This window comes from Scyliorhinus canicula, unplaced genomic scaffold (assembly GCF_902713615.1).
Source record: "Scyliorhinus canicula unplaced genomic scaffold, sScyCan1.1, whole genome shotgun sequence".
Taxonomy (NCBI): domain Eukaryota; kingdom Metazoa; phylum Chordata; class Chondrichthyes; order Carcharhiniformes; family Scyliorhinidae; genus Scyliorhinus; species Scyliorhinus canicula.
Genome location: NW_024055728.1, coordinates 453,395 through 597,573, shown reverse-complemented (window position 1 = coordinate 597,573; position 144,179 = coordinate 453,395). Strand labels below are relative to the sequence as shown.

General features: G+C 44.6%; 1 protein-coding gene and 1 long non-coding RNA gene across 2 annotated transcripts; both read left to right on the top strand.

The window, feature by feature from the left end:
* The first annotated feature begins 80,595 nt into the window (after positions 1-80,595).
* On the top strand, positions 80,596-130,861 carry LOC119960725 (deleted in malignant brain tumors 1 protein-like). The gene is made up of 7 exons (XM_038788342.1): positions 80,596-80,764; positions 112,679-112,771; positions 114,423-114,734; positions 126,839-127,153; positions 128,174-128,491; positions 128,944-129,261; positions 130,794-130,861. The coding sequence occupies exons 1-7, from the start codon at positions 80,596-80,598 to the stop codon at positions 130,859-130,861; spliced, it is 1,593 nt and encodes a 530-aa protein (XP_038644270.1).
* A 3,328-nt stretch (positions 130,862-134,189) lies between these two features.
* On the top strand, positions 134,190-136,593 carry LOC119960742. The gene is made up of 3 exons (XR_005459509.1): positions 134,190-134,269; positions 135,440-135,559; positions 136,452-136,593. It is a non-coding gene; the product is annotated as an uncharacterized LOC119960742 (long non-coding RNA).
* The last annotated feature ends 7,586 nt before the right edge of the window (positions 136,594-144,179 follow it).

Here is a 144,179-nt window from a genome sequence, read left to right as displayed (position 1 = left end):
TAATTCGACATCCGGGCCCACTATCGTCAGCAAACGTTTAGATGGAGTTGGACCAAGTTTTGCCACACGGTCGTGTGTGGCACAGGGAGTAGAGTAGGGGGCTTAGTACGCAACCTTGCGGGGCACCGATGTTCAGGAGAATTCTGGAGGAGGTGTTGGTGTTCATTCTGAGGTCTTTTGGTTTATAAAACCGAGGATCCAGTTGCAGAGTGGAGAGCCATGTCCAAGGTTTGGAGCTTTGGATATGAGCTTGGTTGGGATTATGGTGTTGAAGGCGGAGCTGTAGTCAATAAATACGAGCATGATGTAGGAGTCCTTGTTTTCACGATGCTCCCGGGATGAGTGTATGACCAGGAAAATGGCGTCTGATGTGGACCGGTTGCGACGGTATGCGAATTGCAGTGGATCAACGTTTTCTGGGATTATGGATGTTAGGTGCTTCATGCTCAACCTCTGGAAGCACTTCATTACGAATGAAGTCAATGCCTAACGGATTTTGTCGAGGTGATGTGGATGATTTTGGAGGTTGTTTTATTGGGAAGTTAGTGGAGGTGATGTGGATGGGTTTCTGGAGGTTGTGTTTTTCGAAGTTAGTGGAAGTGATGAAGGTGGGTTTCTGGAGGGTGTCTTATTGCGGATTTAAGGGAGGTGAAAGAAACGTGCTTCTGGAGTTTGTTTTGTTGATATTTTCATGGAGGTGATGTAGCTTTGTTTCTGGAGGTTGTGTTATTGGGGAGTTAGTGGAGGTGCTGTGGATGTGTGCCTAGAGGTTGTGTTATTGGGAAGTTAGTGGAGGTGATGTGGTTGGATTTCTGGAGGTTGTGTTATTATGATATTAGTGGAGGTGATGAGGATGTGTTTCTGGATGTTGTGTTATTGATGAGTTAGTGGACATGCTGTGAATGTGTTTCTGAATGTTGTGTTATTAGGAAGTTAGTGGAGGTGATGTGGATAGTTTTATGGGGGTTGTAGTTTTGGGAAGTTAGTGGAAGTTATGAAGGTGGGCTTCTGGAGGGTGTGTTATTGCGGATTTAAGGGAGGTGATAAAAACGTGCTTCTTGAGTTTGTTTTGTTGGAATATTCATGGAGGTGATGTAGATGTGTTTCTGGAGGGTGTGTCATTGGGAAGTTAGTGGAGGTGATGTGGATGGATTTCTGGAGGTTCTGTTATTATGATGTTAGTGGTGTTGATGAGGATGGGTTTCTGGAGGTTGTGTTATTCGGAGGTTAGTGGAGGTGATGAGGAGGTGTGCATGGAGGTTGTGTTATTGGGAAGTTCATGGATGTGATGAGGATGGGCTTCTGGAGGTTGCGTTATTGTGAAGTTAGTGGAGGTGATGATGATGGATTTCTGGTGATTGTGTTATTGTGACGATAGTGGATGAGCTGTGGAAGTTTTTCTAGACATGTCTTTTTGGACGTTAGTGGAGGTGATGAGGATGTTTCTCTGGAAGTTGTATTATTGGGAAATTATTGGAGGTAATATGGATGTGTTTCCGGAGGTTATGTTATTGGGAAATAAGTGGTGGGGATGAGAATGTGTTTCTGGAGGTTGTGTTATTGGAAAGTAAGTGGGGGTGATGAGGATGTGTTTCTGGAGGTTGTGTTATTGTGAATATAGTGGATGTGCTGTGGACGTGTTACTAGACATTGTGTTATTGGGAAGTTAGTGTAGGTGATGAGGATAAGAATCTAGAGGTTGTGTATTTGGGATGTTAGTGGAGGTGATGTGGATGGGTTTCAGGAGATTGTGCTCTACGGAATTTAGTGGAGTTTATGTGGATATGTTTCTGGATGTCGTGTTACAGGGAATATTGTGGAGCTGATGAGAATTTTTTTCTGGAGGTTGAGTTATTGTGAAGATAGTGGAGGTGATGTGGATACTTTTATGGAGATTGTGTTATTGGGAAGATGGTGGAGGTGCTGTGGATGCGTTACGAGAAGTTGGGTTATTGGGAGGTTAGAGGGGGTGATGAGGATGAGATCCTCGAGTTTGTTTCATGGGAAGTTGGCGGAGGTGATTGGGTTGGGTTTCTGGAGTTTGTGTTATTGGGATGTTAGTGGAGATGTAGTGGCTGTGTTTCTGGATGATGTGTTAGTTGGAAGTTAGTGGAGGTGATGTGTATAGGTTTCTAGAAGTTGTGTTATTGGAAAGTTAGTGGAGATGCTGCGGATGTGTTTCTGGAGGTTCTGTTATTGCGGGGTTAGTGGAGGTGATGTGGATGGATTTTTGGAGGTTGTCTTATTGGGAAGTTAGTGGAGGTGAAGAGGAATTGTTTCTGGAGGTTGTGTTATTGAGAAGTTATTGGAGGTGATGAGGATGCGAATCTAGAGGTTGTGTATCTGTGGGGTCAGTGGAGGTGATGTGGATGTGTTTCTGGAGTTCTGTTATTGGGCAGTAAGTGGGGGATGTGGATGTGTTTCTGGAGGTTGTGTTATTGGGAAGTAAGTGGGGGGGGGGGTTGTGGATGAGTTTCTGGAGGTATTGTTATTGGGAAGTTAGTGGAGTGGAAGAGGATGGATGCCTGGAGGTTGTGTTACTGGGGAGTTAGTAGGGGGATGTGGATGGGTTTCTGGAGGTTGTATGATTGGGGTGTTCGTGGAGTTGCTGTGGATGGGTTTCTGGAGGTTGTATGATTGGGGTGTTCGTGGAGTTGCTGTGGATGGGTTTCTGGAGGTTGTGTTATCGGGAAGTTAGTGGAGATGATGAGTATGGGCTTCTGGATGTTGTGTTACTTGGAAGGTAGTGGAGGTGATGTGGATGTGTTTCTGGAGGTTGTGTTATTGGGGAGTTAGTGGGGGTGATAATAATGGGATTCTGGAAGTTGTGTTATTGGGATGTTAGTGGAGGTACTGTGAATGTTGTTCTGGAGGTTGTCCTATTGGGAGGTTAGTGGATGTGCTGTCAATGTCTTTATGGGGGTTGTGTTATTGGGAAGTTAATGGAGGTGCCGTGGTTATGTTTCTGGAGGTTTTGCTATTGGGAAGATATTGGAGATATGTGGATATATTTCTTGAGGCTGTGTTATTGGGAAGTTAGTGGACATGATGAGGATGGGTTTCTGTAGGTTGTCTTATTGGGGAGTTAGAGGAGGTGTTAAGGATGTTTTCTGGATCTCGTGCCATTTGGGAGTCAGTGGGGGTGATAATGATGTTTTTCTGGATGGTTTCTTATTTGGAAGTTAGAGGAGGTGATTGGATGCGTTTCCGAAGGTTGTGTTATTGGGAAGATGGTGGAGGTGATGTGGATGGGTTTCTGGAGGTTGTGTTTTGGGAAGTTAGTGGAGGTAACGAGGTCATGTGTCTGGTGATTTTGGAATTGGGATGTTTGTGGAGGTGATATAGATATGTTGCTGAAGGTTGTATTATTGGAAAGTTAGTGGAGGTGCTGCGGATGCGTTGCTAGATGTTGCGTTATTGCGATTTCAGTAAATGTGATAAGGTTGTTTTTCAGGAGGTTTTTTGATTGGATAGTTAGTGGAGGTGCTCTGGATGGGTTACTGGGGTTTGTGCTATTGGAATATTAGTGGCGGTGATGTGGATGAGTTTCCGAAGGTTGTGTTATTGGGAAGTTAGTGGAGGTGATGAGGATGTGTTTCTGGAGGTTCTGTTTTTCGGAAGTTAGTGAGGTGACGAGGATGGGTTTCTTGAAGTTCTGTTATTGGAAAATTAGTGGTGGTGATGAGAGTGGGTTTCTGGAGGTTTTTTTATTGGGAAGTTAGTGATGGTGATGAGAATGGGTTTCTGGAGGTTATGTTATTGGGAGGTTCGTGAGGGGATGAGGATGTGTTTCTGGAGGTTGTGTATTGGAATGTTAGTGGGGTTTATATGGATGTGTTTCTGGCGGTTCTGTTAGCGTTCTGTGGGCGTGAATCTGCACTGGCAGTGAGTGATGGGAGGGTGTAAATCTGCACAGGGCAGTGAGTGATGGGTGGGCGTGAATCTGCACATGGCAGTGAGTGATGGGAGGGAGTGAATCTGCACAGAGCGGTGAGTGATGAGAGGGAGCGAATCTGCACAAGGCAGTGAGTGATGCGAGGGCGTTAATCTGCAGAGGGCAGTGAGTAATGGGAGGAATGGAATCTGCACAGGGCAGTGAGTGATGGAAGGGGGTGAATCTGCACAGGGCAGTGAGTGATCGGCGGGAGTGAATATGCACAGAGCAGTGAGTGATGGGAGTGAATCTGCAGAGAGCAGTGAGTGATGGGAGTGAATCTGCAGAGAGCACTGTGATGGAAGGTAGTAAATCTGCACAGTGCAGTGAGTGTTGGGAGGCAGTGAATCTGAACAGGGAAGTGTTGTCAAAAATCGGAAGAATATGACATTTGAAACATGAAAGAAACAATAAGAGTTCCTGAGGCCATATGAATCAAAGAGAGAAGACCCACAAGGGGTTAACAGCAGCAGCCTGTTTTTTAAAGCAGTGAACTTCATACAGCAGCCTGTTTTGAAAGCAGACAACGTCATAAACAGGGAAGAGAACAGATAGGAGCTTCATTATAAATCTACAAATTAGAAAAGTCCTTGGATTGACTTTTACTCTTAAAAGTTATATGAAAGGAAACGGTATTTCACAAATTTTGAATCAATGGATGTTGTTGAACAATTAAGAAAGACAGACAGAATGTAAAGTGTAAAGATAAGGAAGAACCTCCAATTATGAAAAGTTACTGATCCAGGTAATAAAGTGAAACAACTGAGTTACAAATTAAGAAAACTAAAACATGACAAGGCCACGCTATAGCTTATATCATTTTGAAGTTAAAACCTTCTAGAAGATGAACAAGACAGATAAAGTTAGAGTCGGAAGGAATATCCCTAAAATGACATTAGCTTAACCCAAAAATGACCCGAGTCGAATCTAAGAAAACCCATTAAGAGACACATCAATGCAAAAGAAATGCTAACTAAGACACAAACTGACTAATTACGTCAAGAAAAGCGAGAAACGTTACAGTCAGGAATGGCGAGCTGGTGAGGAGGTAACTGCACGGTTGCTTCTAAATCGATAGAATTTAACTTTCAAACTGTCAAGCAGACAGGCCGCAGGATGCCAGGTGCAGAGATTCTCCTTGGAGACAGGCAGATTGTGAAGATAGAACCCGGAGCAATAGGGACGCCTAGAAACCTTTGGGGACCGATTAATCGTCCCTTAACGAACACAGGAGGATAGTGCCTTAGGTACCTTTGCGGATAGCTGCCCACGGGTACAGTTATCCTTTAATTTCGGAGTCTAGGCTGAAAGGTAAGAAGTCTTACAACACTAGGCAGCACGTTGTGGGCAGCACGGTAGCATGGTGGTTAGCATAAATGCTTCACAGCTCCAGGGCCCCAGGTTCGATTCCCGGCTGGGTCACTGTCTGTGCGGAGTCTGCACGTCCTCCCCGTGTGTGCGTGGGTTTCCTCCGGGTGCTCCGGTTTCCTCCCACAGTCCAAAGATGTGCGGGTTAGGTGGATTGGCCATGCTAAATTACCCGTAGTGTCCTAATAAAGTAAGGTTAGGGGGGGGGGGTTATTGGGTTACGGGTATAGGGTGGTTACGTGAGTTTGAGTAGGGTGATCATTGATCGGCACAACATCGAGGGCCGACGGGCCTGTTCTGTGCTGTACTGTTCTATGTCCTGTTCTATCTATGTACAGGTTTGTTTCAAACACCAGCTTTCGGAGCGCAGCTCTTTCTTCAGGTGACTCACCTTGGAGAAGAGGCTGCGCTCCGAAAGCTCGTGTTTGAAACAAACCTGTTGGACTTTAACCTGGTGTTGCAAGACTTCTTACTGTGCTCACCCAAGTACAACGCCGGCATCTCCACATCATAGTCTGAAAGGGACCGCCAGTCACAGTTGTAACTACATATAGTTAAAAAATCCGAAAATAGCAATTAGAGTAATCCTCTTGCCCTGAAATACGGGTGAGAGAGGTGGTAGAATGAACCGACAGTGGAGAGAATTAAAGGAGCAGAGGAAATCTTGGGAGAATGTGATTACTCAGGAGACTGAGATGTCATTCTTCGTTCGGGTGCCGAGAGCCCTGCAGTATCGGGATCCGATCGGCATCCTTAAAGTATTAAGTCAATTTGTATCTGGAAGAAGAGCGGAATCACTGATTCTGTTCCGACCCAAGCAGGAGTCAGTGTTAGAGTCAGATAGCACTGAAAAGCCAGTAGTGCGGCAAACGAGTGCGCTACGTGAAAGCAGAAGTGAAAAGGAACAAGAATGGGAGATTAAAAGAGGAAACAAAAACTCCTGGATAAGAGAACCTTATCAGAACGGAGGGGTCTAAATTTTTGTACAGTACGTAAAAGTCTACAGGGTAGAGACCCAAGATCTGAATGGTTAAATTAGTGTGTGTGGTTCATAAGGATTTGTGAATTGTCCGTTTCTGTTTCTAGTTTTTAAAGTGTTGTATTTTTAAAAAAGTTTCACATCAATTAGAAGTTATGAGTGGCAGGCAGAAATGTGATCAATATTATGAGGTAGCATAGTAGTGTGTTCAAAACTAAATTGGTCTAAGCATCAACACAAAAAAGAAGTTTTACTCACAAGCAGTCATAGCTCTCTTGCAGGAAATTAATTTAAAACTAACGGCTTGAAATTGACACGGCACGGCTCCACCAGGGTCCTCGTGCCCGATTGGCAGAACAAAAGTTACAAGAAGAAGAAATGAAGTTTAACATGTTAAATACATTGTAGAAGGAGCTTTAAGGAATAAAGATATTAGGCCAGAAGTTAGGGATTACATTATAGAGGGGATATTAGGCAATATAAACGTTAGACCCGAAGTTAGATTAGGAGAATTACTTGCAGTATCAGGAAATAAGAATCTGATGACAGAGAAAGATTTAATAAAATTAAGATGATTCAGAAAAAATTAGGATATTAAAACCAATAGATAACAGAGAGGAAGTGTGGGTGAAACTGCCGAATAAATCCACAGGAAAAGTATTCAGTGACGCCGTGACAGGTAAAGACAAAATCGTAAAAGATTTGGGTGAACATACAATTGTGTTAGAGAACCATGGCGTCTGGAGTAAAATAAATTGTGTCAGAATTAAGAAATGTGTGCAAATTAAACAATAACAGAAGAATTATGATACTCCATAGGCAGCCTATGGACAGTGAGCGTTGGAACGTAATCAGTAAATAATTAAATGTATGGAATAATAGATCAAAGGCGGTGATGAATGGCCCTCAGTTTAAAATGGTTCACAGTGAGCATCAGGCAACAACATGTTAGGGCTGTGGGGCGTTCTGTAGCCCGATTGTTTGGACAGGTAGTACTCATATGAAACCCAGGAGACTGTCAGATACTGGGTATTCACGAGAATTGGTAATGCATTTGCAAAGACAGCGATGGGGCGATACTGCAGCCCCCAGGGAGATTTGGGACATTCAGTTTTGCATGATTGTTTTGTGAAATATCAGGCAACTTTAATGATTGAGATCTGTGACCTCAGGGTGGATTTTGACTCCAAGAGGTGTCAGTGTAAGTGGGATGGTAGATTAATGACAACGTGCAATTACTGCAAGGATAATTTGTCCGACAACAACGTGACTCTAAAAGGCTGTGCAGGATTGTGGAGAAGTGATACACTTGTTGTACCGGATAGTGAGGGAGTGTACGTTATGCGTGATGTTTGTATGAAACAGGGATACAAGGTCTGCATTACGGTATTTAGGGTGTGCATCACTGCAATGATACCATGCCATGTGATAGATCATGTCCCCAAAACAATTGCAAAAGGGAAAAAGGAGTGTTGCACGAAGTTACTGATTGACCCGAGTTATGGCTTTAGGATATATATACACCAGAACAGACCCATTGATGTGACAAAAGGTCAGGAGGCGGGGTCACAGACTCCTGATGGTAAACAGGCTGTAGAAGGGAAGGAATGTTACATTATGAGTGTCAGGGGATTACTACATTTGTTAGTCTTGTGTGATGAAGCAGAGTGGAACATCGCGGAGTTAAGACCTGTTAGCAGCATTGATAGGACACGTGATAGAGTTCAAATGTTATGTTCCGAACTAACCTTTCATAAAAGTTCTGTCGTGATCAGAATTAAAGAAATTGAGATAAAAGCAGTAGCAATTCCCGAGATGTATCAGGGAAAGTTCAGACCAGATTGGACCACTATGCGAGCAAATTATGAAGTGTTTGAGATTCTTCGAATCTCACTCGGGGTGCAATGATAGAAGGAGGAGGCTTACCCGGCCTTAATTGTATGATGTATGTGCATGAAAAAAACCTCAAACCAGAAAAGAAAGAAAAAAAGAAGAGGTGGTGGCAAAGGAAATCCGGATGTCCTGGAGAGGGCACTTCTGGCATATTCCGACAAGAATAGAAAACACAAATTTTAAACTAGGGCCCTATCCAACTTTAACCTGTTCATTTGATTTTTCAGATGGAGAAAATTATACAGCCCCATTTGTTTGGAAGGAGAAAAAGAACTACTATCAAGAGGGAAATAAAGATCAGGGTCGAAGAAGAAATGGAAGTAATTACGACAAAGAGTAAAATAGATAAGCTAAAATGGGAGACAACGATATTAATGGGAGTTACAGTGATTAGTTGGGGAGTTTTAGTATGGCTAATTGCATTGGAAAAGTCAGGCGGGATAATGGGAAATGGAAAAATAGATATATGATTGAATCACAGAGAATACATAATAAAAATAAGAATAAACAAATGTCTTAATATATCGGAGGAAATCATTAATTTTCAGGTCATTCAGGAGATAGGACTGAACAACAATATGTTGTTATCAAGAGAAAGCGCCAGTAACATATTCAGTGAAATGTGGGGAACACTTGCAAACAGCTTCGAATACATATTGAACCTATCAAACAGATTAGAAAGTCGTTATAAAATCACTATAATCTGAAATGTAACGTTAATAGATAGAGTAGCATGTTATGAAGTAATAAGCGAAGAAGACGTAACAACACAATTAGTTTAGAAGATCAAAATTCAAATGATATCATTAATAAAGGATCAGACAGTTCAATGAAGGATTGGTGGACCGTATTAAAGAAAAGAGGGAGGAACTTGGACAATGACAAGCCGTAATAAAACAATTAACACTTGTGTGTCAAGAATAGAACACCTCCCATATTATCCCAGCTGGATTAATTTTGGACGCAATTTGGTAAACATGGATTCATAGAATTTACAGTGCAGAAGGAGGCCTTTCGGCCTGCACAGGCTCTTGGAATGAGCACCCTACCCAAGATCAACACCCTATCCCCATAACTCTGTAACCCCACCCAACACTAAGGGCAATTTTGGACACTACGGTCAATTTATCATGGCCAATCCACCTAACCCGCACATCTTTGGAATGTGGGAGGAAAAAGGAGCACCCGGAGGAAACCCACGCACACACGGGGAGGATGTGCAGACTCCGCACAGACAGTAACCCAAGCCGGAATTGAACCTGGGACCCTGGAGCTGTGAAGTGATTGTGCTATCCACAATGCTACCGTGCTGCATTAAAAGAAAAAAAAATAAAGACACAGTTAAAGCAGCAATTAAAATTGTAGCAAGTCCATTTAAATGATTCTAGACAATGTTAACCAGGACTCTAAAATAATTCGTACTTGTTTGTATCAGTTGCAGGAGTAGTAATCATCGCTGCATTAGGATGGAAATTGGGAATTTTAAAATTATGTAAGATTTTATGCTGCAAATGTTGCAATAGAATTGCTGAAAGAAAAGAGAGAAAAATAATACAATTGGCCACATATTTGAGGAAAGTAAATGATAAAGCCACGAAACAAAAATCCCGGTTTAGAAATAATCCAAAATATCAAATGATTGCTGGAGTGAAATCTCAGCTCACCAGCCCTGGCTGGACATGTGTCCTGAGATCCAGTTGATGGATGATCTAAGGTTTCCACGGGATGTGCATTACATGATGGATTTATTGAAGGTCTCGACAGGTAGCATGTCAATGACGAGGAACCGTACAGTTTAAAAATAAACAATGGCATGGCGGACAAATTTATTTTATTACTCCATAAGGCGGCTACATTACGCTTGATGTTGCGACGGAAGATATATGACAAATGTATTAAACGTAGTGGCCTTAAGGCATTCTGATAGCTTTTTTAAAAAGCAAAAATGTGATGTATCTTATACAATTCTGTTATGTATGTGTGTATGCAAGAAGAGAAAACAAAGGATGGCTGTAACAAGGCCTGACAGGGCTTGATGTATTAATGTCTGCAGATAACAGGGAAAACTGAGAACTGATGGTTAGTTGGTAAAGCAAGAATTAGTACTGTAAAGATAACGACAAACTGCATCAGGTCGGCGAACGGATGTCTAACACCAAGCAGGCAGTGGGGGCTGTCAAAATCATACATTATTATGGGACATCATTATGAAGGGGGCATGCGATAAATAGGTATACAAGGATGAGAATTAATTGAAAAAGATTTCAGACGTGATTTGGGACAGTAGTGAGACATCCATTTAATATTCAGGACTGACAAAAGAACATAAGAGAATCCAGCATGCTTTTTGTGGGAGGCGTACAAGACATGCAGCCGTTTGAACAGATATTGATGGATGAGCCACTGCAGGGGTGAGAGTTGATTTATCTGTAGTACGGGGCAAGGTAACAGAAGGATCTAAAAAGTTTTAACTCAAGTTGATAATAGAAGTTGTTAATGGGTAAATTCTAATACGTGTGATTTAGATATTGAAGTTGAAATGTATTACAAATAGGTATAAATGTTAACATAAAGAGCAACCTGGACGGACCGGGTTTTGAATTATCGATGTTATATTTTATCTTTATTAAGATAAGTGTAATAGTAGTTGAAACAATCATGTAACACAGGAACGAACAATTATGTCCCTAGTTGCTTGATAACATGTTGCGACAGGGCTTATTATTTTCTTAATTTTCCATTTTAAATAGGGAGGATTTCATATTTATTTGGAAAAGGATAAAATCATTGTTCGACATGAAGCCAATGGTTTCGATTGGATTACACCGCAACCTGCTGGATGCATTAAATGTTTCAGAATTATTAATAGAAACGGTTTTTTTTTTACCACTTTAGGGTGACAGTGTGGTAACTGTTATGAAGGCGGGTATACACGTCATGCCATTCAGGATATGATAACAGTGGACAGGAATCTTAGTGAGACATGAGAGTCGCTGACTGTGGTCGCTAATGGCCACGGCCGTAGTTGGTTTAGAGACATATTGCAAACACATCAGAGATATCCGGGGATAGAGGCAGGTACAAAGACCCCTTTTAAGTTGGTCAAGACTGGGTGGAACTGGTTGATACAAGATATCGTCATTTATGCGACTTGTGAGGAAGGCAAGGCGATTTGGATGCCAAGGGAGAGGGATTCTCGCTTACCAGCAGTGAATAGACGATCTTTTTGTTTGCTGTTGGATTAAGGGGCCTACTGATCCTAAGGGACACGAGGAGGCTTAACCGGTGCTGCTATCCCATGGAGGTAAAATACTTTAGTAATGGTGGGACATGCGGCAAATAGCTATTGTGTTACCTTAAAGGATAGTGGCCACTATCATTCAAAGTAATTACAATTAGGGTATCACCGGTCTAACAACACTGGTGCGAGAAATTAATATATAGAAAAGAGAAAGCAGAATTAAAATATGACAATTGGATATTGGCAAAATAATTAAGAGGGATGAAGTATTGGATGGAATATATCATGTTTCAAATATCAAGAGGGGGTGTTTGAAAAATCGGAAGAATATGACATTTGAAACATGAAAGTAACAAAAAGAATGTCTGAGACTATATGAATCAAAGGGAGCAGTCCCACAAGGGGTTAACAGCAGCAGCCTGTTTTGAAAGCAGACAAGTTCACAGCAGCATTTTTTTTTAGAAAGCATACAACTTCACATGCAGGGAAGAGAAAAGATAGGAGCTTCATTATAATCTACAAATTAGAAAAGTCCTTGGACTGACTTAAACTCTTAAACGTTATATTAAAGGAAACTGTATTTCACAAATCTTGAAGCAATGGAATTTATTAAACAAATAAGAAAGACAGCCGAAATCTAAATGGTGTAAAGATAAGGAACAACTGCGAAGTATGAATAGTTGCTGATACCGGTAATAAAATGAAATAAATGATTTACAAATTAAGAAAAACTAAAAGGTGATAAGGTCACACTATAGCTTATATCATTTTGAAGTTGAAACCTTGCAGAAGATGAACAAGGCGGATAAAGTTGGAGTCGGAAGGAATAACACTAAAATGACATTAGCTTAACCCAAGAAAGACCCGAGTCAAATCTAAGAAAACCCATTAAGAGACACATAAATCCAAAAGAAATGCTAACTAAGACACAGGCAGATTAATTGCATGTCAAGAAAAGCGAGAAAGTTCCAATCAGGAATGGCGAGCTGGTGAGGAGGTAACTGCACAGTTGCGTTTAGGGCAGCGCCACGCTTCAAAATCGCTTAACTTTAATGTTCAAACTGTCAGCAGAAAGGCTACAGGACGACAGGAGCAGAGATTAAGTGACCCCAAATTGCTATAAAAACTGGGGGAGATGAGCAGAGAATTCAGACTATCTTTCTCTGTGATGGGACGAGTAACATCGACAGACCGAGCAGCCCAGAGAATCGAACAGAAGACCAAAAGTTAAAGAACATTGATGTCAAGATAGACTTGAAAGTCTGCAACTGGTCCGAACAGGAAAATACATTCTTTACCTTTCTGTAAAAGTAGTTATTCTCTTTTAATTTCAAAATAAAGTTACGTTCAAATTAATAACCTTAAAAAGAGGTCATTAGTATTTTCTTTAAAGTTTACTTTACTTCTCTTACCAAACTGGAACAGTGTATAAGTTACTGAGTGGTAAGTAAATAAAAGTCTTCTGCGAAGATAGGGGTTATACCGGGGATAACTTGAAATATTAGTTTAACCTGAATAGCATCCGCCTAAGTCTGCGTAGGAGTCGGGGAGTGAGAATCCCTGCTCACCATTTAGAATAAATGGGCCCTTTTTGGTACAGGGGGGATTCTAAGAATAGTGGTGAGGCAAAAACTACACACCCAACAACTTAAAAGTGCGTGAAGTAGCGAAGGAGGACATTGATTCCCTTTGACCTCAGCGGCAATATGGATTCGCAGATCATTCAATCGCACTCGACCGCCCATTCTCCAGAGGGATGCATTTCATTCCTATCACTCCTACCATTCCCTTTTGAAACCACACTTGCATCTGCCTGCACCGAACTCCCAGGTCGCGCAGACCAGATCAGAACGACTCGCTGTGGGAATCGGTTAGCAATTTATGATGCGATACGTTGGGGCTGGCTTAATGGAAATAAAAGATGACGATGTGAGATCCGTTCAACACGTGTAAAATTATGTTATGTCTGGATAATGTGGCTATAAATGAACTGTGTCTATGAATATAGAAATAACTCTTGGATGTAACTTAGAAATCTTATGTTGCAGCCATATCGATCAGCAAGCAATGTGATAACTGGAACTGATAACAAAAAACAACATGGAGAGACTGCACAGCCACTGACTCCTCCTCCACCATTCAATTTGATCATATCTGAGCTTCTGCCTGAATGTAATTTGTTGCCTGTTCCTCAGATCCTTTCATTCCCTTAAAGATCTTTGTCCATAAAAATAATGGATGGAGACACCCACAGCAACATTTCAAACCGATTTCGCCAAACAGAGGGTGTGATCGAATCTGCTGCATTCCAGAGATGGAAGATGGGATAGAGTCAAACAGGTTTGCAGTATGGAGATAGGCCCGTCGGCTCAACTTGCAAATGTCGCCCAGTTATTACCACTGAGCTTGTACCAATTTCCCTATTTTGGGCCATATCCCTTTCTACTCCTCTTACCCATATAACCATCAAAACGCTTTTTAAAAGCAAAATTGTAACCACAAATTACAGATCGTTCCAGACACTCACCTCCTTCAGTGTGAAAACATTGTCCATCTGGTCACTTTTCTATCTCTCCCGTCTCACCTTAAACCTATACCGTCTGATTGTCGACCCTACTTTTTGGAATAAAAGTGTTGTCTACGTACCTTAACCATGCCCTTCATTATTTTATAGTCCTCTAAGATCACCAGAAAACCTCCAAAGATCCTCCGGGGAAAAGTCCCATTCTGTCCAGTCTTTCCTGACAACTCAAACCATGAAGTACCGACAGCACCCGTGTGAATCTTTGCTGCACTTTTTCTGGTTTAATAATGACGTTTTGATCACAGGATGACCAGAACGGTACACCGTACTCGAAGTGTGACCTTACGAATGCCGTTCAAAATTTCAACAAGCCGCCCCGAGTCCTGTCTTCAATGTCCTGACCATGTGTCTGTATCAGAGTCATGATGGACCGATTTGGACAGACAGAGGGAGTGCTCTAATCTGCCTCATTCCAGAGATTGGAAAGTGGGATAGAGTCATACATGTTTGCAGCATGGGAACAGGTTCGGCGGCTCGGCGGCGGCGCCCAGTTGTTACCACTAAGACTGTCCCAGTTGCCCTCATTTGACCCATACGCTCTGTACTCATTTTACCCATATAACCGTCAAAACGCTTATTAAAAAGCAAAATTGTAACCACCAGTTACAGATCGTTCCAGACATTTACCGCCTTCGGTGAGAAAATATTGCCTCTGGACACTTTTGGATCTCTCCCGTCTCACATTAAACCTATACTCTCTAGTTCCCGATCCCCCACCTTTCGACCTATCAACCTAATCAATGACCTTCATTATTGTATAGACCTCTATTAGATCACCCCTAAACCTCCAAAGAGCCTCGGGGGGAAAGTCCCATTCTATCCAGATTTCCCTTACACCTCAAGCCACTAAGCACCAATAACAACCTTGTAAACCTTATCTGCCCTTTTTCTGGTTTGATAAAGTCGTTTCTATAAAAGGGTAGCCAGGATTGTACATCGTATTCCACGTGCGACCTTTCTAATATCGTTTAAAACTTCAACAAGACGTCCTGTATTCAATGTCCTGACCATTTGTCTGTATCACAGTAATGATGGGCACAGATACAATAATGATGGAGCAAATATCCTCCTTCATTGTTGTGAAATTCCAATTATACTTCATGTTTGCAGTGGTTCCACAAAGAAATAAAGTCGCAGAATGTGTTTGACTGGAAAATGATGGAGAAGATTATTCTGCTAAGGAGAACTGCAGCAAATCAAATCTTAACCCGATACCAAGAGAAAGAAAAGAGAAACAGAACGAAGGAGAGAAAGGGGGAGAGAGCGTTTGAAGCCAGGTTAGATTGCATACGACTCCCTTCCACTTTACTGCACCAAGCATATTGTTTTTGTGTTCCACGAGTCCTGTTGTCAGAAAAACCTTAGATACAGATGATGCACTCCACCGGAAGAATTGAGAACAGTTCATAATAATAATAGCAATTGCTTATTGTCACAAGTAGGCTTCAATGAAGTAACTGGATAAAAAACCCTAGCTGTCACATTCCGGCGCCTGTTTGAGGAGGCCGGTACGGGAATTGAATGCACGCTGTTGATATAGTTCAGCATTCGATGCCAGCTGTTTAGCCCACTGTGCTAAACCAGGTCCCAGCAATTGAAAGCAACAAAGCATTAAATAGATCACTTATGTGGTTTTCGAGTTGCTGGTTCGGGCAGTATTTAATTTCCATCTCTAGTTCTACTTACGAAGGTGGAGGTGAGCTGCCTTCTTGAACCGCTGCAATCCATGAGGTGCAGTTGCACCCACCATTCTTTTAGCGAGGGGTTTTCAGGATTTTTTCCTGTACCGTGAAGGAACGATTATATGATTCCAAATGGGAGTTGTGAGTAAAACATCCACTGACTTGAGGGAAAACATCCACTGACAGCCTTTTCGTTGTCCTTCCAGAGGATAGTGGTTGTAGGTTTGGAATGTGCTGTCTCAGTAACCTTGATGAGTTACCGCAGTGCATTTTGGGATAGTTCACAGGGCTGCAACAGTGCGTTTGCGGTGGAGAGGGATTCAATGTTTCTGGAAGGGGAGCAATCAGGCGGGATGCTTGGTCTTGGATAGTTTAGAACGTCTTGAGTGTTCTTGGAGATATGGATAAGATGTGCCACGTGAAAAACACAAAAATGATTGATTAATTTGCTTGAGTAAACATCCTCTTCTTGAATTCAAAAATGAGATAATCCATCAAGAAAGTGTTCTTAATGCACATTTCCTCCATTTAAGTGGTGAACAATTGACAATATGTGATAAGTATCTCCTCAGGTAATCTCCTTAATCCAAACAAAATTGCATTCGCCCAAACTTTTACGATGCCTACTTGCATCTCTGGTCCTAAAACGTTTGTTGTCTTACAACCTAAGATTTTTCTTTTTCCATGACTGCAGCAGCCGCGCGCATCCTGGGACTCAGGATTTTGGTTATTGGGCGGAGCTGGATTTGATTGTAATGGTGCATTGTCACCCTGTACCGGGGTACAGTGGCAATCACTTTTCTACGTACAGTTCAGGCAGATTATTCCGTAAATGAAAAGACAATACATAGGGTAAACGTAAAATACACCATGTAAATACATAGACACAGGCATTGAGTGAAGCACACAGGTGGAATACTACGCAGTGGAGAAGCAAGCGTGACTAGATCAGACCAGTCCACAAGAGGTTAGTTGAGGAGTCTGCTAACAGCGGGGAGCAAGCTCTGTTTGAGTCTGTTCGTACGTGTTCTCAGAATTTTCTATCTCCTGCCCGTTGGAAGAGGTTGCGAGATTGAGTAAATCGGGTGGGAGTGGTCTTGGATTATGCTGCCCGTTTTCCAAGGCAGCGATAGGTGTAGACAGAGTCTATGGGAGGGAGGTGGGTCCGTGTGATGGACTGGATTTGTTCACGACTCGCTAAAGTTTTTTATGGTCTTTGGCCGATTAGTTGATGCAGCAGATGGGATGCTTTTTATGTTACATTCATTAACATCGGTAAGAGTCAGTGTGGACATGCCGAATTGTCTTAGTTTCCTGAGGAAGTAAAGGCTCTGTAGTGCTTTGTTGTTCGTAGCGTCAACCAATGGTGTAACAAGACATATGCTTTGCATGTGCACACCAAAGAATTTGAAGCCGTCAATCATCTCCACCACGGCCCCGTTGATGTAGAGAAGGGTGTATAAAATAGTTTGCTTCCTGAAGTCAATGACCAGCTCTTCAGTTTTGCGCCATTGAGGGACAGTTGATTGTCGTTAAACCATACCACGAGGTTCTCTATCTCCCTCCAGTATTCTGACTCGTCGCTGTTCGAGATCCTACACTACGGTCAGCAATCTTGTCGGGCACTGTTTACACAGACTCATTTTAGAGCAAGGTACGATTCACATAGACATTGTTTACCGTACGCACAGTTTTCATAGACTGTTTACGGCAGTGTATGGTTTACATAAACACTGTTCACTGTATTACACGTGATTCTACACTTTATATAGAATCTGTTTACAACAGTGCTCGGTTTAGATAAACACTGTTTACTATCGAGCGCTGTTTACATAGACAGTGTTTACAACATGGTACGGTTCACAGAAACACTGTTTATTATCGGCCCAGTTCATATAGACTCTGTCTACAGCAATGTCCGGTTTAAATATTAATTACTGTGGGGCACTGTTTAAATAGACTGTTTACTGTAGTCACTGTTTACATAGACGTTTCACAACAGTGTACGGTTTACATCAACACTGTTTACCGTACGGCATTGTTTACTGTATGGCACTGTTTACACAGACTGCTTACAGCAGTTCACGGTTTAAATAGACTGTTTACTGTAGGGTACTATTTACAAAGACTATTTCTAGCATTATACTGTTTTCATGAACACTGTTTACTGTTTACATAGACTCTGTGTAAAGTAGTGTATGATTTACATTAACACTGTTTACTGCAGAGCACTGTTTACATATACTCTGCTTACAGTCGTGTACGGTTTACATAAACACCATTTATTGTAGGGCACGGTTTACATATACTATTTGCAGCAGTGCACTGTTCACATAAGGACCATTTACTCTCCGGCACTGTTTGCATATCCTATTTACAGCAGTGCACGGTTTGCATTAAGACTCTTTACTGCACGGGACTGTTTACATAGACTCCGTTTACAACAAAGTCCGGTCCAAATATACTGTTTACTGCAGGGCACCTTTTAAATAGACTATGTTTACTACAGGGCACATGTACATAGACTGTTTACAAGAGTATACGGTTTACATAAACATTGTTTAGAGTCGCGCACTGATTACATAGATTGTTTAGTGCAGGGTACTGTATATATAGTTACTGTTTATAGCAGTGTAAGATTTACAGCAACACTGTTTATTGTGGAGAACTGCTTACATATACACTGTTTACAGTGGAGTGCGGTTTACTTCCACTGTGTTTACTGTAAGGCACTGTTTATCAAGACTTTGTTTACTGTGGGGCACAGTTGAAATACTGTATAAGTAGTCCTTGTTTAGAGCAGTGGACATTTTACAGAAGCACTGTTTACTTTGCAGCACTGTGTACTCTTTACAGTAGTGTGATTTACTTCCACAATGTTCACTGTAGGACCCTGTTTACATAGACTGTTTACAGCAGTGTAGGGTATACATAAACACTATTTACTGTACAGTACTGTTTAAGTACATTATGTTTACGGTAGCGCATTGTTTGCATTGACTTTACAGTAGTACACAGTTTGCAATAAAACGTTATTGTAGGGCGCAATTTACGTAGTTTCTGATTACTGTAGGACACTGTTTACATAGACTGATTACTGTATGGCACAGTTTACACAGACTCTGTTTACAGTAGTGTACAGGCTACATTAACTCTGTTTAATGGAGGGCAATGTCTCAATCGACTTTGTTTACTGCGGGGTACTTTTTAAGTAAGCATGGTTTACTGTCGGGCGCTATTTACAGAGAGTATGTTTAGAGCAGTGCACTGTTTACATAAACACTGTTTACTGTAGGGCACTCTTTACATAGATACTGTACAGAGCAGTGTGCATTTTACATAAACACTGTTTACAGTATGGCACTGTGTACATCGACTCTATTTGCAGTAGCGTACGGTTTACGTAAACACTGCTTACTGTAGCACACTTTTTACATAGTGTATGTTTACAGCAGTGCATGGCTAACCTAAATACTGTTTTCTCTCAGGCACTGTTTATATTGTCAATGCTTACTGCTGTACACGGATTACATAAAAACTGATGATTATCATAGAATTTACAGTGCAGAATGAGGCCATTCGGCCCATCGAGTCTGCACCGGCTGCTGGAAAGAGTACCCTACGCAAGGTTAACACCTCCACCCTATCCCCATAACCCAGTAACCCCACCCAACACTAAGGACAATTTTGGACACTAAGGGCAATTTATCATGGCCAATCCACCTAACCTGCACATCTTTGGACTGTGGGAGGAACCCGGAACACCCAGAAGAAACCCACACACACACGGGAAGGATGTGCAGACTCCGCACAGACAGTGACCCAAGCCGGAATCGAACCTGGGACCCTGGAGCTGTGAAGCGAATGTGCTATCCACAATGCTACCGTGCTGCCCTTTGTCGCTGTTTGCCAAGACTCGGTTTACAGACGTGTACGGTTCACATAACAATTGTTTACTGTAGGCACTGGTGCATTGACTTAGTTTACAGTGCTGAACGTTTTACATTAACACTTCCTACTGTTGGAAACTATTTATATGGACTCTGTTTACTGTGCGGCACAGTTGAAATACTGTTTACAGTCGTGCATGGTTTACTTTCACTCTGCTTACTGTGGGGCACGATTTATATCATATATGTTTAATGCAGTGCATTGTATAAATATTGTTGACTACAAGGCACTGTTTACATAGACTCCATCTACAGTATTGTCCGCTTTCAATTCAGTCTGTTTACTGTAGGGCACTGTTTACATTGATCTTGTTTACAGCAATATACATTTTAAATAAATACTGGTTACAGTAGGACACTCCTTACTGTACTCCTCTGGTCACAGTAATGTACAGTTTATGTAAACACTTTTTACTGTAGATCTCTGTGTACATAGACTTTACAGCACTGTACGATGTACATACATGCTGATTACTGTAGTGCGCTGTTTACATAGACTCTGTTTACCACTGAATGATTCACAGAAGCACTGTTTCCAGTAGGCCCAGTTCACATCAACTTTGTTTTAATAATGTCCAGTTTAGATATGAATTACTGTAGGGCACTGCCTAAATAGACTGTTTACTGTAGACAGTTTACAAAGACGGTTCACAACAGTGTATGGTTTACATTAACACTGTTTACCGTACGGCATTATTTACTGCAGGGCGCTATTGATCTAGACTCTGCTGACAGCAGTGCACAATTTACACAGGCTGTTTAATGTGGGGCACTATTTACAATGGCTGTTTCCAGCATTATACTGTTGACATGAACACTTTTTCCTGCTTACATAGACTCTGTTTAAAGTAGTCTATGATTTACCTTAACACTGTTTACTGCAGAGCACTGTTTACATAAGCTCTGTTTGCGGTAGTGCAGTGTTTAAATTGACACTGTTTACTGTTGTGCAATGCTTACTTCTACTACTTTCTGTAGGGCACAGTTAAAGTACTGATAACTGTAGGGGACTTTTAAATCGACTCGGTTGACAGTAGCGTATGATTTACATTCAGTGCGTATACTGTAGGGCACTGTTTAAATCGACTATTTACATCACGTTACGGTTTACATCAACACTGTTCACTGTAGGGCACTGTTTTCATCGACTCCGTTTACTGCAAGGCAATGTTTAAATACTGTTTTGTATGGGGAACTGTTTACATAGACTCTGCTAACAGCAGTGTACGGTTTCCATATCACTGTTTACTGCAGGGTACTGTTTACACAAACATTGTTTACTGTAAGGCACTGTTTACATAGACTATTTGCTGCACTGGACTGTTGACAAAAAGACCGTTTGCTCTCCGGCATTGTTTACGTAGCCTGTTTACAACAGCGCATGGTTTGCATTAAGAATATTTACTGCACGGCAATGTTTACATTGACTCCGGTTCCAGCAATGCCCTGTTTACATAAAGTGGTTACTGCAGGGCACTGTTTAAATAGAGTGTGTTTACTGCAGGGCACATGAACATAGACTCTTTGCAGTCGAATACGGTTTATATAAACATTGTTTAATTTAGCGCACGATTTACATAGACTGTTTAGTGCCGGGCACTCTTTACATAGTCAATTTTTACAGCAGTGTACGATATACAGAAACACTGTTTGCTGTAGGGCACTGGAACATAGACTCTGTTTACAGTGGTGTCCGGTGTACTTTCACTCTGTTTAATGTAGGGCATTGTTTACATTGACGCTGTTCAGAGCAGTGTACATTTTACATAAACTGTTTGCAGTAGGGGACTGCTTAATAGACTGTTCACAGTAATGTATACATTACGTAAACACTGTTTCCTGTCGGACTCTGTTTCCCTAGAGTCTTTTTACAGCAGTGTCCGTTTTAAATTAACACTGTTTACTGTAGTGCACTGTTTACTTAGACTGTTACTGTAGCGCACAGTTAAAATACTAATCACTGTACGGCACTTTTAACATCAAATCGGATTCCAGTAGTGGACGGTTTACATTAACTTTGTTTACTGTTGGGTACTTTACATCGACTGTGTACAGCACAGTACGGTTTACATAAATACTGTTTACTGTAGGGCACTGTTTACACACTGTTTACTCTAGGGCATTGCTTACATAGACACTGTTTACTGCAGGGCAATGTTTAAATACTGTTTTGTATGGGAAACTGTTTACATAGACTCTCTTTACAGCAACGTCCGATTTAAATATTGTTAACTGCAGGGCACTGTTTAAATAGACTATTCTTCCAATAGACACTGCTTACATAGACTGTTTACACATTGTACGGTTTACATTAACTCTATTTACAGCGGGACACTGTTTTCATAGGCTGTTTTCCATAGGGCACTGTTTACATAGACTGTTTCCATCAGTGTACCGTTTAAAAAATCACTGTTAGCTGTCGTGATATATTTACCTAGGCTCTATTTACAGTGGTGTATGATTTACATTTACTCGGTTTACTGTAGAGCACTGTTTACATCAACTCTGTGTACAGTATTCTACGGTTTTCTTAACACTGTTTACGGTAGGGAACTATTTACATAGCCTATTTAAAGCAGAATACGGTTTACATAAAGACTGTTTAATCGCCGGCACTGCTTACAGAGACTCTGTTTACAGCGATATCCGGTTTAAATATACAGTTTATTGTAGGGCACTGTTTAAATAGACAATTGTTAATGTAAGGCACTGTTTTCATCAGCTACGTACAACAGTGTACGGTTACCATTAACACTGTTTACGGCCGGGCACCGTTTACATAGACCGTGTTTGCAGCAGTGTACCGTTTACAAAAAGGTTGTTTACTGTAGGCCACTGTTTACATTGACTCTGTCTATAGCAGTGTAACGATTATAAAAAGACTGATTTCTGTGGGTCACTGTTTACATTAACGTTGTTTACAGCAGTGTATCGTTTAGACAAATACTGTTTACTTCAAAACTACCACTAAACCGCTTATTGTCACAAATAGGCTTCAAATGAAGTTACTGTGAAAAACCCGTACTATATACATAGACTCTGTTTACAGTAGGGTACGATTTTCTTTAACACTGTTTACTGTAGGGCACTGTTTCCATAGACAGTGTTTTCAGGAGAGTACGCTCACTTTCACTCAATTTACTGTCGGGCACTGCTGACATCAACTCTGTTTCCAGCAGGGTGCGTTTTAAATAAACATTGTTTACTGCAGGGCGTTGTTTACATAGATTCTGTTTACTATAGGGCACTGTGTAAATACTGTTTGCTGTAGGGCATTTTTTACATATACTCTGTTTACTATAGTGTACGTTTTAGTTTGAGTCTGTTTACTGAGGGGCACTGTTTCCATAGACTGGTTACAGCAAGTATGGTTTACATAAACACTGTTTACCGAAGGGCACAGTTTACATATACTCTGTTTACAGCAGTGTGCAATTTATATAAGTACAGTTTACTATAGTGCTACATATATACAGACTCCGTTTACAGTAGTGTAGGATTTACATAACACAGTTTACTGTAGGACGCGATTTACATATACGGTTTACAAAGTGTATGGTTTGCATAAACACTGTTTGCAATAGGGCACTGTTTACAGCAGCAGACCCTTTACATAAAGCCTGTTTTATTTCGTGCTATCTGTACATCGACTCTGTTTACAGCAGTGTACGGTTTTCATTAGCACCATTTACTGTAGGGCACAGTTTACGTAGACTGCATACCACGGTGTACTGTTTACAGAAACACTGTTTACTGTCGGGAACTGTTTACATACACGATGTACAGCGTTTACGGTTTGCAATCACACTGATTACTGTCGGACACTATTTACATGGACTATTTACAGCAGTATACTGATGAAATTAACACTATTTACTGTCGGGTACTGTTTGAACAAACTCTGTTGACAGTAGCATACAGTTTATATGAGTATTGTTTCCTGTACGGCACTGTTTACATCGACTGTTTACAGCAATTTCCGGTTTAACTATACTGTTTAATTTCGGGCACCGATTTAATAAACTATGTTTACTGTAGAGCACCTTTACAGAGATGATTTACAGTAGTGTACGGTTTACATAATCATTATTTACAGTGGCGCACTTTTTACAATGCCTCTGTTTGTAGCAATGTACGGTTTACATAATAACTGTTTACTGTGAGGCGCTTTTTTAAATAGATTATGTTTACGGTAGTGTACACATTCACTCTGCTTACTGTCGGGCACGGTTTACATAGTATCTGTTCACTATTGGGCACAGATAAAATTATATTTACTGTAGGACACTTACATAGACTGTTTACTTTGTATGTGGTTTACTTTCATTACATTTACTGTAAAGAACTGTGTACATAGAGTATTTACAGCCGTGTACATATTACATATACACTGTTTACAGTAGGGCACCGTTGACATAGACTTTATTTACAGTCGTGTACAGTTGACATACTGTTGACATACTTGCTGTTTACTGTAGGGCTCTATTTACCTATACTCTGTTTGCAGTAGTGCACGGTTTTTAGTAGCATTGTTTTCTGTAGTGCCGTGTTTACAATAACTGTTTACTACAGTGCACTGTTTAAATAGTGTTTACTGTGGGAAACTTTTATATAGACTCTATTTAAAGTCGATAACGGTTGATGTAAAACTGTTTAATGAAGGTCGCTGTTTACGTAGTCTCTGTTTACAGCAGTGTTCGGTTTACATAAACATTCTTTACTCTCGGGCACTGTTCACAGTTTGCAGCAGAGTACGGTTTACGTTGACACTGTTTACTGCAGGGTCCTGTTTACATAGACTCGTTTACAGTTGTGGGACGTTTCATTGACACTGTTTACTGCAGGGCACTGTTCTGATAAACTTTGTTTGCAGCAGTGTACGGATTACATAAACAATGTTAATTGCAGGGCACTGTTTACATTGACTCTGTTTACAGTGATGGTTTACTTTCACTCTGTTTACATAAGTGCAATGTTTAAATACTGTTTACCGTAGGGCACTGTTTACATAGACACTGTTTGCAGTAGTGAACGACCTACATTAATAATGTTCACTGTAGTGCACTGTCTACACAGACTGTTTACTGAAGAGGCACTATTTTATTACTTTAGACTGCAGGGTACATATACACAGAACCTGTTTACTGCAGGACATTGTTTAAATACTGTTTAATGTCGACTACTGTTTATATAGACTCCGCTTACTGTAGTACACGGTTTACTTTCACTGTTTACTGTTGGGCACTGTTGACACATACAGTGTTCACAGTAGTGTACGGTTGACATAAACACTGTTTACGGTATGACACTGTTTACATAGACTCTTTTCACAGCAGTGCTCTGTTTACATTAACACTGTTTACTGTAGGAAACTGTTTCAGTGGACTCTGTTTGCAGTAGTCTACTGTTTACACGAGTAATGTTCACTGTAGTGCACTGTTTACATACACTGTTTACTGTTGGGCACTGGTCAAGTATTGATTACTGTAGGGAACATTTTACATAAACTCAGTTTACAGTCGTGTACGGTTTACTGCAGCCTGTTTGCTGTGGAGTACTGTTTACATAGACTGTTTACAGCACGGTACGGTTTACATAAACACTGTTTACAATACTGAACTGTTTTCCTAGACTTTGTTTAAAAAAAAACCAACATAAGTGTACTTTACCTGAATGTTCGTAGTATTCGGAATAAAGTAAATGAGTTGATGGCACAAATCATCGTAAATGACTATGATTTAGTGGCCATTACTGAAACATGGTTAAAGGATGGTCACGACTGGGAGTTAAATATCCGAGGGTATCAAACTATTCGAAGGACAGAGTGGATGGTAAGGGAGGTGGTGTTGCTCTGTTATCTAAGGATGACATCCGGGCAATAGTAAGTGATGACATCGGTGCTATGGAGGATAAGGTTGAATCCATTTGGGTGGAAATCAGGAATAGTAAGGCGAAAAAGTCACTGATAGGAGTAGTCTATCGGCCACCAAATAGTAACGATATGGTGGGGCAGGCAAAAAACAGAGAAATAACTGATGCATGTAGAAATGGTACAGCAGTTATCATGGGGGATTTTAATCTACATGTCGATTGGTTTAACGAGGTCGGTCAAGGCAACCTTGAGGAGGAGTTTATAGAATGTATCCGCGATAGTTTCCTAGAACAGTATGTATTGGAACCTACGAGGGAACACGCGGTCCTAGATCTTGTCCTGTGTAATGAGACAGGATTGATTCATGATCTCATTGTTAGGGATCCTCTCGGAAGGAGCGATCACAATATGGTGGAATTTAAAATACAGATGGAGGGTGAGAAAATAAATTCAAATACTAGGGTTTTGTGTTTAAACAAAGGAGATTACAAGGGGATGAGAGATGAACTAGCTAAGGTAGACTGGGAGCTACGACTTTATGGTGGAACAGTTGAGGAACAGTGGAGAACCTTCCAACGATTTTTCACAGTGCTCAGCAAAGTTTTATACCAACAAAAAGGAAAGACGGAAGAAAGAGGGAAAATCGACCGTGGATATCTAAGGAAATAAGGGAGAGTATCAAATTGAAGGAAAAAGCATATAAAGTGGCAAAGATTGCTGGGAGATTAGAGGACTGGGAAATATTTAGGGGGCAACAGAAAGCTACTAAAAAGCTATAAAGAAGAGTAAGAGAGAGTATGAGAGTAAACTTGCTCAGAATATAAAAACAGACAGTAAAAGTTTTTACAAATATATAAGACAAAAAAGAGTGACTAAGGTAAATATTGGTCCTTTAGAGGATGAGAAGGGAGTTTTAATAATGGGAAATGAGGAAATGGCTGAGGAACTGAACAGGTTTTTTGGGTCGGTCTTCACAGTGGAATACACAAATAACATGCCAGCGACTGATAGAAATGAGGCTATGACAGGTGAGGTCCTTGAGTGGATTGTTATCACTAAGGAGGGAGTGATGGGCAAGCTAATGGGGCTGAAGGTAGACAAGGATCCTGGCCCTGATGGAATGCATCCCAGAGTGCTAAAAGAGATGGCTAGGGAAATTGCAGATGCACTAGTGATAATTTACCGAAATTCACTAGACTCTGGGGTGGTCCCGGTGGATTGGAAATTAGCAAACGTGACGCCACTGTTTAAAAAAGGAGGTAGGCAGAAAGCAGGAAATTATAGGCCAGTGAGCTTAACTTCGGTAGTGGTGAAGATGCTGGAATCTATCATCAAGGAAGAAATTGCGAGGCATCTGGATAGAAATTGTCCCATTGGGCAGACGCAGCATGGGTTCGTAAAAGGCAGGTCATGCCTAACTAATTTAGTGGAATTTTTTGAGGACATTACCAGTGCAGTAGATAACGGGGAGCCAGTGGATGTGGTATATCTGGATTTCCAGAAAGCCTTTGACAAGGTGCCACACAAAAGGTTGCTGCATAAGATAAAGATGCATGGCATTAAGTGTAAAGTAGTAGCATGGATAGAGGATTGGTTAATTAATAGAAAGCAAAGAATTGGGATAAATGGGTGTTTCTCTGGTTGGCAATCAGTAGCTAGTGGTGTCCCTCAGGGATCCGTGTTGGGCCCACAATTGTTCACAATTTACAGAGATGATTTGGAGTTGGGGACCAAGGGCAATGTGTCCAAGTTTGCAGATGACACTAAGATTAGTGGTAAAGCGAAAAGTGGAGAGGATACTGGAAGTCTGCAGTGGGATTTGGATATGTTAAGTGAATGGGCTCGGGTATGGCAGATGGAATACAATGCTGACAAATGTGAGGTTATCCATTTTGGTAGGAATAACAGCAAACGGGAGTATTATTTAGACCATAAAATATTAAAGCATGCCGCTGTTCAAAGAGACTTGGGTGTGCTAGTGCATGAGTCACAGAAGGTTGGTTTAAAAGTGCAACAGGTGATTAAGAAGGGAAATGGAATTTTGTCCTTCATTGCTAGAGGGATGGAGTTTAAGACTAGGGAGGTTATGTTACAAATGTATCAGGTGTTAGTGCGGCCACACCTGGAGTATTGTGCTCAGTTTTGGTCTCCTTACTTGAGAAAGGACGTACTGGCGCTGTAGGGTGTGCAGAGGAGATTCACTAGGTTAATCCCAGAGCTGAAGGGGTTGGATTATGAGGAGAGGTTGAGTAGACTGGGACTGTACTCGTTGGAATTTAGAAGGATGAGGGGGGATCTCATAGAAACATTTAAAATTATGAAGGGAATAGTTAGGATAGATGTGGGCAAGTTGTTTGCACTGGCGGGTGACAGCAGAACTAGGGGGCATAGCCTCAAAAAAAGGGGAAGTAGATTTAGGACTGAGTTTAGGAGGAACCTCTTCACCCAAAGGGTTGTGAATCTATGGAATTCCTTGCCCAGTGAAGCAGTTGAGGCTCCTTCATTACATGTTTTTAAGGTAAAGATAGATAGTTTTTTGAAGAATAAAGGGATCAAGGGTTATGGTGTTCGGGCCGGAAAGTGGAGCTGAGTCCACAAAAGATCGGGCCTCTTTTACATAGAATCTGTTTACAACATGATACGTTTCACATGAGCACTGCTCACTGTAGTGCACTGTTTAGACAGACTCATTTTACAGCAGGTTACGGTTTACAAGAACTGTTTACTGCAGGGCACTGTTTACATAAAGTCTGTTTACAGCAGTCATTTTACGAAAACACTGTTTGTAGTAAGACGCTGTTTACATAAATTGTTTTTCAGCAGTGTTCGGTATACATGAACAATATTTACTGTCAGCACTGTTTACATAAACTCTGTTTACAGTAGTGTACGTAGGTTAATCCCAGAGCTGAAGGGGTTGGATTGTGAGGAGAGGTTGAGTAGACTGGGACTGTACTCGTTGGAATTTAGAATGATGAGGGGGGATCTTATAGAAACATTTAAAATTATGAAGGGAATAGATAGGATAGATGTGGGCAAATTGTTTGCACTGGCGGGTGACAGCAGAACTAGGGGGCATAGCCTCAAAATAAGGGTAAGTAGATTTATGACTGAGTTTAGGAGGAACTTCTTCACCCAAAGGGTTGTGAATCTATGGAATTACTTGCCCAGTGAAGCAGTTGAGGCTCCTTCATTACATGTTTTTAAGGTAAAGATAGTTTTTTGAAGAATAAAGGGATTAAGGGTTATGGTGATCGGGCCGGAAAGTGGAGCTGAGTCACTCCTTGTTAATCTGTCCAATAAAAGGAGGCCCGTTATCTGAACTTAACTGGGCTGGTATGCCATATCGGGGAATGACTTCCCGCATCAGAACTTTAACCACAGTAGCAGCCTTATTATCGGTATTCGGATACGCCTCAACCCATCTCCTGAACACATCCACAATGACCAAAACATATTTATAACATTGACACCTTTCTAAATCAATGTAATCCATCTGTAGCGTCTCAAAGGGGCCACTGGGCAGCGGTGTTTGCCCCACTCCACAAGGGATACCTTTGCCGGTGTTATATTGCTGACAAATCAAACACCGATTACTGATACTCTGGGCCAGCCCCTGCATCTTCGGGTGTCCCGAGCCCCACAATGAGTTGCAAACTGTACACATTGAATGGCCCATAAAGCTAGCACATCAGACATACAAGTCTGATGTAATGGCGTGGTCCATAAAGAAGAAACAGAATCATATGTACAACGTAACCGTTTTCACAATTGTTTGTCACTCTCAGGATAGTCGTAAGACCATAAGACCAAAAGACATAGGAGTGGAACTAAGGCCATTCGGCCCATCGAGTCCACTCCACCATTCAATCATGGTTGATTTCAACTCCATTTACCCGCTCTCTCCCCATAGCCCTTAATTCCTCGAGAAATCAAGAATTTATCAATTTCTGTCTTAAAGACACTCAATGTCCCGGCCTCCACCGCCCTCTGTGGCAATGAATTCCACAGACCTACCACTCTCTGGCTGAAGAAATTTCTCCTCATCTCAGTTCTAAAGTGACTCCCTTTTATTCTAAGGCTGTGCCCCCGCGTCCTACTCTCCCCTGCTAATGGAAACAACTTCCCTACGTCCATCCTATCCAAGCCATTCATTATCTTGTACGTTTCTATTAGATCTCCCCTCAACCTCCTAAACTCCAATGAATATAATCCCACGATCCTCAGACGTTCATCGTATGTTAGGCCTACCATTCCTGGGATCATCCGTGTGAATCTCCGCTGGACCCGCTCCAGTGCCAGTATGTCCTTCCTGAGGTATGGGGCCCAAAATTGCTCACAGTATTCTAAATGGGGCCTAACTAGTGCTTTATAAAGCCTCAGAAGTACATCCCTGCTTTTATATTCCAAGCCTCTTGAGATAAATGACAACATTACATTTGCTTTCTTAATTACGGACTCAACCTGCAAGTTTACCTTTAGAGAATCCTGGACTAGGACTTCCAAGTCCCTTTGCGCTTTAGCATTATGAATTTTGTCACCGTTTAGAAAATAGTCCATGCCTCTATTCTTTTTTCCAAAGTGCAAGACCTCGCACTTGCCCACGTTGAATTTCATCAGCCACTTCTTGGACCATTCTCCTAAACTGTCTAAATCTTTCTGCAGCCTCTCTACCTCCTCAATACTACCTGCCCCTCCACCTATCTTTGTATCATCGGCAAACTTGGCCAGAATGCCCCCAGTCCCGTCATCTAGATCGTTAATATATAAAGAGAACAGCTGTGGCCCCAACACTGAACCCTGCGGGACACCACTTGTCACCGGTTGCCATTCCGAAAAAGAACCTTTTATCCCAACTCTCTGCCTTCTGTCTGACAGCCAATCGTCAATCCATGTTAGCACCTTGCCTCGAATACCATGGGCCCTTAATTTACTCAGCAGTCTCCCGTGAGGCACCTTGTCAAAGGCCTTTTGGAAGTCAAGATAGATAACATCCATTGGCTCTCCTTGGTCTAACCTATTTGTTATCTCTTCAAAGAACTCTAACAGGTTTGTCAGGCACGACCTCCCCTTACTAAATCCATGCTGACTTGTCCTAATCCGACCCTGCACTTCCAAGAATTTAGAAATCTCATCCTTAACGATTGATTCTAGAATTTTGCCAACAACCGAGGTTAGGCTAATTGGCCTATACTTTTCCATCTTTTTTCTTGTTCCCTTCTTGAACAGGGGGGTTACAACAGCGATTTTGCAATCCTCTGGGACTTTCCCTGATTCCAGTGACTTTTGAAAGATCATAACTAACGCCTCCACTATTTCTTCAGCTATCTCCTTTAGAAATCTAGGATGTCGCCCATCTGGGCCCGGAGATTTATCAATTTTCAGACCTTTTAGTTTATCTAGCACCTTCTCCTTTGTGATGGCCTCCTGTAACCTTATGACGTCTTGGATGGTTCGCATTGGCTTGTCACAAGCAGACCTATTTACTGAAGAACGTTTAGTCGGACTCAACATTGTAGGCATCATCACATGCTGAGTTTGCGCGGCTGTCCGCGCTGCACTATCTGCTCGTTCATTACCAACGTCAACTTGGGTCTTATCGTTTGTATGGGCCGCGCATTTAATGATGGAAATCTGCGCGGGCATAAGGAGGGCCTGCAGTAGGTCATTAAGTAAACCCGGGTGGGATATCTCCGTGCCTGCCGAGGTAAGGAATCCCCTCTGCTTCCAGAGTTGTCCAAAGTCATGAACCACCCGAAGGCGTATCGTGAGTCAGTGTAAATATTTACCCGGCGATCTGCTCCAAGTATACATGCACGGGTAATGGCAAAAAGATCGGCTTGTTCGGCTGAATAAGGGGTCTGAAAAGCGGCCGCTTATAGGGTCAGGCAATCCTGATCCACGATTGCGTAACCGGACAGTCTCCGGCCAGTGGGGTTTATTAATGCATTGCCATCAACATACATAATCATGTCAGGTTGATATAACGGAATATCGCTCAGATCTTCCATTATTGTGGTAGCTCCCTGAATCAAGGATAAACAGTCGTGGCCAGGCGCCTATTCATGGTTGGGGGGGGGGGGGGGCGCTAAGAAAAGAGGCTGGATTCATAGTTGTACAATGTTTAAATGCCAGACGTGGATTGTTTAAAAGGTATATTTCATACCTATTTTGACGAGCTGCGGTGAGATGCTGTCTGTAGTTGCCCCAGTAGTGCGATGACCGATTGGGAGCTATACACCGTAATGTCCTGTGTTAGAGTTATATTGGCAGCAGCCTGCAGACTATTGTATATCGCTGCCAGGATCTGGGTGCAAACAGGGTGGCCCAACGCCACTGGATCAAGTTTGGAAGAGTAATATGCGAGGGGCCGGTGCTTATCCCCAAGTTGCTGGGTGAATACCGCTGTTGAACACCCTTCCAGAACAGTACAGTATATCTGGAATGGTCGGTCGTACAGGGGCCTACCAAGGGCCGGGGCTTGTAACAAGGCCTGTTTCAGGCAACGGCAGTCTTCGAGTGCCTCGGTGGTGAGAGTAAAATTCCCCCCTTCGCTAGTGTAAGGCGTCAGCAGCTTTTTATAGACAGCGATGTTTGGTGTCCACTGCCAACACCATACCCAGCCAATGACGGGCCTCCTTGGCTGTGTTAGGGGCAGCGAACTGGCATATGGGCTCAATCCTACTAGGTTCGAGACTTGTCTGTGGCTGTAAGTAAAACCCCTCAGAACTCTTGAGAAAAAAAAACTTGACTTTTGTCTGAGCCACCAGGACATTTGATTGTGAAACTACATAACCCAACGAGGATAAGTGGTTGAATAACTGGATCACACCATCCCTGTTACTGTGCTCGTCGGGACTCGCTACCAATAGGGCATCTGCATACTGCACGAAAGTGGAACCATGCTCCAACATGAAGGCCTGGGGTTGGCTCTGCAGGCATCTGGAGAAGAGAGTAGGTGAGTTGAAGAACCCCTGAGGCAGTCGGGTCCAGCATACTGCTGTCCATTGAAAGTGAAGGCGAAAAAGTAGGGACCAGAACATGTAACGGCTGTGCGATGGCATTGATCGAACGTTAATCCTGTACTAACCGGTACTGGTCTAGTTCGCCTGGTTTGGGCACCACAAGTATGGGGGTGTTACATTCTGATTGGCAAGGGACCAGAATACCCTGTTGCAACAGCTCTCGGATTAATTTTTCTATAGACGGGGCAGCTTGGCGTTCCAGGGGTAATGCCGAATGGAAGGCAGTGTTACATTGTCCTTAATCGTTACCTTAATGGGTGTAACATTTCTCTCTCCCACTTGTGATGGGTATTCAGCCCACACGTGTGGGTTGACATATTGCAAAACGTCACGTTCTACGTGATGCTGAAGTCGAGTGTTAATCGTTTCAGGGACATCAAAATATTTTATAGAAGTGCCATCTGGCATGACTTGAAGTGCATGCTCTGTTGGATCTGAATGGTCCACTGCCCTCCTTACCATAGGCCCCAGATCCTTGGCATGGTACTGGTCTTGGACTTGACGTGTAATATGAGGGCCTACAGAAGCTGACTGTGGCCATAAATGTGGTGGTATTGTAACAAAATCGGCTGTACATTATTTTCCCGGAACTGTGGCTGTAATCTTGACTGGCCATTCGGCCCCAATTAACGGCCGGTATTTGTCCTCCAACTCCCTATTCTGTCCGGTTCTGTCATAGGCTAGGGTAACGTGGTGCAGTGAATGTTCAATGTCTAACGTCCACCATTGGAGTGTGATAGAAATATAGCACTGTTGACTCATCCTCTATGATTGAACGGTCACCGCTTCGTCTCCGCACTCTAGATCTTGGTGGAAGATACACAGTAACGGTAGCATGGTGGTCAGCATAAATGCTTCACAGCTCCAGGGTCCCAGGTTCGATTCCCGGCTGGGTCACTGTCTGTTCGGAGTCTGCACATCCTCCCCGTGTGTGCGTGGGTTTCCTCCGGGCGCTCCAGTTTCTTCCCACAGTCTAAAGATGTGCGGGTTAGGTTGATTGGCCAGGCTAAATTGCCCTTGGTGTCCTAAGAAATAAGGTTAATGGGGGCTGTTGGGTTACTGGTATAGGTACATGTCGGCTTGAGTAGGGTGATCATTGCTCGGCACAACATCGAGGGCCGAAGGGCCTGTTCTGTGCTGCACTGTTCTAATTCTAATTCTAAATCTCTGGCCAACAAGTTACAGTCCAATCCAGTCGTCACCACAAACTGATGATCTGTAGACTTATTCTCATCAGTGACTGTCACAGGTTAAAGAAATAGGATATTCATACACCTGGCCTTGGAACCCCGACAAATGTTGGGTGTGGTCGGTTAGTGGTAATTGAAGTTCTGATTGCACCGAAGACATGGCTGCTCCAGTGTCGATTGCAAATGGGTAATGTTGATCTCCTATCTGCAGAGATCTAAAAGGTTCCCTGTCCGATTGGAGAGTCCTTATGACTAAATTAGCGAGTCACTCTTGTGTTGGGAAAGGGGTTGCCTGGAAAAAGTCGCTGTACTTCCTCTGTGCTCCTCTTGGTGGGTACCCCCTCCTTTGGCTCGGGTAGTCTCCTCCTGCTGCTTGTCTTTTAAAGGGGCATTCCTGATGCCAGTGTTCAGTACGGCCACAGTTAAAACATGCATTGTTCCCTCTATATCTGCCCCGTCCTCTTTCCCCAGTAGATCAATAGCCCCTCAGAGGGGGCGGCAGTCGTAAAGCTGCTGGTGCATACGGTGGGCCATAAAAAGAGGCTGAGGGTCCATTTGGGTGGGTTTGATATCCTCCCCCTTGTTGATCCACCCAACCAAGTTCACAATATTGGGGTTTCAGCTGGTAAGCCGCTGTGTCTGCCGCTGGTTGGGGTCTCAGATCATCCTTTTTCATTACATACTCATCTTAATCTTTGTAACTGAGCTTCCTTCAAGGTCTACACCCTCCTTCCAATAAAATCTGACTGCCCCGGCCATCTGGGAAGGGTTATTCTTTGTCCAATTCATGTTATCACATTTCACGGCAGTAGCCACGGAAGGTGCTAGGCAATGCATTAACATAGCACAATATTGAGGGGAATTCTGACCATTTTGGGACAGCAAGTCGCCTGACTGCCCACGGTAGATTTATTTAAAGCGTTCCAGAAATTCCTCTGGCTCCTCTGTCTTTTTTAGGTTTGAGGTCGAAGATAGCAGAGATGTTTATGGGCTTTTGAAACGTGGCATTCAACGCATTCAGGATCTGTGTCTGTCTATCATCGTCAAAGGCATGGGCTTGCTGCAGTGCGGCGTGGCTAGCATAATTTAAATGGTTAAGGTGACTGCGGAATTCTGCTGGGGTTAAAACCTGGTGGACTGGGGCCCAGAGGTCCCGTGAATCAGCGTGATTGACTGAAATGGTGGTTCTCAGATAGTCCACGAAAGCAGCAGAAGATTTCTTCCTGTCTGGGATTTCAGCCAGAAGAGTCATCATCTCACTGGGTCTCCATGGAAAATAAATATCTATAGTGGGTTGGGCGGCGGCTGTCGCAGCGTCAGGATTCGGTATCTTCCTAACCGGCAACTGTCTCAGAGTCTCACTAGGGGGCGCTTTAGCGGATTCCTCTGGCTCTTCAAAGACTTCGACGTCTTTCCCTTCAACGAGGGGGAGCTCCGGCCCCTCAGAACCTCCCCCCCCCCCCCCGCTTTTCTTTGTTCCTACATTTGTCTGTCTCGAGAATTCGGCCTTAAGGGATCCCTGTGGTATGGGTAATTGTTGCCGTATAGGATCAGACCCCTCTCTTATTTTCCGGGATCTGGTCCTCGAACTAACGGGGCTTGTGGAACCGAGCTGCTCTTCTCTAGCCGCAACCGAAGGGACTGCAGAGGCTGGTATGATGTGAATCTGGGAAGGAGCAACTGGATATAAATTATGATATCCTGGGGACTCTGGAATTATTGCAGGCAATGCTACTGGTGCAGTGGGGACTCTTCCCGACATGGTCCAATTATCTAAGTCATCGTCTACCTTTGTCAGTGCAAGGCCAGCCATTGAACTACGTAGCCCATTTTTCTTACTCGAGTCTGCCCCAGTAGGTGATATTGGGGTGGGGGTGATATCGGGGATGAGTGATATCGGTGTAGCAGTAATATCGGGGAGGGGGTGACATTTGGGTGGGGGTGTTATCCAGCAGAGGGCAGCAGATCAAAGTTACTGATTGGCTGTTCCGGGGAGATTTGCATATGTGCTGTGCGGTCAGCCTAATTTGAACGTGTACCTCCGAAAGAGACAAGAGAAGTTTGAGTGAAGGCAAGCATCCAGCAGAGGGCAGCAGAGCAGAGCTACTGATTGGCTGTTCCGGGGAGATTTCCATACGTTCAGTGCGGTCAGCCTAATTTGAAGGTGGTTTGTGGAGGGGCTGTTGTCAAGTGACAACAGGTGAGAGCAGGGGACTGTCGGGGAGGTGACTGCATGCAACAAGTCGGGCGGTTGCTAAACCCGAGATACTGCACTTGCATTGTCCCCCACCCTTCCACCTCCTCTAGGGAATATCAGGTAAGAGGCTTGCGCAGGTCAAAGAGACACAGCCGGATGAGGTACATCCAGAGTGGGAATTGCAACTTGGTAATTTGGTGCAGTGAGCGAAGGTGCTTTTTCGGAGATGCTTTTTAACCCTGGCAAGTGACTGGTTAGTAGTTTTTCTTTCATTGTCTAACTTATTTATTTTTATTTTGAAATCGTAGTTTTATAAGTTTACCTAAGGTTTAAAACATGGCAGGAGATCACAGACCCGTGTCATGCTCCTCGTTTGCGATGTGGGAGCTCAGGGACACGTCCACTGTCCCTCGCTCTTTCACGTGCAGGAAGTGTGTTCAGTTTCTGTTAGACCGCTTGACGGCTCTGGAGCTGCGGTTGGACTCACTTTGGAGCGTCCGCGATGCTGAGGAGGTCGTGGACAGCACGTTTAGCGAGTTGGTCACACCGCAGGTGAAAGTTAATGAGGGAGATAGAAAATGGGTGACCAAAAGAAACAGCAAGAGTAGGAAGGCAGTACAGGTTTCCCCTGCGGTCAACTCCCTGCAAAACAGATATACCGCTTTGGATACTGTTGAGGAAGATGGCTCACCAGGGGAACGCAGCAGCAGCCAGGTTCATGGCACAGTGGCTGGCTCTGCTGCGCAGCAGGGCAGGAAGAAAAATGGCAGGGCTATAGTGAAAGGGGACTCGATCGTAAGGGGAATAGACAGGCGGTTCTGTGGACGCAATCGAGACTCCAGGATGGTATGTTGCCTCCCTGGTGCAAGGGTCAAGGATGCCTGGGAGCGGCTGCAGGAAATTCTGGTGGGGGGGGGGGAGGGAGGGTGAACAGCCAGCTGTCGTGGTGCACAAAGACACCAACGATATAGGTAAAAAACGGGATGAGTTCCGACAAGCTGAATTCAGGGAGTGAGGAGTTAAATTAAAAAGTAGGATCTCAAAGGCAGTAATCTCAGGATTGCTACCAGTGCCACGTGATAGTCAGAGTAGGAATGTCAGGATAGATAGGATGAATGCGTGGCTCGAGAGATGGTGCAAGAGGGAGGGATTCAAATTCCTGGGGCATTGGGACCGGTTCTGGGGGAGGTGGGACCAGTACAAACCGGCGGTCTGCACCTGGGCATGACTGGAACCGATGTCCTGGGGTGGGGTGAGAGGGTGTTTGCTAGTGCTGTTGGGGAGGGTTTAAACTAATGTGGCAGGGGGATGGGAACCGATGCAGGAAGTTGGAAGGTAGTAAAACAGGGACAGAAGCAAAAGGAAGTAAGGAGGAAAGTGCAAGACAGAGGAGATATAGTCAAAAATCAAAAAGGGCGACAGTACAAGGTGCAGTGACTGAGTTAAGCTCAGTAAATAGGCCCAGTAACACTAAATGGAGTAAAACTGGAGACGTTAAGATTCAAAACAGAGGTAAAAAAAAACCAACATAAGTGTACTTGACCTGAATGCTCGTCGTATTCGGAATAAAGTAAATGAGTTGATGGCGCAAATCATCGTGAATGAATATGATTTAGTGGCCATTACTTAAATATAGTTAAAGGATGGTCACGACTGGGAGTTAAATATCCGAGGGTATCAAACTATTCGGAAGGACAGGGTGGATGGTAAGGGAGGTGGTGTAGCTCTGTTATTTAAGGATCACATCCGGGCAATAGTTAGGGATGATATCGGTGCTATGGAGGATAAGGTTGAATCCATTTGGGTGGAAATCAGGAATAGTAAGGCGAAAAAGTCACTGATAGGAGTAGTCTATCGGCCACCAAATAGTAACTTTATAGTGGGGCAGGCAATAACCAAAGAGTTAACTGATGCATGTAGAAATGGTACAGCAGTTATCATGGGGGATTTTAATCTACATGTCGATTGGTTTAACCAGGCTGGTCAAGGCAACCTTGAGGAGTAGTTTATAGAATGTAACCGCGATAGTTTCCTAGAATAGTATGTAATGGAACCTACGAGGGAACAAGCGGTCCTATATCTTGTCCTGTGTAATGAAACTGGATTGATTCATGAGCTCATAGTTAGGGATCCTCTCGGAAGGAGCGATCACAATATGGTGGAATTTAAAATACAGGAGGAGGGTGAGAAGGTAAAATCAAATACTAGTCTTTTTTGTTTAAACAAAGGACATTACAATGGGATGAGAGATGAACTAGCTAAGGTGGACTGGGAGCAAAGACTTTATGGTGGAACAGTTGAGGAACAGTGTAGAACCTTCCAAGGGATTTTTCACAGTGCTCAGCAAAGGTTTGTTCCCACAAAAAGGAAGGATGGTAGAAAGAGGGATAATCGACCGTGGATATCTTAGGAAATAAAGGAGAGTATCAAATTACAGGAAAGAGCATACAAAGTGGCAAAGATTGGTGGGTGTCTAGAGGACTGGGAAATATTTAAGGGGCAACAGAAAGCTACTAAAAAGCTATAAAGAAGAGTAAGATAGAGTATGAGAGTAAACTTGCTCAGAATATAAAAACAGACAGCAAAAGTTTTTACAAATATAAAAAGCAAAAAAGAGTGGCTAAGGTAAATATTAGTCCTTTAGAGGATGAGAAGGGAGTTTTAATAATGGGAGATGAGGAAATTGCTGAGGCACTGAATAGGTTTTTTGGGTCGGTCTTCACAGTGGAAGACAAAAATAACATTCCAGCGACTGATAGAAATGAGGCTATGACAGGTGAGGACCTTGAGAGGAGGTAGTGATGGGAAAGCTAACTGGGCTAAAGGTACACAAGTCTCCTGGCTCTGGTGGAATGCATCCCAGAATGCTAAAAGAGATGGCTAGAGAAATTACAGATGCACTAGTGATGATTTACCAAAATTGTCTAGTCTCTGGGGTGCTCCCGGTGGATTGGAAATTAGCAAACGTGACACCACTGTTTGGAGGTAGGCAGAGAGCAGGAAATTATAGGCCAGTGAGCTTAACGTCCGTAGTAGCGAAGATGCTGGAATCTATCATCAAGGAAGAAATTGCGAGGCATCTGGATAGAAATTGTCCCATTGGGCAGAAGCAGCATGGGTTCATAAAGGGCTGGTCGTGCCTAACTAATTTAGTGGAATTTTGTGAGGACATTACCAGTGTAGTAGATAACGGGGAGCCAATGGATGTGGTATATCTGGATTTCCAGAAAGCCTTTGACAATGTGCCACACAAAAGGTTGCTGCATGAGATAAAGATGCATGGCATTTCGGGTAAAGTAGTAGCATGGATAGAGGATTGGTTAATTAATAGAAAGCAAAGAGTGGGGATTAATGGGTGCTTCTCTGGTTGGCGATCAGTAGGTAGTGGTGTCCCTCAGGGATCCGTGTTGGGCCCACAATTGTTCACAATTTACATAGATGATTTGGAGTTGGGGACCAAGGGCAATGTGTCCAAGTTTGCAGATGACACTAAGATTAGTGGTAAAGCGAAAAGTGCAGAGGATACTGGAAGTCAGCAGAGGGATTTGGATAGGTTAAGTGAATGGGCTCGGGTCTGGCAGATGGAATACAATGTTGACAAATGTGAGGTTATCCATTTTGGTAGGAATAACAGCAAACGGGATTATTATTTAAACGGTAAAATATTAAAGCATGCCGCTGTTCAGAGAGACCTGGGTGTGCTAGTGCATGAGTCACAGAAATTTGGTTTACAGGTGCAACAGGTGATTAAGAAGGCAAATGGAATCTTTTCCTCCATTGCTAGAGGGATGGCGTTTAAGACTGGGGAGATTATGCTGCTATTGTATAAGGTGTTAAGTGAGGCTACACCTGGAGTATTGTGTTCAGTTTTGGTCTCCTTACTTGAGAAAGGACGTACTGGCACTGGAGGGTGTGCAGAGGAAATTCACGAGGTTAATCCCAGATCTGAAGGGGTTGGATTACGAGGAGAGGTTGAGTAGACGGGGACTGTACTCGTTGGAATTTAGAAAGATGAGGGGGGGATCTTATCAAAACATTTAAAATTATGAAGGGATTAGATAGGATAGATGCGGGCAGGTTGTTTCCACTGCGGGTGAAAGCAGAACTAGGGGGCAAAGCCTCAAAATAAAGGGATGTAGATTTAGAACTGAGTTTAGGAGCAACGTCTTCACCCAAAGGGTTGTGAATCTATGGCATTCCTTGCCCAGTGAAACAATTGAGGCTCCTTCATTAAATGTTTTAAATGTAAAGATAGATAGTTTTTTAAAGAAAACAAGGATTAAGGGTTATGGTGTTCGGGCCGGAAAGTGGAGCTGAGTCCACAGAAGATCAGTCATGATCTCATTGAATGGCGGAGCATGCTCGAGGGGCCAGATGGCCTACTCCTGCTCCTAGTTATTATGTTCTTATGCTCTTCTTATGTTATCGCGGTGGGAGTGATATCAGGGAGCGGGTTATATCGGGGGGGGGGGGGGATATCCGGGGTGGGGGGCGTGGCGGTGCTGCCGTTACTATTGAAAAACAGCAACCCCGAAGTCCCTCAATGAGTCCAATGGGAAATAGCCGTCACTGCGCCTGCGCCTTACCCATCCCAGTCTCCCCTGCGTGCTGGCGCCAGCCATCTTGTGTTGCCAGGGGAGACTCCCGGCAGCTATCTTGTGTTGCAAGGGGAGACTGACGGCAGCCATCTTGTGTAGCTAGGGGATACTCCCGCTGCCATCCTGTGTTGCGAGGGGAGACTCACGGCGTCCGTCTTGCGTTGTGAGGGGAGACTCCCAGCGGGCATGTTTTGTGTTGCCAGGGCATACTCCCCGAGGCCATGTTTTGTATCCAGGGGAGACGATGTCAGTCAGTGGGTGGCACTGCCTGCTGGCATAGTGACCCTCCCGCCCATACGCACGGACAGGTCTGTGTGAACCCTCTTTCTGAAGCTGTATTGCTGCCATAATTCACAGCGTCCTCAACCGTTCCTCATAGAATACGCCCTCCTCTGCCTCCAGACTCCGGCTTCACTCTCGGTTCTGAAACGCCCATTCCCCTTTGCAAGGTGGGTCAGCGGCGTCTGGCGGCATGGGGACAGCAGCCTCTGGCAGCAGGCGGACAGCGGCCTCTGGCAGTAGGGGGACAGCAGCCTCTGGCAGCAGGCGGACAGCGGCCTCTGGCAGCAGGGAGACAGCGGCGTCTGGCAGCAGGGGGTCAGCGGCCTCTGGCGGCAGAGTGTTAGCGGCCTCTGGCGGCAGTGGGTTAGCGGTCTCTGGCGGCAGGGAGACAGCGGCCACTGACGTCTGGGGGACGGCGGCCTCTGGCGGCTGGGGGACTGCTGCCTCTGGCGGCTGGGGGACAGCGTCCACTTGTTGAAGGGAGGAGTGGGTCTCTGTTTCTGTTTCTGTGCCTGTCTCACTCAATGTCTATTCCTCTGTCTGTGCCTATGTCTGTGTCTGTGACTCTGCCGGTGTCTCTGTCTGTGTGCCTGTCTTTGACTGGGGCTGTATTATGTCTGTGTCTGTGTCTCTGTCTCTGTCTCTATCTATGACTCTGTCTTTGTCTCTGTCTGTGTCGCTTAGAACATAGAACATAGAACAGTACAGCACAGAACAGGCCCTTCGGCCCTCGATGTTGTGCCGAGCAATGATCACCCTACTCAAACCCACGTATCCACCCTATACCAGTAACCCAACAACCCTACCCCCTTAACCTTACTTTTTAGGACACTAAGGGCAATTTAGCATGGCCAATCCACCTAACCCGCACATCTTTGGACTGTGGGAGGAAACCGGAGCAACTGGAGGAAACCCACGCACACACGGGGAGGACGTGCAGACTCCGCACAGACAGTGACCCAGCCGGGAATCGAAGCTGGGACCCTGGAGCTGTGAAACATTTATGTTCACCACCATGCTATCGTGCTGCCCCTGCCTTTTCTGTACCTGTGTCTGTGTCTCTGTTTCTCTGTCTGTGTCTCTCCCTCTGCCTATCCTTTGTGTGTCTCTCTGTTCCTCTGTCTCTGTATTTGCCTCTGTCTGTGTCCCGTCTGTGTCTCTGCCTGTGTCTCTGTGTCTCGGCCTATTTCACTCTCTATGTCTCTGTCTGTGTCTCTGTCTGTGTCTGTGTCCCTGTCCCTGTCTGTGTCTCTGCCTATGTCTCTATATGTCTCTGTCTGTATCGGCAATGGGGGGAGTCACACATACCCACCGATAGTCCCTCCTGGTAATGCAGAATGGTGAATGGGTGGGGCTGGCTGCGGGCTGACACTTTCACCGGCAGTGGGAGGAGAGAGATGCCGTGTGCTTGGGGTTTCCTCTCAGGATTTAACGAATTGAAGAATTGAACTGAAGGAAAATCTCAGCACATTCTTCAACTGCTGCCTGAACTGAGTCTGTGTCGCGGCGTAAATCGCAGTGTTTGTGCAGCAACTCAGGAGCTGCATCATGAAGCCCAAATTCTGAACATAAAGCTCTAACCGTACAGACTGATACCCCAGCAACCACATCGGCCACCATATAGAATAAATCATTAACGTTGACCATAACAGGATGAAATTGGCCGAGATAATAAACAGTAAAATGATGGATTTCCTCCGACTCTCCATCTCTGGGTCTCTGGGACTCTCCCCACTGCTGTGAGCCCGGAGTCTCCTGCGGGCCCTGCTGCTCACGACAATGTGTCTAACGGTGAGAAAATTGAGCAGCAGAATCAGGACAAATGGAACACATGGGGTGAGAATGTAGTGGAGGAACTCGATTGTTGTCCAGAACGGAGAGAACATCACACCCTCTCTGGCAGAACAAAACCAGGGCATGTTCCCCAGCCAATACATATGGGTCAACATAAAACCCCAGAAAATGTTCTTCAAACAGCTCAGCACAGTCACTGTTCCCAGAACGACAGCCGCCGTTTTCTCGTTGCAATATTTACTTTTCAGCTTCGGGCAACAAATGGCCACAAATCGATCAAAGGTGAAAGTGACGGTGAACCAGACAGAACTGTCAGCGGCTGCATAAAGCAGGACGGCGTGGATATTACACACGGGGATGGACCGCAGGAAATAAAACTGTTCATTGAAAACAATGGGAATGTGTCTCAATATCAGGTCGAGAATAACGACCAGTAGATCCCCCACTGCCATGGCCACCAGGTAACAAGTCACACATTTGGACAGTCCACAGTTTTTTCTCTTCAGGATCGCAATTGTGATGAGGTTTACTGTGAGGGAGGGAAATAAACAATGAAATTATGCATCAGCCTGGGAAATACATTACAGGTATGGTCGAAGGGGTGCTGACGAATTCAAATAAATATACACTAATACACACTCTCGCACACATACCGAGACAGAAATACACTCACACTCACAGACACTAACACTCACGCAGATGGAGCCAATAATACACTCACACACAAATACACTAATACACACTCAAAAAGACACTAATGTACACGCTCACACAAACAGACACCAATACACACTCACTGACACGGATACACGAATACAAACACTCACAGAAACAGTGACACTAATACACACACTCAAAGACACACACAGACACTAATACACACACTCACTGACACGCAGATACACTAATAAAACCTCACAGACACAGACTAATACACACACAGACACTAATAGGCACACTCACCGACACACAGAGACATTAATATACGCACTCCCTGACACACAGAGAAAGACATATACACACTCACAGACACACGCTGACACTAATACGCACGCTCTCACAGACACAGACACTGATAAATACAGTTACAGACACAGAAAATCTAATATATAAACACACACGCAGAAACACGAATACATACCCAGACACAGAGACAATAATACATACACTCGACACTAATAGACACTCACAGAAATACAGCAACACTAATGCACACACGCACACACAATACACTAATACACACAATCACTGACTCACACATACACCAGTAGACACACTCTCAGACACACAGAGACACGAATAGAAACACAGAGAAATTAATAGTCACACTCACAGCCCCACATATAGACACTAATACACACATTTACTCACACACCGACACACATACACACACTCACAGACACACACAGGGACACAAATGCACGCTCACACAGAGACAGTAATACACACACTCACAGACACACAGACACAAATACACACACTCAGACACACATATAGTCTAATACACACACTCACGTTGACGCTGGTACACTAATACATAGTCACAGACACACACGCACGCACACGAATACACACCCCCTTACACACAAACACTAATGCACACACTCACATACACAGACAGTAATACACACACTCACAGAGACACACAGGGACACAAATACACACTCACACAGAAGCAGTAATGCACACGCTCACAGACACATACAAACACAAACACACACACTCACAGACACACAGATAGACACTAATACACACTCGCTCACACAAACAACGACATAAATGCACACAATCTCACACACACAGATACAATAATACACACATTCACAGGCACACAGAGACTCTAATGCACACTCACAGACAACACATAGACAGACGAAAGCACGCTCACACAGACCAACACTAATACATACTCACACAAACAGACACTGCTACACGCACTCACTGACACACGGACAGTAATGCGCACACTCACAGACACACACAGCGACACTAATTCACACTCACCGACACAAAGACACACGAATACACAGACTCACACAGCGACAATAACACACACACTCACAGGCAGATACACAGACACTAATACACACACTCACACACACAAACAATAATATCCACACTCAGCGACACACAGAGACACTAATATACACACTCACTGACACGCAGATACACTAAAACATACTCACAGACACATGCACACACACTAATACACACATAAACAGACACTAATACAGACACTCACAGGCACACACAGACACACCCACACAAATACACACACTCTCACACACAGGCACTAAAGCACATTCACAGACACACACATACACTAATACACACACAGACAGTAACAACACACTCAATGACACATGGAAATAGTAATATACACACTCAGAGACACAGAGACAATAATACACACACTCACTCACAGTCAGAGACTGTAATACATACACTCACAAACGGACACTAATTCACACTCACAAAAACACAGGTACACTATTACACACACTCACAGACACACACAGACACTAATACAGACTCACAGACACATAGATACTCTAATACACATACTTACAGACACACACTGACACTAATACACACATACGCACACACGGAGGCACTAATGCACACACTCACAGTCAAACAACTACACAAAAATACACTCAGTCACACATAGCGACAATAGTACACACACTCACCGACACATAGACTGTAAAACACCCAATCACACACAGAGACACTAATACACACAGACACACATATACACTTATACACGGATCACACACAGAGACACTAATACACAACTCACAAACAGGGAGAGACACTAATACACACACTCACACACTAATAGAGACACTCAGACACACAGACACTAACACAGAAACACAGGCACACACATACTCTAATACAGACACTAATACAGACACTCACAGACATACATAGAGACACTAATACACACTCACAAAAACATACTCTATTTCAGACTCTCACAGACACACACAGACATACATACGCACACCGACAGATACATGGAGACTCTAATGCACACACTGACACTAATACCCACACTCAGACACACAGAGACACTGTCATGTGACCTGTAAGAACCTGTAAGAAATGGGTGTTAATAAATGTGTGTGTCTATAAATATCTGTAGTGAAGCACCTTACATAAATGAGTGTTTATTACTGCAATGATGTCAGAGAGTGGGTGGAGCTGAGCTGTCTGTCAGCTTTTTACTTTCGTTTCAGCATTTTTGCCTCTGGGTGTATTGTACATCTGTTTTTAGTTTTGGAGCTGAAACCAGGCCAAGCAGGTGTACTGTTGTTCTGCAGTGAAAAAAACTACCTCTTGATCATTTGATGAATTCAGAATTATAAATGTTCTCCGTAGTGAATGTAAACCTAATGTGCTTCTGTTAAAATGTATTTCCAAAATCTTCTGGATGTCAAAAGGACAGCTTACGGCTTACTTAGTGTTGTATTCTTTGGGGTTGAATTTGAATTAATGGTTGCTAACTTGTTCACTGCATGTTTTAAAAAGGTTAACTTGAGTTTGTAGAATAAACATTGTTTCGCTTTGAAAAATAATTTTCCATTTCTGCTGTACCACCCTTGTAGAGTGGGCCATGTGCTCCCCATACCACAATATATTGAAATTTTGTCGTTCAGGGGGACTCCATGATACCCCTTGTGGTTCTCTAAACCCTGACCGATCACAACACTAATACACGCACTCACAGACAGCGTGATACTCTAACACATGTACTCTCAGACACAAAGAGACACTAAAACATACACACAGACACACAGGGACATGAATACACACACTCACAGGCACACAGAGGCACTAATACACTCTCAGACACACAGATACACTAATATACACACTTACATTCACAGAGACACTAAAACACACACACACGCTGACACACATATACAATGATAAACACATAGGGACAGTAATAAACACAATAACAGATTCACACACACACGAGCACACACTATCACATACACACAAAGAGACACTAATACACACATTAACACACAAACAGAACCGAATACACACACGCATACCCACATACAGACACTAAGACACACGGACAGTCACACACTGGCACAAATTCACAGAGAGACTAATACACACAGTCACAGAAACACAGAAAATGCTACGCTTAGGGCTTGTATTAGTACCTGGGAATATGATGTTATTGGTATTACTGAGACTTGGTTGAGGGAAGGGCAGGACTGGCAACTGAATATCCCAGGGTATAGATGCTTCAGGAGGGATTGAAAGGGAGGTAGAAGGGGAGGAGGAGTTGCATTACTCGTCAGTGATGATATCACAGCTGTGATTAAGGATGGATCGATGGAGGTTTCCAGCACCGAGGCAACATGGCTGGAGCTAAGAAATTGGAAGGGTGCAGTAACATTGTTGGGACTTTCCTACAGGCCTCGCAAAAGAAAATGTGAAGTAGAGATACAAATATTTAGACTGATTATAGAAAAATGTAGGAGCAATAGGGTGGTTGTGATGGGAGATTTTAACTTCCCCAACATTGAATGGGATTCGTGTAGCTTTGGAGGCGTAGATGTAGCAGAGTTTGTAAGGAGCATCCAGGAGAGCTTTTTTTTAGAGCAGTATGTAAATAGTACAACTCGGAAAGGAGCCGTACTGGACGTGGTTTTGGGGAATTATCCCGGCCAGGTGGTTGAATTTTCAGTCAGTGATTACTTTGGGAATAGCGATAACAATTCCGTAAGTTTTAGAATACTCATGGACAAAGACGAGAGTGGTCCTGAAGGAAGAGTGCTAAATTGGGGTAAAACCAAGTACAAAAACATCCGGCAGGTGGTAGGGAATGTGGACTGGGAGCAGCAGTTTCTGGGTAAATCCACATTTGAAATGTGGGAGTCTTTTAACGAAAGGTTTATTAGAGTGCAGGACAGACATGTCTGTGAAAGTGAGGGATATACATGGCAAGATTAGGTAACCATGGATGACGGGTGGAATTGTGAGACTAGCTCAGGTGAAAATGGAAGAATACATAAGAATGAGGCAAGTCAAAACTGATGAAGCTTTGGAGGAATATCGGGAAAGTAGGAAGAATCTCAAACGCGCAATAATAAGACCTGAACAAGGTCATGAAATATATTTGGCTGACAGGGTTAACGAAAATCCCAAAGCCTTCTAATCGTATGTAAGGAGCAAGAGGGTAACTAGAAAAAGGATTGGCCCAATCAAAGACATAAGAGAGAATTTATGCGTGGAGTCAGAGGAAATTGGTAAGATTCTTAATGAGTACTTTGCATCGGTATTCACCAAGGTGAGGGATATGACGAATTTTGAGGCCCGGGATGGATGTTTAAATACTCTAGGCCAAGCCGTCATAACGAAGGTGGAAGGTTAGGGTATTCTAAAAGGCATTAAGAACATAATAACATAAGAACTAGGAGCAGGAGTAGGCCATCTGGCCCCTCGAGCCTGCTCCGCCATTCAATTAGATCATGGCTGATCTTTTGTGGACTCAGCTCCACTTTCCGACCCCAACACCATAACCCTTAATCCCCTTTTTCATCAAAAAACTATCTATCTTTACCTTAAAGACATTTAATGAAGGAGCCTCAACTGCTTCATTGGGCAAGGAATTCCATAGATTCACAATCCATTGGGTGAAGAAGTTCCTCCTAAACTCAGTCCTAAATCTACTTCCGCTTATTTTGATGCTATGCCCCCGAGGTCTGCTTTCACCCGCCAGTGGAAACACGCTGCCCGCATCTATCCTATCTATTCCCTTCAGAATTTTATATGTTTTGATGATCCCCCCTCATCCTTCCCAATTCCAACGAGTACAGTCCCAGTCTACTCAACCTCTCCTCGTAATCCAACTCCTTCAGCTCTTGGATGGACCTCGTGGATCTCTTCTGCACACCCTCCAGTGCCAGTGCGTCCTTTCTTAAGTAAGGAGGCCAAAACTTAACACAATACTCAAGGTGTGGCCTCAGTAACACCTTATACAATTGCAGCTTAACCTCCCTAGTCTTAAACTCCATCCCTCTAGCAATGAAGGACACAAATCTATTTGCCTTCTTAATCACCTGTTGCACCTGTAAACTAACCTTCTGTGATTCATGCACTAGCACACCCAGGTATCTCTGCACAACATCATGCTTTAAGATTTTATTGTTTAAATAATAATCCCGTTTGCTGTTATTCCTACCAAAATGGATAACCTCACATTTGTCAACATTGTATTATATTTGCCAGACCCTAGCCCATTCACATCACCTATCCAAATCCCTCTGGACTTCCAGTATCCTCTGCACTTTTCGCTTTAGTACTCATCTTAGTGTCATCTGCAAACTTGGACACATTGCCCTTGGTCCCCAACTCTATATCATCTATGTAGATTGTGAACAATTGTAGGCCCAACACGGATCCCTGAGGGACACCACTAGCTACTGATTGCCAACCAGAGAAACAACCATTAATCCCCACACTTTGCTTTCTATTAATTAACCAATCCTCTATCCATGCTACTACTTTACCCGAAATGCCATGCATCTTGATCTTATGCATCAGCCTTTTGTAAGGCACCTTGTCAAAAGCTTTCTGGAAATCCAGATATACCACATGCATTGGCTCCCCGGTATCGACTGGACTTGTAATGGCCTCAAAATATTCCACTAAATTAGTTAGGCACGACCTGTCCTTTATGAACCCCTGCCCAATGGGATAATTTCTATCCAGATGCCTCGCTGTTTCTTACTTGATGAAAGATTCCAGCATCTTCCATACTATCGATGTTAAGCTCACTGGCCTATAATTTCCTGCTCTCTTCCTACCTCCTTTTTTAAACAGTGCTGTCACGTTTGCTAATTTCCAATCCCCCGGGACCAACCCAGAGTCTAGTGAATTCTGGTAAATCATCACTAGTGCATCTGCAATTTCCTAGCCATCTCATTTAGCACTCTGGGATGCATTCCATCAGGGCCAGTAGACTTGTCTATCTTTTGCCCCATTAGCTTGCCCATCACTACCTCCTTACTGATAACAAACCTCTCAAGGTCATCACCTATCATAACTTCATTTCTATCAGTCACTGGCATGTTAATTGTGTCTTCCACTGTGAAGACCGACCCAAAAAACCTGTTCAGTTCATCAGCCATTTCCTCATCTCCCATTATTAAAACTCCCTTATCATCCTCTAATGGACCAATATTTACCATTGCCACTCTTTTTTGCTTTATATATTTGTAAAAACCTTTGCTGTCTGCTTTTATATTCTGAGCAAGTTTACTCTCATACTCTATCTTACTCTTCTTTATGGCTTTTTTTTAGTAGTTTTCTGTTGCCCCTTAAATATTTCCCAGTCCTCTTGCACCATCTCTCGAGCCACGCATTCATCCTATCTATCCTGACATTCCTACTCTGACTAGCTCGTGGCACTGGTAGCAATCCTGAGATTATTAACTTTGAGGTCCTACTTTTTAGTTTAACTCCTAACACCATTAATTCAGCTTGCAGGACCTCGTCCCGTTTTTTTTTACCTATATCGTTGGTGCCTTTGTGCACCACGACAGCTGGCTGTTCATCCTTCCCCCAGAATGTCCTGCAGCCGCTCCGAGACATCCTTGACCCTTGCACCAGGGAGGCAACCAACCATCCTGGAGTCTCGATTGCGTCCACAGAACCGGCTGTCTATTTCCCTTACGATCGAGTACATTAATCACTATAGCCCTGCCATTTTTCTTCCTGCCCTGCTGCGCAGCAGAGCCAGCCGCGGTGCCATGAATCTGGCTTCTGCTGCCTTCCCCTGGTGAGCTATCTCCCTCAACAGTATCCAAAGCGGTATATCTGTTTTGCATGGAGATAACCGCAGGAGGCACCTGCACTGCCTTCCTACTCTTGCGCTTTCTTTTCATCACCCGTTTTCAATTTCTCTCATTAATTTTCACCTGCGGTGTGACCAACACGATACACGTGCTATCCACGTCCTCCTCAGCATCGCAGATGCTCCAATGTGAGTCCATCCGCAGCTCCAGAGCCGTCAAGCGGCCTAACAGGAGCTGCAACTGAACACACTTCTTGCACGTGAAAGAGCCAGGGACAGTAGACGTGTCCCTGAGCTCCCACATCGCACATGGGGAGCATGACACGGGTCTGGGATCTCCTGCCATATCTTAAACCTTAGGTAAACCTATACAACAACAATTTCAAAATAACAATAAATAAATTAGACAATGAAAAGAAAAACTACTTACCAGTCACTTACCAGGGTTAAAAAGCACCTCCGAAATAGCACCTTCTCTCACTCTGCACCGAATTACCTCACTGCACCAAATTACCAAGTTGCAATTCCCAGTCTGGATAAGCATCACTCCGGCTGTGACTCTTTGACCTGCGCACGCTTCTTACCTGATATTCCCTCAAAACCTTCGGTTAGAGGAGGAGGAGGGTGGGGGACACTGCAAGTGTAGTGTCTCGGGTTTAGCAACCGCCCGTCTTGTTACAGGCACTCACTTTCCCGACAGGCCCTTGCTCCCGCCGAAAATCCGGAAGCCGCTCCCGCTGCAAGGTAAGCAAATTTAAAGGCACTCACTCACCTTTCTGCAAGGCCCCTGCTCCCGCCGAAAATCCGGACGCCGCTCCCGCTGTAAGTTAAGCAAAATTAAAGGCACTCACTCGCCTACCTGCCAGGCCCCTGCTCCCAACGAAAATCCGGAGGCTGCTCACGCTGAAAGGTATGCAAATTTAAAAGTACTCATTCACCTTCACGACAGGCCCCTGCTCCCGCTTGCCAATGACCGTGGTTGGGTTTTTTCGGAATGAGGAGGCGGGAGGAGGAAACACTGAGTAAGTGTTTCGGGTTTATCTGTCACTTGACAACAGCCCCTCCATAAACCACCTTCAAATTAGGCTGACCGCACTGCATGTATGCAAATCTTCCCGGAACAGCCAATCAGTAGCTCTGCTCTGCTGCCCTCTGCTGGATCCTCTGCTGCCCTCTGCTAGATCTAAGGTGGGCAATTCCCCAGGACCGGATGGGATCCATCCCAGGTTACTGAGGGAAGCGAGGGACGAAATAGCTGGGACCTTCACAGATATCTTTGCCGCATCCTTGAGCACGAGTGAGGTCCCGGAGGAATGGAGAATTGCTAATGTTGTCCCTTTGTTTAAGAAGGGTAGCAGGGATTATCCAGATAATTAAAGACCTGTGAGCTTAACGTCAGTGGTAGGCATACTTTTGGAGAAGATACTGTGGGATAGTATCTATTCACATTTGGAACACAATAGACTTATCAGTGATAGGAAGCATGGTTTTATGCAGGGAAGGTAATGTCTTGCAAACTTAATAGAATTATTTGAGGAAGTGACAAAGTTAATTGATGAGGAAAGGGCGGTAGATGTCATATACATGGACTTCTGTAAGGCATTTGAGAAAGTTTCCCATGGCAGGTTGATGGAAAAAGTGAAGTCGTATATGGTTCGGTGTGTACTAGCTGGATGGATAAAGAACTGGCTGGACAACAGGTGACAGAGAGTAGTGGGGGAATGGAGTGTCTCAAAATAGAGAAAGGTGACTAGTGATGTTCCACAGAGTTCCGTGCTCGGATCACTGTTGTTTGCGATATACATAAATGATCTGGAGGAAGGTACAGGTGGTCTGATTAGCAAGTTTGCAGATGATACTAAGATTGGTGGAGTTGCAGATAGCGAGAAGAACTGTCAGAGAATACAGCAAAACATAGATAGATTGGTGAGTTGTCAGAGAAATAGCAGATGGAGATCAATCCAGGAAAACACGAGGTGATGTATTTTTGAAGATCTAATTCAAGAGCGGAGTAAATGGTCAATGGAAGAGTCCTGGCGAAAATTGATGTACAGAGAGATATGGGAGTTCAGGTCCATTGTACTCTGAAGGTGGCAACGCAGGTCGATAGAGTGCTCAAGAAGGCATACAGCATGCTTGCCTTCTTCGGACGGGGTATTCAGTTCAAGAGTCGGCAGGTTATGTTAGAGTTGTATAGGAATATGGGTAGGCCACATTTGGTCGTGCAGTTTTGGTCGCCACATTACCAGTAGGATGTGGATGCTTTAGAGAGGGTGCAGAGGAGGTTCACCAGGAGGTTTCCTGGTGCGGAGGATGCTAGCTGTGAAGAAAGGTTGAGTAGATTAGGATTGTTTTCGCTGGAAGGTCCTGAGGTTGAGGGGAACCTGATTGAGGTCTACACAATTATGAGACATATGGACAGGGTGGATAGCAACAAGCTTTTTCCAAGAGTGGGGTTGTCAATTACAAGGGTTCACGATTTCAAGGTGAAAGGGGGAAAGTTTAAGGGAGATGTGCGTGGAAATGTTTTTACGCAGAGGGTGGTCGGTGCCTGGGACGCTTTGCCTGCGAATTTGGCAGAGATGGGCACGATAGACAGATATACGAACGGGCGGGGAACAGAAGGAAGTAGATGATTGGAAAATAGGCGAAAGGCTTAGATAAAGGATCTGGATCGGCGCAGGCTGGGAGGGCCGAAGGGCCTGTTCCTGTGCTGTAATTTTCTTTGTTCAGTGTTTCTACACACACTCACTGGCACATACAAAGAAAACAATAGACACTCACAGACACACAGAGGCACTAATACACGCTCAGACTCACAGATACACTAATAAACATTCGCAGACACAGAGTTACTAATACGCACACTCACTGAAAGACATTGACACGCTCACACACAGAGACAATGATACACATTTGCACACACAAACGGAGTTACTAATACGCACACTCACAGACACACATAGACACGAATACACACAGTCACACGCAGCAACACGAATACACGCTCACAGACACGCTTAGACACTAAAACGGAAACTGACACACACAAACACCCATACACACACAGAATAACAGATACACTTATACACGTACTCACACACAGAGAGACACTAGTACACAACTCACAGACAGGCAGATAAACTAATACACATATTTACACACACACTAATATAGACACTCACACACACAGACACTAATACACTCACTCACACAAACACAGACACTAATGAACACATTCACACACACAGACACTCACAGATACACTAATCCACAGAGAAACACAGCCACACACAGATATAAAAGACACACTCGCAGACACACATAGGGACACTAATACACACGATCACACACATACTAATAGTGACACTCACACACAGACACTAATACATTCAGACTCAAACACAGACACTAATGCACACTGACACAACCACAAATACACGGAGACTCTAATGCACTCACTCGCACACAGAGACAGACATTAATACACACACTCACAGACACACCGAGGAACTATCATGTGAGAGTACCTTTCAGAAAAGGGTGTTTATAAATGGATGTGTATATAAATATCTGTAGTGTGAGTACATTACAGAAATGGGTGTTTATTACTGCCGTGATGTCAGAGCGAGGGTGGAGCTGTGCTGTCTGTCAGCTTTTTACTTTCGTTTTGCCTGTTTGCTCCAGAGTGTGTTTTAGATTTGTTCACGGTGTTGGAGCTGAAACCAGACAGAGCAGGTGTACAGTTGTTCTCTCTACCATGAAAAAACTGTCTCTTCATCATTTGGTGAATTCAGAATTGTAATTGTTCTCAGTAGTGAATGCAAACCTAATGTGCTTCGGGTAAAATGTGTTTCTTAAGTCTTCTGGATGTCAAAAGGATAGCTTACAGATTACTTAGTGTTGTATTATGGGGGACTTTAACTTTCCAAATATTGACTGGAAATGCTCTCGTTCGAGTACCTTTGATCGGTCCGTGTTTGTCCGATGTGTGCAGGAGGGTTTCCTGATGAGTATGTAGATAGACCAACAAGAGGAGAGGCCGTATTCGATTTGATACTGGGTAATGAACCGGGACAGGTGTTAGATTTGGAGGTAGGTGAGCACTTTAGTGATAGTGACCACAATTCGATAATGTTTACTTTAACGATGGAAAGGGATAGGTATACACCACAGAGCAAGAGTTATAGCTGGGGGAAAGGCAATTATGATGCGATGAAGCAAGACTTAGAATGCATCGGCTAGAGAGGAAAACTGCACGGGATGAACATAATGGTAATGTGGAGCATGTTCAAGGAACAGCTACTGCGTGTTCTTGATAAGTATGTACCAGTTAGGCAGGGAGGAAGTCGTCGAGCGAGGGAACCATGGGTTGCTTAAGCAGTCGAAACACTTGTCAAGAGGAAGAAGGAGGCTTATGTGAAGATGAGACGTGAAGGTTCAGTTCGGTCGCTTGAGAGTTACAAGTTATCTAGGAAGGCTCTAAAGAGAGCTATGAGCCAAGCGAGGACATGAGATGTCTTTGGCAGGTAGGATCAAGGATAACCCTAAAGCTTTCTACGGGTATGTGAGGAATAAACGAATGACTAAGGTAAGAGTAGGGCCTGTAAAGGACAGCAGTTGGAAGTTGTGCATGGAGTGCGAGGAGATAGGAGAGGTGCTAATTGCGTATCTTTCGTCTGTATTCACACAGGAAAAAGACAAAGTTGTCGAGGAGAATACTGAGAAACAGGCTACCAAACTAGACGGGCTTGAGGTTCATAAGGATGAGGTGTTAGCGATTCTGGAAAGTGTGAAAATAGATAAGTCCCCTGGGCCGGATGGGATTTATCCTAGGATTCTCTGGGAAGCTAGGGAGGAGATTGCTCAGCCTTCGGCTTTGATCTTTAAATCATCTTTGTCTACAGGAATAGTGCCAGAGGACTGGAGGATAGCAAATGTTGTCCCCTTGTTCAAGAAGGGGAGTAGATATAACCCCGGCAACTATAGACCAGTGAGCCTTACTTCGGTTGTGGGAAAAGTCATAGAAATGTTTATAAGAGATAGGATGTATAATCATCTGGAAAGGAATAATTGGATTAGTGATAGTCAACATGGTTTTGTGAAGGGTAGGTCGTGCCTCACAGACATCATTGAGTTCTTCGAGAAGGTGATCAAACAGGTGGATGAAGGAAAAGCAGTGTTGTGGCGTATATGGATTTCAGTAAATAGTTTCATCAGGTATTCCAGAAAATACAGAGGCATGGGATTCAGGGTGATTTAACAGTTTGGATCAGAAGTTGGCTAGTTGATAGAAGACAAATGATGGTGGTTGATGGGAAATGTTCTGACTGGTGTCCAGTTACTAGTGGTGGACCAAACTGATCTGTTTTGGGGCCTCTGCTGTTTGTCTTTTTTATAAATGACCTGGAGTAGGGCGTAGAAGAATGAGGGAGTAAATTTGCAGATGACACTAAAGTCGGTGGAGTTGTGGACAGTGCATAAGGATGTTACAAGTTACAGAGGGACAAAGATAAGCTGCAGAGCTGGGCTGATAGGTGGAAAATGGAGTTTAATGCAGAAAAGTGTGAGGTGATTCATTTTGGAAGGAATAACAAGAAGACAGAGTACTGGGCTAATGGTAAGATTCTTGGGAGTGTGGACGAGCAGAGAGATCTCGGTCTCCATGTCCATAGATCCCTGAAAGTTGCCACCCAGGTTGAGAGGGTTGTTAAGAAGGCGTACGGTGTGTTAGCTTTTATTGACAGTGGAATTGAGTTTCGGAGCCATGAGGTCATGTTGCAGTTGGCAAAATTCTGGTGCGGCTGCATTTGGAGTATTGCGTGCAGTTCTGGTCGCCACATTATAGGATGGATGTGGAAGCATTGGAAAGGGTACAGAGGAGATTTACAAGGATGTTGCCTGGTTATGGAGGGAAGATCATATGAGGAAAAGCTGAAGGACGAGGCTGTTTTCATTAGAGAAAAGAAGGTTAAGAGGAGACTTAATTGAGGAATGCAAGATGATCAGAGGACTACATATGGCGGAAATTGGGAGCATTTTGCCTCGGATGGTGATGTCCAGCACGAGGGGACATAGCTTTAAATTGAGGGGCGATAGATGTAGGACAAATGACAAAGGCAGGTTCTTTACTCAGAGAATAGTAAGGGCGTGAAATGCCCTGCCTGCAACAGTAGTGGTCTCGCCAACACTAATTGCATTCAAATGGTTATTGGATAGGCATATGGACGATAAGGGAATAGTGTAGAGGGCTTTAGAGGGGTTTCACAGGACGGCACAACATCGAGGGCCGAAGAGCCTGTACTGCGCTGCAATGTTCTATGTTCTATGTATTCATTGGGGGTTGAATTTGAATTACTGTTTGCTAAGTTGTTCACTGCATGTTTTAAAAAGGTAAACTTGAGTTTCTAGAACAAACATTGTTTTGCTTTGAAAAGTTATTTTCCATTTCTGCTCTCCCACACCAGTCGAGTGGGCCGTTTGCTCCCCATACCACAATCTAGTAAAAGTAGTGTGTCAGGTGAACTCCATGATACACTTTGGGTTCTCTGAAACCTGGCCCATCACAACACAAAGAAACACACTTGCAGACACACTGAGACACTAATACACACTCACAGACACACAGAGACACAAATACACACGCGCACAGACACACATAGACACTAATATACACAGTCACAAGTAGCGGCACGAAGACACACTCACAGAAAGACACAGACACTAAAAGGCAAACTCACACACATAAACACTAATACACACAGAATAACAGTTACACTTATACACGCACTCACACACAGAGAGACACTAGTGCACAGCTCACAGTCAGGCGGAGAACATAATAGACGCATTCACACACACACTAATAGAGGCACTCACACACACAGACACTAATACACTCACACACACACAAGCACAGACACTGATGAACACATTCTCACACATACAGACGCTCACAGATACACTAATACACACAGAAACACATACACACACAGATCTAATAAACACCCCGACGCAAAAAGAGACACTAATACACACAATCACACACACACTGGTAGAGACACTCAGACACACAGACACTAATGCATTTACACACACAAACACAGATAGTAATGCACAAATTCTCTCACACACAGAGACACTCACAGATACACTAATACACACAGTAAGAAAGGCACGGACAGACACCAGTACACACATTCACAGACACACATAGAGACACTAATACACACACTAACACACGCAGACACTATTTCACACTCACCGACACACATATATAAATATACACAGCCACAGACACATGGAGAATCTAATTAACACACTCACACACACCAATACACACACTCTCAGAAAAACGGAGACTCTAATGCGCTCACTCACACACACACACAGACACTAATACACATACTCACAGACACACAGTGGCACTATCATATGAGAGTACTTTTAAGGAATTGGTGCTTATAAACGGGTGTGTATATAAATATCTGTAGTGAGAACACATTACAGAAATGGGTGCTTATTACTGCTGTGATGTCATAGCGAGGTTGGAGCTGTGCTTTCTGTCATTTTTTTACTTACGTGTTGACTGTTTGCGCCAGAGTGTGTTTTAGATTTGTTTTCAGTGTTGGAGCTGAAGCCAGACAGAGCAGGTGTACTGTTGTTTTCTATACCAAGAAAAAACTGTCTCTTGATTATTTGGTGAATTCAGAATTATAAATGTTCTCAGTAGTGAATGTAAACCTAATGTACTTATGGTAAAATGTGTTTCTTAAGTCTTCTGGATGTCCAAAGGACAGCTTACGGATTACTTAGTGTTGTATTCTTTGGGTGTTGAATTTGAATTAATGGTTGCTTAATTGTTCACTGTATGTTTAAAAAGGTTAACTTGAGTTTCTAGAATAAACATTATTTTGCTTTGAAAAGTGCTTTTTCATTTCTTCATGTACCACACCAGTAGAGTGGGTCGTTTGCTCCCCATACCACAATATAGCATATGTTGCGTGTCAGGTGAACTCCATGATCCACTTTGGTGTTGTCTAAACCCTGGCCCATCACAACACGATGACACACAGACTCACAGACACACTGAGACACGACAACACACTTACAGGCACACTGAGACACTAAAACATACTCACAGACACACATAGCCACACATAGGCACGCGCACAGTTACAGATAGACACTAATACACACAGTCACACGCAGCGACACTAATACACACTCACAGACACACATAGACTAAAACGCAACTTCACACACAGAAACACTAATACACACACAGAATAACAGATACACATATGCACGCACTTACACACAGAGATACACTTGTCAACAGCTCACAGACAGGCAGAGAAACTAATAGATACACTACACACACACTAATAGAGAGACACACACATACACTAATACACTCACACACAGAAACACAGACAATAATGAACACGTTCTCACACACACAGACACTCACAGACACACTAATACACACAGAAACACAGACACACACAGATCTAATACACACACTCACAGAGACACTTAGAGTCACTAATACACACAATCACACACACAATAATAGTGACACTGACACACACATACACTAATACATTCACACACACACAAAGAAACTAATGCACAGATTCTCACAGATAAACTAATACACACAGTAAGAAAGGCACAGTCAGACACTAATATATGCACTCATACACACAGACAATATTTCACACTCTCACAGACACACATATATAAATACACACACACCCACTCACATAGAGACTCTAATTCACACACTGCCACACACTAATACACACACGCACAGACACACGGAGACTCTAATGCACTCACTCGCACACAGAGACAGACATTAATACACACACTCACAGAAACACAGTGGCACAATCATGTGAGAGTACCTTTCAGAAATGAGTGTTTATAAATGGATGTGTACATACATATCTGTAGTGAGAGTACATTACAGAAACGGGTGTTTATTCCGCAGTGATGTTAGAGAGTGGGTGGAGCTGAGCTGTCTGTCAGCTTTTTACTTTCGCTTTAGGATGTTTGCTTCTGGGTGTATTTTACATTTGTTTTCAGTGTTGGACTGAAGCCAGGCTGAGCAGGTGTACTGTTGTTCTTTCTGCCATGAAAAAACGGTCTCTTGATCATTTGATGAATTCAGAATTATAAATGTTCTCAGTAGTGAATGTAAACCTAATGTCCTTCTGATAGAATGTGTTTCTTAAGTCTTCTGGATGGCAAAAGTACAGCTTACGGATTACTTAGTGATGTATTGTTTGGGGGTTGAATTTGAATTAATGGTTGCTAAGTTGTTCACGGCATGTTTTAAAAAGGTTAACTTGTGTTTCTAGACTAAACATTGATTTGCTTTGAAAAGTGCTTTTCCATTTCTGCTGCACCACACCTGTGGAGTGGGCCGTTTTCTCCCCATACCAAAATCTAGTAAAAGTTGTGGGTCAGGTGAACTCCATGATACACTTTGGAGTTCTCTAATCCCTGGTCCATCATAACACTAAGACACACACTTACAGACACAGTGAGACACCAAAACACACTCACAGACACACAGAGGCACAAATACACACGCACACACAGGCACTAATACACACTCGCAGACATACAGCGAGACTAATAAACACACACAGACACACACAGACACTAATACACGCACTCACAGACACACAGAATCACTTCCGGAGATGTGATTCGTTTCCTTTACACTGTATATAATTCACCCACACTGACCCTTCACCCTCTCCATATTGTGAATAGTTATAAGCGGCTACCGCGTCTCCACAGCTCAGCTGTCTGCAGACCACCTTAGCGTCATTCAGGTCCCAGAGGCTGTCCTGGACTCTGCCCCAGCTGCGGTTGTAGTAAATCTCCACACGCCCATCGCACCTGCTTCCCCCATTCATCAACCTCAGTGACTAATTTTCATCTGTGTGAAGAGAGACATTGAGATAAGTGGGAACAGTGAAATAAAAACGCAGATGTATATCGTCTTTACCCAGGATTACTTCTCAGGTGCAAGCGTGAAGGGTGTCAATGAGAGAATGCTGAGCACTGCCAGGCAAGAGGCTGGACAGTCAGCTTTCGTGGTCCGTGTCTGAAACATTGACAAAGGTAGTCAGGGGGATGCACCTCTCTGATGTCAATTAGCTAGGTGCAGTGCTCTGTGTGAGATTTGGAAGGTTCGGGAGGCTTCCAGCGTCCCGGATGGCTACATCTGCAGAACGTGCACTCAACTGGGGCTCTTCGCAGACCGCATGGATCGGTGCGAGCAGCAGTTGGATCCACTTAGGAGCATTCAGGTGGCGGAAAACGTCATAGATGGCAGTTATAGTGATGTGGTCACACCCAAGGTGCAGACAGAGAGATGGGTGACCACGAAGTCAGTGCAGGAATCTTCTGTGGTTGTCCCCTCTCGACCAGGTATTCCGCTTTGTGTACTGTTGGGAACAATAGCCTATCATTGGAAAACAGCAGCAGCCAGAGCAGTGGCGCAACAGCTGGCTCTGATGATCAGCAGGGAGGGTCAAAGCGCAGAAGAGCAATAGTCATAGGGGTTCTATCGTCAGGGGCAGAGATAAGCGCTTCTGGGAACGTCAAAGAGACTCTTGCAAGGTATGTTGCCTTCCTGGTTCCAGGGTCCAGGATGTCTCAGAACAGGTGCCGGGCATCCTGAAGGGGTAGGGCAAACAAGCGGCGGCCGTGGTACATATTGGTAGTAACGACATAGGCAGGAAAGGGCATGAGGTCCCGCAGCGGGAATTCAGGGAGCGAGGCAGAAAGGAAAAAGACAGGACCTCCCGGGTTGTAACCACGGGATTACCCGCGTCAGTGACGCGAGAAATAGGAAGATAGAGCCGTTAAAACACGGTTATTTGCACTGAGTGCTGAGCTTGTGGCATTTGAGTGCTACAGTGAGAGTTTGGTGACTGAGGGAGTTAGGTGAGGAGTGAGTACGGTGTTCCTTACATTTCATTTCCTATATTTATCAAAGAGCGTGAATGGAGCCAGGAGTTTAGAGTACAGCTGACTGGAAGTAGAGTCGGAGGGCGGAGATCCAGTTGGTCCACGGGGCAGCTAATTTTGTAAAGTAAGAGGGGATGGAGGCTAGGGCAGTTGCATGCTCCTCCTGTAGGATGTGGGTGGTGAGGGATACCACTGGTGTCCCCACTGACTATACCTGCGGGAAGTGCACCCAACTCCAGCTCCTCAGAGACCGTGTTAAGGTACTGGAGCTGGAGCTGGATGAACTTCGGATCATCCGGGAGGCAGAGGGGGTTATAGAGAAGAGTTACAGGGAGGTAGCCACACCAAAGGTACTGGACAAGATTAGCTGGGTTACAGTCAGGGGAAAGAAAACTAACAGGCAGACAGTGCAGGGATCCCTCGTGGCCGTTCCCCTTCAAAACAAGTATACCGTTTTGGATGCTGTTGGGGGGGATGACCTACCGGGGGAAGGCCCCAGCGGCCAGGTCTCTGGCACTGAGTCTGGCTCTGGGGCTCAGAAGGGAAGGGGGGAGCATAGAAAAGCAATAGTAATAGGAGATTCAATGGTTAGGGGAATAGATAGGAGATTCTGTGGTCGCGAGCGAGACTCCCGAAAGGTATGTTGCCTCCCGGGTGCCAGGGCCAGGGATGTCTCTGATCGTGTCTTCAGGATCCTGAAGGGGGAGGGTGAGCAGCCAGAAGTCGTGGTGCACATTGGTACCAACGATGTAGGTAGGAAAAAGGGTGTGGAGGTAACAAACAAGTTTAGGGAGTTAGGCTGGAAGTGAAAGGCCAGGACAGACAGAGTTGTCATCTCTGGTTTGTTGCCGGTGCCACGTGATAGCGAGGCTAGAAATAGGGAGAGAGTGCAGTTGAACACTTGGCTGCAGGAATGGTGTAGGAGGGAGGGCTTCAGGTATTTGGATAATTGGAGCGCATTCTGGGGAAGGTGGGACCTGTACAAGCAGGACGGGTTGCATCTGAACCAGAGGGGCACCAATATCCTGGGGGGAGGTTTTCTAGTACTCTTCGGGAGGGTTTAAACTAATTTGGCAGGTGGATGGGAACCAGATCTGTAGTCCAGCAACTAAGGTAGACGATAGTCAGGACGCCAAAGCACATAGTGATGCAGTGGGGAAGGTAACAATGACAAAGGAGAGTACTTGCAGGCAAGGAGATGGGTTGAAGTGTGTAGACTTTAATGCAAGAAACATCAGGAATAAGGTGGGTGAACTGAAGGCATGGATCTGTACTTGGGTCTACGATGTGGTGGCCATCACAGAAACTTGGATAGAAGAGGGGCAGAAATGGTTGTTGGAGGTCCCTGGTTATAGATGTTTCAACAAGATTAGGGAGGATGGTGAAAGAGGTGGGGGGTGGCATTGTTAATTAGAGATAGTATAACAGCTGCAGAAAGGCAGTTCGAGGGGGATGTGCCTACTGAGGTAATATGGGTTGAAGTTAGAAATAGGAAAGGAGCAGTCACATTGTTGGGAGTTTTCTATAGGCCCCCCAATAGTAGCAGAGATGTGGAGGAACAGATTGGGAAACAGATTTTGGAAAGGTGCAGAAGTCACAGGGTAGTAGTCATGGGCGACTTCAACTTCCCAAACATTGAGGGGAAACTCTTTAGATCAAATAGTTTGGATGGGGTAGTGTTTGTGCAGTGTGTCCAGAAAGCTTTTCTAACACAGTATGTAGATTGTCCGACCAGAGGGGAGGCCATATTGGATTTAGTACTTGGTAATGAACCAGGGCAGGTGATAGATTTGTTAGTGGGGGAGCATTTTGGAGGTAGTGACCACAATTCTGTGACTTTCACTTTAGTAATGGAGAGGGATAGGTGCGAGCAACAGGGCAAGGTTTATAATTGGGGGAAGGGTAAATACAATGCTTTCAGACAAGAATTGAAGTGCAGAAGTTGGGAACATAGGCTGTCAGGGAAGGACACAAGTGAAATGTGGAACTTGTTCAAGGAACAGGTACTGCGTGTCTTTGATATGTATGTCCCTGTCAGGCAGGGAAGAGATGGTCGAGTGAGGGAACCATGGTTGACAAGAGACGTTGAATGTCTTGTTAAGAGGAAGAAGGAGACTTATGTAAGGCTGAAGAAACAAGGTTCAGACAGGGCGCTGGAGGGAGACAAGATAGCCAGGAGGGAACTGAAGAAAGGGATTAGGAGAGCTAAGAGAGGGCATGAAAAATCTTTGGCGGGTAGGATCAAGGAAAACCCCAAGGCCTTTTACACATATGTGAGAAATATGAGAATGACTAGAGCGAGGGTAGGTCCGATTAAGGACAGTAGCAGGAGATTGTGTATTGAGTCTGAAGAGATAGGAGAGGTCTTGAACAAGTATTTTTCTTCAGTATTTACAAACGAGAGGGGCCATATTGTTGGAGAGGACAGCGTGAAGCAGACTGATAAGCTTGAGGAGATACTTGTCAGGAAGGAAGATGTGTTGCGCGTTTTGAAAAACTTGAGGATAGACAAGTCCCCCGGGCCTGACAGAGGTTTGGAGAGTGGCGAATGTCGTGCCCCTGTTCAAAAAAGGGAATAGGGATAACCCTTGGAATTACAGGCCAGTTAGTCTTACTTCGGGGGTAGGCAATGTAATGGAAAGGGTTCTGAGGGATAGGATTTCTGAGCATCTGGAAAGACACTGCTTGATTAGGGATAGTAAGAAGTCTTACAACACCAGGTTAAAGTCCAACAGGTTTGTTTCAAACACGAGCTTTCGGAGCACGGCTCCTTCTTCAGGTGAATGGAAAGGCTTGTTCCAGAAATGTTTATATAGACACAGTCAGAGATGCCCCGGAATGCGAGCACCTGCAGGCAATCAAATCATCAAAGATGCAGAGAGAGAGGTAACTCCAGGTTAAAGAGGTGTGAATTGTCCCAAGCCAGTTCAGTCGGTAGGCCTCTGCAAGTCCAGGCTTGTTGGTGGGGGCCGAATGTAATGCGACATGAATCCCAGATCCCGGTTGAGTCCGCATTCATGCGTGCGGAACTTAGCTATAAGTTTTTGCTCAGCAATTTTGCGTTGTCGCGTCTCCTGAAGGCCTCCTTGTAGAATGCTGACCCGGAGATCAGAGGCTGAATGTCCTTGACTGCTGAAGTGTTCCCCAACTGGAAGGGAACAGTCCTGCCTGTTGATAGTCGCACGATGCCCGTTTATTCGTTGTCGCAGTGTCTGCATGGTCTCGCCAATGTACCACGCTTCGGGACATCCTTTCCTGCACCGGATGTCCCGAAGCGTGGTACATTGGCGAGACCATGCAGACACTGCGACAACGAATAAACGGGCATCGTGCGACTATCAACAGGCAGGACTGTTCCCTTCCAGTTGGGGAACACTTCAGCAGTCAAGGACATTCAGCCTCTGATCTCCGGGTCAGCATTCTACAAGGAGGCCTTCAGGAGACGCGACAACGCAAAATTGCTGAGCAAAAACTTATAGCTAAGTTCCGCACGCATGAATGCGGACTCAACCGGGATCTGGGATTCATGTCGCATTACATTCGGCCCCCACCAACAAGCCTGGACTTGCAGAGGCCTACCGACTGAACTGGCTTGGGACAATTCACACCTCTTTAACCTGGAGTTACCTCTCTCTCTGCATCTTTGATGATTTGATTGCCTGCAGGTGCTCGCATTCCGGGGCATCTCTGACTGTGTCTATATAAACATTTCTGGAACAAGCCTTTCCATTCACCTGAAGAAGGAGCCGTGCTCCGAAAGCTCGTGTTTGAAACAAACCTGTTGGACTTTAACCTGGTGTTGTAAGACTTCTTACTGTGCTCACCCCAGTCCAACGCCGGCATCTCCACATCATGATTAGGGATAGTCAGCACGGATTTGTGAGGGGTAGGTCTTGCCTCAGAAGTCTTATTGAATTATTTGAGGAAGTGACCAAGCATGTGGATGAAGGTAAAGCAGTGGCTGTAGTGCACATGGAATTTAGTAAGGCATTTGATAAGGTTCCCTATGGTAGGCTTATGCAGAAAATAAGGAGGCGTGGGATAGTGGGAAATTTGGCCTTTTGGATAACAAACTTGTTAACCGATAGACGCCAGAAAATGGTGGTGGATGTCAAGTATTCAGCCTGGAGCCCAGTTACCAGTGGCGTACCGCAGGGATCAGTTCTGTGTCATCTGCTGTTTGTGATTTTCATTAATGACTTGGATGAGGGAGTCGAAGGGTGTGCCAGTAAATTTGCAGACAATACGAAGATTGGTGGACTTGTGGATCGGAACGAGGGTTGTTGTCGGCTGCAAAGTGACATAGATAGGATGCAGAGCTGGGCTGAGAAGAGGCAGGTTCGAGTTTAACCCTGAAAAGTTTGAGGTTGTCCATTTTGGAGGACAAATATGAATGCGGAATATAGGGTTAACGGTAGGGTTCTTGGCAATGTGGAGGAGCAGAGAGATCTTGTGGTCCGTGTTCATAGATCTTTTAAAGTTGCCACTCAAGTGGATAGAGCTGTGAAGAAGGCTTATGGTGTGCTAGCGTTCATTAGAAGAGGGGTTGAATTTAAGAGCCGCGCAGTGATGATGCAGCGTAAACAAGCTTGGTAAGGCCACATTTGGAATACTGTGTGCAGTTCTGGTCGCCTCATTTTAGTAAGGATGTAGAAACTTTGGAAAAGGTGCAAATGAGATTCACAAGGATGTTGCCTGGAATTGGGAGTATATCTTATCACGAAAGATTGAGGATGCTAGGTCTTTTCTCATTCGAACGGAGAAGGATGAGGGGCGACTTGATAGGGGTTTATAAGATGATCAGGATAATCGATAGAGTAGAGAGGTCCCGGGAGGAACAAGCCTTTGCAAGGTGATATAAATTTAATGTGAATGGTGGAAGTTATAGCGGAGATATCAGAGGTAGTTTCTTTACGAAGGAAGGAGTGCGGGCATGAAATGCACTGCTTGTGGAAGTAGTTGAGTCGGAAACATTGGGGATCTTCAAGCGGCTACTGGATAGGTAAATTGATTAATTTGTTCTTAATCCAGGACAAAAGTTCGGAACAACTTCGTGGGCCGAATGGCCTGTTTTGTGTTGTATTTTTCTATGTTCTCTGTTCTATATCGCCTCGCTGCCCTCTGAAGTGCCCTCCCGCAGTATAGCTGCCATATTCTCCCGAACCAGTAGCGCAACTCCTCCACCCCTTTAACATCCCGCTCTATTCCGCCTGAAACATCGAATCCTGGAACGCTCAGCTGCCAATCTAGTCCTTCCCTCAACCAGGCGTCTGTAATTGCAACAACATCATAGTTCCAAGTGCTAATCCAGACTTTAGGTTCCTCTGCCTGATCCGTAATACTTCTTGCATTAAAACATATGCACTGCAGGCCACCAGTCGAGCAGTGTTCAGCAACATCTCCCTCTCTGCACTCCCTCAGAGCCATACTGGCCCTATTCCCAAGTTCTCCCTCAATTTTTTTTCACTTTCTGACCTATTGATAAGGCCCCCTCCCGCCCCCGCCATACTAGTTTAACACCCCTCCCCCCACCGCCGTGTGACACTAGCAAACCTCGCGACCTAAATCTAGCTAAATATTTTTGTAGACGCCCAACACCTCGTCTTTTTGGCTCTCAATGCGACACAGGATATGTACAGACCCTTCCCCAGGTTCAACATCCACTAACTCCTTCTTTTTAATGAATACTGATGAAAAGTATTCATTTATTACCTCGCCTATTTCATGTGGCTCCACACATAGATTCCCTCCGCTGTCCTTTAGTGTGCCAACCCTTTCCCTGGCTACCCTCTTGCATTTTATGTACCTGTAAAAAGCATTGGGATTTTCCTCAACCCTATTTGGCATTGAATTTTCGTGACCCCCTTTTATCTCTCTTGACTCCTTGTCGCCACATTCCGGAGCCTGTTCGGTGAGGCTGTTCCGGGAATCGAACCGTGCTGCTTGCTTGCCTTGGTCGGCTTTCAAGCCAGCGAATTAGCCCTGTGAGCTAAACAGCCGAACCCCCACACACACTAAACCCCCAAACACACTACCCCCCACACTTACTAACCCCCCACACACACACTAACCCCCCCCCCACAGACGCTAACCCCCCACACACACACTAACCCCCCAGACACACACTAACCCTCAAACACACTAACACCGCCCACACTAACTCCCCCACACACAGTAACATCCCCCACACACACTAACCCGCCCACACATAAACTAACCGCCACACACACACTAACCCGCCCAACACACAGTAACCCGCCCACACACAAAGTAACCGCCCCTCACACACTAACCCGATCCCACACACTAAACATCCACACACTAACCACCCCAACACACACTTACCCCCCACACACACAATAACCACCCCGACACACACAAACCTCCCCACACACCCACGAACCCGCCATCACACACACACTAACCCTCAAACACACTAACATCCCCCACACTAACTCCTCCACACACAGTAACATCCCCCACACACACTATCATCCCCACACTCACACTAACCCCCACACACACACTATCCCACCCACACACAAACTAACCGCCCCCACACACACTAACCCGCCCACACACACTAACCCGCCCATACACAAACTAACCCGCCCACACACACTAACCCGCCCACACACACTAACCCGCCCATACACAAACTAACCCGCCCACACATACTAACCCGCCCAACACACACTAACCCACCCACACACAAAGTAACCGCCCCACACACACTATCCCGACCCCTCACACTAAACCCCCACACACTAACCACCCCGATACACACTAACCCTCAAACATACTAACACCCCCTCACTAACTCCCCCACACACAGTAACATCCCACACAAACACTAACCCTCAAACACACTAACACCCCCCACACTAACTCCCCCACACACAGTAACATCCCCCACACACTTTCGCCCCCACACTCACACTAACCCCCCCCCCCACACACACTAACCCGCCCACACACACTAACCCGCCCATACACAAATTAACCGTCCCACACATACTAACCCGCCCAACACACACTAACCCGCCCACACACAAAGTAACCGCCCCACACACACTATCCCGACCCCACACACTAAACCCCTACATAATAACCACCCCAACACACACTAACCCCCCCACACGCACTTAACCACCCCACCCACACTAACCACCCACACACATGCACAAACCCCCCCATACACGCCAACCACCTCCACACACACAATTACCACCCCCCACACGCACTAACCACACCCAGACACAACAACAGCCCCGGCACACACTCTAACCCCCCACACACACACACACACTAACCCCCCCCCCCCACACACACTAACCCGCTACACACACACACTAACACCCTACACACACTACTCCACCACACACACACATTAAACCCCACACACAGACTCTAGCCCCCATACACAAACACACACTAACCCCGCCACACACACTAACTCACAACACACACTAACCACCCCCACAAAATCTAAAACACTACACACAGACTAACCCCCCACACAAACTAAACCCCCCCCCACACACACTAAAATCCCACACACAAATACTAACCACACCACGCACGCTAAGCCCCCACACACCCACTAACCTCACCCACACACACTAACCCCCACAATGACACACTACCCCAACACACACAGACACACTAACCCCCATACACACGCAAACGGCCCCCACACACACTAATCCCCCACACACACTGACCCCTCCACACTCACACAAATAACCCAACACCCACTAAACCCCCAAACACACACACTATCGCCCACATCACTGACCCCTCCCCACACACACACTAACCTCCCCCCACACCCACTGAGCCCCCAAACACATACACACTAACCCCCACACACACAAGCCCAGCCCACAACCACTAACCCTCCCAAGCATACACACTAACCCCCACACACTAGGCCCCACACACAAACCAACCCCCCAGACACATACACACAAACTAACACCCCACACACACTAACCCCCCACACACTAACCCCTCCCACACACACTAACCCCCACACACACGCTAACCCCCTCACACACACTAACACGCCTACAACCACACGCAACCCCGCTCACACACACTCCCCACACACAAACACTAACCCCCCACAAACAAACTAACGCGCCCACACATACTAAAGCCCCACACACACACACTAACCCCCACACGCACACTATCCCCACACAAATGTACTAACCCCGACATACACTAACACCCCCATACACACTAACCCCCCATACACATATACAAATCACCCCACACAGTCTAACCACCCACACACACTGACCCCCACACACGATAACCCCCCACACACACTAATCCCCCACACACCCACTAACGCCCCGCATACCACACGCTAACCCCCCCCCCACACACACACATACTAAACCCCCCAAAGGCACGCTAACCGCCCCACACACACACTAACCTCCCCACACACACTAAACAACCTCCACACACACTGAGCCCCCACAGGCAAACACAAACCCTCCCCACACCCACTAAACCTCCAAACACAGACACTATACCGCCACACACACTAACCACCCCACACCCACTGAGCCCCAAACACACACACACTAACCCCCCACAAACAATAACCCTCACACAAAAAAAGCCACCCACAGACACTAAACCCCCACACACTAACACCGGATACACATGAGCCCCACCCATACACAGTAACCCCACCACGCAGACACACTATCTCCCACCAAACACACACTAACCCCCCCACACTCACTAACCCACCCACACACACTAACACCCCTACACACACTAACCCCACCACACACTAACCCCCCCACACACACATTAAGCCCCACACACCGACTCTCGCCCCCCCCCCCACACACTAACACCTCCACACACACTAATCCACCACAGACACACTAACCACCAACATACACTAACACCCCCATACAGACTAATCCCCCACACACCCATTAATCCACCCACGCACACACTAAACCCCAAACTTACACTAACACCCCAACACACACACTAAACCCAACACACACTAACCCCTCCACACACACTAACCCCCAAAAACCCATTAACCACGCCACACACCCACTAACCCGCCCACACACACACATCCCCCCACACACACACTAACACCCCTCCCAAACAGCCAACATAAACTAACCCCTCACATTAACAGCCCCCACACACATTAGCCCCCCCCACATACACATACATTAACCCACAGACACAGACACACGCCAGACATTCTAAGCCACCACACACGCACACTAACCACCCCCCACACACGCACTATCCCCAATCTCACACTAAACCCCACACACTGTCGCCACCACACAGAAAGACGAACACCCACCACACACATACTGACCCCCAACAGACACACTAAAAACCCCATACGCACCCTTCCCTCACAAGTATATACTAATCCCCCACACACACTACCCCCAGACACACACACTCTAACACCCCCACACACACTAAACACCCCTCACACACTGAACCACAGACACACACAAACCCACCTACACCCACTCACCCCCAAAACATACACACTAACCCCCACACACACAAATCTCACACACACACTAACAACCCCAGGCACACAAGAACTAACACCCCACACACACAAACCCACCCACACACACTAACCCCTCCCACCCACTAACCCCCACACACATTAACCCCCCACATACTAACCCGCCCACACACACTCTAACCCCCACACACGCTCACCCCCACACACATTCACTAACCCCCCACACACAAACTAACCCGCCCACACACACGAAACCCCCATACACTAACCCGCCCACACACTCATTAACCCCCAAAAACATACATTGAACCCCGCACACAGACTCTAGCCCAACACACACACAATAACCCCCCACACACACTAACCCACTACAAACACGAAACACCCCCCAACACACACTAACCCCCACACAAACATACATTAACCACCCCCACACACAGTTACCATCCCCACACACACTATCCCAACCACACACCCACTAACCCGCAAACACACATACACACTAACCCCCGCCCACACAAACTAAACCCCTCGGACACACACAAACAAACTAACACCTCACACACACTAACACCCCCACACACTAACCCCCCAAACGCGCACTAACACCCCCACACAAACTATCCAAACCACACACCCACTAACCCGCAAACACACATACACACTAATCCCCGCCCACACACACTAACCCCCCCCCCCCGACACACACAAACAAACTAACCTCCCACACACACTAACACACCGTACACACGCTGATACACCCACACTCACACTACCCCGCCCACACACACTAACCACCCCATACACTAACACCCCCCCACACACTAAGCCCCTCACATTCACACACATTGACCCCCACACACAAACTCTGACCCCCACACACACTAACACTCCCCACACACACGAATCCACCACACACACAGACGAACTCCACCCACACACATACTAACCCACACACACTAACACACCCGCACACACTCTACCCCCACCCCCCCCCCCCCACACATGTAATAACGCCCCACACAATAACCCCGAAAACACACTTAACCCGCCACTCACATATGCTAACCACCCCAAACAGTCTAACCCCCACACACACTTATCCCCGCACACACGCTTATCCCCCAAACACGCTAAACCCCACAAACAAACACACTAACACCCATACACACGCTAACCCCCCCCCCCCCCACACACACACACACTAAACACCTCCCACACACACTGACCACCCACACACATCTAACTCCCGCACTCATTAACCCCCACAAACACACACCATATCCCCACATACTAACCCCCCACATACACTAAACCACCCCACACACACTGACCCCGCTCCGACACACACAAGCCCCCAAAACACACTGAGCCCCCAAACATACACACACTAACACCCACACACACACTAACCCCCCACACCCACACTAACCCACCTCAGACACTAACTCCCCCACACACTAACCCCCCACACACACTAGCCCCACCCTCACACACTAACGCGCAGACAGCCCTAACACCCCCCACACACACACTAACCCCTTCACAGACACTACCCTCCCCCATATGCACACTTACACGTTAACTCGCCCGTACACACTAACCCCAAACACGCACTTACCCTCCCGCCGCGCAGACACTAATAACCCCCACGCACGCTAAACCACCCACACACACTCACCCCCACACACACTAACACCCCCCACACACTAACCCCGCCCACGCACACAGTAACCACCCCATACACACACTAACCCCCCACGCACACACTGACCACCCACACATATCTAACTCCCACACTCACTAACTCCCACAAACACACACGATATCCCACATACTAACCCCCCACATACACTAAACCACCCCACACATACTGACCCCGCTCCGACACACACTAGCCCCCAAAACACACTGAGCCCCCAAACACACACACACAAACACCCACACACACACTAACCCCCCACACCCACACTAACCCCCCTCAGACACTAAATCCCCCCACACGCTAACCCCCACACACACTAGCCCCACCCTCACACACTAACGCGCAGACACCCTAACACCCCCACACACACTAACCCCTTCACAGACACTACCCTCCCCCACATGCACACTTACACGCTAACTCGCCCGTCCACACTAACCCCAAACACGCACTTACCTTCCCGCCGCGCAGACACTAATAACCCCCACGCACGCTAAACCACCCACACACACTCACCCCCCACACACTAACACCCCCCACACACTAACCCCGCCCACGCACACAATAACCACCCCATACACACACTAACCCCCCACGCACACACTGACCCCCAAACACACACTAAATCCCACACGCAGGTACCACCCCAACACACACAGTATCCCCCCCACACACACGCACTAACCCCACACACACTAACCTGCCCACTGACTCTAACCCGCCCACACACATACTAGCCCCCCACACACACCCACAAACCCTCCAACTCACACACACTAAGCCCCCCCACAAACAGACTAACCACCCAAACTCACACAAACCCCACCACACACATTAACCCCTCCACACATATACTAACCCCCCAAACACACTAAACCCACCTCTACACACACTAACCCTCCCACACACACTAAACCCCCACGCACACTCACCCCCTCACACACTAACCCAACCCACATCCTCATTAACACCCCATACACACTCACCCCCACACAAACTATCCCCCCACGCACACTAACACCCCACATACTCACACCCCACACACTAACGCCCCCCACACACACTAACACCCGTCACACAGACATACTAACAGCCCCCGTGCACACACTAACTCCTTCACACACACTAACCTCTACCACATACACACACCCAGTAACTCCCTCATAAACACACTAATCCCCTCCCCCCATGACTTACAAACTAGCTCCCCCCCCGCACACACTAACCTCAAACACACAAACTATCCCTCCCCACACACAGGCTGACCCATCAAATGGACTGACTGGTGTCCAATAAAAATCCTGGAAATCTCTCTCTAACAGCACTGTAGGTGTACATACACCATATGGACTGAATGTCCATTAACAATCCTGGAAATCTTTCTTTAACAGCACTGTGGGTCCATCTACACCACATGGACTGACGTATGTTCAATTACTGCCCTGGAACTCCCTCTAATAGCACTGTGGGTGTACATACACCACATGGACTGACTAATGTCCAATAACAATCCTAGAAGTCTCTCTCTAACAGTACTGTGGGTGTGCATACACCACGTTGACAGATTAATGTGTAATAAGTATCCTGATACTCCTTCCCTAACAGCACTGTGGGTGTACCTACATCACATGGACTTATTGATGGCCAATAAAATCATAGTACTCCCTTCTGAGCTACACTTTGCATCTAGTTACAATACATGGAGCAACTGATGTTCAAAAGCAATCCTGAAAATCCCTCCCTAACAGCACTACTTGTGTACCTACATATAAACAACGAACCAGAGAAAATCGGATCACGAGGGGCCGATTCGTCACCTCATGTCGGCCACATTATTCATTATGATCATTGATGACTATCCAAATCAATCCGTTGTTCCCACCTCCCCACCCCCCACCCCCACCTTATCCTTAGAGCCCCTTCGTCCCAAATGAAACATCTAACTGCTTCTTGAAAATATACTATGTTTTTTCCTCAACTATCTGCGGTGGAAACTAATTGCACAGTTTTACCACTCTCTGGGTGAAGACTTCTCTCCTCATCTCTCGTAAATCGTCTATCCCGTAATCCTCAGATTGTGACCTCTGATTCTGCCCACAAACCATCGGAGAGATCCTTCCTGCATCAACCCCGTGTCGTCCGATTACAATTCTCCGAGTTTCGTTGAAATTGCTTCGCATTCTTCTGAACTCCAGCGAATAGAACTTCAATCAATTCAACCTCTCCTCGTATATCAGTAACGCCTCCCCAGGATTCAATCTGGTAAACATTCCCTGTACTCCGTCTGGATCAAGAGCATCGTTCCTCCAATAAGGAGTCCAAAAGTGCCCACAATCTTCCAGGTGTGGTCTCACCCAGTCCTGAATATTTGCCACAAGGCATGCCTGCTCCTGTCCTCGAATCATCTCGTGATGAAGGCAGATAATTGGACCCTTTCACTGTCTGTTGCAACGGCATGCTTACACCTTGCAGCCAATGGTGTATGGGGACACCCAGGTCTCGTTGCACCGTCCCTCTCCTAAAACATGGCCATTAGGATAATTGTCTGCATCTCATTCTTGCACCCAAAGTGGATAATGTCGCATTTGTACAAATTATAATGCATCTACCATACATTTACCCAGTCACTCAACTTCTTCAAATCGCATTGAAGGATCAGTGCATCTTCCTCACAATTCACACTCCCACCCAAATTTCTATAATCTGCATATTTGTAGGTATTACATTTTCATCCTTCATCTGACGTCCGGTAAAACCTGCCCTCCTGACCTGGTCTGCCCTCCAAGTGAATTCAGACACACAGCAATGTGGGTTACTGACAACCATCCGCTCAAATGGCGGAGCAGGCCACCGAATTCTGGGCAGTGGGGGATGGACATAACATGCTTTTCTGACCAGAAACCACCAAATCCCCCGACTGAATCAGTAAAAGGCTGCTGCCTACCACTGGCGGTGATTGTAGATGACCCTGGAGACGTTCAGGCAGATGTGGACTTCTCACTGTATTACTCAGCATGGGTTCAGGCATCTGGGCCGCCTGGGCAACTGAGAGACAACAGCAAGGAAAGTGGCATAATGACAGTGGGAGCAGTCTGGGCCGGCTGGGTAACATAGAGACAACAGCAAGTACAGTGACAGAGTGACAGTGGAATCAGTCTGGGCTGGCTAGCTCACTGAGAGACAACAGCAAGGAAACTGACAGTGACAGTGGGAGCAGGCTGGGACGTCTGGTTAACTGAGAGACAACAGCAAGGACACTGACAGAGTGACAGTGATGGGAGCAGTCTTGTCCGGCTGGGTAACTGAGAGACAACGGCAAGGACAGTGACAGAGTGACAGTGGTGAGAGCAGTCTTGTCCGGCTAGGTAACTGAGATACAACGGCAAGGACAGTGACAGAGTGACAGTGGGAGCAGTCTGGGCCGGCTGGGTAACTGAGAGACAACAGCAAGGACAGTGACAGAGTGACAGTGGGAGCAGTCTGGGCTGGCTGGGTAACTGAGAGACAACAGCAAGGACACTGACAGAGTGACAGTGGGAGCAGTCTGGGATGGCAGGGTAACTGAGAGACAACAGCAAGGACACTGACAGAGTGACAGTTGTGAGAGCAGTCTTGTCCGGCTGACAGTGGTGGGAGCAGTTTGGGCCGGCTGGGTAACTGGGAGACAACAGCAAAGAACTAACAGAGTTACCGTGGTGGGAGCAGTCGGGACCGGCTGGGTAACTGAGAGACAACAGCAAGGAAAGTGACAGAGTGACAGTGGGAGCAGTATGGACCGGCAGGGTAACTTCGAGACAACAGCAAGGACACTGACAGAGTGACAGTGGTGAGAGCAGTCTTGAGCGGCTGGGTAACTGAGAGACAACAGTAAGGAAAGTGACAGAGTGACAGTGGTGGGAACAGTCTGGGCCGGCTAGGTAACTGAGAGACAACAGCAAGGAGAGTGACATAATGACAGTGGGAGCAGTCTTCGCCGGCTGGGTAACTGAGAAACAGCAAGGACAATGACAGAGTGACAGTGGGAGCACTCTGGGCTGGCTGGGTAACTGAGAGACAACTGCAAGGACTGTGACTAAGTGACAGTGATGGGAGCAGTTTGAGGCGGCAGGGTATCTGAGAGACAACAGCAAGGACACTGACAGAGTGACAGTGGTGAGAGCAGTCTTGTACGGCTGGGCAACTTAGAGATAACAGCAAGGACAATGACAGAGTGACAGGGGGAGCAGTCTGGGCCGGCTGGGTAACTGAGAGACAACAGCTCGGAAAGTGACACAGTGACTGTGGTAACAGTCTAGGCCGGCTGGTTAACTGAGAGAAAACAGCTCGGAAAGTGACACAGTGACAGTAGTAGCAGTCTGGTCCGGCTGGGTAACTGAGAGAACACAGCAAGGAGAGTGACAGAATTACAGTGGAGGCAGTCTGGGCTGGCTGGGTAACTGAGAGAACACAGCAAGGAGAGTGACAGAATTACAGTGGAGGCAGTCTGGGCTGGCTGGGTAACTAACAGACAACAGCAAGGAAAATGGCAGAGTGACAGTGGGAGCAGTCTGGGCTGGCTGGGTAACTGAGTGACAACAGCAAGGACAGTGACAGAGTGACAGTGGGAGCAGTCTGGGCCGGCTGGGTAACTGAGAGACAACAGCAAGGACAATGACAGAGTGACATTTGGAGCAGTCTGGTCCGGCTGGGTAACTGAGAGACAACAGCAAGGACAATGACAGAGTGACATTGGGAGCAGTCTGGTCCGGCTGGGTAACTGAGAGACAACAGCAAGGACAGTGACAGAGTGACAGTGGGTGCAGTCTGGACCGGCAGGGTAACTGAGAGACAACAGCAAGGACACTGACAGAGTGACAGTGGTGAGGGCAGTCTTGTCCGGCTGGGTAACTGAGAGACAACGGCAAGGACAGTGAAAGAGTGACAGTGGGAGCTGTCTGGGCCGGCAGGGTAACTGAGAGACAACAGCAATGACACTGACAGAGTGACAGTGGTTGGAGGAGTCCAGGTCGGCTGGATGACTGAGAGACCACAAGGACAGTTTCAGAGTGATAGTACTTAGAGCTCAACTGTTGTCATTCTGGGTGAGAACAGAACTTGATGCCCCCTGCTGTCACTGACGTTCTGATGGGGCAGTGCCTAAGTAACCCTACAATCTGCTGGTTCACAGACTGTTGAGAGTCTGTGTGTCCCATTGAGATCTGAAATCCATAGCCTTCGGTGTTTGCATGCTGTATCTGTGTTTGAGATTCGGTTGCATCAGTGAGACATCAGGAACCTTTTGGTTGGTCTACACTGGGATCTACAGAACCTCTATTACATGCTAATCTGCTAATGCTCCTCTGCACGTGACTACCACTTTGATGGTTGGTCGACTAGATTCCTGGATCAGCACAATTCCCTGTGGCTCAGTGCCAGGCTGCTCCTTTCTCTGACCAGTTGGCTCTCTTACAAGGTTTGCCAATGCAGCAATGCATGCTCCGCAGTGTTTTCCTGTTGTCTGGAGCAACAACATCCTCATCTGGCTCCAATGCAGCAGAGCAGGTTTAGTGATGTTTACTCTGGGACATCTGACCAGGAGCTGTACTTCCCCCTTCGGGGGTCCAGTCCAATTTGGGCTAGTGACAAATAACAGTATTTTCATTGGTTGTTTTATGCCAGATCTATTGAATTGAATGTAAACTTTCCATTTTAACCAATAGCTCAGGGTGATTATTCCAGGTGTCTGGATCACCTCTGATGGGGTGTGGTACATTGTGAACTGTCAGTGGTGTGTCGTGTACTGGGTGCCAAATGGGAGTGTGGTACATTGTGTACTGTCAGTGGTGTGTGGTGTGTTGGGTGACTGATGGGGCTTTGGTTTATGGTGTACTGTCAGTGCTGTGTGGTGTGCATGGTGCATGATAGGGCTGTGGCACGTTGTGTACTGTCAGTGGTGTGTGGTGTGCTGGGTGCCAGACGGGGCTGTGGTACATTGAGTATAGTTAGTCGTGTGTGGTGTGCTGGGTGGCTGATGGTGGTGTGGTACATTGGGTACAGAGATCGACCTGTGATGTTCTTGGTGGCTAATGTAGTTGTGGTACTCTGAGGGGTGTGTAGTTGCTGACTGTCTGATAATTCTGTGTAGATTGAGTACTGTGACGTCTATGTGGTGTGCTGGGTGCCTGATGAAGGTGTGGTACATTGTGTACTGTCAGTGGTGTGTGGTGTGCTGGTGCCTGATGTGGTGTGGTACATTGTGTACTGTCAGTGGTATGTGGTGTGCTTGCTGTCTGATGGTGTTGTGGTGCATTGTGTGCTGTCAGTGGTGTGTGGTGTTCGGTGCCTGATGGGGGTGTGGTATATTGTGTACTGTCAGTGGTGTGTGTTGTGCTGGGTGCCAGATGGGGCTGTGGAACATTGTGTACTGTCAGGGGTGTGTGGTGTGCTGGGTGCCTGATGGGGGTGTGGTGCATTGTTTACTTCCAGAGATGTGTGGTGTGCTGGGTGACTGACTGAACTATGTTACTTTGCGTATGTGAGGGGTGTGAGGTGTATTTTGTGAGTAACTGGGCTATGGTACATATCGTATGTGAGTGGTATGTGGTGTCATGGGTCTCAGATTATATGTGTCGTTGACGGTTGTCAGGTCAGTACAAAGACTTCCTCTGTCCTTTTACTTAAACTGATATCGAAAGTGTAACATCTGAACCATAATGAATTCTGAACAGTTATACTGCTTGACCCTCCATGCCATTGATAATATCGGATGAACAACAGCTAACCAAGTTATACATACATACTGTGAAGCATAAAAATAATGTTTGCACCCAATGGTTATATGTAGCGGGCATTCCTGTGTGTTTGGTTTCACACCGAGGGCAGACTGGGGATGGATGGCAGACTTCCTTCCCTAAATGACATCACTAAACTATATTGATGATTACAACAATCAACGATAGTTTCTGAGGCAATGGGGCTCCTTGCAGCAGTGACCCCTCACGGTCCACGGGACCTATTGTGTGTGAGCAAGCGAATCACAACCAATGGGGAAAGAGATCGGGTCGCTGGGAGCATGGGCCCGCGCAGTGGGGACATGGGTGTTGCAGAATGAAGACGTCTTCAGTTTTCGGAATGGGCAGCGCCCGACGTCCCTGTGTTGAAGCCTGATCACTTTGTCATAATTTGCGTGCACAATAAGATTCCAATTAACGAGCTGCCCAAGTTACAAAGTATACAATTCGTCAGATTGAAGACCTTTATGCGACGTTGGTGGGGGCCCTCAGATTTACATAGTTTATCTTCAGTCACGATTCTTTACAATTGGAACAGGACGAGGATTCCGGGAATTATGAGGCCATTAATTCACACAAGAACCGTTTTAATACTCCGGGTTAACTTTGGGAATCTGTTCTACCTGGCAATGTTTCAAGGCACAATGGAAAAGCTGTTCCAACGCTTCCCAAAGTCTGCAGTGTACCTGGATGATGTTTTAGTGAGAGGAACAACAGAGAACAACACTTGGCCAGTTTAGAAGAGGCAGTGAGAAGTTTCAAAGATGCTGGTATCGGATTGCAGTGCGCAAAGTGTAGTTTACAGGCCAGTGAGGTCACACACGGGATTCAAAATGGCCTCAACAGGCCAGCACAGTCTGAGGACAAGGAGTGGGATAGAGAGGAAGAGCTGCCACCAAATCATGTGCCAGAAATAAAATGTTTTTAGGGATAGGAAACTGCAATAGTCAGTTCATCCGCAATCTGACACCCACATTGGCTGCACGACAGCTCCTGTTAAATAAACACCAGTTCAGTCATTGGAAAGAACCAAAATAAAAGGATTTCAACCACGTCAAGCAGGCCCGACAGTCACCCAGCTGCATGTGCACTTTGATCCCAATAAACTAATCAGCCTGTCCTGCGGCACTGTCATATTGAATAGGTGTGATCTTGTCTCATGGGATGGAGGATGAATCAGAGAGGCCGATTGCCTTTGTTATCCAGGCCGAACTGTCACAGACTCCAAATGGAAGTGAGCACATATTGAGAGAAGACGGCTTCGCTGTAAATAATGATGTGAATAATGTCCACCAGTACATGCAGGGCCGTCCTTTAACCATTCTAACAGACTGTTAGTCACTGCTGGGGCTCCTGGGTGAAGACAAGCCAATTCCTCCAATTGCCTCAGTGAGGGTCCGGCGGTGGATTTGTGTTTGGCGGCCTCCAGCTCCATTTCCCGGCATCAGCCGGGGATGCAGATCACAAACACCGATGTCCAGAGTCGGCTCCAGCTTCCCAAACGTTTGACATCCAAATCAGTTTGGAAGGAGATTGCCCGGCTGGTAACTTTTACAGACACGGTAGACACCCCATGGTATCGTTCGTGCACAGAAAGAACTGGACTCACTGCCATCCAATCCTTTCCAGGGAGAAGCGAATTATCCCCAGGGTGGCATCCAGAGAATTCAGAACAGCCAAGGTCCCACCTCATCAGAAACCATGAACTGCGCTGTGAGGACAGACTCTTCCTCTGGGCTTCCGGGTGGTGGTTACACCCCCAGCGAGACAACCACTGCTGCAGAAGTTATACAGAGCACACACTGGATAAACAGAGATGGGAATGTTGACCAGGAGCTGCACGGGTTATACAGTCCACACCCTGGCCACACAGAGATGGGAATGTTGACCAGGAGCTGCAGGAATTACACGGTTAAATCCCTGGACACACAAAGATGGAAATGTTGACCAGGAGCTTCAGGAGTTATAGAGAGCACACTATGGCCAAACAGAGATGGGAATGTTGACCAGGAGCTTCAGGAGTTATAGACAGCACACCCTGGACCACAGGGATGTGAATGTTGACCAGGAGCTGCAGGGGTTATAGAGCACATCCTGGCCAAACAGAGATGGGAATGTTGACCAGGAGCTGCACGGGTTATACAGAGCTCACCCTGGCCACACAGAGATGGGAATGTTGACCAGGAGCTGTAGGGGTTATACAGAGTACACGTTGGCCATACAGAGATGGGAATGTTGACCAGGAGCTGCACGGGTTATACAGAGCACACATTGGCCATACAGAGATGGGAATGTTGACCAGGAGCTGCACGGGTCATACAGAGCTCACCCTGGCCATACAGAGATGGGAATGTTGACCAGGAGCTGCACGGGTTATACAGAGCTCACCCTGGCCATACAGAGATGGGAATGTTGACCAGGAGCTGCACGGGTTATACAGAGCTCACCCTGGCCATACAAATAAGAGGATGTTCACCAGGAGCTACAGTCGTTGGCCCGTCATCGATAGGGACATTGAGCAAATGGTTCCCCAATTGAGATTTAGTCCAGACACAGCAAACGTTGCCACTCACAGCCCACCTGTATCCAAGGGAATATCCTGCCCTTCGGTTGATGAAGTTACATATGCATTTCACCAATCCTTCCCTGGAAGAATGTTCCTGAACCTAGAGGACGCCCACTGGAGCTGTTCCAATGTTCAGGAGATGTGGACGGCCATCCCAGAATTCACCACAGGTTGTCTGCGTTGATTTCACTGCGACCCCGGCCCCTCAGATGAATTATTGTCCGTCAATGTGACTGTGTTCACCGAGGATGAATGTCAGCACTTTGTCAATACAACCGGCATGCACCACATTGCAACAACCGCGGAGCACCCGGCCCCGGGTGGAGTGTCAGAGAGCAGATCAGATGTTGTCGGCAGTGATGAAGTCCAACATACCATTAAACATCGAGTTGCTCACATCCTTCTATCAAATTATGCACCCCCTCCCCCTCCCTTGTATTCAGGCCCACATTGTATACATGCAGGATATACTGAATTTTGGTCCGGGATCAGACATAGTGGAATTACAAGGCAGACGATCCAGTGTCAGACATGATGGAACTGCCAGGCAGGCGGTCCAATGTCAGATATGGTGGAATTACAAGACAGACGGTTCAGTATCGGACACTGTGGAATTACCAGGCAGATGGTCCACTGTCAGACATGGTAGAATTACAAGGCAGACGGATTGGGAAGTACTTTGACCATGTAACGAGTTGTGAAGTCACACCGCCAATGTCTGAGCAGTTGGAGCCAGCTGGCATCATCACTGCCCCCGCGGCAGAGCCGGAACCGAGGGAACCGGAGATTTCCTTACAGAATAGTTAAAAAGTCTAACAACAGTAGATTAAAGTCCAACAGGTTTGTTTCGAATCACTAGCTTTCGGAGCGCAGCTCCTTCCTCAGATGAATCCGGAGAGAATTCACCGTTGACCCCGATGGAGCTGGAGAGGGGGAGAACCCGAAGTGGTGTCGAATCCTCGTGGCAACATCCTGCTGCTGACAACAACACTATCCCATTGGTGGAGGAGCTGGATGGAGCCTCAAGGTGATCCACCATGCCTCAGGTTTCCCCTGTGAAAGACCGTTCTGAATTGCCCCTCTATAATGTCTCCGGCTTTTCTTCTACACAGTTCACTGTAAATTACTCAAGTTGTTTATTTGTTACTGAGGGACGTAAGGGTGTGGAATCTGGTGGCGTCTCCCTTTTCAAGGGTGATCCCTTGAGGTCCACGTTACCCGCTCGGGGCCTATCGTGTGTGAGTTTGTGAACACCAACTAATGTGGAATAATACCTGGGGACAGGGGTCAGACATGTGGCCTCGGGAGCACCGAATTAAAATGCTGTTTCAGTGATGTTTGTTCTGTATATAGTTAACAATTTACTTCTCAATAATCCCTGGGAGCAGGGGACAAGAAGTGTGGTCCGGGAGCCCCCAATTAAAAAGCTATTTCAGAGACCTCTGTACATGAATATAGTTAACCATTTTCTTCTTCTCAATAAACTCCTTTCTTGTTATACAAGAAGCCCCTGCAGTATTGCCTCAAATCAACAAAGTGTCATGGTCACCATTACTGAGACGGGCTTTTCAATTCCGGATACAGAGAAGGTCAGTAGAACTGTGCAGTTAACAGCCACTGATAGGACCATACACACCCTGGTGTGAAGCTCCAGTTTGTATTGGATTGGATTTGTTTATTGTCACGTGTAACGATGTACAGTGAAAGGTATTTTTCTGCAAGCAGCTCAACAAATCATTCAGTACATGGGAAGAAAAGGGAATTAAACAAAATTCAAGACAATACAAGAAAATGCATAATGGTGCAACACAAGATATATAACGTAACTACATAAGCATCGTCATGGGATAAAGCATACAGGGTGTAGTGTTAACGAGGTCAGTCAATAAGAGGGTCATTTAGGAGTCTGGTGACAGTGGGGAAGAAGCTGTTTTTGAGCTGTTTTCGTGCGTGTTATCAGACTTCTGCATCTCCTGCCCGATGGAAGAAGTTGGAAAAGTGAGTAAGCCGAGTGGGAGGCAGCCTTGATTATGCTTCCCGCTTCCCCCCTCCAGCGGGTGGTGTAGATGGAGTCCATGGATGGGAGGCAGGTTTGTGATTTTTGAATTCGTAATGGGTTGACAGTTTTGGAGAATGGGCAGGACGGTGGCGTTGTGAGGATGAGATCAGCCAAGATCGAATAACGGAGACGACGCGATGTGCCAAACGCCCTCATTCTGCTCCTGTACCTTATGAACTAACCCACTTATCCACTGAAGAACGTGGATTCAATCTTGCCAAGATGTCAATGACGAGAGCAATAATACACTTAAAGTGGCTTATACAATAAATAACTGAACTGGGAGACTTACCAGGGACACCGACAACAGCCAGGAGGGGATAATAACCCGCCTGAATTATCATCAGTGCGCCGCAGATCCGGTATGGTAAAGACTGGGAAGACATATACATTAGACCCCAGAATAAACTCTTGTCTAGTGTTGTTACGTTCCCATCGATAATTACCAGATTCTGATCCATTGCTGTAACATTCCTGTGGATAGTTCCCTGATTCTGATCCATTGCTGTACCGTTCCTGTGGATGGTTCCCAGATTCTGCTCCCTCCTCTCGGTCTCTCTGGAGCAGCTGATCTCTGGAAGTGTTGTAATTGACACTCCCTCTGACAGTTTGGGATAACACAGTGAATGGAATCGCTTATTAATAGCAGCAAGAAGCCCTCCAGTGACGGTTAGGATCCATGGAGACTGACATTAATCACACTCACTAAACAAACAGGCTCAGTTAACCCCTTTCAACCCAATCGTTTTCATATCACAATGAAATAGAAGATTAATCGGGTCTGGATTGGCTGTGTGACAGAGGCTGAGGGATGCAGTGTGGAAATAGTGCAAACACTGACCCTGATATTCAATCCTCGTTGATACCTGATAGGTTCCAGGGGACTGGGGGATCTTCAATGCCACATCCTGTTTATAAAAGGAGAGAGGGATAAACCCTGGAGTGACAGAGCAGTGACTATAATGTTAGTCACCAGGACATTTCTAGAATCAGAACGGAGGGCCTGGGAAAGATTGGAAAGGAGGAAATAGTGTCATCCGTGACCAGCAGAACCAGTGATTGCATTCCTGTATCTGTGTATCTGTTTTCATTTGTCCCTGTGTCTGTCTCAGTATCTATCCCTGTGTCTGTCACTGGGTCAGTCTCTGTATCTCTATTTCTCTGTGCATATGCCACTGTGTCTGTCTCTGTATCTTTCTGTCTGTGTGTATCTGTCTCTGTGTCTGTCTCTTTATCTCCCTGTCTGTGTGTATATGTCGCTGTGTCTGTCTCTGTATCTCTATGTCTGTGTGCAACTGTCTCTGTATCTGTCTCTGTTTCTCTCTATGTACCTCTCTCTGTATTTCTCTCTGTATCTCTCCCTTTGTATCTCTCTCTGTATCACTCTCTGTACCTCTCTCTCTATCTCTCTGTATCTGTCTCTGTATCTGTCCCTGTGTCTGCCCCTGGGTCTATCTCTCTATCTATCTGTCTGTGTGCTCTGTCCCTGTGTCTGTCCCTGTGTCTATCTCAGTATCTGTCCCTGTGTCTATCCCTGTGTCTGTCTCTGTATCACTCTGCCTGTGTGTATCTGTTCCTGTGTATATCTTTGTATCTGTCCTTGTGTCTGCCCATGGGTATGTCTCTGCACCTATCTGTCCCAGTGTCTGTCCCTGTGTCTGTCTCTGTATCTCTCTCTGTACCTCTCTGTGCGTCTCTCTGTATCTCTCAATGTATCTGTCCCTGTGTCTGTCGCTGTATCTATCTGTATGTGTGTATCTGTATCTTTGTCTGTCTGTACCTCTCTGTCTGTGTGTATCTGTCTCTTTGTGTGTCGCTGCATTGCTGTCTCTGTGTATCTGTATCTGTCTCTGTATCTCCCTGTCTCTGTATCTCTCTCTGGACCTCTCTCTGTATCTCTCTCTGTATCTCTCTCTATACCTCTCTCTGTATCTCTCTCTGCATCTCTCTGTCTGTGTGTATCTGTCTCTGTATGTCTCTGTATCTCTCTCTGTATCTCTCTCTGTATATTTCTCTCTACCTCTCTCTGTATCACTCTGTATCGCTGTCTCCCTCTGTATCTTTCTCGCTGTATCTCTCTCAGAATCTCTCTCCGTATCTCTCTCTCTCTGTATCTCCCTCTGCATCTCTCTCTGCATCTCGCTCTGTCTCTCTCTCTCTGAACCTCTCTCTATCTCTCTCTGTATCTGCACCTCTCCCTGCATCTGTCTCTGGACATCTCGCTATGTGCACCTCTCTCGGTATCTCTATCTCTGCATCTCTCTCTCTGAATCTCCCTCTGTATCTCCCTCTGTATCTCTGTATCTCTCCCTGTATCTCTAAGTATCTCTGTCTCGGCTTCTCTCTTTACCTCTCACTATCTATCTGTCTCTCAATCTCTCTCTGCATCTGTCTCGATATCTCTCCCTCTGTCCCTCTCTGTATCTCTCTCTGTATCTATGTTGATGTATCCCTCTCTATCTGCATCTCTCTAAGTATCTCTCTGTCTCTAGATCTCACTGTATCTCTCTCTGCATCTCATTCTGTATCTATCTCTGTATTTCTGTGTCTGTATCTCTCTCTCTGTACCTCTCTCTAATTATCTCTCTCTCTGCATCTCCCACTATCTCTGTCTTGTCTCTCTCTATCTCTCTCTCTATCTCAATCTCTCCCTATACCCCTCTCTCGCTGCAACTCTTTCTACCTCTCTGTGTGTATCTCTATGACTGCATCTCTCTCCCTGTACCTCTCTCTTTGATGAACGCAAAGGAACAGGTGGTCTGAGGTGCATTTGTTTTAATGCGAGAAGTGTAGCTGGTAAGGCAGATGAACTTAGGGCTTGGATCAGTACCTGGGAATACCTTGGTATTCCTTCCTTCCTACCTTCCGAAAGGTATTACTGAGACTTGGTTGAGAGAAGGTCAGTGCGGGCAACTGAATATCTCAGTGTATAAGCTTCAGGAGGGATAGAGAGGGAGGTAGAAGGGGTGGAGGAGTTGCATTACTCGTCAGAGATGATATCACAGCTGTGATTAAGGAAGGCACGATGTAGAATTCGAGCACTGAGGCAATATGGGTGGAGCTGAGAAATAGGAAGGGTGCAGTAACCAAAAAGTACAGGCCTCCGAAAAGCGAGCATTAAGTAGAGGTACAAATATGCAGACCGAATATAGAAAAATGCAGGAGCAATCCGGTGCTTGTAATGGTAGATTTTAACTTCCCCAACATTGAATGGCATTCGTGTAGTGTTGGCGGCGTAGATGGAGCAGAGTTTGTGAGGAGCATCCAGGAGAGTTTTTTAGAGCAGTATGTAAATAGTCCAACTCGGGAAGGGGCCATTCTGGACCTGGTATTGGGGAATGATCCCGGCCAGGTGGTTGATGTTTCAGTCGGTGATTACTTTGGGAATAGCGATCACAATTCCGTACGTTTTAGAAAACTCATGGACAAGGACAATAGTGTCCGAAAGGAAGAGTGTTAAATTGGGGAAAGGCCAAGTATAGCAAAATTCGGAAGGAGCTAGGAAATGTGGATTGGGAGCAGCTGTTTAAGGGCAAATCCACATTTGCAATGTGGAAGTTTTTTAAGGAAAGTTTGATTAGAGTGCAGGAAAGGCATGTTCCTGTGAAAATAAAAGATAGAAATGGCAAGATTAAGGAACCACGGATGACGGGTGAAATTGTGAGACTACCTAAGATGAAAAAGGAAGCATACATACGATCGAGGCGTCTCAAAACTGATGAAGCTTTGGAGGAATATTGGGAACGTAGGACGAATCTCAAACGCGCAATAAAGAGGGCGAAAAGGGGTCATGAAATAACTTTGGCTACCAGGAATAAGGAACATCCCAAAGCCTTTTATTCGTATGTAAGCAGCAAGAGGGTAACTAGAGAAAGGATTGGCCCACTCAAAGCCAAAAGAGGGAATTTATGCGTGGACTCAGAGGAAATGGGTGAGATTCTTAATGAGTACTTTGCATCGGTATTCACAAAGTAGAGGGGCAAGACGGATGTTGAGGCTAGGGTTGGATGTTTAAATACTCTCGGTAAAGTTGTCATATGGAAGGAGGAAGTTTTGGGTATTCTAAAAGACATTAAGATGGACAAGTCCCCAGGACGGGATGGGATCTATCCCAGGTTACTGAGGGAATCGAGGCTTGAAATAGCTGGGGCCTTAACAGACATCTTTGCAGCATCCTTGAGCACGGGTGAGGTCCCGGATGCCTGGGGGAATTGATAATGTTGTCCCGTTGTTTAAGAAGTGTAGCAGGGATAATCCAGGGAATTATTGATCTGTGAGCTTGACGTCAGTGGTATTCAAACTGTTGGAGAAGATACTGAGGGATAGGATCTATTCACATTTGGAAGAAAATAGACTTATCAGTGAAAGGCAGCATGGTTTTGTGCAGGGATGGTCATGTCTTACAAATCTAATATAATTATTTGAGGAAGAGACAAAGTTAATTGATAAGGGAAGGGTTGTAGATGTCATATGCATGGACTTTAGAAAGGCGTTTGATAAGTTTTCCCATGGAACGTTGATGGAAAAATTGAAGTCGTATGTGGTTCAGGGTGTACTAGCTAGATGGATAAAGAACTGGCTGGACAACATGAGACAGAGAGTAGTGGTGGAAGGGAGTGTCTTAAAATGGAGAAGGGTGACTAGTGGTGTTCCACAGGGATCCGTGCTCGGACCACTGTTGTCTGTGATCTACATAAATGACCTGAAGGAAGGCTTAAGTGGTCTGACTAGCAAGTTTGCAGATGATACTAAGATTGGTGGAGTTGCAGATAGCGAGAACTGTCAGAAAATACAACAAAATATAGATAGATTGGAGAGTTGGGCAGATAAATGGCAGATGGAGTTCAATCCAGGCAAATGCGAGGTGATGCATTTTGGAAGATCGAATTCATGAGCGGATTATATGGTCAATGGAAGGGGCTTGGGGAAAATTGATGTCCAGCGAGATCTTGGATTTCAGGTCCATTGTACCATGAAGGTGGCTACGCAGGTTGATAGAGTGGTCAAGAAAGCATACAGCCTGCTTGCCTTCATCGGGCGGCTAATTGAGTACAAGAGTTGGCAGGTCATGTTACAGTTGTATAGGTCTTTGGTTCGGCCACATTTGGAATACTGCGTGTAGTTCTGGTCGCCACATTACCAGAAGGACGTGGCTGCTTTGGAGAGGGTGCAGAGGAGGTTCACCAGGATGTTGCCTGGTATGAAGGGTGCTAGCCATAAAGAAATGTTGAGTAGATTAGGATTGTTTTCGTTGGAAAGACGGAGGTTGAGGGTGGGTCCTGATTGAGATCTACAAAATTATGAGAGGTATGGACAGGATGGATAGCAACAAGCTTCTCCCAAGAGTGGGGGTGTCAGTTACAAGGGGTCACGATTTCAAGGTGAGAGGGGGGAAGTTTAAGGGAGATGTGCGTGGAAGGTTTTTTACGCAGAGGGTGGTGGGTGCCCGGATCGCTTTACCAGCGGAGGTGGTAGATAGCATAATTTAAGAGGCACCTAGACAGGTATATGAACGGGCGGGAACAGAGGGAAATAGACCTTGGAAAATAGGAGACAGGTTTAGGTAAAGGATCCGGATCGGCGCAGGCTGGGAGGGCCTGTTCCTGTGCTGTAATGTTCTTTGTTCTTTGACATTTTGATACAAGTTGTCAGTGGTTACTATCACTGAGTGCAACAACATGTAACGGGAATGTAGTTAGAAACCATTCCAAGTCAAAATGTGCGGCTCGGCTCACAGTGAAGAACAACCGTTTGCACGGACCCAGATATTATAGAGGATTCGATATTCAGCGGAGTGGGACCGTGTACCTGCATTCTTTTATGTAACGTCTGTGTAACACAGAAAAGCATATCGCTGATCCAACAATGGCGAGGCGTAAGTTACTGCCCAGTTGCAATAAATAAAATAAGTAGAATTGAATCAACCAATACCGGGTTCCTTCCAGTTGCCCCCTCGTGAAGACTGCAGAACACCACAAAAGGCAAACGGTGTCAAAGATTCTTAGGTTCTCTGTAATGGCGCTTCTGAATCAGTGTCTAATCAGGTCGAGAGGAATGAAAGAAATGCTCGATATAGTTCGACAGAATTAAGTCGGCAATTTCTTTAGATGAGTGGATTATGCGTAATAAAAAAATGATCATACAATAACATGAATGTCAGGCGTTGCAATTCCTCAGCCACTTTGTCACCCAACCTCCCTCACTCAGACTGTCTGAGACAGGAAAAAGAAAGCGCTCACAGGCAGGATAGTCGTGGGCGAACTGTCCACTGGGTGGGTGAAGGGGTCGGGCTGAATGGGGAGTCGACGGTCGTACAGGAGAGGAGGGCTTGACGGCCGGATCCCAGGATAGTGGTTTCGGGCTCCATGGTAGGGGGAGAAGTTACGACACTGGGATGGCTCGGGAGGCGTTCGATCCAAGTGGGTTTGGATCAGACCGGATTGCATGGGGTGTTGGGCGGTTGGTGGAAGTTGATGTTGTACTGGGGGGGGGGGGGGTGTCTCTTTCGTCGGGGGTAGGCGTGTGGCAAGGTTGGTGGGGATGCGCTTGGGGGAATCCATGACATATATTTTAAGGCTATTGGAAATATATTTGAAGACGTCAAACGCATTCTGAGTTAAAGCAACGTTCACTAAATCAAATTCAGAAACAACTTTGGAATGAGGGCAAACGAGTCCCCAAGCCTTCTGCTGTGCTGAACTAACTCATTAGACTGCGTGCCAGAGCGAGGACTCATTTCTATTTCAGTGTAAAAAGTCATTTCATCTCAGGATAGGCTGGTGGTTAGAATAATGTTCAAAGTGTCTATTTCTGGTTGCATTATTTCTGATTGGTGCATTTCACCAGACTGTGACTCGCGGTTCCTGCATGAGAAAATCTATTGGTTAGGGATAAGATAGCACAGGTTTCCGCATCAGTCGGTCATTTGGACGATGCTGGGAAGGACAGTTAAGTATTAGTTAGCCGAATTTGTTAAAGGTCATCACTGTAACCCGCGCCCGCTATGATGTTACAATCCTTCCTGATCTTGTTTCTTCTACAACTTCTCAACTGTGAGTGGTATCATTGAATTTATTCAGCTGTCTATTGAAAAGATGGTCAGTTTTGAAGTAAATGCATCTCTAAAGTAATTATTGTTCTTTACTGACGAAGGGAGGGCAGTGAAGGAAACAGTTCAATTAACATATTAACGCGATGGTAGCGCAGTGGTTAGAACATTTTATTCACAGCTGCATGGTCGTTCGATTCCTGGCTTGGGTCACTGCCTGTGCGGTATCTGCACATTCTCCCCGTGTATGAGTGGGTTTCCTCCGGGTGCTCCAGTTTCGTCCCACAAGTCCCGAAATATGTGCTGTTCGGTGAATTGGACATTTTGAATTATCCCTCAGTGTACCGGAACAAGCGCCGGAATGTGGCGACTAGGGGCTTTTCACAGTAATTTCATTATAGTGCTCATGTAAGCCTACTTATGACAATAATAGAGATTATTATTTTTGTAATCTAGGCAATAGTTTTCAAACTGGTTCACTTGTCCAGTTGAAGTTGAACACGATAGCGGAAAGAATTAGCCAGTAACTGTGTGTATGTTTGTCACTCATAGAGGAAAAGCAATGCAGTCTCATTGAGCGGCTGATAGAAACATACTTTACTAAATTAGATATTTCTCCAAGTAAAAATTAAATCAACATAGGTTAAATACTTCATAAAATACTAATTATTTAAAAAAAAATCAAAACTGTCGACTGAAGATAAAAACAAAATTGTCTGTACAGCATTAATTACTGGCATGATGATTACCACCTCCACTCTCCAGACAAACGTTACTTCATTTTCCTAAATCACGGTGTAATTGTTCAATCAGGATTGTGTTTAGTTTGTGATGATAGATTTGAAATCGTATTGTTTATTTGATCATCTGCCTCTTCTATGCATTTATATGGAACTATATCGAGTTATTCACTGACCCTCCGAAAGAGCACTTTGCCCAGATCCACTCCTCCACGCAACTCACCCTCGCATCTTTCCTTCACATTGGACAAGAAAGGGCAAACTAGCATGGCCGATCCTCCTTACCTGCGCACCTTTGAAGCAAACTGGAGCACCCGGAGGCAAGCCACACAGACACGGGGAGTAAGTGCAAACTGTACACAGACAGTGACCCAAGGTCACATTCGGTCCAGTTCCGAGGCACTGTGGGGCAGCAGTGCTAATCACTGTCGTACGTTATTATCAAGTCGCTCAATCTCCTTCCACTTGCTCCATGTCTATATGCTCTCATGCTCTGTTAAGCAAATCTGGGGATATGTTTGCAAGTCTCCTTCCAGCTCGATGATTTTTTTGGGGCTTTGTTATTCGGTTGAATACATTAACCCGTTTTATTTTACTTACGTTCTCTATTCTCCAGTAATAATATGTTCTGCTCAACTGACAAGGAAATGTTATCACACAGTTAAAAGATATGAACAAAATAATGATTCATCATTTGACATTTGAACCATTTCATTCTTAAAACTGGTTGGAGGAATGTCCTGATTTCCCGAATAATTTAAAGATCAGACCCTGCAAATCGCTGAACGATGAATATATATGGAATGTGTATTCACTCTCTGAATTATTGCGGCATCGACTTTGACCAAAATCAATAAGCAGAAAATGTACAGAATTCAAATGTAATCATTGTAGTAATAGGTCGTTGTCAGTTTTGTAAAAACATGTATCAGAGTTTGGGCTGTAAGTTAACTCACTGAGTGTGGAATATCAGACAAGCGCACAGGCGCAATTGTGTTCTCTCCTGGTATGTGTCAGAAGGACGGCTTGTTACTCCGGTTGATGAAGCGATTTAAATTGAAAATTGCTTATTGTTTTTGCTCATGGTTCCAATGTTGAGTAGCGCCAAAGATTATTAATACAGAGGAACTAGACTATATTATTTCGGACCATCACTTTGTTTCCCATTCGTAGGAATTATTAATATTAATCTTAAAAATGTTCGAAATAATTGTGAAAGATCTATAGTCACCGCATTCTTTTCTGTCTGAATATGTGAATTTAGAGGCGATCGCTGAACTGAAACCATGTTCTGCTCTCAGTTTGTTCACTTGCACAAAGGTTGTGAAGACTTTTTGTAACAAGACCACGCTCAACATGTAACCCGGCAGATTACAACTATCCGATTAAAATTGTAAATCAGATGGGATTTGCTTCCACAAGATCAACATGGAACATTTTGAAATACATTGCATTAGCTCTTGACTAATTTGAGGCGAAAATTAATTTCGGTAGGAAACTCAAACTGACATGAATAGGCAAAGTTTTTTTTTCAATTCAGAGAACCCGCTTTTTTCCAATTAAGGGGCAAATTAGCGTTGTCAATCCACCTACCGGCACATCTTTGGGTTTAGGCGTGAAACCATGAATGTTAACCATAAATTCAATTTCCAAATTCAGATAATTGGGTAGTGACCCAGGATCATTTAATGTTCTCCAACATGGGGCATAATGCGAAATCGGCACTTATTCATCAATCTCTTAAACAACGGGTTGCACGGTGACACAGTGGTTAGCACTACTGCCTCAAGGCGCCAGGAACCCGGTTCGACTCCGAACTCGGCTGACTGTCTGTGTGGAGTTTGCAATTTATCCCAGTGCCTGCCTGGGTTTCCTCTGGATGCTCCAGTTTCCTTCCAAGGTCCAAAAATGTGCAGGTTGGATGGATTGCCCCTGTGTCCAAAACGTTAGGTGAGGTTAGAGAGAACGTGCAGGGGATTGGACTTCGCAGGGCCTCTGCATGCTCGATGGGCCAAATGTCGACGTGATTTCACGTAATTACACACTTGCCCTTAAAACATATGTTTGATGTTATTGTTGTTTGAAAACTCCAGTCAGTAAATAACTGAGTGATCTCCCATTCTGTCGATGTCAGTAAACATAATTTAAATATTTTGATATTGGTCAACTTTGCCTGGTCAGCACCGTGGCACCGTTAGTACTGCTGCCTCACAGCGCTGAGCTCCCAGGTGCGATCCCGGCTCTGGGTCACTGTCCGTGTGGAGTTTGCACATTATCCCCGTGTTGCGTGGATTTCGCCTCCACAACCCAAATATGTGCAGGTCGGTGGATTGGCAACGCTAAATTGCCCCTTAATTGGAAAAAGTGGGTTCTCTGAATTGAAAAAAAGACTATTCATGTCATTTTGAGTTTTCTACGGAAATTAATTTTCGCCTCAAATTAGACAAGAGCTAATACAGTGTATTTCAAAATGTTCCATGTTGATCTTGTGGAAGCAAAACCCATCTGATTGGCAATTTTAATCAGATAGTTGTAATCTGCCGGGTTACATGTTGAGCGTAGTCGTTGTTACATAAAGTGTTCACAGCCTTGGTGTAAGTGAACAAACTGAGAGCAGAACATCAGTCAAAGCTGCACCTGCTACTGGCGGAACCCACATACACATTTATGGCGGATATATTTGTCGGTACATGCACCGACTGATCCTTGTATGATACAGCCAGCTGAGCCGGAAAAAATAACTTTATTCACCGTTTTGATGTCGAACATTTCCAATGCTTATTCCCCGATAAATATGAACAATACATGTTTCAGTTTGTATTAAGCTTTCGTATAATGATGGCCAGGTGCAATATCAAAATGCCTAATATTTCCAAATCTATTAGACCTCCTCAAGTATTGTGTTAATTCGTTTTTTTTCTAAATAGCGGCAAGTTCATAATGTGCTCATTTGTAATATTTTTAAGATTTCTGTTCAGTACATGTGATGTGGAACAATCATGGATCAATGAATGTATCTCGACACCGTAAAACATGCCACAAATGTTTCTTGAATAATCGGCAGCGTTAAATGAGATTTTTGAATGTGTTCGACCTGCTGCATAGTGATTATTGAGTTTGTCCCGATGTCTCGGTTCATGATTTCCAGTTTGTATTCTCATCATGTTTACTGATGTTTACCGTTGGCAATTTATTGTTAAATTGATACATGACAGCGAACCAAGGTTGCACACATCATACTTTGAACTAACTTGATATTTACTACCTAGAATTACTTTGAAGATCAGGTCCTGTTTTTTGAACGTTTAAAGGATTTGTTTTACTGCAGATCATACTACAGTGCACACAACGTGATATGCACGCTGTTTTGTGAAACAAATTTACCGAACTCGAGCTCAGATGCAATAGTCATATTAGAATTAGCGGATTTTACTCAAGCTGGCTATTCGTGGGGGGGGGGGGGGTGGCACGTGGCGCAGTGGTTAACACTGGGAATGCGGCGCTGAGGACTCGGGTCCGATTCCCGGCCTAGGTCACTGTCCGTGTGAAGTTTGCACATTCTCCCGGTTTCTGCTTGGGTTTCACCCCCACAACCGAAAAATGTGCAGGTTATGTGGACTGGCCACGTTAATTTGCCACTTAACTGGAAGAGAAAAATAATTGGCTACTCTAAATTTATTTTAAATAACAGGGTATTCGAGGGAATTAAATGACATTAACATATAAATTGTGCGTTGATGTAATGTTGCTTTAGTTATTTTCATATGAGGATTGTTGCCTTAGTTATTTTGCCATCTGATTGAAATAGGGTTCCTGTGATCTATGTCTCAAACTCAGATTTGAACCCTAAATGCTAACATAAAATAATATAGAGATGTTCTTCTATACGTCTTTTTGCCCTGTACGTACAACGCTGCATGCAATTAAATATTAATTTATGCTTTTAGATCGGTGTGGCTTCATCTGAATTCTGCATTTTTTTGCGTGCGCGCCAGTTTCTGATGCTTTAGTGAATTCAACGAGTGTAGAGCACAGAACAACGAGTTATTTCTGGGCGCCTAAATCCAGTAGCCAGTTGTGGCACCAATATTGCTCAGGAATCATGTTGTCTGTCCTTGGGTATGGACGGGATACTTACTAAAACATTTAATGGAGAATATTACAATGCTAATTTTGGATTAAGTTGGGAGGATAATCCTTCAGTTAGTATTACCTATCATTAATTATCAGCAAGCATCCTTTGAAAGAATAAGGCTGGTGAAAATTCCTGTGACGCCAAGGAGCATTTGAATTAATGCTTTAGTTGCTTTTTAATCATCATATTTTAATTCCGTCAAGCCCGTCAGTTACATCGCGCTTTATAATTCGGAGCAGTATCCATAGAGTATCATGTAGAGATTCATTTCTCAGTTTCCTGAAACTTTTACCCATTTTGGTGGTCCGATGCGCTGTCACGTTCAGTGGAACACTGGTTGCTGTTTCACTATCACCATTAACAGTTTCCAGAATTATATAATTAGAGAAGGTATACATCAGAGTTGAAGGTCATTCGGCACACTGTGCTCTTAGTATCTATATTAAAAATCTCCACTGCACTGCAAGTCCCCATCTCTCTCCACAGGTTCTTATCCCGTTCAGGTCGTCAGAAAATCTGAACATGTAGAACGTATTTCGCTAGGCAGGCTGTAAAACGCGCCGGACGGACTAATGCCATTTCCCAGCACGCAGCCGCTAAACCTGACATGCTTTTTTTTTTCCAATGGGCCTTATGCCAGCTCCATTTACAGTTCAGGGAACGCTGTCGAGATCAAAGCCTTCCATTTCTTTAATATTAAAATGCTTTGCTCCGCTGTCATTCTTCAGCGTTTTATTTTAAATCTATGGACAATAATTGTTTAGCCCCTCAAAGTGTCCTCCATTTCACTATATGCAGGCGACTCACAACCTTACACACGTCAATCAAAGCCCATCATGAGTTCCCCTGTTCTGAGGAAATCAACAGAATTCCCTGCAACCTTTCCTCAGAATTCCAACGTTGTACTTCCGAAAAGATCTTCGCTAATTTCCTCTGGAGCCCCGTCCTCCTTTGCGCAACTACAACATTTCTGTAATGAGGTCAAAAAAACAGAAGGTAGTGTTCAAATTGTGGCCCGAGTGACATTACAATCTGTCCAGCATAATCTCTTTACTCTTATGGTCTATACCTTAAGGGAGGGAATTGTTCCTCTCTTTAATTCCTCAGAGGAGTCACATTGGACGGGGAACGGTAATTCTGGTCCCCCCATCACAAATGCTGCCACATGGTATGCGTTTTCCTGCACTTCCTGGGTTTATTCCAGATTCCCAACATCCACAGTATTTTATTTTGGTAAAACAGAATAATGTCCCATCTGCCTTCTTCACTGCGTAATCCACCTTCCCTGCTACATTCATGTAACTGTGGCCGCATGCATCATCGTCTCACAATTCATCTAGACATCGGTATTATCCCGTTTAAGTGCCACCTTTCGTCCAGTTTGACCTTTGAATGAATCACTTTTCCCTTTTCCGTGTTGAATATCATTACCCGATTATCTGCACACTGGAGCAATTAATGATGTCGGATTTCCTTATCCAGGTCTATCCTCATGATTGGCCATGCGGTGAAGTTTGCCTTCTCTGAAAACCTCTTGATAATTAAGTCCAATTAATGAATTTACTCAAGACAACGTGGAGAATCTGTAACTAAACACTGCGGAATTACACACAGAAAGATCTTCGAACAAACCTTACAACCACTGCACTGTTTTCCTGCCACTACGCAAATCTGGTATCGAGCTGGTCACATTCTCCTTGATCCCATTGACTCCAATTTTTGAACCAGCCTTCCTTTGAAAAACTTGAAAACGTCTAGGAGTTCAGATAAACTGCATTCAGCTCATTACAATTCCTGCTTACGTCCTCCTCAAAATGTCAACCCATATGTTCGGTCACTATCTCTCCGAAAGGAAGCTCTGCTGACCATCTTCTCTTTGGCCATTCCCTTCTAAGTATACGTTTTCCTGTCTCCCATAATTTTTTCCAATTATTTGCCCTCTATCGTGGTTAGATCAACTACCTGTCATTTAAGGTCTCCTCTAGGACTATTTTTAAGCAAAGTTGCAGTGCACAAGACTGAGGAGCTGCACTTGCACCGAGTGAGGATTCTAAACCGTGGTCAAAATATTTGTTATGTTCACTCTGGCTTCTATCAATAGTCTCTTGTACATTGGAATAACCCATGTAACTCACTCACTTTCAAGGTTTACAATACTGTCCCTTCTTCTATCCGACCTATATTCAATCTTTTTTTAAATACAGTACCGAGAGGCTGTGCCAGCATTTATTTCCTATCCCTATTTGCACTCACTTAAGAACAGATGAAATAAGAGCAGGAATAGGCCATCTGGACCGCCGACTCTGCTCCGCCAATCAATCAGACCATAACTTTTTGTCCAGTCAGCTCCACTTCACCGCCCGCTCACCGTAACCGCAATTCCTTTACTATTTCAACATCTACCTATCTGGTCCTTAAAACCGTACGAAGAGGTCGCCCCAACTGCTTCACTCGGCAGGGAATTGCACAGATATACAACCCTTTGGGTGAAAAGGTGCCTCCTCAACTCAGTCCTAAACATGCCCCCCCCTCCCTAATTTAAAGGCTATGCCCCCTCGGTTTAGTTTCACCCGCCATTGGACAGACCTCCCAGCTTATGTCTTAACAATTACCTTCGTAATTTTATATGTTTCCATCAGATCTCCTTCATCTAAATTCCAATGAATATAGTCCCAGTCTACTCAGTTTCGCCTCGTAAGCCAATCCTCTCAACTCGGTAATGAACCTAGTGTATGACCCTTGCACCCCTTCTAGTCTCGTACATCCTTTGTCAAGTAGGAGACCAAAGCTGTACAAAACTCTCCAGGGGTGGCCTGACCAGCACCCTTTTCAACTGCAACATAACCTCCCTGTTTTAAACTATCCTTGTATCAATGAAGGACAACATTCCATTTGCCTTTTTAAATGCCTACTTTTCCTGCAAACCAACATTTTGCGTTTCATGCACAAGGAAATCGAGATCCCTCTGTAAAACACCATGCTGCATTTTTTCTCATTGAAATAGTGCCAAGTGATAGTGAGATGAGGAATAGGGAGATAGAGCGATTAAACACGTGGCTACAGGGATGGTGCAGGCGGGAGGGATTCAGATTTCTGGATAACTGGGGCTCTTTCTGGGGAAGGTGGGACCTCTATAGACAGGATGGTCTACATCTGAACCTGAGGGGCACCAATATCCTGGGGGGGGGGAGATTGTTAGTGCTCTTTGGGGGGGGTTTAAATTAATTCAGCAGGGGCATGGGAACCTGGATTGTAGTTTTGGGGTACGGGAGATTGAGAGTATAGAGGTCAGGAGCACAGATTTGACTTCGCAGGAGGGTGCCAGTGTTCAGGTAGGTGGTTTGAAGTGTGTCTACTTCAATGCCAGGAGTATACGAAATAAGGTAGGGGAACTGGCAGCATGGGTTGGTACCTGGGACTTCGATGTTGTGGCCATTTCAGAGACATGGATAGAGCAGGGACAGGAATGGTTGTTGCAGGTTCCGGGGTTTAGGTGTTTTAGTAAGCTCAGAGAAGGGGGCAAAAGAGGGAGAGGTGTGGCGCTGCTAGTCAAGGACAGTATTACGGTGGCGGAAAGGATGCTAGATGGGGACTCTTCTTCTGAGGTAGTATGGGCTGAGGTTAGAAACAGGAAAGGAGAGGTCACCCTGTTGGGAGTTTTCTATAGGCCACCTAATAGTTCTAGGGATGTAGAGGAAAGGATGGCGAAGATGATTCTGGAAAAGAGCGAAAGTAACAGGGTAGTTGTTATGGGAGACTTTAACTTTCCAAATATTGACTGGAAAAGATATAGTTCGAGTACATTAGATGGGTCATTCTTTGTACAATGTGTGCAGGAGGGTTTCCTGACACAATATGTTGACAGGCCAACAAGAGGCGAGGCCACATTGGATTTGGTTTTGGGTAATGAACCAGGCCAGGTGTTAGATCTGGAGGTAGGTGAGCACTTTGGAAACAGTGACCACAATTCGGTGACCTTTACGTTAGTGATGGAAAGGGATAAGTATACCCCGCAGGGCAAGAGTTATAGCTGGGGGAAGGGCAATTATGATGCCATTAGACATGACTTAGGATGTGTTGGTTGGAGAAGTAGGCTGCAAGGGTTGGGCACACTGGATATGTGGAGCTTGTTCAAGGAACAGCTATTGCATGTTCTTGATAAGTACGTACCAGTCAGGCAGAGAGGAAGGGGTCGAGCGAGGGAACCGTGGTTTACCAAAGAAGTGGAATCTCTTGTTAAGAGGAAGAAGGAGGCCTATGTGAAGATGAGGCATGAAGTTTCAGTTGGGGCGCTTGATAGTTACAAGGAAGCGAGGAAGGATCGAAAGAGAGAGCTGAGACGAGCAAGGAGGGGACATGAGAAGTCTTTGGCAGGTAGGATCAAGGGAAACCCAAAAGCTTTCTATAGGTATGTCAGGAATAAAAGAATGACTAGGGTAAGAGTAGGGCCAGTCAAGGACAGTGGTGGGAAGTTGTGTGTGGAGGCTGAGGAGATAAGCGAGATACTAAATGAATACTTTTCGTCAGAATTCACTCAAGAAAAAGATAATATTGTGGAGGAGAATGCTGAGACCCAGGCTATTAGAATAGATTACAGTAAGAAGTCTTACAACACCAGGTTAAAGTCCAACAGGTTTGTTTCAAACACGAGCTTTCGGAGCACGGCTCCTTCTTCAGGTGAATTGCCAACACTTCTTCTTCCTTCTCCACAGCATGATTAGAATAGATGGCATTGAGGTGCGTAGGGAAGAAGTGTTGGCAATTCTGGACAAGGTGAAAATAGATAAGTCCCCGGGGCCGGATGGGATTTATCCTAGGATTATCTGGGAAGCCAGGGAAGAGATTTCTGAGCCTTTGGCTTTGATTTTTAGGTCATCATTGGCTACAGGAATAGTGCCAGAGGACTGGAGGATAGCAAATGTGGTCCCTTTGTTCAAGAAGGGGAGTAGAGATAACCCCAGTAACTATAGGCCGGTGAGCCGAACGTCTGTGGTGGGTAAAGTCTTGGAGAGGATTATAAAAGATACGATTTATAATCATCTAGATAGGAATAATATGATTAGGGACAGTCAGCATGGTTTTGTGAAGGGTAGGTCATGCCTCACAAACCTTATCGAGTTCTTTGAGAAGATGACTGAACAGGTAGACGAGGGTAGAGCAGTTGATGTGGTGAATATGGATTTCAGTAAAGCGTTTGATAAGGTTCCCCACGGCCGGCTATTGCAGAAAATACGGAGGCTGGGGATTGAGTGTGATTTAGAGATGTGGATCACAAATTGGCTAGTTGAAAGAAGACAGAGTGGTAGTTGATGGGAAAAGTTCAGAATGGAGTTCAGTTACGAGTGGCGTACCACAAGGATCTGTTCTGGGACCGTTGCTGTTTGTCATTTTTATAAATGACCTAGAGGAGGGCGCAGAAGGATGGGTGAGCAAATTTGCAGACGACACTAAAGTCGGTGGAGTTGTAGACAGTGCGGAAGGATGTTGCAGGTTACAGAGGGACATAGATAAGCTGCAGAGCTGGGCTGAGAGGTGGCAAATGGAGTTTAATGTGGAGAAGTGTGAGGTGATTCACTATGGAAAGAAAAACAGAAATGCGGAATATTTGGCTAATGGTAAAATTCTTGGTAGTGTGGATGAGCAGAGGGATCTCGGTGTCCATGTACATAGATCCCTGAAAGTTGCCACCCAGGTTGATAGGGTTGTGAAGAAGGCCTATGGTGTGTTGGCCTTTATTGGTAGAGGGATTGAGTTCCGGAGCCATGAGGTCATGTTGCAGTTGTACAAAACTCTAGTACGGCCGCATTTGGAGTATTGCGTACAGTTCTGGTCGCTTCATTATAGGAAGGACGTGGAAGCTTTGGAACGGGTGCAGAGGAGATTTACCAGGATGTTGCCTGGTATGGAGGGAAAATCTTATGAGGAAAGGCTGATGGACTTTAGGTTGTTTTCGTTAGAGAGAAGAAAGTTAAGAGGTGACTTAATAGAGGCATAAAAAATGATCAGAGGGTTAGATAGGGTGGACAGCGAGAGCCTTCTCCCGCGGATGGAGGTGGCTAGCACGAGGGGACATAGCCTGAAATTGAGGGGTAATAGATATAGGACAGAGGTCAGAGGTGGGTTTTTTACGCAAAGAGTGGTGAGGCCGTGGAATGCCCTACCTGCAACAGTAGTGAACACGCCAACATTGAGGGCATTTAAAAATCTATTGGATAAGCATATGGATGATAAGGGCATAGTGTAGGTTAGATGGCCTTTAGATTTTTTCCATGTCGGTGCAACATCGAGGGCCGAAAGAACTGTACTGCGCTGTATCGTTCTATGTTCTATGTAATAGTCCATTTTACTGTTATTCCGACAAAAAATAATTTCCTCATATTTCCCAACATTTTATTCTATCTGCCAGACATTTGAACACTCATTTAAACTATTCATATCCCTCTGCAGTTTTCAGTGTATTTTGCATATTTTACCAGTAATCGTAGTGTGATCTGCGATCTTTGTCACCGTGTAGCGCCATTAGCTTGCCAAACACTACCTCCTTAATGATAATGATCTTTATTACACCCTCACCTGCCATAACATATTTGCCGTCAATTATTGGCAAGTGATTTGTATCTTCCACTGTGAAGACCGACATTGAATACCTGTTCAATGTTTCAGACATTTTCAGTTTTCCCATTATTAAATCTCCTCAATCTCCAAAGGACTCAACCACTCTTTTTCATTTTATACATTTTTAGAAACATTTTGCACCTGTTTTTTTTCTTCAATATTTTGACCTAGTTTGCTCTCGTAATATGTTGTACATTTTTTTATCGCTTTTCTTCGTGGCTTTCTTTTGATAGTTAAATATTTCCCAATCCTCTAGTTTCCAACTTATCTTTGTCACTTTATCTGCCTTTTCTTTCAAGTTGATACCCTCCTTTATTTTCTTAGATATCCATGGCTGATTAGCCCTTTTCCCGTAGTCCGTCCTTTTCAGTGGTATATACGTTTTCTGAGCACTGTGAAAAACCGCATTGAAAGCCTTCCGCTGTTCCTCCATTGTCCCACCATAACGTCTTTACTCCCAGTCTACCTTCGAAAACCACGCCCTCATCCAATTGTTCATAAGTTCACAAGTTCATAAGATATACGATCAGAATCAGGCTGTTCGGCCCATCGAGTCTGCTCCGCCATTCTATCATGGCTGATATGTTCCTCGTCTGCTACCTACGAATTTACAGTCCTGGAGCTGGATTGCGAAATCAGCCAGATCATCTCCTCCCTAAAAAACATCACCTCGGAGCAGGAATAGGAAATTTAGCCACGCGAGCCAAATCGCCCTCAATGTGATCATGGCTGATCCAATGCTAGTTTCAATTCCATTCTCCTGCCCATCCTCCATAACCCGTCAACCTATTACCAACTGTAGTCTCCTTTGTTTAAGTGCAAGACACTGGATTTGATTTTAACTTCTCACCTTTCATCTGTGTATTAAATTGAACCATACTACGATTGTTTCTTCCCAAAGAATCCCTAACTACGAGATCATTATGTATTTGACAAAGAGTCAAATGCTTTGACAAAGAGTCATTGGATTCGAATCGTTCGCGCTTTTCTCTACCTACAGATCACACCAGACCTTCTGAGATTTTCCAGCATTTTCTCTTTCGTTTCTGATTCCAACATCCGCAGTACTTTGCTTTTAGAGCATTATGTATTCCTGTCTCACTACACAGGACTAGATAGAGATTAGCTTGCTCCCTCGTAGGTCCCATTACATACCGTTCGTGTAAAATGTTGCACATACATCCATTAGCTCCTCCTCAGGGCTGCCTTGAACAACCTGGCTTGTCCAATCGACATTTAGTTTAAAATCCTCCATGACAACTGCCCTAATATTATTTGGTGGTCAATAAACTACGCCAATCAGCGACCTGTTCTCCTTACTATTTCTAATTTCCTCCCAAATGGATTCAACCATTTTCTCCATAGAACCAATATCAACTCGCAGTACGGCCCTGATGTCATCTTTAAATATCAGAGCTACACCTTAACTTCCTGACTGTTCTTCCGAATTGTCTGATACCACTGGATATTTAACTGTCAGTCGTGACCACACTGCAACCATGACTCTGTAACTAAATCACACTCGTTCGCAATGATGTGTGCCATCAACAACTTCACCTTGTTTAGAATGCTACTAACATTCAGATGAGGTGCTCTAATGCTAGGTTTGTTTACCTTCTCTTTGAATCGTAGCACCTCCATTAATAACATCGCCTGAATTATTCTTCCCTTTAACTTTTTTCATCAGTTCCCCTGTAGTTGAATCCTCCCCCCACATTCTAAGCTGCCGCTTTGCTTCTCATTAGATATTATCCTTCCCGGAGATTCAGCCCCAAACCCCTCCCCCCCCCCCCCCCCCCCCACCCCACCCCCGCAACCGGTTGCGAGTTTAAAGTCTTTGTGACCACCCTATTTATCATTTTCACTTGGTCACTGGTCGCCGATCAGTTCAGGCGATGACCGTACCAACGGTACAGAACTCACCTGTTCCTATACCGATATCACTGTCCCATGAAAAGGAACCAATCATTCCCGCACCAGTCCTTCAGCTACTTATTCCCTTCCCTAATTTTCTGATTCCTATGCTAATTCGCGAGTGGCTTGGGTAGTAATCCTGAGATTATAGCCCTTGAGGACACGTTCTTGAATTTAGTTCCAAGTGCCTGAAATCCCCGGAACAGGTCACCTTTCCTATCTCGCCTACGTTGTTTGTCCCAATCTGGAACACAATAACTGGATTCTCCTCCTCTCAAGCCCGTTAGAGATGTCCCTCACCAGGTGACTGGACAGGCAACGTACCATACAGACTCCCGATCCTGTTTCCAAATGATGTTAATAATCCCTATATTAACGTATCTCCATCAACTTCCACATGTCTTTTTGCTGCCCACACGTGTAGCACTGTGCAGTTGTCAGCTCGCTGATCCTCCCCAAAGCCCTTTTCCTCATCTGGACAAAGAACAATTACTTCATACCTGTTTGACAAGGAACATTCCTGAATTCGGGATTCTTGTGACAATAATCGATTTTTTTTGTCCACGTGCCTCATTGCTCCGTCCAGTCCCTGACTGCTAACCATTTTGAAAGACTTAATTTACGGGTGTGACCGCCTGCAAGAAAATTGCACCTTCCCCGATGCGCCACTATGTGAAACTCAGAGTCCTTTGAGGAGGGCAGTTAAGAGTCAACTATATTATTATTAGTCTGGAGTTATATGTAGGCCAGGCAAGGTAAGGGCAGCAGCTTTCCTTCTCTAAAGTACAGCAATGTACCAGGCGTTTTTTGTGATTTCATGGTCATCGTTAGACTTTTATATCCAGAGTTTTATTTAAATTAAATTTCACCATCTACAGTGGTGAGATTGAACATTGTTCCCCAGCTCATTATGCTGGGTCCCTGGCAAATTATTTCAGTGTTCCACTACGCCACTGCCTCCCCATTATTCCACACTGCGAGGAAGGCGGCAGAGATTACAATGAGACCCACATCCTTAATTTCGCACACTAGTCACCCGCTTGCTAGTTGAATGCCTTATTATTTCCTTAATTATCCTTTTTCCATAAGGTATTGTGAACCATAGTTGTGTTCTATTGAAGCTTGCTTGTCAACATTTTTTTCATGTTATCACGTTGTTTTACTAATTTTATTTTTGATTCACTGCTGCACGTGCTATAGTCGTCTTGCTTTTCTTAGCCTTGAGTGCACTCTAATGGACATAAGCTCTCCGTATCTGCCTTATTTCGCCTTGTAAGACGATTGACATCAATGGTCTATCGGTTAGGCAATCTGCCCTTTGCATGTCTCGAGATTATGTAGCACTGCTTTGTCTTTAAGAAGCTGCTACCCGACTTTTGTTCAATGGATTTTCAGTTCAGTAGTATTCTGCTTACAAGAACTGACAACTTGAGCAAATGTTACATACTTTCACATCAGAAACCTTTTGGTCAAAACAAACTAAATGGTGATAATTGCCAACTGGTATTTTGCCACTGCTTCCTCTTCTCCCTGTTCCACTTCATTTCCTTGACCAATGTCCAGAACGTTCTGAAATTTCATTTTGTTGGACACTGATTAGGCGGCCTGAAAGTCTATCGTGAAAAAATTCAGAACACCAGTTCAGTTCAGAGTTCCACTGTCACAGCTCATGCCCCGGTAGTTAAAATTTCCACCTTTACCAAAATGTTACTTTTTACAAACCATCTGTTACTTTGCTGCATCATGTCTGCGTGGGTTTCCTCCGGCTGCTCCTATTTCCTCCCACAGTGTAATTACTTCCAGGTTAGGTAGATTGGACATACTAAATTACGCCTTTGTGTCCAAAATAGGTGAGGTCGGATTACTGGGTTTGGGGATATGGTTGAGACGTGGGTCTCAGTAGGGTGCACTTTCAAAGGGCTGGTGCAGAGTCGACAGACCGAATGGCTCCTTCTGCACTGGAAATTCTATGGTTCTATATTTTCAGTTATTCTATAATCTTCTACATATTTGGGGGTTTGTAGTGTAATCTCAATATTTTGATCACCCTTTCTGTTACCTAGTCCAATCATTCTGTCTTCAATTGACGGTTTCAAACATAACAACCCTGGTCACTGCAGAAAATGCTTCCTGGACCGATATTGCTAACGTTCATCTTTGTTCAATCCCCTCTATATCTGTTCTGCAAACTTGTAATGAACACATTTGAGCTGACAGTCCCATCTCTCTTTCAGCCACACTCCTCTAATAGGTAAAACATAATTCCACTAGGTATCCATCTATTCACTGAACTCATCATCTTGATTTGTCCTAGTTATTTCATTTATCCCTTTAACCTTAAACACTGCCAAATTATTGCTATTTAATTATCCAAGTAATATATCCTCCGCCTTCCAAATCCATTAAGTAACATTATCGATGTCCACTCCCTTGCTAACTTTGGCAGATACCAATTCACTCCGAGTTTACTATCTCCAGGAAACACGAGAATAAACGCTGCACAACAACATGATTCTTCGAAACCGTGGAGAGTCAATCGCCGGTCCGTTGTCTTGCAAGTCATTTGCCTTGTATCTCTGAACTCCCGCAAAGCTGGTCACAACACACCGGGAAAATTTCATCTTTATTTAAACGGCCCAATTCTTTCTTTTCAAATTATGGGACAATTTTGCATGGTCAATCCAGCTATCCAGCATATCTTTGGGTTGTGCGGGTGTGACCTATGCTGAGACGCACCAGGAATCTAATCTGGTCGCGCTGAACAACAAATCACCGACCCCTTTGTATAAAAAAACAGTTAGCGGTCAGAGTATTTTATCCAACACTTCAGAATATTCAATTTACCTTGGCTATTGCCTAATAGCTGCAACCTTTAAACATAGTGTGTTAACGGGTAATGATGCATTTTGACTTTAAAAAATACTGTTCACGCTATTGTCGCAACAAGTTCGGATTGTTGGTTTCACCTCCATTTGACCCACTTTAATTGTGGGGTCCCTGCTTTTCCAATCAGTTTTGTAGATCTCAGCTCAAACAGGGAAACAGGAACACTTTAATCTCAGATATTTCTCTCCAGTTTGATTACACGTCTCGTGAAGAAGAAGTGATGCATGTTTCAGCAAAGAAAATGCATTGCAAAGCAGTAGATGAGCGTATTTAGAATCACAATTGAATACTGGAAATGAAAACTGAATGTGGAATAATTATTCTTATTGATAACGCACTTCAATTTATTTTCGGTCACGATTCCCGTTTTAGTTCTGCATTGAATGCGTTTTATTCTTTTTAAGTCACCCCTCTTCGACGAAATGAACCATTCGTGACGTTTTCTCTCATTCTAGAATTCGTGTCCCAGCCACAGCCTGTGACAAATTTCTCCCATCATTGTACCGTCAGTTTAAAATTGTTTCTTATATTACTGTGTGCTGCTTTCCTTTCATTGCTGAGACCGGATGAGAGAGGTTAAGCTGAATTACTAACATTTTAGGGCAGCAGGGTAGCATGGTGGTTAGCATAAATGCTTCACAGCTCCAGGGTCCCAGTCTGTGTGGAGTCTGCACGTCCTCCCCCTGTGTGCGTGGGTTTCCTCCGGGTGCTCCGGTTTCCTCCCACAGTCCAAAGATGTGCGGGTTAGGTGGATTGGCCATGCTAAATTGCCCGTAGTGTCCTAATAAAAGTAAGGTTAAGTGGGGGGGTTGTTAGGTTACGGGTATAGGGTGGATAGGTGGGTTTGAGTAGGGTGATCATGGCTCGGCACAACATTGAGGGCCGAAGGGCCTGTTCTGTGCTGTACTGTTCTATGTTCTATGTTCTATTCTAATTAATGGTTTGGAACAAACTATTCAATGTAAATTTCATTCAGATTTTTCAGTATCTATTGGAATTTGAGACTCGAGGAGAGTGAGACAGGAAAAGTAATTATTTCTATTTCCCTCTGTGAACGGGGAAACCATGTGCCCGCCCTAGTTGGTTCTATGCAACACTGTATAGAACTCTGCCTTACATCGACTTGGCTTTCTCCTGGCCTCGGAATTCACTATTCAATTTCTTTGAGTTTGCATCATTTTAATAAATTATCCCTTCTTGGTTTGACCCGGGCTCAAGTGCTTAAGGCGCATTGTCCAATGGAATTTTTTAAAAACACAGTCTAAACTATATGACCTGTAATGCAAAGTAGATCACAAATCCCTCTCGGCAATTCATTCCACAGTTTGGTGGAAGTTGCCCTTTTACATTTTCCTGCATGTGTGACAATACTGCGTGAAATTTTCAATAATTTCTGACCTCAGCCAACTCTAATTTTTGGCATCTCATTTCAGATGAACCTGGGAACAGCCAAGACCGCCCGTCAGGTAATGCACTTTATTGTCACGTTATGTGGCATTTGTTTGCGTTAGCATTTGCATTGAATACAGAAACTCGCATTTTCTTTTTTTTAAAACAAATTATCAATTGTCCGCTTCCCGTCCGCTTTCCAGTGAAAGCTACCGTAAGAAACATTAAAACATTTAACAAACACATGGCTGCCATTTGACCATTGATGTACTTAACACTCTGAATAATACATTTTCAATTTAAGACCAATTCACATCTCCATGTCGCTCGATCGAAATGCCGGTGCATGTTAACTCTTTCCGGGATTTATGTCACAGATATTGAGGTCCAGATGCGTACGTCCCTCTAATCGTTCCACCAATAGTTTTACTGTATATTTCTTCAGCATACACATCATTCATTTTGATGGTACAATTAATTCTTCACTGCTCTCTTCCAAAACACAAATACATCCTATCCTCCCGCACAGCTTCATTTAGCCATTTCAGGTAACTTGGCAAGTAAGAAGGGGCTGGTTTAGCTCACCAGGCTAAATCCCTGGCTTTTAATGGAGACCTGCAGGCCAGCAGCACGGTTCGATTCCCGTACCAGCCTCCCCGGACAGGCGCCGGAATGTGGCGCTTCACAGGGCTTTTCACAGAATGATATTCGTGACAATAAGCGATTTTCATTTCATTACATTTCAAATAAGAAACATATATTCCTTCCTGAAGAACGCAAATAAGTGGCATTACTTAAAAGCATATTGTGAGGAATCAGATGCAGGCAAACATTGGCTGGCGCCCAGAGGAACAACGATTTCCAACCACACAAATCAGTGAAAATGAAATTGACATTCAAATTGCCCCTTCATTTTGTACTTGTTCAGGTTACAAACTAAGCTAAAAATCTGGAAATATCTTGCAATCCATAATGGTCTTTGCTTCTCTCTTCGTTCGTCATGTCAGTCCTGAACGTTGTGAAGAACTGGCCTAGCAGAGGTACAAGGGCAGCAGGGTAGCATGGTGGTTAGCATAAATGCTTCACAGCTCCAGGGTCCCAGGTTCGATTCCCGGCTGGGTCACTGTCTGTGTGGAGTCTGCACGTCCTCCCCCTGTGTGCGTGGGATTCCTCCGGGTGCCAAAGATGTGCGGGTTAGGTGGATTGGCCATGCTAAATTGCCCGTAGTGTCCTAATAAAAGTAAGGTTAAGGGGGGGTTGTTGGGTTACGGGTTGTAGGGTGGATATGTGGGTTTGAGTAGGATGATAATGGGTCGGCACAACATTGAGGGACGTGGGTTTGAGTAGGATGATCATGGGTCGGCACAACATTGAGGGCCGAAGGGCCTGTTCTGTGCTGTACTGTTCTAAGGTTCCTTCACCTGGAATATAGTCTGTTTCCACTGCCACCGGGTGTGATACTATCACATAGAATTGACAAATGCCTTCCAATGGGTTCAGTCGCAATCTGTAACTCGGCACATTTCCAAAACAGAAAGAACATTCCATTTGGACTTCACCGAAAGCCGCATTAATTAAGTTGCGCCACTAGAAATGTTGCCATCTTAATCCAGCCCTGAATTCTTCAATATAGCAATCAACAGAGGATATTTATTTTCAGCTCGACTGAGCGCCTGTGTTCATTGTTTCGACAGCACTGTTTAAACGAGCGTATTAGTCAATCAAACCGTCAATTCGAAACTCTCTCGCTGCAAGTAAAATTTAGCAAGCTCGAATCTAGTTTCTTGCTCTGCAGTTTTGCACGTTTCTGCCCGCACTGCCCATGAAAAGCCCGGACCAGACCCTCAGCGAATGTATCCAACGACCAAACTATTGGGGTCATTAATACGTGTCTCTTCCAGTCCTATTAGATTATGTTGCCAATTGTCTTATATCGGTCCTTATCCGCACATCCCCTGGTTCACAATATATGACGAATGTTATTAATAAATGGCCCAAATTTCTTGTGAAAAAAACCGTTTAATTGGCATTGAAATTGTTGGAATTGGATTCACTAATCCTCAGCTGTTGCGATGAATTTTCATTTTTTAATTCCCGATTCAGCAGCCACAATTTCCCGTGAATATGCCCATAGGACATTTTTCTATCTGGCCCTCCCGTTTACTCACATTAAAACATGTCTGTAAATTAACTCGCCACCACTTAGAAACTTTCTACAGGCCAACGGGATTTATTGAGGCCTCAATGGCCACTCTGTACTTCCGCAATTAGGCTAACTTTTATCCTGGAGGCGCACGGACATTTGGAGGGAAGCGGAGCACCTGCAGGAAACCCACGCAGACACGGGGAGAACGTGCGGACTCCGCACAAACAGTGACCCAAGCCGTGAGTCGAACCTGGGACCATGGAGCTGTGAAGCAACAGTTTTACACACTCTGCAGTGAAGGATGGAAGTGAGGTAGTTTCTTTGTTAATGGCAAAAGGGTATTGGATACCAGCTTCTCCCATATTTAATTGAACAGATTTAATTTAAGTTTGAAATTAATTGATTTGACAGGGAATAGTTTGGAATAATCATTATTTATCAAAGGGCAATAGGTGAGAAGATGTTATTTGTAATATGCTGACTTCCGGCGATTCACTCCATAGGACAGCATGCTCTGTGAACTGACGTTGTTAAGGACCTGGACTCGAGAATAAATAGGGACACATTAGTGAAGAACTGAGCGCCGGAATCACTGAACCACTGATCCTCCTGTCCCAGTATAGCTGCGATTTTGGCTTTTAACTGACAATGTGGAAAATACGAGAGATGTATCTCGTTTATCAAAAGTAGAGAAGATCCTATCCGATAAATTATTGTTCACCGTTATACCCCCGATCCTCACAGTTTGTTGCAATGTAATATTGACATTATTCCAGTTGGCAGTCAACAATAACAACCTTAACGAGGCTCAGTTTGCGTTCTGAAAGTTAATCATGAAGTTCTGACAGTGCTGAAGGAGGGCTGGAGGCCCATCGAAAGTGCACTGAGCCTATTAAAGAGCACCCACCTCGACCCACTTCCCCGTAAACACGGAGACACCGTAGCTGCACATGTTCGGACAATGGGAGGAAACTGGAGAACCCGGAGGAAACCCACGCAAATGCAAGGGAAAAAATGAACTTATTTGCGATTAATATCAAGGCAGTATACACATTAAGCATAAGGCCAACTCAGATTAAAAATACTCAGGGAAGCACGGTGGCACAGTGGCACAGTGGTTAGCGTTGCTGCCTACGGAGCTGAGGACCCGGGTTCAAATCCCGGCCCTGGGTCACGGTCCATGTGGAGTTGGCACATTCTCCCCGTGTGCGCGTGGGTTTCGCCCCCACAACCCAAAAGATGTGCAGGGTAGGTGGATTGGCCATGCTAAATTGCCCCTTAATTGGGAAAATAATTGGGTAATCTAAATTGATAACAAAAAGATTAAAGAGACTCACAATGACGAGGAAATTGTGATCAGAAAATGTTCTCCCCAGGGATTGTATTGCGGCCGGTATTTGACAAAACCCAATATCCGAACTAACGTCACAAAATCACGCAGATGCAGCCAGTATCAAATTCTATATACTCAGTCTATCTGAAGCCTCCATGTTGTGGGATTGTTCTATTTATTCATGGGATTTGGGTATCGTTGGCCGGGCCAGAATTTATTGTGCGTTAATTGTGCATAAATAATTACCTCTTTACCTGATTGTTTCGCTAGTGCATTTTAGATAGGATTTAAGAGTTAATTTAATTATTGTGGATCCGGAGTCATGCAGACGAGGTGAGTGTGGCAAATTTCCTGAGGGATATTTAGTGAATCAGATGACTTTTATAATAATGTCATTATCTGACATTTAATTCCAGATTTAATGGGAATCAAATGGCATCATATATCATTGTGGGATTTGACCCTGGGTTCCTCAAGTATTATCCCTGATGTCTGGGATCCAAGCCCAGGTACAGTAGCCCCATCCCACTGTCTCGTATTCCTCATCGATGACCAAATGAAAGCTCATGAAGCTCGTCAGAATCTGAATGACGAGCACTTCAACACCTGGTTCACCAAAATCTCTCGAGCATAACCAGATACATGACTAATAAAATGCTGTCCGCAGTACCAGATTAGTAATGTTTTAATAAATAAGAAACAGCGATATATTCGGATAATGTTCGTCATTAACAGGTCGGCCAAATTCAGTTACAGTGCTTTGCCAAGTGAACACTTCGAATATCGCGACTTATATCGGCTAGCAGGACAAGCACAGCAGGTTCATGATAACTTCACAACCTCCAGGATATCTGGATCCTGCAATTCACAACAATTTAGTACTTCACATGCCATCTTCAGACTGTACATGTCATCCTCACATTGTACATGTCATCTTCAGATTGTACATGTCATCCTCACATTGTACATGTCATCTTCAGATTGTACATACCATCCCCACATTGTACATGTCATCCTTAGATTGCACATGTCATCCTCAGTGGTTAACAAAATATCAGGATTCCGCTCCAATATCCGAAACGAAGATAACTCATCAGAGGGAATGCAACGTTTCAAGCAGACAATGTATGAGCCCTTTCGCAAGGACAGATAGAAATGCGCAGCATGTTCTAATGGCTCAGATACACAAATCACGAAATATGTAGGCTTCAGTCAATTACTTCAGAAATATGAAACAGTTAACTGTTGTTCACTACTCGATTTGGCGATGCCAGGCGTTGGACTGAGGTGAGCACAGTTAGAACTCTTACAACACCAGGTTAAATCCCAACAGGTTTGTTTCGAACAACAGCTTTCGGTGCACTTCTCCTTCCCCAGGACCTGAACTCGCGTTTGAAACAAAGCTGTTGGACATTAACGTGATGTTGTAAGACTTCTTACAGTGTTCACTACTCGAGGAATTTTATTAAGTACTGGAGAGATTAAGTTCACTAAACCCACACAATTGATTGGATCACTTTCGAGAATTTCATGTTATATAATGTTTCCATAAACAGAGACAGGCTGAAACACGATGTTGATCGAATCGCGAAGAACTGAACGCGTATAACAGTCAGCAGCATCTGAAAAAAATGTTTTATTTTTCGGTCAATAATCGAGTGGGGCGTAATTTACAGAATTGCTTCTTCTGGACAACTGTTTGATTGATTGGAATTTAAAAAGAAGATAAAAGAAGGTTTCTGCTAGAGCAGTGACCTAAATTCAACTGCCATCAACATGAGAGAAAGATTTATTGAAACAATACTAAATTCTGAAAAACTTTATTTGCCCCTAAATTTTCCGAAATGGACTTGGCGACAGCAGGTGTTTCTGAAGATAATAGATTACAGTGAAAACTGGAGGAATGGGTTGATTTGCTTATAGTCAGTGAATGTAAGCGACGTGGTGTGGCAAGAGGCCCATTTTGGACATCAGAACAATTTAGATCAGCCGAGACAGAAAACCATTTCTAAGCAATATGTTCGTGTAGGCAGATGCTGGGGATGCAGCTTCATACCCATTCCTGGACGTGATACATAATTCTCATTTTTTCTGGATGATTAAACTGATATTGACTGAAGAATTTACCGTTTGTGAAACGTATAATCCTTTCTCTGACAGAAAATCTTCAGTTAAGACTGTCCGAAGGTGGAAGCCGCTGTGCTGGACGATTGGAGATATTTTATCGTGGACAGTGGGGCACAGTTTGTGATGACGAATGGGGCAATGTTGACGCAGGAGTGGTTTGTCGGCAGCTCGGTTGTGGAAATGCATGGGATGCGTCCCATGTTTCTTCTGGACCAGGATCAGGACCAATTTGGTTAGATGAGGTGCAGTGCTCTGGTGACGAACCATTTCTCTGGAATTGTTCCTCAAACCCCTGGGGAGAACATGACTGTCGGCGAGATGAAGATGTCAAGATTATGTGTTCCGGTAAGGAATGTTAGAATTGCCTCTTCCCACACTGCGATAGGGGTTAGTTTTCTCAAGGGCCTGTACATTGTAAAAGAGGATGTAAATATATTTATTTCCCTGATTATTCAAAATAAATGTGTTGCATTGACTTAAAGTCATATACGTGTGTGATGAGGTGGGTTAATCGTGGGGGAGACAATGTGTTCGGACAATATTCTTTGTATTCTTTAGTGACAGCAGAATTCTTTATTGTCACAAGGGGGCAGCATGGTAGCATTGTGGATAGCACAATTGCTTCACAGCACAAGGGTCACAGGTTCAATTCAAGCTTGGGCCACTGTCTGTGCGGAGTCCACACATCCTCCCCGTGTGTGTGTGGGTTTCCTCCGGGTGTTCCGGTTTCCTCCCACAGTCCAAAGATGTGCAGGTTAGGTGGATTGGCCATGATAATTTGTACTTAGTGTCCAAAATTGCCCTTACTGTTGGGTGGCGTTACTGGGTTGTGGTGATAGGGTGGAGGTCTGGACCTTGGGTCGGGGGCTCTTTCGAAGAGCCGGTACAGACTCGATGGGACGAATGTGCTCCTTCTGCACTGTAAATTCTACGAAAATCTATAAATAGGCTCACATTAACTCTTCAATTAATGTGCTGTAAAAAATCCCTCGTCGCCACATTCTGGCGATAGTTCGGGTACACAGAGGGAGAATTAAGAATGTCCATTTCATCTTTCGGGACTTGTGGGAGGAAACCGGAGGAAATCCACGCAGACACGGAGAGAACGTGCAGACTCCGCACAGACTCCGCAAAGTGACCCAAGTCGGGAAACGAACATGGGACCCTGGAGCTGAAGAGCCACAGTGCTAGCCACTAGGCTACTGTGCCGCTTCCTTAAATGAAGGATGGGTGAGGGAGTTTCCTGCGACACCTTGCCTGCTCTGTTTTCTGGAGGAGAACATGGATGGGGCGGGCAGTTGCTGAAGGTAACGTGGCAGCTAGAAAATCAGAGGTAGAGTGGAGTCATTTCATCCGCCTCTTCTAGTCGACAATTCAGCGAGTTCTCACTTGTGACATAGCGCTTGTATAAAATTAAACGAAAGCCAAATATCTGAGTTTACAACAAATAACGCAAAGATCAGAAGCATGAACTCACAATAAAATTCGAGGCTGAAGGTCACATAAGGTATTGGATAAGAATTGAAGTAGTTTGAGCAATAAACATGGTAGATGATAATACATCAGACTTCTATTAATATTCCAATCACGAGAATTCTATTGATATATTGTTGGTCAGCCCACTTAATTCCTCGACTTGAATCGGGACACAACTTTTGCTCGGGGAGACTGGAGATCAGTAACGGTGCAACCTGGGAGACAGTGTGTGATCGTCACTGGGACTGGAATGACGCGAATGTGGTCTGTGCTCACCTGCACTGTGGAGTCGCAATACGCATGCCAGGAGGCGCATATTTTGGCGAGGGTTCTGGGCCTATACGGCAGGACAGCTTCGATTGTAAAGGAAACGAGACAAACCTAATTGACTGCCCTCTGTCTGCAGTAAATCACCACGGTTGCAGCCACAGGAACGATATCAGTGTGATCTGTTCCGGTGAGTAGAAACCCACTGATAGACAGAGAATTTCCGCTAATATTTCGAAAACTGAAAGAAACAATTATTCACTTATTCTCTCAAAAGTGTCCATATCTAAACGTGACCTGACAGTTCCCAGATGTTGACTGTTTTGGACTCACTTTAATCTTATTCCCGTGTATTTAAAAATTACAAATTTGAAAATTTCAGCTTTTGTTCTGCAAAAGGACAGACGTGCTGCTAATGTGTTTACTGTCTGCGGTGTAAACGGGTTTCGCTTTCACATTCGACAGAAGCCTGGCTTAAAAACTAACCAGTCTTGCTTTATGTCACTAACAAGGGTCACGTCACGAACTACAAGTGCCGATAAACAACACAAACTGCTTCGTTAATAACAGTTCTTATTTTAGAGAAGGTCTTTATTGGCGAAAGTCAGCTACAGGAGTAGCAATTTGCAATTGTCATAGGATCAGGGCTAGGCCATTCAGTCTCTTGAGCCTGTCCCGCCATGTAATAAGTTAAGGGCTGATCTGTGACCTAACTCCGCGTACCTGCCTTTGGCCATATCCCCAAATAATTTTGCTCAAGGGAAATATATCTATCTCATATTTAAAACTTACAACTGTCCTGGATACAAATGTATTTGTGGGATAGAGTTCGAAACCTCTACAACGATATGAGTAAAGAAGAGCTTCCTAACATTTCTCCTGAACCGTCCACTCCTAATTTTGCAACAATGCCCCCTACTTTTGGAATCCGCAACCAGTGGAAATTGTTTACCTTTATTTACCGTGTTTTGCCCTCAATATCTGGAATACTTTGATCAGATGAGCCCTTGACCTTCTAAATTCTAACGGAAAATACCTAATTTTCTTAAAACCTCGTCCTAAATTCACCCCTGTCGTCTAGGTATATGTTTTGTAAACCTATGCCTCCCTCCCTCCAAGGCTAAATGGCCATTCCTCTGATGCTGCCAGTACTCCAAATGGGTCGAACTAGGGTTTGATGCAGCTGCAGCATAACCGAAATGTATTTACACGCCAGTCTCCGAGCATTCCGTTAGCCTTGCTAATAAGTTTTTGCACTTGTTCGTGGTTTATGAATGATCTCTGCACTTGTATTTCCAAAGTTTTGGACGTCGACGTCTTTCCATTTAGAAAGTAATCTGTCAGATGCTTTTCTGGTCCAAAATGGATAACCTCACACTTGAAGACATTGAATTCCACCTGTCACAATTTTGCCCATTTGCGTCGTCTGCCAATATTTGCTACCATCTGCCATGTCGACAATGCCATCTGACTTTGTATCACCAGCAAATTTGGATATATGTTGTTCTGTGCTATCCACGTTACTGATGAATATTGTTAAGAATTGGACCCAATATAGATCCCTGCAGTAAACCACGAGTCACATCCTGCCAATTAGAGTACCTACACATTACCCAATTAGAGACGCTCCCATAGATTGCAAATGAACCTTGTCCATGTGGAGAGCAGTCGTTCCATAGTGACATTTTCAATTACTTTCACAGGAACAAGCGGGATGAAGCATAAATGCGACGTCTCGAGATTAAGGGGCTATTTAGCCTGCACATATTTGGGTTGTGGGGGTGAAACACACGAAGACACGGGGAGAGTGTGCAAATTCCACACGGACAGTGACCTAGAGCCGAGATCGAACCTGGGACCTCCGCACCGTGAGGAAGCAATGCTAACCAAGGCGCCACCATGCTGCCTATCAGCGAATTAATTTAACATTTTACACATCTAAACTGAATGAATCGACCTGATAGAAATTCTGCAAGACAGTTTTATAATTCTGGTCGAATAATATATTTATTAATGTCAGATATGATTTATTTACGTAAAGCATTCCAATGTCAATAGATTATTCCTGGAAGTAGCCAGTGGGATGTCGATGGTTTCTGACCAAAACTCTAGTGACCGAATCACCATCTCCTTGCTTTGTTATTGAAGGCCCTTTAGGATTGAGGTCCTATTCCATCCCCCCCCCCCCCCCCCCTCCACCAGCAAAGGAAGATCGATCAAATTTCCGCAACCGGGCACGTAGTCGACAGAATCCTGGGGCAAATAATGGGATCAACCTATGGCCATCTCGACATTTCACCATCTACTTCTAATGATCAGATATCCAGTTATTTGTGTCTTTCTATTTTGATCCAAACAGGGAACCATGGACCTCGATTGGTTGGTGGTGAGGACAGATGCTCCGGTCGGGTGGAAGTACTGCATGGAGAGCAATGGGGGACGCTGTGTGATGTTCACTTTGGTTTAGAAGCCGCCAGTGTGATCTGTGAGCATCTGCAGTGCGGGGCGGTGAAGGACATCCCGAGATGCGCTCTGTTTGGAAAGGGAACCGGTCCTATATGGAAGGAGAACTACAGGTGCCGCGGGAATGAATCCCGGTTGTGGGAGTGTCCGCTTTCATCCGCGGAACAATTTAACTGCTCACACCAGAATGACGTCCATGTGGTCTGCTCGGGTGAGTTCGCTGAATCTCTCCAGACTGAGAATAAAGGGATGTTGACGCAGCACAGGAAGAAGGCACGCGTTCCACACGGTCCATTCCGCTGTTCAGCAAAAGTAACTCAACCAGTCACTCCTCCCGCATTCGCCCACTGGACAAGCCAGTTTCTCTCCCATCATTCGTCAAATTAGCTTCTAGGAAACACGATTGATCCTTATCCATCACCTGCCTGCAATGTTCCTTCCAGATCTAATCCGCTTGCTGCATTAAATAAGGAAACAGCTTCATCTTAGATTACATCTCTTCTGCACTCTTTCTAGTTTAATAATATCCTTTCAACAATACGGTGACCAGAACTGTACTGTATTCCAAGTGTGCCCTCACTATTATCTGAGGCTGGTTTAGCTCACTGGGCTAAAGAGCTGTCTTTTAAAGCAGACCAAGGCAGGCCAGCAGCAAGGTTTAATTCCCGTACTAGCCTCCCCGAACTGGCGCCGGAATGTGGTGACTAGGGGATTTTCACAGTAACTTCATTTGAAGCCTACTTGTTACAATAAGCAATTTTCATTTAGTTCATTATCTTGTGCAACTTCAGCAAGACGTTCCAGTATTCGATGTTCCGACCAATGAAACCAAGCACGCTGAATGCCTTCTTCACCACGCTGTCCACCTGCGACTCCAACTTCAAAGGAGCTTTGGAGTACAGGATCTACTCCCATTTGGAAGCAAATGATGTATTGGTGAGAGGCAGCACGGTTTTGTGAAGCGGAGGTCGTGTCTCACTGACTTGATAGAGTCTTTCGAAGAGGTCACAAAGATGATTGATGTAGGTAGGACAGTGGATGTTGTCTACATGGACTTCACTAAAATCTTTGACAAGGTCCGTCATGGTAGACTGGTACAAAAGGTGAAGTCATACGGGACGAGGGGTGAGCTGGCAAGGTGGATATAGAACTGGCTAGGTCATAGAAGGTAGTGAGTAGAAATGGAAGGGTGCTTTTCTGATTGGAGGGCGGTGACTAGTGGTATTCTGCAGGTATCAGTGTTGGAACCTTTGCTGCTCGCAGTATATATAAATGATTTGGAGGAAAATGTAACTGGTCTGATTAGTAAGTTTGCAGACGGCACGAAGGTAGGTGGAATTGCGGATAGCGATGAAGACTGTCAGATGATACAGCAGATGGCGTTTAATCAGGACGAATGTGAGGTAATGCATTTGGAAGATCTACTGCAGGTAGTGAATATACAGTGAATGGTAGAACCCTCAAGAGTATTGAAAGGCAGAGAGATCTAGGGATACAGGTGTACAGGTCAGTGAAAGGGGCAACACAGGTGGAGAAGGTAGTCAAGAAGACATACAGCGTGTTTGCCTTCATTGGCATGGGCATTGAGTATAAGAATTGGCAAACCATGTTGCAGCTGTACGGAACCTCAATTAGGCCACACTTGGAGTATCGTGTTCAATTGTGTTCGCCACACTACCAGAAGGATGTGGAGGCTTTAGAGAGGGTGCAAAGAGATTTACCAAGATGTTGCCTGATGTGGAGGGCATTAGCTATCAGGAGTGGTTGAAAAAACTCGGTTTGTCCTCACTAGAACGACGGAGATTGAGGGGCGTCCTGATAGAGGCCTACAAAATTATGAGGGGCATAGACAGAGTGGATTGGCGGAAGCGTTTCCACAGGGTAGAGGGGTCAATTACTAGGGGGCGGAGGATTAAGGTGTGAGGGGCAATGTTTAGCGGAGATGTACGAGGCATGTTTTCTGCACAGAAGGTAGTGGGTGCCTGGAACTAGATGCCGGAGGGGGTGGTGGAGGCAGGGACGGTAGTGACATTTATGGGGCATCTTGACAAATACATGAATAGGATGGGAATAGATGGATACGGACCGAGAAAATTTAGAAGATTTTAGTTCAGACGGGCAGCATGGTCGTTCTTGGAGGGCCGAAGGGCCCTTTCCTGTGCTGTACTTTTCTTTGTTCTTTGTTCAATGAACCTGTTCCCCGAGATCTCTTTGTTCTGTAACTATCCCCAACTCCCTACCATTAACTGCCCCAATTCAATCGACCAAAATATATCTCCTCACATTTATCTAAAGTAAACTCGATCTGCCATTCATCAGTCCACTAGCCCAATTGATCAAGATCCCTTTGCAGTCCTAGATAACCTTCTTCACTGTCCAGTATGCCACCAATCATGGTGTCCTGATGACAAAATGCACATAATACGGTGATGTTGGCCTTGTCGGTTGTGGGAGAATGGCATTTCATGCTGCCCGCTGTGCTTATATTGCAACAATAGCTGCTCTTCAATACGCACAGCTTTTTACAGCAACGTGCTATGAGGCATTGCATATCCTTCTGTTGTGCACGTCTGATTACTTAATTTCCAACAGTCACTTAATATTCTCCTGTGTTACATGTTATCTGCCCTGTTGCTTCCATTGCACCAGTCTCTCGATGTCCTCTTGCAGTTTACATGTTCCGTTGTGGACTGCTCTTCAAGCTTTTTTTTAAAATTGCAGTTTGAAATTGTAACCTTGATATCACGACTGGCTAATTGATATCTCTTTCAGGAAAATAATGACCATTTTGAAATGCAGAGTATCTCTTCTTCCATTGAAAAATAACGAATCCCGATTATTTAACACTGCTAGATGTTTCCAGTCAAACAGTCAATTGCCCATGCTTGCAGCATTCGTCCATTTGATTACTTAGCTTCCCTGATAATCCTATGTGACCCTTTAACATATATATATAGTGGAAGTCCAGAAAAACCACATCAGCCGTAGCATCCTCATTAACACTCTCTGGCACCTTATCATCAAACTTCATGAATCTGATTAAATAGGATTTCTCCTTCAGTTACCGAGTTGCGTTCCTTTATGTTAATCCATATTGGTCCAATGGACTGCGAATTTTGTTCCAAATTATTATTTCGAATTATTTGCCAACTGGTAACGTTCCACGGAATAACCCATAGTAACAACGTAATACTTGCATAACTTATTTAACAAAGGATAAGTAAATACTGAATCTGCCATCACCAGCTGAGACGAATTGAAACAGTCTGTTTATTACCGACTATGCGGGCGTACCCTTTGATGTGCTTAACGTTTTACAACCATGCTTGTAAAAATATATTTCTATCTACGTATCTATCTATCTATCTATCTATCTATAATATATATATATATATATATATATACGCTGTCTTCTGTCTTTCTATCTATATACCTGCCTGTCTGTATTTTCCTGTTTTGCTCTTATTTATATTGCGCTTTTCTCCTCTGAAACATCTAAATTGTATTATGTTCACAATTGTATTAGCCACATGAAATATTCCTTTGGCAGATTTTCCTATTTTGTTTACTTCCATCACTCTATTCGTCCACTGGCCTATGGTGTTAACATAATCCAACACCTGGTTGAGTCAAGCTCCCATCATAATAATAATCTTTTATTGTCACAAATATGAAGTTACATAGAAAATCCCTTAGTCGACACATTCCGGCGCCTGTTCGGGGAGGCTGGTATGGGAATGGATCCAGCGCTGCTGGTCTTGTTCTGCTTTACAAACCAGCTGTCTAGCCCACTGAGCTAAACAGGCCCAGCAGCGCCATGGAATCAAGTTGAAAGTGGCTAACTGCGCTGAAGCGTCAAAAAACATAATTTATCCTACAGTATTTTTGTATAACAGCACTTTCAAACTACTTTCGGTCATGTTGCACTCTCTTATTATTCTTACACAAACTGATAGGACGCTCTTTACTCCTGCGATGCCATCTGCATTTTACAAATTCCCAGCGCACTTGCTGTTTTCACCCAAAAATTACCTGCCGCTCCCCAATTCCTTGCGACATTCGTTCAAGCCTACTTAATTCGAAAGCAAATTAATCGAAATATCTGTCTCTGCTCTGTTCATCTGCAATGACATCCGAGCCGCAATTGGTCCCTAGCTCGCCAAACTGCTCCAGTGTCGGAGGGCTGTCTGTCTTCCCTCCATCACCATCTCGAAAGCAACTGTTCTCCCCCCTTTTATGCTCCCCAGTCATGCTGGGATTAATGAGGCTGCCGCCTCAGCTGACATACTGCTTGCTATATTGTTCCCAGGTGCATTAAACACAATCCCAGGGATCATTTCAATCATCCAACTTGTTCCAGACACGGAGCAAGAATTTTCAAAGTGGCACGATTCAGCTTGGCTGTTGCCAAGAAAAGACATTAAGTTAAAAATTCCGCCCAGATCAGGAGTGACAACAAATGGATAAAGTTGCTGACCTTTAACACATTTTATTTAATCCTGTAGACACAATATTGTCACTGAGATTGATGGATGGGGGAAACCGGTGTGAGGGGCGAGTGGAGATTTACTACAACCACAGTTGGGGCAGAGTCCAGGACAGCCTCTGGGACATGGATGATGCCAAAGTTGTCTGTCGACAGCTGGACTGCGGCCGCGCGATAGCCGCTTATAATGCTTCAAAGTACGGCGAGAGTGAAGGTCCTGTGTGGGTGTATAATGTCCAATGTAGAGGAAATGAATCACATCTCTGGAACTGCAGCTCATTTGAGCGGAAACCGATTCTCAATAACAGCATCGGCGTCGGGGTCCTGTGTTCAGGTAATAAATGAACTCTTACGGAAAAATGAGGGGACATTTCCGAAGTGGGGTCCCCAAGCGTCAAGGGTTCACTGTGGTCCTTACTCACGCTCATTAACAGTAGAATATGTTTGCAGAATATGAGGAGACAGCAGTAAATGAACAGCAAACAGAGCAGTAAATGCTGTTGCGCCTTTAGCAACGCATGGATCAATTAGCATAATCAGAAATTAAATTAAGATTAATCCAAAAATTGCGTCTTGTTACTGTGACTCATGTCTTCGTCAGAGGATGAGGAAAATCATTGTGATTGAGAGTGGGAAGGAGATGATCGTTAAGGAGGGGATTCAAATATTTTGATCAATCGTCCAAATCGTGCCCACAAATTATGCAGGAAGCAAGTTGTGATGCATAAAACGAATATTATGGATGATGATAATAAAAATAATGAAAATCTTAATTATTATCACAAGTAGGCTTTCATTAACACTGCAATGTAGTTACTGTGAAAAGCCCCTAGTCTCCACATTCCGGGCCTGTTCGAGTGCACAGAGGGAGAATTCAGAATGTCCAATTCAGAATCTCTCATGCCCTTCTATCTCTCTCACTCTCACTATCTATCTCGCTCTCTCTGATGCGCGCTCGTTCTCATCGGCTCTCTCCCTCTCTTTTTCTCACTTTCGCTCCCTCTCTCTCTCTCTCTCTACCTCTCTCCCCTACTCTCTCTCTCGCTCTCTCTCGATTGCTCTCTCTATCTCTCGCTCTCTTTATCTCTCTCTCTCCCCCACCCCCTGTCTCGCTCTCTCCCTCTCTCTTCCTTCTTTATCTCTCTCTCTTCGCCCTCCCGCTCTCCCTCTCTCCCTCCCCCCTCTCTCTCTCTATCAATCAATCTATCTCCCGCTCTCTCTCTCTCTCTCTCTCTCTCTCTCTCTCTCTCTCTCTCTCTCTCTCTCTCTCTCTCTCTCTCTCTCTCTCTCTCTCTCTCCCTCCCTCTCTCTCTCTCATAAGAATATAAGAACTACGAGCAGGAGTAGGCCATCCTGCCACTCGAGCCTGCTCCGCCATTCAGTTAGATCATGGCTGATCTTTTGTGGACTCAGCTCCACTTTCCGGCCCGAACACCATAACCTTTAATCCCTAAATTCTTCAAAACACGATCTATCTTTATCTTAAAAACATTTAATGAAGGAGCCTCAACTGCTACACTGGCCAAGGAATTCCATAGATTCACAGCCCTTTGGGTGAAGAAGTTCCTACTAAACTCAGTCCTAAATCTACTTCCCCTTATTCTGAGGCTATATCCCCTAGTTCTGCTTTCACCCGCCAGAGGAAACAACCTGCCCGCATCTATCATATCTATTCCCTTCATAATTTTAAATGTTTCTATTAGATCCCCCCTCATCTTTCTAAATTCCAACGAGTACAGTCCCAGTCTACTCAACCTCTCCTCATAATCCAACCCCTTCAGTTTTGGGATTAACCTAATGAATCTCTTCTGCACACCCTCCAGTGCCAGTATGTCCTTTCTCAAGTAAGGAGACCAAAACTGAACACAATACTCCAGGTGTGGCCTCACTAACACCTTATACAATTGCAACAAAACCTCCCTAGTGTTAAACTCCATCTCTCTAGCAATGAAGGACAACATTCAATTTGCCTTCTTAATCAGCTGTTGCACCCGTAAACCAACTTTCTGTGACTCATGCACTATCACACCCATGTCTCTCTGCACAGCGGCATGCTTTAATATTTTATCGTTTAAATAATAATCCAGTTTGCTGTTAATCCTACCAAAATGGATAACCTCGTATTTGTCAACATTGTATTCCATCTGCCAGACCCTAGCCCATTCACTTAACCTATGCAAATCCCTCTCCAGACTTCCAGTATCCACTGCACTTTTCGCTTCACCACTCATCTTAGTGTCATCTGCAAACTTGGACACATTGCCCTTGGTCCCCAACTCCAAATCATTTATGTAAATTGTGAACAATTGTGGGCCCAACACGGATCCCTGAGGGACACCGCTAGCTACTAATTGCCAACCAGAGAAACAGCCATTAATCCTCACTCTTTGCTATCTATTAATTAACCAATCCTCTATCCATGCTAATAACTTACCCTTAATGCCATGCATCTCGCTCTCTCTCTCTCTCTCTTTCTCTCTCTCTTTCTATTTCACCCTCTCTCCCTCTCGGTCGCTCTCTCGCTCTCTCTCGCTTTCTCTATATCTCGCTCTCTCTCTTCGATCTTTGTATCTCTCCCCGCCTCTCACTTATTTGCGCTCGTTGCCTCTACTACCCTCTATCTCGCCATCACTCCCCCCCTCCCGCCCATTCCCCCTCCACTGCACTGTACAGCGGAATATCAGTCAACATGGAGACAGACCAATTAGGAGGAGTCGGCAACCCGGTCCATCGAGTCCGCGCTGATATTTAATATGATCAATAATGGTCTTATAGCTGCCTCCTGCCTCGTTCAGATACAATTTCACCTCCTTGTTTATCAAGATCGAATCTATCTCTGTCATAAAAATACAAACACTCCGCTTCTTTACAGAAAGAAATTCCCAACGACTCGTGAACTTCAGTTAGATACGTGGATTGCACTTAATTTAAAATATCCACGTAGTTCTATATTCTCCACTAAGTGTAAATACTCTCTCCTTTTACCGAGCTATCACGACCCCCCAGTACATAACATTAAGGCTCTGATGAACATCTCAGCAGTAGATGGGTTGAGTTTCTAGAGAAGGTCACGGCCTGAAAGTTCAACTCCGGTGATCTCTTCACAGATGCTGTATATTTTGAGAAATTTCTGATTTTTCCCAATTTGAACTACTGAGTGGAGAGTTCACGTGACAGAAATGCGCAGCAAAAAGGAACATTGGAAATTGTTAAATCAAAAGAGTGTAAGTGGCGTGATTAATAAGAACACATGCAGTTGATGGTAAAACTGTACAACCAGAATGCAGCCCACAAGGCAGCACGGTGGAGCAGTGGGTTCGCACTACTGCCTCACGACGCCGTCCCCGGCTCGAGGTCACTGTTCCTGTGGAGTTTGCCCATTGTCCCCGTGTTTGTGTGGGTTTCGCCCCCACAACCCAAATATATGCAGGGCAGGCAGATTGGACATGCTAAATTGCAACTTAATTGGAAAAAAATGAATTGGGTATTGCAAATTTATATTAAAAACAAATGAATTTAGCCCACAGAGGCAAAGTGGGAAACAGACCATCGCCGAGGACAGGTGGAGGAGCATTATAAATGTCTGTATATTCAGCAATCTTTCTTTTCGTTAAGTATAGGTCGATGGTCTGTGTAATCTATCTATTCGAATGTCAGAGACGGATCAGAAATAGTTGAGCTGCACATCATATCGTTCAAATTGAATGACGAAATACACATGAGGAATAACATGTTTTACTGTATTTCTTTCTATCAGAACACAAGCAGCTGAGACTTGCTGACGGTGGAAGCCCATGTGCTGGCCGTGTTGAGGTTTATTACAATGAGAAATGGGGCTCAGTTTGTGATGATTCCTGGGATTTAACCGCCGCTCGACTGGTTTGCAAACAGTTGGGTTGTGGAGATGCATTGCAGCTGACACTTCCTGCTTCTTGTGTACCAGGCACTGGGCCAATTTGGTTGAATGAGCTGGATTGCTTCGGGAACGAATCTTTCCTCTGGGATTGTCCCAAAGCATCACGGGGAAGTCATGACTGCAGTCATAAAGAAGATGTGAAGGTCATGTGCTCAGGTAAATGTGATCTCAGTAGTTGAATATTCTTCAGTGCCCACTGAAAATTCGAACAGAAGATATTTTAGTGAATTACAGTGCGAGAGATAGAGAGAAAGTAAGAAGAAAGAGAAGATAAACTGGCAATTTGGATCATCCCATGTGCACACCTCTGTCCCCAAAAGATTACTTAATAAACCCCTCTCGATGTTTCCTTAAACTCCTCATTGTCTCTCCTATGTACTGTTCTAAGTTCTCCTCAAATACATCGGCACCATTCTCCACAAAGGTTACCCATTCTAAGTACTAATTTGATCGGATTCTCTGGGCAGTGCGCAAAATGTTTTCATACTTAACATAGATTTAACTCCACTAATTGGGCGGAGAGGGGGCTATAGATCCCTCTGTATAACAATATGCATTTGCTCTGCGAAATGTCGACTGTTATTTTCCAATGAGTATGAAGCATCTTTAACAGCTCCACAAAAAAATCACAATTGACTTGGCCTTTGGTGTGTATTATTGTTTTTTGTGTATTTTGTGCATTTGTGCATTGAATACACATCTCACTTTCCTCGGTTACAGCTTGACATAATTTTTCCGATTGAAGGTCCAAATGTTCGATGTCAATGTTACACTTTCGCGACCACAGGGACAATCCAGGTCCAATGTTTTGCTCGCCGAAGTTACCATTGTTTTGTAAACATTTTTCAACAAGTTCTATTGATAAATCAGAGTGTCGAGCCTGGTCGAAATCATGTTGATAATCATCCTGCCGAGCTTCGCTGCATTCCCCGGCTAACCATCCTGCAAAGTTTTCAAATGATCAACGGCGGGAGGTCGTGCAAAGGTTTGCTGAGGGGATTCGTGCCGATCATTCTTGATTGTATAATTAAATTTCAGCTCATTTGCTGTTACCGATATGAAGTAATGAAAGCAAATGCTGAAAAACAACGACTGCAATTCGTATAGTGTGACTCAATGTAGGTTCAACATTCACCAGTCAATCTAACTCCATGTGTGTGTGTGTTTAATTGATAGAGCACAAAGAGCTTCGGCTGGTGAATGGAAAGCATCGCTGTGAGGGGAGAGTGGAAATATTTTACAATGGGATCTGGGGAACATTGTGTTCTGACAATGTGGATAAGCGCGATGCTGAAGTGATCTGCAAACAGTTACAGTGCGGTCCCCACATGTCCATTAACTATGACGCTCGCTCATTCGGTGAAGGATCCGGCCCGATTTGGCTCGATGAGATAGACTGTGGTTCACATGAGTCAACACTATGGCAGTGTCAGTCAAACCCCTGGGGGCAACACAACTGTTATCACCGAGAAGATGCAAGTGTTGTCTGTTCAGGTAAAAAATTATGTGAAAGTACCGGCCTGGGACTGGACTGGAAACAGTACGAAGTCTTGCAACACCTGGTTAAAGTCCAATTTTAAATCACTAGCTCTCGGAGCGCTGCTCCTTCATCAGGGAGAGATGATGACTTCCCTGATGAAGTAGCTGCGCTCCGAAAACAAGTGATTCCAAATAAACCTGTTGGGCTACAACCTGGTGTTGCCAGAGTTCTGAGCAGGTCAGGAAAGACATTGATCGATGTTCGGATGTCATTGTAAACATTGGTATGTAATAGAATCATCATGTTTCTTTTCGCAACAGAATCCAGTGTGATAGAGACGGAGCCCCACAGTTCACGGCAATGCACTGATCAAACAGGTATTTGGAATTTTGTATTTTATCTACTTCGTTTGAATTGTATTCCTGGCTTTTATTATGTGGACAATAATAACTGATCTCTTTACCAGGTTCCGGGCTGAAGGTGCGGCTGGTTGGAGGTAACACCAGGTGTTCCGGGAGAGTGGAGATATTGTGTAATAACACCTGGGACACTGTATGTGATGACTCCTGGGATATGGCCGATGCTGATGTTGTCTGCAGGCAGCTGGATTGTGGCCTGGCTCTACAGGCTCCGGGTGGGGCCGCGTTCGGCACGGGTGACGGTGCTGTCTGGCTCGATGAGGTGAGGTGCACCGGAAGCGAATCCATCCTCTCTGACTGTCCATCCTCAGCCGCAAATCAACCTGATTGTCATCACAAGGAAGATGCTAGTGTGATTTGTTCTGGTAAGGGTACGGCACAAGGGATGGTGGGCATTGTTGCGGAACGGGAGGCTTGGAATTTGTGGTGTTTGATATAAGTCTTCGGAAAAATAAAACGCATGTTTTATTTCAAGGAAATTCATAACGTGTTGTCCATTATTTTTGCATAATACATTCCTCATGGCCAGAATTACCGCAGAGATCGCCTCCCACAGCTGCAGGTACGTATTTACATATCCTTCGTATTTGCGTTAGCATCCTACTAGTATTGATTTTTTCTTGTTGATGTTTTCTTGTTGTTGATAATTTCTTAAGATTATATGTGTGGCTTCAGATCTTTAGAAACATTAAAGAATATCAGTTGGCGTCCCTGTGTTAAATCGTCTTCTAACCTTTCATTAAGGACAGGAAGCAGAAACCACTTACACCCCGGTAGTGATCTGCATTACCCTGGGAGTCCTGTTAATCTGTGAGTTGATGGCACTGCAGCTGGTAATGCGGAAGAAGTCAAATAGAAAAGGTGAGGTCGCAGTTATCCTGGTGCTCGCATATTGATTCATATACAGACCAACCTTCAGTTCATTGGCCATTTGAAAAGACTGTCACTTCTCCTTGTTTGAAGCTGATTTAAAATCTCAATCTGGTTTTGTTCATTGGTTTTGTTCACGTCAGTAGTCGACTCAGTTGCCTAAATGTGCAAATTCTAGTTCGCAGTTAATCTGCCCGTACATAAGATGCTCCTGCCTTGGATCAGAAAATTTCAGTAAACCGTTCTGGCTCCTGTGATCCGATTCTAATCACTCTTCTTCCTTTATTCAATTAGTCATTTATACGTGTGTATCCGTTCCACTAGTGCAGGTTGTCGGTAAGGTTGCTAACCTCGAGCTCCCTGACCGGAATCCATCAACACCACGGTAGCACAAGTGATTAGCACTGTGGCTTCACAGCGCCAGGGTTCCAGGTTAGATTCCCTGCTGGGTCACTGTCTGTGCGGAGTCTGCACGTTCTCCCCGTGTCTGCGTGGGTTTCCTCCAGGTCATCCGGTTTCCTTCCACAGTCCAAAGACGTCCGGGTGAGGTGAATTGGCAATGAAAACTAGCCCTTATTGACTGAAAAAGGTTAGGAGGGGTTACCAGGTTACGGGGGGAGGGTGTGTGAGGGCTTAAGTGGGCGGTGCAGACTCGATGTACCGTATGGTTTCCTTCTGCGCTCTATGTTCTATGTCTATGTTCTATATCTGCAATATGACAATTATTTGTAATTTGCTGAATTAGTCAATGATTATTCCGCATCCTAACGCAATGATTGCACTAATATCCCAAACAGCAACAACCTGCCGATCGAAGTAAAGGGCAAATTAGTTCTCACGCAGATGTGTCACGTTCGGCAACATCACCACCTCAATCGTGTTTCACACCTGATGCTGTCGTCAGCGATCAGACACGGTTTCTGTCAATGTCTCTTCCAATATATTTCCATGTCAATCAGAACCAATCGATCTTTCCCGAATATTAAATTAAGTCATTTTTACTTATATGTCATCTCTTTGGATTCAGATAAATATGTGCACATTCAGAACACATCTCTCTCATTCAATGGTACAAAAAACGAACTGCACAGTTAGAGATCTCCACGCTCATTTCCGCCTATACACACACATATGTACGCGAACACACAGACACATGTATGCATATGCACATACATGTACCACATATACATGCATGTATGCATATACAGACATATGTGCGCATGTACGCACACCCATGTACCCTATATCAAAAATGAAATGAAAATCGCTTATTGTCACGAGTAGGCTTCAATGAAGTTACTGTGAAAAGCCCCAAGTCGCCACATTCCGGCGCCTGTCCGGGGAGGCTGGTACGGGAATCGAACCGTGCTGCTGGCCTGCTTGGTCTGCTTTAAAAGCCAGCGATTTAGCTGAGTGAGCTGAACCAGCCCCTGGTTATATACTCACTCATGTACGCATACACACACATGCACGAATATACACACATGCACATACTCACTAACTCATTCATGTCTAATGGTACAAATGGTCTCTCTCCAAATCTATATATTTGTCCCTCATGCTCGCTCACACGCATACAGACACTGCTACAAGCACACTCACCCGGCCTCTTACACACAGAGACTGTTTTCACACATGCAGTTTCACTTGCACACACGTCCATAACTCATCTCTCCTGAAAACAAACACAAATACACACGCTCGCACTCACTCTCATGCACTTATGAAATGACTCACTGACGTACACGCTGTCTCACTAATTTGCTCATGTGTATACACACACCAACAAATACCCATGCACACTACCTCTCACTCACACTCTATCACACACCAAAACATACTCATTCCCTCTTCCACACATACAATAAGTCACACATACTCGTTTCAACACGCTCATATTATCTCTGAAATTCACACTGTCTCTCACATAGACATATACAAGCAGTCATAGATTTACTTGGTTACACATTATCGTATTATTTCCTCAAACCTGTTCATTCACACACAGATAAACGCTCAGAAACGCTGTCTCCCTCCCTCTCCCTGTCTCTCTTTCTATCTATCTATCTATCTATCTATCTATCTATCTATCTATCTATCTATCTATCTATCTATCTATCTATCTATCTATCTATCTATCTATCTATCTATCTATCTATCTATCTATCTATCTATCTATCTATCTATCTATCTATCTATCTATCTATCTATCTATCTATCTATCTATCTATCTATCTATCTATCTATCTATCTATCTATCTATCTATCTATCTATCTATCTATCTATATATCTATCTATCTATCTATCTATCTATCTATCTATCTATCTATCTATCTATCTATCTATCTATCTATCTATCTATCTATCTATCTATCTATCTATCTATCTATCTATCTATCTATCTATCTATCTATCTATCTATCTATCTATCTATCTATCTATCTATCTATCTATCTGTCTGTCTGCCTGTCTATCTATCTATCTATCTCTCACACACACAAACAGACACTCGGGAACAGATTATCTCCCTTTCCCTCTCGCACGATGACAAAAATAGCAACATATACAGTTACACTCACATAAAGACACGCACACACACGCACACTCACGCACACCCACACACACGCACTGACTTACTTGCACAGATGGACATACACACACGCTCTTCGTGTCTTGTTTTCTCTTCTTCTCCCTGTCGAATAGGCACATAGACATAAACATCGCCAGTCGCTCCCTCACACACATATGTGCTCACTCACACACTTGCAGAGACATCGACGCCAGTCTATCTTTCTCTCCCGCTCTAGCTCGCTCTCCCACTCACACAAAACAGTAACTCGCACCGGCACTCAATCTCAGACACCCACAGGCAGTCACTGGTTCACTCGCCGAGACACGAAATGTATCTCCCTTTCTCTCTCCCTTGCTCGCGAACTCTCCAACTCGTTGTATCTCCATGTCTCAGACACGCAGGACAAAATTATGTAATAACATACCGTCACATTCAAGTTAACTGTTTTGGTCTCTTGATTATCGTCGCTTTGAAACTTTCTTTATTTTCATTCACAAATACTAAAGGCGGTGCAATGCAACAAATGAAACGCTCCGTTTTCATTCCACCAGGTGTCGTAACTGGCGACGGTGTTTCACCAATAGCTTTGGAACCGGCAATTTATGAAGAAATGGACAATATCCCTCCTGGAAAGGAGTCAATCCATACCCGTGCATCAGGTTTGCATTTTCAATTTTAAATGCACAATACACCGGACAAGTTACAGTTTAATTGTAACACCATTGAAAGTGCTCGTATGCAACAGCGTCATTTCAGTGTTCTGTACACAACGAGAAGAACAATGGAATTGGTGAAGATTGTTTCTGCCCATTTTTGCTGCAAGGGTGTTTTGTGTTCCACTTCTTAGTAAATAGCGACCTGAGCGTTTGTTCTTATTTGCATTTCCTCAGCCCAATGGCTTCCTGATGTATCTAAACCAGTGAACAACACACACCTTGTTGATGCAATATGAAACACTTGCAGTCTTCACGTACAATTACCAAATGCATGTCGACATACGTACTTTGAATGATTTACATCTTGGCAATAATAATCTGGATGTTACATAATGCTGGAGAGAAATCTAATTGGATTGTTGAACAAAGTGATTTCGGTGTACAAATATACTAAACACTAAATATATAGGTACAGATAACGACACCATCAAAATTAAAACAAACGTAAGCATTTATTTCGAGATTGATGTGATTGTGATTTAAAGACGTTAAGCAGAACCACCAAACAATATCTGTTAGGTAGCATTTGGAGATTTGGCTACGGTTCTGGTCTGAATGTTATCAAATTCAAATAAAAACTAACAGGGGCTTGTGCAAACCAATTGCAAAGATGCTCCACGGGCGCATTCCAGAATAACTGACGTGAGAAGAAAAAATTCTTCTGATTTTACCGGAGATAATTCTTTCCGCAGTCACCATTTAAGTGCTCTAAAATAAAAGTGAGGGAGATCGTTGGGGTCAGGATATGATTCTGGAGAATGAAAGCCTGCAAACGGATATTGTAATAATGGGTTATATTTGAAATTATATATATTTTTCTGTTACACAATACACTACATTTCTAATTGGGATGCACTATGTGTTATCCTGCAGGATTGCAGCTAAATGTATTGTTTATCTCCAGTTGTCCTGATCTGATGCTGCTGAATCTTCCTCTTCTCACTGAATTGCCCACTGTGACTGTTCCCAACATCTTGTTTATTCACAAACACCAGGGAATTCTATGGGCACTGTGAAATGATTGTTATCTCTCCTCCAAGGAACACAATGTATCTGTGTTGTTTTCCACTAAAGTGTTTCCAGGTGATCTATATATACAATTATAATCCATTGTCATTTGTCTTCAACAGATTCTGCTTCCACTGACTCCCTGAATCAGATCGAATATTACACCAGTCACAGTTTGGGTGACACGGATTCTGAATCAGAAAACGGTAACTGGCAATCGGCTAGTGTTCACGATGGGTGGATTCTTAATTTCTAGTTGATATGTTCACACTTTCAATCCAGAATAAGAATGTAAATATCGCAAAGAGCAATGATCCACATCCTGGAGAAGTTTTTAATTTAACATAAGCAAATCGGCAAACATACTTTATGACGAAATGAACTTCATAGAGATCGCTGAATGTTGTACAGAGATATAAAACATTCCATTCATGTTGTTTTCCCCCATGAAGTGAGAAGTGAAATGTGGGCGCAGATATTTATTTGACTTGCATTCATTTATCCCTGACCCGACCATATGTTATTGTCCATCCCGAACGGGCCTGCCCTGACAATTTTAGCGGGAATTCATGATTAAACGGAATTATTTAAATCTAGATTCACATGTGCGGCAAAGCAGATCAAGGTGGCTGATTGCTCTCCCTCATGGGACAGGGGGCAGGAATGAAGCAGATTATTTAATACACATTGGACATTAAATTTCTATTATTTATTTAATTCAAATTTCACTCTGTGCCATCGGGTGATCGAAAACGGGTATGTACCGATGACCCTGGGGTTCTAGAGAACTATTTGTGTTGTGACACGGTAGCATTGTGGAGAGCACAATCGCTTCACAGCTCCAGGGTCCCAGGTTTGAATCCGCCTTGGGTCTCTGTGTGTGTGGAGTTTGCACCTCCTCCCCGTGTGTGCGTCGGTTTCCTCTGGGTGCACTGGTTTCCTCCCACAGTCCAACGATATGCAGTTAGGTGGATTGGACATGATAAATAACCCTTAGTGACCAAAATTGCCCTTAGTTTTGGGTGGGGTTACTGGGTTATGGGGATAGGGTGGAGGTGTTGACCTCAGGTAGGGTGCCGAATGGCCTCCTTCTGCACTGTAAATTCTATTCTATGACACTGCTCTGCCACCAGCTCTCAAAATGTTACCGTCATTCATTGGAATCCAGTGACAATAAACCACAAAATAAAAATGCAAAGTTGACGTGGCACAATGATTTTCCAATCGATAAACTCACTGATCCTGCAGACCAAAATAGTCCACTCTCTGCCTTTCTCTTTGTTGGTGGATTACCATTCTAGGGAATCATCCTGATTATTCAAGAAGTATAATTAGCTGCATTGAAAATCACCATTCTCTTCTCTGTTCGCTTACAGACGTTGATGATGACATTGAGGCAGAAACTGTTGACTCCAGGCGCCGACACTTACTTCTCGATCTCGCTGCTGCTGATCTTTCAACGCTGACAATTTCTGGTGGTGATGCCTCTACTCTGGGTGAGATAAGCCTTTGATGCGTCCCACAGCCGAGTTCCATGTGGCAGCAATGGGCAAGCGAGAGGGTGCAGGGGATTCCCATACCATGTCGTTTGCAGGGAGTTCCCGTACCAGCCTCCCCGAACATGCGCCGGAATGTGGCGACTGGGGGCTTCTCACAGTAACTTCATTTGAAGCCTACTTGTAACAATAAGCGATTTCCATTTCATTTCAATTAATTTCATGTAAGGGGCTGGTTTAGCTCAGTGGGTTAGATAGCTAGTTAGCAATGCAGAAGAAGGCCTGGTTCAATTCCCATACCAGCTTACCCGAACAAGCGCCGGAATGTGGCGACGAATGGCTTTTCACATTAACTTCATAATTGTGACGATAAATGATTACTGTATATGTAGTCCATTCCAGCCGGATGTGGCACAGAACCGCGTTAATGTCAGTTTCTGTTGTCATTCGGCACAATTACATTTCGCAAATAATGAGTTGATTCATCAAATAAGCTTATCCTTGTTCAGTGTAAAACACCGAGCAGGAAATCCTTCCAGTACTCATTCTGAGTCTCCTGACCCTGAGGGCGCATCTGTTGCAACCCAGCGGGACAACACAACAATGCTGGTGGAAAGCAATGTTATTTCATTCTGACACCAGACAAGTTCCACACCCTCAGGCTTTTACCATGCATAAACCGCCGGAGGGCCATCTATCTCGCAGTCATCCCATTATTAATCCAACTTCTCTTTCTCCACACAGTAGACAGCACTCAGACCCACGGGTATTGCCATTAACCGGCTTTTATTCAACTAACAGTTGAAAATACCAGTATGTTTACATGTAACTTGTAAGATTTGTTTGAATCATAGTGATTTTATCCTTAAGGCCGTTTCTCTGCACGTTTCAGGTTGAATGATGAAGCACAAGTAGACACCATCCCAAGGCATGAACAAAGAACAAAGAAAAGTACAGTACAGGGACAGACCCTTCGACCCTTCAAGTCTGTGCCGATCATGTTGCTCGTCAAAATTAAAATTGTCTACACTTCCTGGGTCCGTGTCCCTCAATTCCCATTCGATTCATGGATTTGTCAAATGCCCCTTAAACGTCACTATCGTCCCTGCTTCCACCACGTCTTCCGGCAGCGAGTTCCAGGCACCCACTACCATCTGTGCAAAAAACTTGCCTCGTTCATCTCCTCTTAAACCTTGCCCCCCGCACGTTAAAACTATGCCCCTTTGTAATTCACCCCTCTTCCCTGGGAAAAAGCCTCTGACTATCCACTGGCTATGCCTCTCATAATTATGTAGACGTCTATCAGGTCGCCCCTCAACCTCCGACGTTCGAGTGAGAATAAACCGAGTTGATTCAACCGCTCCTCATAGCTAATGCCTTTCATAGCAGGCAACATCCTGGTAAATCTCTTCTGCTCCCTCTCTAAAGCCTCCACATCCTTCTAGTAGTGTGGCGACCAGAATTGAACACCATTCTCCGTGTGGCCTAAATAAGGTTCTATACAGCTGCAACATGAGTTGCTAATGCTTATACTCAATGCCCCGGCCACTAAATGCAAATATGCCGTATGCCTTATTGACAACCTTGTCCACCTATATTGCCCTTTGCAGTGACCTGTGGACCTGTACACCAAGATGTCTTTGACTGTCAATACCCTTGAGGGTTCTTCCATTCTCTGTATAATCCTTACCTGCATTAGACCTTCCAAAATGCATCACCTCACATTTTTCCGGATAAAACTCCACCTGCCAGCTCTCCGCCCGTCTACAAACAATCTAAATCCTGCTGTATCCTCTGACAGTCCTCATCGCTATCCGCAATTCCACCAATCCTTGTGTCGTCTGCAAAATTACTAATCAGACCAGTTACATTTTCCTCCACATCATTTATATATACTACAAACAGCAAAGTTCCCAGCACATCCCTGTGGAATACCACTAGTCACAGCCCTCCAATCAGAAAAACACCCATCCATTGCTACTCTCTGTCTTCTGTGGTCGAGCCAGTTCTTTATCCATCTTGCCAGCTCACCCGTGATCCAATGTGACTTCACCTTTTGTACCAGTCTTCCATGAGGGACCGTATCAAAGGTCTTCCTGAAATCCATATAGACAACATACACTACCCTACCTGCATCAATCATCTTTGTGACCTCGTTAAAAATATATCAAGTTAGTGAGAAACGACCTCCCCTTCACAAAACCATGCTGGCTCTCACTAATACGACAATTTGCTTCCAAATGGGAGTAGACCCTGTCTCGAAGAATTCTCTCTAGTAATTTCCCTACCACTGAAAAAAGGCTCACCTACCTTAGGGAGGCAGCACGGTAGCATGGTGGTTAGCATAAATGCTTCACAGCTCCAGGGTCCCAGGTTCGATTCCCGGCTGGGTCACTGTCTGTGCGGAGTCTGCACGTCCTCCCCGTGTGTGTGTGGGTTTCCTCCGGGTGCTCCGGTTTCCTCCCACAGTCCAAAGATGTGCGGGTTAGGTGGATTGGCCATGCTAAATTGCCCATAGTGTCCTAAAAAGTAAGGTTAAGGGGGGGGGGGGTTGTTGGGATACGGGTATAGGGAGGATACGTGAGTTTGAGTAGGGTGATCATTGCTCGGCACAACATCGAGGGCCGAAGGGCCTGTTCTGTGCTGTACTGTTCTATGTTCTATGTTCTATGTACCTCGGTCCAAAGATGTGCAGGTTAGGTGGATTGGCCATGATAAATTGACCTTAGTGTCCAAAATTCTATGATTGACCAACGACAAAAGTTCGGCACAACATCGTCGGCCGAAGGGCCTGTTCTGTGCTGTATTGCTCTGTCTATCTATCTAACCTGCGCGAATGTTCAGTTTTAAACAAATGAAAATAACCCAAAAATTTCCAACAAAATGGCCATGACAATAATCTGACATTTCACGATATAAGATCTGATTTAGTTTATTAAATATCAAATAAGAATGTGTTGAATACTGAGATTCACGACGTGTTGTCTTAATGAACCTGCGTTTCACTGACATTTCAAAGGGACACAGAAAATGGGATCAGAAGGACGCCATTCGGACCTTTGCATCTGCTCAGTTATTCAATAAGATCATGGCTGACCCTCAATTCCACATTCCCGTTTTGAGAACTCGGCAGTTTCGCTAACCTTTAAGTGAAACAATTTTTCCTCATACCAGGCATGTGACAGGCGTATGGCCTAAATTACCACGTACTCAGATACTGTGTACCCTAATTTTGTACTCCTCAACAAGAGCAGTCCAGCACAACAGTTAGCACGGCTCACTCACACTGCCAGAACGAATGCTCGATTCAAGCATTGGTTGACTAACTGTGTGGAGTTTGCATGTCCCCCCGCTCCATCTGCGTGCTTCTAAAGATGTGCACTTTAGGTGGTATTGAACGTTTCCCCCGTGCCTGCGTGCTCTCAGGTTCCGAAGATGTTTTTTAGGATGAGCTACAACGATGGGGCGGGGTTTGAGCCTGTCAGAGTGTTCTTTCAAATGGTCGTTGCAGAGTCTATGGGGCGAATGGCCTTCTCTGCTAACTTGCTGAACTTGTGTCAAACATTTATTCTCCTTGCATCTTACTCACAACTCATATCTACGCCTTATTTTGTGCCGTCAAAAACCTTAGAAATGGTACACTTTGTCTCACCACACAGGTCATTTATATACATCGTGAACAGCTGGGGCCCAAACAAAGACACATGCGGTACCACACTTGTCATTGCCTGCTAATCGGAAAAGGCACATTTATTCCCACCCTGTTTCCTGTCTGTCAACCAAGTCTCTGTCCATTCAAAAACATTACCCGGGTACAGCACAGTGGCGCAGTGGTTCGCATTGCTGCCTCACAGTGCCATTGTCCCAGGTTCGACTCTGGGTCACTGTCCGTGTGGAGTTTGCACATTCTCCCTGTTTTTGCATGGATTTCGCCCACACATCACAATGATGTGCACAGTAAATGGATTGGCGCCGCTAAATTACCCATTAAGTGGTAAAATGAATTAGGTACTCTAAATTTTAAAAAAAACAGTCAAAGACATTATTCCATAATCCAGCTGTTTTAATTTTGCCACTAAAAACTTATGAGGGACTTTACCCAATGTAATCTGAATGCCCGTATATATTACATCCACTGGCTCTGCCTTATCTTCGCTAGTGGTTCCATCCTCAAACATATCCAGTGGTTAGGCATGAATTGCGTTTCATACACCGATTGTAGTTTTGTCCAATCACGTTCATCCTGTCCAAGTGCTCTCATATCACTTATTTTATAATAGACTCGAGCATTACGTCTTCTGATATCAGACTAACTGGTCTGTGATTATATTTTTCTTTCTTCTCCCTCCCTTTTAATTGCTGAGATTACATTTGCCATACTCTAATCTGTATTCAAAGTCTGTAAACATTTGGAAAATGGCCATCAATACATCCAATATTTCCAGGTCCATTTCCTGTAATATACTGGGGTGTAGACTATTAGACCCTGGTGATGGGTTCATTTTACCCACTACGAATCCCAAACACCCGTGTCTTACTAACTCTGATTTTCTTCAGATCAGCTCCTTTACTGGACCATTATCTCGCTACCATGACACAAGCAAAGGGTGTAATTTCTTTTGCCATTTCATCGTTCATAATTAGAATTTCCACTGCTTCTGTCTGCACCGACACTGCTCTTTAAGCATTTTCTCATCACATATTCACAGAACCCGATTCAGTCAATTTCTGTGTTACCTGCAAATTTACTGTTATCCTCATTTCCTCTCTTGGTCATGTTTCCCCTCATTTATTGAATTCTTTATTCGTCCTCTTTTATTTAAATGTTCCCAAACCTGAGGCTCGTTATTTTACTCCCCTGACGATAATATATATATATGCTTTGGATTTAATATTACCCATACTTTCTTCAGTGAGCCAATGTTGAGTCACGTGTCTGCTTTTGCTTTTCTTTGCGCAAGACAGGAATTAATAATTGTTGCCATACAGGCAGACGTGCTTTCAACTTGAACCATTGTGTGTCTACCATCAACCATTTTAGTAAGATTTCCCAATCTATCTTTGTCAATAATATCCTCGTATGTGCCATCATTGAGATTCAGGATCCGAGTTCCTGATTCCACGACTTCACTCTCCATCTTAATGAATACATGGAACACATTCGAGTTATACTCCGCCAAGGGAACCCACAGCACTAGATTGTTAATTAATCGTTTCCCATTGCACAGAGCCCAGTCTGGAATAGTCAGTTAGCGGGTTGATTCACCGACATGAATAGTCAGTTAGCGGGTTGATTCACCAACATTTTGGTCTATAAAATCACTTGGTAAACACTTCAGTAATTCCCCCTCCCCTGTTCCAATGCTGATTAGATTTCCCCAATCGCTGTAAATTAAAGTGACCAATGATTACAATCTTAGATGTGTTGAATTATTCACTGATTTCTTATATAATAGCTTCGCTTTCACCCCAAATGCTGTTTAGGGGCCGGAAGGCAACACTCGAAAGAATTCTGTGCACCTTGCTATTCTAACCTCCACCGTGCAACTTCCAAATCAGGATTCCTGGAGTATATATATTGTTACTCACTATTGGACTGGTTTTCTCCTTCACAAACAATTCCCCCTCCAACTCATTTTTCTTATTGTCTGTACTTCCTAATTTTTGAATACTCCTGGATGTTCAGTTTGGAAGTTTTAAACTTGAAATTGAGTATTCCACTGTCCATTGTAAAGCTGCTTTGCATGAGTGAATCTAAAAAAAGTATTTGTTTCTCGAGCTGACATGAATTAATGGTGTTTATTCGAACTTAATTTTGTAACCACTTTTTTTTCTTGATTTCACTTGTGGTGAAGATTGGTTTGAACCAGCAATAAATATTTGTTTTCCATGTATTATGACTTCCAACACCGCGCTCTACTGAATGACCACAGCCTGCTGCAGACTAATGGCGGCTAAACACATTAATACAAAATGTTGTTTCAAATCAGTGACATCTCCTCCTGTCCTACTATCGAAAAAGAAACATCCATCATTAAACCTTACTTTTCCAGGTCATCACATCAATCATAATCTCTGCAGTTCTACATCATAGTCTCAGATTTAGTGAACATAATTTGATGTTGATATAAGTGAATCTTTCCATCGTGTAAAACCGCCATAGCTATAAGAAATACATTATCTCAAATTCATTGGAGTGAAAAACAATACTCCCAACTTCAAAAGCGCTATTGATCATTCACTTTGCCTATGATTATGTCAGAATTCCGGTTAACTAAAGCCCTACGAATGTAATAAACAGTAATCAGTCAAATCAGATACTGGAGCTAATAATAAAAACATAGAAGGTCCAATGAATGTTCAAACTATTCGGCAGCGCACCTCTCTTGGCGCTCATCACATGCAAAGCATACTCCCAGAGGCAACAATGCGGATCATCTGCTCAGCAGCAATTCATCAAACCTTCCCGTTAGAGGAAATTCTAAAAACAATAAGGACGAAGTGTTCTTATTTAAATGGAGGGGAATCAAGCAAGGCTGAAAGATCACATCCCCGCAAGTCGACATTTCCCAAGGGAGCAATCTCATATACCTAGCTGATCGGCGATGAGGTTAATTATACACACGGAACTGATCAAACAAGGGGTCATCACAAACAGGCTGGGGGAAATACAGTTAGCTCATCATCCGGCACGTTGGCAGCATTGTTATCACAGCTCCCATGAGTACATTACTGGCCCGGGGACCAGTCTTCAATTCAGGTCTCCGGTGACTGTGTGGTTTGCAGTTTCTCTCCGGGTTCTCGTCTTTTCCACAGTTGAGAAAGGTGCAGGTTAGGTGCATTGGGCATGCTAAATTGACCCCGAACGTTACCAAAAGGTTAGATTGGATTACAGAGTTACGAGGTGGGCTCAAGTAGGGTGCTCTCTCCTCGGGTGCTATTTCCAAGCCTGCCGGTGCAGACTCGGTGGGACGAACGGCACTGCAGGAATTCTATAATACAAAGGAATAATGATAGACCAAAATTGGAGACTGTGAAGGCACCACAAACAGAGCGCTACAGTCATTTGATGAATCAGTCATGAGTTCACCAGCTACGGCTGGTTGTTACCCACTAATATCCAAGCCAGGTGATAGAGAACAAACATAGCACGCTCATTGTTCGTGTGAGAAATCGCACACAGAAATATTAAAAAATATATAAATTTAGAGTATCAATTATTTTTCCCAATTAAGGGGCAATTTAATGTGGCCAATCCACCTATCCTGCACATTATTTGGGTTGTGGGGGTGAAACCCACGCAGACACTGGGAGAATGTGCAAACTCCTCACGGACAGTGACCTAGAGCCGGGATTCGAACACGGATCCTCAGCGCCGTAGGCTGCAATGCTAACCACTGTGCCAACCGTGCTGCCCCCAAACAGAAATATGATGCCTTATTCTAATTAACAGATCCAGATCATCAGCTGTTATCGAGTTGGGATGAGACGGGGCTAGATTTAACGCACGTAAAACGATGGGCTATGGGACGTTTATGGTTCAGTGTATAAGACAAAAACAACTCATTGAGTGTGTAGTAATCATTCAATCCGAGGTCATCCACATCAATAGCAGTGAACAATAAATTGTAATGTTTGTCCTTGAAAATACACGCCATATCACAGATATCACAGGATACTCACAAATCCTTACCTTGGGCGGCCTATTGGTGTCTGCAGACGCAAAGCAAAGTGTCTGGTTGTCAATATTTATAATGGATTAAAACAGATTCCGGCCTCACATATCATACAGAAGTAGCATTACACAGTTTCATAAATACAGCAGTTAATTTCGAGGCTAACATTGGGACCTCACTGATGGAGCAGTGCACTGTCCAACAGTCAGTCCGGAGCAAGTGCTGCACTCAGATACTCAGAAGTGACAGGGCGCTCGCCTGTCACAGGCTCAGTACTGAGGGGAGATTGCACTGCCTACGGGTTAGCATAGAGGAAGTTCTGCTCTTGAAGAGAATCATTGGTGATTGAGATCTAATTGTCGGCAGAGGAATGACTGAGTGGCGTTAGCTGTTCCGATCTACACTGTTGGACGATCCATACTGTGAGAGCACACCATCATGTAACTGTCAGCATCTTGGAAATACTTATCTGTCGGGTTGATAGTAAAGGGCAACCAATACAATGTTGGAGGGACAGGTGTGCGTCAGTGCCACGCTTTCATTGGAGGATTGGGCAGTTGGGCAATCACAGTCAGAGGGTAAGTACTCTGTATCTGCTCTGCACAGGGTCAGTACAAAAACAGAGTGGGGTCAGCGCGAGATCAACACTGCGGGAGGGTCAATGCTGTAGGAGTGCAGCACTGCGGGAGAGTCAATGCGGTCGGCGTGCGGGACTGCGGGAGGTTCAATGATGTGAGAGTGCGGCAATGCGGGAGGGTAAATGCTGTGGGACTGCGGCACTGCGGGAGGGTTAATGCTCTGGGTGCGGCACTGCGGCAGGGTCAATGCTGTGGGAGTGCTGCACTGCGGGAGGGTCAATGCTCTGGGTGCGGCACTGCGGCAGGGTCAATGCTGTGGGACTGCAGCACTGTGGGGCGATCAATGCTGTGGGACTGCGGCACTGC

What these genes read in the sequence shown, in the direction of transcription:
- LOC119960725 (XM_038788342.1), top strand. Translation starts at nt 80,596, where the DNA reads ATGGAGGATGAATCAGAGAGGCCGATTGCCTTTGTTATCCAGGCCGAA. An exon ending in TGTCTGGGATCCAAGCCCAG is followed by an intron (nt 112,772 to 114,422) that starts GTACAGTAGCCC and finishes TTTCTCTGACAG; the next exon opens with AAAATCTTCAGTTAAGACTG. An exon ending in TGCAAGTGTTGTCTGTTCAG is followed by an intron (nt 128,492 to 128,943) that starts GTAAAAAATTAT and finishes TCTCTTTACCAG; the next exon opens with GTTCCGGGCTGAAGGTGCGG.